Raw genomic sequence first — 144,179 nt, forward strand, 5'->3', positions numbered from 1 at the left:
ACTGTTCTTAATAATTTCACAAACATTACTTTACTTATTATTATTGTTATTATTATTGAGAAGAAGAATTCTGCAAATAGGGAGTAGGCTAATGTTAGTAAATACCACATGAATACTTCAGTGGAGGGGTTTTCTGCAGGAAGTTTTAGCGTTTTGGATTTTTTCGTCTGCTTGTGAATGAATCATGAACTATTAGTTTCCTTGTTCTTTGAAACAGTGTTTAAGCGGACTTAGTCTTGGCAGCAAAAACAGCAAAACCTTGCATGGGCGTCACATTGTGAACAACCAGATAAAAGCAGTTCCAGACTGTTCTGGTCTGCTCCTTTAATACAGATATCGAATGAAGAGTTGAAGTTGAAGCGGTTGAGAATCTCACATTCTGCGACGAAGTATGGAGGGAAATGTGTATTATTCAATCAAACAAAAAAGTAATTTCAATCAAAAAAATTATTCAATCAAAAAAAATTTGTGATCAAAACTTTTAAAAACGCAGTGATTATTTTTTTAATAAAGCAAATTTTGCCTACATAAACGTGACAGAAATCCGTGTTTATGCATCTCAAACTTTTGGTTTTAAAGCTCCCTTGTTTTGGTGTAGCTCTCATTTTTTGGTTGAATTCAACACATTTTGAGCGCGGAAAACATGAACATCCGGGGCGGGACCTAAGGAGAAACGATGTAAGACGTCTCCCTATTGGTTGGTGCTGACATACCAGGAAAGATCAGGGTACAAATAAAGTGAGTGTTAAGTAATCTTTTCAAAGTCACACCATTCAAAAGCTAAAGTGTCTGTCATTTTTTAAAGAAGAATATCATTATACAGTTATTGAGGACTGCTTTAGAAAACAACAAATCCATCAAGCTATGGAAAAGCGACTGCTAATTCATTTTTGTTTTACCCCACGGTCCTGCCGGTTAGCATAGCATGCTGGCTAAAGTTAGCATAAGGTAAAGTACAGAAACTAGACTTGTGTGTAATGTACGTCTGGCTTTATGTTTAATCTATTAATCAGCGCATTTAATCAAGCTGCATTGAGTGTGGCAGAATGCCAAATTTAGCTGGAGGCAACATGTAATAAGTTGATCTGTGATGCATCCATGTCTGCTAATTAGCTAGCAGCGATGCTAAAGCTGAGAAACACTATAATGCTGCGGCACATTTGGCCCTTTTCCACTGGCTCGTTTTAGCTGCCGCGGCTCCGCTCCACCCAGTTTCGCTCGGTACTCAGATCCGTAACTGTTGTGTTTCCACTGACCGTCCAACGGCTGAAGCTATGGTGACCATGAGTGTAGGGCGCTGTGCTGCTATTAACGTTACTGTTACTTTGTCACATTAAAGTAATCTGCGTGAAATTATAAAAATAGAAAATAAAAACATAAATAAACTACATATTAATCACGTTTGTATTAATGTATTTGCAAGAATGTCTTATTTATGTCCACTAGGATAAATATGTGGACCACAGCCCAGTCAGAACTTATAAAATAAGGCTCAGGGGTTCTGATGTGAGGGGGCATGGCAGGTCAAGCAGAGAGGAGAGACGCTGCTGTCTGGATGGTGAAAACATTTTTCATGTTGTTAAAGGACTTAAAAGCTCAAAACCGCAGACTTATGACCTTTGAAGTTAGTTTTAGGTTGAATGTTGCATATTTGTGGTCCGCAGATTCTGTGGGCTCGTCCTCCTGTTTGGTCCGAGGCAGGCAGTCTGAATACAGGGCAGCTGCTCTCTGCCTGCTCCCTCCTCCTGCAGACGCTGGTTCGCTAAAGGTTTGTCAATAAATGAACGAACCAAACATGTTTCGTGGTGGTTTTGTTTTGTGTGTTTTGTGGGAAATGTTTGTGCCTCTGAACAGCTGATTTTATGTGTGATCAGCTGGTTTAGGATGTTATTACATATAGCTCTGTGCCTGCATGTAATTCAGAAACCTAATTTGTCCTTTTTCTTTTCTGTCAGCCTTCAGGCATGTTTTACAATTAGTAAATAATAAAATTATATTTTGGTTAGAGCCGCTCCGGCCACTGTGGTCATTATTATTGTAGTTGCTCTTGAGTTTTATCAACTTTTCCTGCACTGTTTTAACGAAAACCTTCTCATTTCCCCTCCTCCCACGACCAATCAGTGAACAGCAGTCTGTTCGCGTCACATACCTGCTCAGGTTGTACCTGCTCAGGAGCGGGGACCAAAAAAGTAGGTACCGGTATGGAAAAACAGCAATGGAAATGCTCGCAAAGCAAGCCGAGTGGAGTCAAGTAGGGCCAAATCAAACCAGTGGAAAAGGGGCAAGTGCATCATTGGGACCACGTTAATTTACACTTCAGATGTTAATAAATCATTTTTCAACCACATAATCAATGCGGTGAAATACGTCTTAAATATATATATTTTCTTCCCGAAGCAGAATGGAAAACCAAAGTGCCAAATAATGGGCTGAGGTAGGAGTTTGACACAATTTCCTTCATTTTTATCAGTGTTTATACATCAATGAAATAGTCTATCAATGTGTTATATGCTATTTGCTATGTGATTACACATTACAGTACTTTCTGGCATTACTCACCACAACAGTTCCTTAAGCTCCTAGAGAGGGACAGAACTCAAGGATGGAGAAACCTACAAAGCTGAAGTTGGCTTCCAATTTGGGAGTTTTTCTCTACCTTGAACATCTTTAATTTGCTCGAGTTTAAAAACTACAACACTTTGATTCTTGAAACCTGGAACAGATTGTTTTAGACTAATGGCAGAATCGTTTAAACCCTGTCTGAGATTTGTGAAATCTCTATTTGATTTGTGCAAGTTCAATAAATGGTTATTGATGTTAGTGCTTTCTTTGCTTCTGGACCATATTAGAATTGGTCCAGGACTCTGGTCTCCTCACATGGTGGACCTGTTCTACAACTGAGCCACTCTGCTGGTCAATGCTACTGATGATTTCTTCTGTTAATTCAATTAATGACATTTATGTAGATCTGTTTTCCCTAAAACTACACTGACTGTCTGACATTCAATTATTATTTTCCATGAAATGGTCTAATCTTTGAATGGCTTTTATAGTATTTAGGAGAATTGGCAGAGTAATGAGTAAACTACAGATGAAGGTCAGTGGTTTTGTGATAAAATCAACAATAGTCTTAACTAGTGTTATTACATTGGAGTCTACATATGTATTTTCCATACATTTAATATCTTGAATTTTATTAGTATCCACAAATTTCAGATACATTAAGAGAACAAAACAATAAACGGGCAGGCAAGACAGGCATGGCATGATCTGAACAACAAGACATGAGCATGATCTGAAAATGTTTCTGCAATGTGTAACTGAACAGGTGTTTATTTATGGAGCGTGAACTAGGTGGAGCAAGGAGACAGATTAGCTTGGAGCAGGTGAACCGAATAAAATTAATTGAGAGACAGAACAAAATGTGGCTGGAGCAAAACAGAGACTCTTGAATACAAACTAACAGAAACTAGAAAAACATGAAACTAAAGCATGACCAGATCCAAAAACCAAACTTGATAAAACATGAACTAGAAGACAGAAACTAAAGCATGACCAGGAAAATAATAAACAGAAGCATGATTCAAAAACTGTGAGAAACATATAAGAAAAAAGCAGAAACCAAACAACCCCAAATCATAACATGAATATACTGTCTAAGTGGCTGAGTGAGTTATTCTGCTGGGTTTTGTATCTGGATAATGGCTTTAACTATACATCGTAATGAAACCATTTTGTTCTTTTGGATTTAGATATTAAAATCTCCAAATATGACTTGGTGATTTATATTAGGAAATGCTTTATGTCTATGAAGTTAGTCATGTTAGATGCAGTAGTGCTATAGACACAACTGATAATATTCTACTTTTTCATGAAAATTTCTGTCGATATACATTCCATCAGTACAAGCTGTCATGTTTTCCACTATACATTTTAGAGTTTTTTCTATATACAGAACCATACCCCTCGTTTATTCTTCTAGTTTATATAAATTCTAGATACTTTCAACTGCAAAAGGTAAGAACTGGTTATCTAAGACATATGTTGTACACACTACCACACCCTGTTGAAGGTCAACATAAGCTTTTTCCAGCTCTAAAACATTGCAGCTCTTGAGAACAAACAGGACCCATGTTTTTAAATTCAGTTTTGTGTTAAAGACAGAAGCAAGATTACTCTTGACTCTGCAACAGCAGTTACGTCTAACAGACTCATATGGTGGGTAAACATAAAAGGAGACCTCGCAAGGATTTTCACTTCTTAATAGTCCAATCAGATGTTTGGAAGCTTTTAATTCTTGGTTCGGATGAGGTGAACCAGAGAGTGGTCAGAAAGTCCCAAAGCAGCCCTGGTGACAGCAGGATATGCATCAGTGGTCCAGAGTGTTTTTATCCCTGGTGGGACACTTAATGTGCTGTCTGTTTTTGGGAAATTTATTGGAGTGGTTTGCACTGTTAACGTCCCCAAGAACAATGATGAGAGGACCTGGATGCTTTTTCTCCACGTCTGTTATCAGCTCAGCCAGTTGTTTTTCAGCATCTGAAGTGGAGCCTTGAGGTGGTATGTAAGCACCAACCAGTACAAACAAGGACAACTCCCTGGGTGAATAAAATGGTTTACAATTTATGAGAAATGACTCCAGGTCAGGACTACATATCTTCTTCAACACTTTGATATCTCTGCACCAACCTTCATTTATATAAAAACAGATTTCGCCTCCTCGCTTTTTCCCTGATAAATCAGCGTTTGGGTCTACTCTGAACAGTTGATAGCCCGGTATCATAAGTGCACCATAACTTCTAATTATATTTTAGAATTTTTTTGTCAATTTTAGTAACAAGACTAAAAAGCAGCATTGCCCTTATTTACATTTTTATTTTTCAACATAAAGTCAGATTTGGCCAGCACACATCCATATTGTTGTTATATTGATGCACTACATTAATTTAAAGGGGACATATTGTGCAAATCCACTTTAGCCCATTAATACATTTTGTTGTTTACTTGGAATCTGTAGGAGTGCAGAAAAGTTGAACATAGTTTCTCCAGGTGCTGTGTAGATACCTTTATATTCTGTTAGGGTCATATTTTACAATCCGTTAAGTTTTCTCTATTATGGTTTTTGAACTGTTATGTCACAGTATTTGCAGCCGGACAGCTAAACAAGATCATGGACTTCCAGCTTCCAATTTCATGTAGCCGCCCATTTCATTTCTTGCTGCGATTTTGTAGTCCAAGCTCAAGTATGCCAAAGCTCCAAGTGGAGAAGTCTAAATGTTCGGTTGTTGGGTGTGTTAACACACACAATTCATTACACTGTCCCCCAGCATCACAACCTCTTCGAAGTGCCTGGTTAAATTTTATTTTTAATGGAAATGTGCTGACATCAGTGGGGAAATTCCTATTTCTCCCACTTCAAGGAGTGCTTCAGCAACCTCCATTAGTTTCAAGAACAATTTGCCGAAAGATGATTTGCCGAAAGACTTAATCTAATTAAGGGGTCAGTTCCTTTTGTCTATGGAAATGATGGACACAGCAGAGTGCTCAGCTGTAAATAACGGTACCCCTCCCCTCCTTTTCTTCAGACCTGATCCATTCTCAACCGGTGGAGAGCAGAAATCAACTTCAAAGTAATTTCGTTCTTTTCATAGTAAACCGGATAGGTGCATTTAGAGGTCTGGGCAGGATGAGGCAGTTAAGGTGATGTAGGATCACCAGTAGTTAATCTAAGGTATTAACTTGTTGCATTCAAAATAAGACAAAAATGCTCTACAAAATAAAAGCCTTTACATTTTAAAATATAGAAAATTGCAGCATTAGGCTTCAGACCAATGTTGGAGCTCATCCAGTGTAGGAAATAGGACCAGATCAGCCCTTTGAAATAAGGATTACTGAAATTTTCAAAATAAAAGCCTCAATCTTTAATAGTTACTAGTGATTATTAAAGCTGATAATAGCATACATAATAATTTTAGAATAGCAAGCAGGTTCTATGTAACTAATGAAAGTAACCCAGACCTGAAAGGACACCCATGCTGGATTTTCAAAATAAGACAAAACATGCTCTACAAAATAAAAGCCTTTACGTTTTAAACTATATATCATTGCACGACTGGTCATTACACTACTGTTGGAGTTCACCCAGTGTTGGAAATGGGAGTATGCTAGTCCTTTGAAATAAGTCTTACAGAAACTTTCAAAATAAAAGCCTCAGTGTTCCATAGTTTGTATTGATTTTTTAAGCTGATGATAACATACACAACAATTTTAGAATAGCAAGCAGGTTCTTTATATCTAGTGGAAGTACGCCAGACCTAAAAGGACAACTATACTGTACTTTCAAAACAACACCTAGACATACCCTACAAAATAAACGTCTTCATATTTCACACAGCGATAATTGCAGCATTGGTCTTAACACTATTGCTGGGACTCTGTGATGGAAATGAATCTACTTTATCCTTTCAAAATAAACTCACTGATATTTCCAACATAAAAGTCTCAACATTCCTTAGTTGGGGCCTGCCATGGCTATGAAGAGAGAACAGTGAGTGGCCTGACTCCCATGCCATTGCCTGGTGGCACCTATTACTACACATCTCTAAACTGGACTCTTTATTTATAGGTGACTGCCAAAGCAATGCAGTGAATAATTTTAAACGGCAACTTCATAGACTTTTGAATATATGCTGTAGTAAGCATTAGCATTTTAGCTCATTTTAGCTTATACATTGTTTTTTGCATGGTAGGTGGTTTAAATTAATATCAGCCTCCATGCTAGTAATAGCCAATATGCTAATGTTATCATTTTAGTTTCTCTTTCTCCTCTCTTGTCTCTTAGCTGAAGAACACTTGTGTTTTTTAAGCAATTTCTTGTTTGTTTTTGTGTTTCTTCAGAGTATTTGTTGTTAGATCCTTTTTTTTCTGAAATTTCTGCAATTGTTTATGTTTTTTACCACTGACTTCAACTTCTTAGGCTATATTTTTGCTTCAGTCTATGCTTTTTCAGCTCATCTATGGCAGCTCTTTCCAGCTTTTTTAAAGTTTTTGTCAGTTCTTACATTTCAACAACTCTTTCAACAAGTAGTTTTGAGGTAACTTTACATTGTTAAGCTGTTTTATAGCTAATAGTCTTCCTGCTCAAAGAGATCAGATGACAGTTTGTCTTTACTGTTCCTGCTATTTCTACTAATTTATCAGATTTCAGCAGATTTTCTGCAGTCAATTTCAGCTTGTTTCTGCCAGCTTTCAGCTAAACAAATTCAGCTTACAGCATTCACACTGCATTTTCGCAGGAAATGCTAATTTTTCTAGTTATGTATATCTAACACTTTTTTGGCACCTATCTCCTCCTTCATACTTTGTGCTATTTCAGCCATTCAACTTTAAAAATGTTCAGCTCATTTAGGACATTACGGGTATGACTTTTGGTATTAATACTTTTTATACTTTTTAAAATATTCAGCATTTTGTGCAGATTTTTGGCCCATTGAAATGAATGGAAAATCTTACAAATTCCACAAAATTCAGCTAAAACTTTGTGCTATTTAACAGGTTACTACTTCTGCATACTTTCAACTAGAAACACCATTCAACTTTTAAAATGTTCACAAGACATTAAGCTATCTTCAGATTGCTCACACTTGCTCAATTTTCACTCTACTGGCACAAATTAGGTATCAAAATGTAGGATGCTCTTTCGCGATTCAGAAAATGTCACCCTCATTAATGTAGGATTAACGGATTTCACGCAACACGTCCGGGAGCAACGCAAAGTCAACAAACCCTGAATGGAAAACCTATAGGAATTTCAGAAAAAATCAGAACAAAAAATCTTTAAACTCACGTTTTCGAATCGCCGCCTCTCCTAAACCGTTCAAGTTAGAGACATGTGCTTTGCACCAATTAATCTTCAGACCTTGCTGGCACTCACAGTGAAGGAATGTTTTTGATACCTTTTATCGTTTTGTCATAAAAAAGGTTTGTTTAGGAGTACCAAATCTGTCCTTCTCAAAATTGCTTGAAATTAATAAATTTCAAAATTATCCACTTTTCTACACTGTCACATCTCCTACACGGATTTATGTAGACACATGAAAATCTCCAGGATTGTTCACCGATCCCTGCTGATAGCTACGGTTCAAATATTATTTGGATACTTTTTATCGTTTCCTCGTGAAGTAGGTTTGTTTGAAATTGAAAAATTCACCTTCACTCAGGTTAAAAATTGTCAAAATTTTCTGCTTTTTCACAGGGTCACACCTCCCAGCCAGATTTTTGTAGAAAATTGAGAAGCTCCATGATTGTTCACCAGGGCCTGCCGATTAATACAGTGCATGGATCAAATTGATAGCGCTTATAGTTTCTGAGGTATTAGACGTTGTTCGAGAGCATGTTCAGGCATTTTTATGTTTTTCTCCATTTTTGCACCTAGTGTTGTGCCTTTATTATTATATTTTTAACAAAAATGTTTTAATATTCTCGTTCTCTTGTCCGTTCTGACAAAAACGGTCCAAGAATGACGTTGATAGCCCTTACGGTTTCCGAGTTATGGGCAGTAGTTCGGGAGCATGTGCCACCATGTTATAAAGCCAGGCCATGATGAGACACAAAGTGAGGTGCTGCGTGAGTGAGAAACAGCAGCTGTTGGGCGCTAATTAATTACCATAGCAACAGAACACAGCTGCCAGTGAACTTAAGTAACCTCTGAAAGAGACTGGCTCTGAGGCTGAGTTCAGGCCATAAGCTTTTATGAGTGATCACAATAAGTCAGTAATAGCTGACAACCACATTAGATTTACAAAATAAGACCTACACATACTCTACAAAATAAAAGCCTTTTTTTCACACTGAACCATAGTTCCATAGTTACTAATGATTTTTTAAGCTGATAATAGCATAGACAATGATTTTAGAACAACAGAACTAACCCAGACCAGAAAGGACAACCACGCTGGACTTTCAAAATAAGACAAAACATGCTCTACAAAATAATAGCCTTTTCGTTTTAAACTATATATCATTGCAGGACTGGGCATTACACTATTGTTGGAGTTCACACAGTGTTGGAAATGGGACTATGCTAGTCCTTTGAAATAAGGCTTACAGAAACTTTCAAAATAAAAGCCTCAGTGTTCCATAGTTTGTATTGATTTTTTAAGCTGATGATAACATACACAACAATTTTAGAATAGCAAGCAGGTTCTTTATATCTAGTGGAAGTACGCCAGACCTAAAAGGACAACTATACTGTACTTTCAAAACAACACCTAGACATACCCTACAAAATAAACGTCTTCATATTTCACACAGCGATAATTGCAGCATTGGTCTTAACACTATTGCTGGGACTCTGTGATGGAAATGAATCTACTTTATCCTTTCAAAATAAACTCACTGATATTTCCAACATAAAAGTCTCAACATTCCTTAGTTGGGGCCTGCCATGGCTATGAAGAGAGAACAGTGAGTGGCCTGACTCCCATGCCATTGCCTGGTGGCACCTATTACTACACATCTCTAAACTGGACTCTTTATTTATAGGTGACTGCCAAAGCAATGCAGTGAATAATTTTAAACGGCAACTTCATAGACTTTTGAATATATGCTGTAGTAAGCATTAGCATTTTAGCTCATTTTAGCTTATACATTGTTTTTTGCATGGTAGGTGGTTTAAATTAATATCAGCCTCCATGCTAGTAATAGCCAATATGCTAATGTTATCATTTTAGTTTCTCTTTCTCCTCTCTTGTCTCTTAGCTGAAGAACACTTGTGTTTTTTAAGCAATTTCTTGTTTGTTTTTGTGTTTCTTCAGAGTATTTGTTGTTAGATCCTTTTTTTCTGAAATTTCTGCAATTGTTTATGTTTTTTACCACTGACTTCAACTTCTTAGGCTATATTTTTGCTTCAGTCTATGCTTTTTCAGCTCATCTATGGCAGCTCTTTCCAGCTTTTTTAAAGTTTTTGTCAGTTCTTACATTTCAACAACTCTTTCAACAAGTAGTTTTGAGGTAACTTTACATTGTTAAGCTGTTTTATAGCTAATAGTCTTCCTGCTCAAAGAGATCAGATGACAGTTTGTCTTTACTGTTCCTGCTATTTCTACTAATTTATCAGATTTCAGCAGATTTTCTGCAGTCAATTTCAGCTTGTTTCTGCCAGCTTTCAGCTAAACAAATTCAGCTTACAGCATTCACACTGCATTTTCGCAGGAAATGCTAATTTTTCTAGTTATGTATATCTAACACTTTTTTTGGCACCTATCTCCTCCTTCATACTTTGTGCTATTTCAGCCATTCAACTTTAAAAATGTTCAGCTCATTTAGGACATTACGGGTATGACTTTTGGTATTAATACTTTTTATACTTTTTAAAATATTCAGCATTTTGTGCAGATTTTTGGCCCATTGAAATGAATGGAAAATCTTACAAATTCCACAAAATTCAGCTAAAACTTTGTGCTATTTAACAGGTTACTACTTCTGCATACTTTCAACTAGAAACACCATTCAACTTTTAAAATGTTCACAAGACATTAAGCTATCTTCAGATTGCTCACACTTGCTCAATTTTCACTCTACTGGCACAAATTAGGTATCAAAATGTAGGATGCTCTTTCGCGATTCAGAAAATGTCACCCTCATTAATGTAGGATTAACGGATTTCACGCAACACGTCCGGGAGCAACGCAAAGTCAACAAACCCTGAATGGAAAACCTATAGGAATTTCAGAAAAAATCAGAACAAAAAATCTTTAAACTCACGTTTTCGAATCGCCGCCTCTCCTAAACCGTTCAAGTTAGAGACATGTGCTTTGCACCAATTAATCTTCAGACCTTGCTGGCACTCACAGTGAAGGAATGTTTTTGATACCTTTTATCGTTTTGTCATAAAAAAGGTTTGTTTAGGAGTACCAAATCTGTCCTTCTCAAAATTGCTTGAAATTAATAAATTTCAAAATTATCCACTTTTCTACACTGTCACATCTCCTACACGGATTTATGTAGACACATGAAAATCTCCAGGATTGTTCACCGATCCCTGCTGATAGCTACGGTTCAAATATTATTTGGATACTTTTTATCGTTTCCTCGTGAAGTAGGTTTGTTTGAAATTGAAAAATTCACCTTCACTCAGGTTAAAAATTGTCAAAATTTTCTGCTTTTTCACAGGGTCACACCTCCCAGCCAGATTTTTGTAGAAAATTGAGAAGCTCCATGATTGTTCACCAGGGCCTGCCGATTAATACAGTGCATGGATCAAATTGATAGCGCTTATAGTTTCTGAGGTATTAGACGTTGTTCGAGAGCATGTTCAGGCATTTTTATGTTTTTCTCCATTTTTGCACCTAGTGTTGTGCCTTTATTATTATATTTTTAACAAAAATGTTTTAATATTCTCGTTCTCTTGTCCGTTCTGACAAAAACGGTCCAAGAATGACGTTGATAGCCCTTACGGTTTCCGAGTTATGGGCAGTAGTTCGGGAGCATGTGCCACCATGTTATAAAGCCAGGCCATGATGAGACACAAAGTGAGGTGCTGCGTGAGTGAGAAACAGCAGCTGTTGGGCGCTAATTAATTACCATAGCAACAGAACACAGCTGCCAGTGAACTTAAGTAACCTCTGAAAGAGACTGGCTCTGAGGCTGAGTTCAGGCCATAAGCTTTTATGAGTGATCACAATAAGTCAGTAATAGCTGACAACCACATTAGATTTACAAAATAAGACCTACACATACTCTACAAAATAAAAGCCTTTTTTTCACACTGAACCATAGTTCCATAGTTACTAATGATTTTTTAAGCTGATAATAGCATAGACAATGATTTTAGAACAACAGAACTAACCCAGACCAGAAAGGACAACCACGCTGGACTTTCAAAATAAGACAAAACATGCTCTACAAAATAATAGCCTTTTCGTTTTAAACTATATATCATTGCAGGACTGGGCATTACACTATTGTTGGAGTTCACACAGTGTTGGAAATGGGACTATGCTAGTCCTTTGAAATAAGGCTTACAGAAACTTTCAAAATAAAAGCCTCAGTGTTCCATAGTTTGTATTGATTTTTTTTTAAAGCTGATAATAGCATACACAATGATTTTAGAATAGCAAACAGGTTCTTTATATCTAGTGGAAGTACGCCAGACCTGAAAGGACAACCATGCTGGACTTTCAAATCAACACCTAGACATACCCTACAAAATAAACGCCTTCATATTTCACACAGCAATAATTACAGCATTGGTCTTAACACTATTGCTGGGACTCTGTGATGGAAATGGATCTACTTTATCCTTTCAAAATAAACTCACTGATATTTCCAAAATAAAAGTCTCAACATTCCTTAGTTGGGGCCTGCCACAGTAATGAAGGGAGAACAGTGAGTGGCTTGATTCCCATGCCATTGCCTGGTGGCACCTATTACTACTGGACTCTAAACTGGACTCTTTACTTATTGGCGACTGCCAAAGCAATGCAAGGATGCATGATTACTGGTGAAAAAAGAACAGGTCTAGATAGACATCTTAACCTTCTACCCTCAATCATGATGCACACCGTTCTGTTGCTTTGGTTCTGTACCTCAGCCCCACAACATTTGGCTCTGGTCCAAGAAGCATGCGCCAAGAGGCAGGCCCCGTCTAAATTTCTTCAGCAATTTTCTAGTTTATTACTATTATTATTGTGTGAATGCTGAAGAGTGAATAGTTTTAAACGGCAATTTCATAGACTTTTGAATATACGCTGTAGTAAGCATTAGAATTTTAGCTCATTTTAGCTTATATATTGCTTTTTGCATGGTAGATGGGTTAAATTAATATCAGCCTTCATGCTAGTGATAGCCAATATGCTAATGTTATCATTTTAGCTTCTCTTTCTCCTCTCTTCTCTCTTAGCTGGAGAACACTTTTGCATTTTTTTGGCAATTTCTTGTTTGTTTTTGTGTTTCTTCAGCGTATTTGTTATTAGTTAATTTTTTTCTGAAATGTCTGCAATTTTTTGTGTATTTTAGCACTGACTTCAACTTCTTAGGCTATATTTTTGCTTCAGTCTGCTTTTTCAGCTCATCTATGGCAGCTCTTTCCTGCTTTTTTAAAGTTTTTGTCAGTTCTTGCATTTCAACAACTCTTTCAACAAGTAGTTTTGAGGTAACTTTACATTGTTAAGCTGTTTTATAGCTAATAGTCTTCCTGCTCAAACAGATCAGATGACAGTTTTTCTTTGCTGTTTCTGCTATTTCTACTAATTTATCAGATTTCAGCAGATTTTCTGCAGTCAATTTCAGCTTGTTTCTGCCAGCTTTCTGCTAAAAAATTCAGCTTACAGCATTAACACTGCATTTTCGCAGGAAATGCTAATTGTTCTAGCTTTATTTGCTGCGCAAGCACTGCTAAATTGTGCGTGGTTAATGTTTTGTCCGGCTGATCCCAAATCAGCCAGGAGTTAGAAGTTGGACTTTTAAAAGTTTTTCATTCAAGGCAGCTGCGGTCTGGGCCTCACCCGACCACTCTTTGTTCCAGCTTTATTGCTGGAGATTTCCCACTGGGTTCCCGCCCCAGAGTTTTATGACCCTTTGTCAAGATTTGGGGCGATCAGCTGGTAAAATGGTGGAGCCACGCCCCTTTAGCCACCAACATGGTAAAGAAATCCTCCTGTCTTCGCAGCGATCAGCTGGTTGTGGCTAAAGGGGCGTGGCCCCACCATTTTACCAGCTGATTGCTGCGAAGACAGGAGGATTTCTTTCCATTTAACCCAAATTACACATTTTGTCCATAAACTGCTGGTTTGATCTTCATAGACACTAAATGTATATATATTTTTTTATTTTATTATTATTGTTAGGTAGTCATTGTTATTCCCTTTGTGTAGAATAGTGCTTGTTAGTTAGGTGAAGGTTTTTGGACCAGAATAATGGTATATCAGGATTATTTGGGTTCTATAAATCTTCATATATATAATTAAGAGAAGCGTTTGTGTTTATTTCATGCAAGAGTGATTTATCTGTCAAAACAAGGTTGAAGTTCCCCCACCTTCAGTGAAGCGGTTGAATAAACAGTGACAGTTTGTGGTTTTGGTTAATAATTTGTAATTATTAAAGAGCTTTGAGCCCATAATCACAACACCAGAGGATATCTCTGATTTCTATTCGTGATGATTTTTGGTTAAGAAATTAATATTTTTCAAATTATTATTTTAAATTATGATTCTTGATGAATATTAATTAATCAATAATCATAATCCTTACATTCTTTAATTCTGCTTGGTAGTTTAGTTGGATTGTTTTAGCATAGTAAAGAATTTGTTGATTGAAATATGTTTGACTTTGAGTTGACTTATTTTTGTTAATAAATTCTTGTATTTTAAGAAATTGTGTGAATTCATTCCATGTGTGTGCAGAGTTTTGCTGTTCAATAATGCCAGAGCTTGGCTCATCCCTTTCGATTTTGTCCTAATACCACCGCTTTATTGGGCTGGTATTCACAGGACACTTAACAGACCAAAATATTATTTAATAAAATATTAAAGTACTAATATTAAATAATATATTCATAATCATAATCACAAAAGGGGTAAGAGAGGGGCCTGTGGAGGAAGGATTTCAAAGCATATGTCACCTTTAACCTGTTTCATCAGAATCAACTTTAATAGTCAAGTTTGTGAATAGAAACAAGGAATCAATCCATCCATCCATCGCAGGTTGTAGCGTGCAATGTATTTGTTTCACAGCAGAGTGGCTGACTACTCTGGCTGTGCGGTATTCACTGTGTTCAACAGAGACAGCCTGGGGAAAGAAACTGTCTCTGTGACTCCTAGTTTAATAGTGCTCTGCAGCGCCGACTTGAAGATAAAAGTCTAAACAGTTTGTGTCTGGGATGTGAAGATCGACAGAGATGTTAGCTGTCTTTTTCCTGACCGTTGACTTGTACAAGTCCTGGATGGAGGGAAGATCAGCCCTGATGATCTTCTGCAGACCTGATTGTTCATGCAGTTTGGACCTGTCCTGTTTTGTGGATGAGCCAAATCACACAGTGATGGATGAACAGAGGACAGATTAAATGTTGGCAGTGTAGATGATGATCAGCAGCTCCTGAGGAAGGCCACAGCAAGTACTGTCTCTGTTAGGTCTTTTTTTCGAATGGTGTCTATGTGTGAGGACCCCCTCAGGTCCGAGAAATGGGTGGTTCCGGGGAACCAGAAGTGATCCATAGTTGATATTGTAACAGTTTAGGAATCCAAGAACAACAGCAACAACAACAAAAAATCAAGGATATAAATGTAAGCTTGTTTTATTATTTTAATGTTTAGGAGGAAATTACAACTTTCATTTACAGTTTGAATTTGAAACCCAGGTAAACAGGTTTTAAATGGAAAGTTCAGTAGCAAAAAAGTATATATATATAAAAAATAAAAAAGAGTAAAATAGTGTGCAACATAATCAGAATAGAGTTAATGCGGTAATAGAGTTTGTAGAATTTCTGTAAAAAGGTAGGACTAAAGCTTAAAGTGAGAAAAAAACTTTGCAGGTCACATTTCATATGTGTTGACCAGGTTGTTTTGCCTGGATGCAGACAGATACAGAATTATCCAATAAAAGGAACTTTCAAGAAGAGGGAAAGACAGAGGTTAGTGTGCACTTAGTGAGCAGTTATCCTGCAGCCTGTTGCAACAGCATGGTAGCATTTTACACATCAGCCAGCAGTCTCTGGCATTTGGAATCCATATAGATCAAGTTAAAAGTATACATTCCTCATCAGATCACAGAAACAGATATAAGTTGGATCAAGTTAATCAAGCAAAGGAGTAAAATAATAAAATAATATTATGCTGTTGTAGATAATTAAACATACTGTATAGCACTATCTTATGATTGTCTTTTACATGACTGTCTGGAAAAGGTAGCAGCAGTAGGATCTCACAGTTAAAACTCCATCATATTTTATGTAGGTAACAGAACACTATAGTAAAATTATCCCAAGAAGGGAGAAAGTTGAAGTTAGTAATAATAAAACGCTTTAAAGTCAAAGTAAGAAAAAATATATCTGGGTGACATAGACAGCGCACCTGTATGTCACTCAGAGGACAGCATGAGTGGACGTTGTGCAGCAACAAGCCACCACAATCATTTGAGACTGAAGAAATCCATCAGAGAATCAGGCAGTTGGAAGTGAAGGCTTCTGCACTGCTGGGCATAAACATTTTAACCCTATGGAATCACACAGAACACAACATAAGCCAAGTTAGCCATCCTCTTTAAATATCTTCAGAAAGCCAAATAAAACATTTAAATATTGCGATACCATACACACAAGTATTTACTTTCATTTTAGTAAATCAATTTGTAAATCATCCTGACACTTACCCAATGACACACACATCAAGTCATTTATGCAAAGTCCAAGTTACAGGGGCAAGTCCAAGTCAAGTCGTAGTTCTTTGAGGTGCAAGTCCAAATCAAGTTTCATGTCTCTGAGGGGCAACTGCAAGTCAAGTCTCAAGTCTTTTCCCAAGAGTGAAACTCAGGTCTCATCAAATCCATAACATCTAGTGTACCTCAAACACTTCATTGCTGTAGGTTAGGATTCTTGCCAAAACTATTAGTCCTTAGGCCTAAATCACAATGTGAACATTTTCTAATTATCTTTCAATTATTATAGATTTATTAACAGTTATCTTTTAATCGTTCAACATTTAAATCATAACAAAAAGAACAGCTAAATGCTGTCCATACCCTTTAGAAATATAAATAGGCAATTATGCTCAGAGAAAAATACCTAAAAACCGGTTAATATTGTCGCCGTGGTTGTGGCAACTGCATTCGATGCATTGGGGGCCCAGGTGCCTCCAGGGAGGTAACCATCATCAAGTGCTCCCTCCTTCAGCGAGTGCATTCTGCTGGCGGGTGGGATGGTCCTGTGGGGAGGGGTGGCGCGATGTTGACCTGGGTGTCGTATGTGTTCTGGGAGTTAGGATGGGTGTAGGTGTTCAACTTTGGGTGGGGATAGGCATCTTTTGGGTCTGGACGGTTCTGGTTCCGGTTTTCGAACCAAAACAAGGAAGAGTTATCGGAATTCATTGGGGGGTTGGGACTGTTTCATCCTGGGACGGCTCTGGTTAGCGGGCTCATTTAGACCGGGTGGACCCCTCTGCTGTTAGTGGCCGGCTCTCTGGATGGGGAAAGGCATCATTAGGGGCTGGGATTGGAGCGGGGGGTCGAGGGTTGGGCCAGGGTCATTTGGGTTCAGGTAGTGCCGGCACTAGTCAGGACTGCTGCTTGGGCGGTCTGCCTGTCTCCACCCTGGAATGAAGTGGACCACCCCCTGGGTCCTGGGGCTAGATGCCCTTTTGGGGTATCAGTACCTGGACCTGGGAGTATGTGTGGGAAGTGTGAGTGAGTGCACGAGTGTAAAGGTTGGGAGAAGTTTAAAGCAGGCTTAGGCTATAAAAAGATTTCCCAAGCTTTGAACATCTCACAGAGCACTGTTCAATCCATTATCAGAAAAATGGATGGAAAAGAGTATGGAACACCCGTAAACCTACCAAGACAAGGCTGTCCACCTAAACTTACAGGCCCAACAAGGAGAACACTGATCAGAGATGTAGCCAAGAGGCCCATGGTGACTCTGGATGAACTACAGAGATCCACAGCTCAGGTGGGGGAATCTGTCCACAGGACAACTATTAGTCGTGCACAAATATGGTCTTTATGCAAGTGTGGCAAGAAGAAAGCCATTGTTAAAAAAAACATAAACATAAAAAGTCCCATTTGCAGTTTGCTGCGCAGAAGCCATGTTTAGGACACAGCAAACATGTGGAAGAAGGTGCTTTGGTCAGACGAGACCGAAATTGAACTTTTTGGCCAATATGCAAAGTGCTATGTGTGAGAACTAACACTGCACATCACTCTGAACATACTATCCCCACTGTCAAATATGGCGGTGGCAGCATCATGCTCTGGGGCTGCTTCTCTTCAGCAAGGACAGGGAAGGTGGTCAGAGTTGATGGGAAGATGGATGGAGCCAAATACAGGGCAATCTTAGAAGAAAACCTGTTGGTTCACCTTCCAGCAGGACAACGACCCTAATTCAGACTAAAATGGAATGGTTTAAAACAAAACATATTAATGTGTTAGAATGGACCAGTCAAAGTCCTGACTTAAATCCAATCGAGAATCTGTGGCAAGATCTGAAAACTGTTGTTCACAAAAGCTCTCCATCTAATCTGACTGAGCTTGAGCTGTTTTGCAAAGAAGAATGGGCATAAATTTCAGTCACTGGATGTGCAAAACTAGTAGAGACATACCCTAAAAGACTTGCAGTTGTAATTGCAGCAAAAGGTGGTTCCACAAAGTATTGACTCATGGGGCCTGAATACTTTTGCACACCGTACTTTTCAGTTTTCTTTTTGAAAAAATAAAAAAAAAACAAATCATGTATAATTTTTGTTCCACTTCACAATTGTATACCACTGTGTTGGTCTTTCACAAAAAACTCAAATAAAATGTATTTATGTTTGTGGTTGTAATGTGACAATATGTGGAAATGTTCAAGGGGTATAAATATTTTTACAAGCCACTGTACCCAACTCTGAATCTAACCCAAACTCACATCACACCTTAATCCTATACCTAACCCAAAAACAGCATTTTTTCTTATAGAGCTCAGGCTGTGGACCCCGTAAAGAGCAGTAGGTCCTGGTTCTTACAACACAGTATATGTTGGAAACAAATGCTAAAGCACGCATGCGCACACACCTATATTGATTTTATAAAATTATTTTAATTGCCCTTTGTTTTTAGGACATATTTGTTGTCCAGCAAATCTGCACCAAATGCTCAACAGAAATCGTCCCCACAGTGAGCATACTAAATGTAAAGCTTCACTCTTGATATGAAATGTTTAGACCTGTGAAAATACAAGGACCCCACCTTTGCTCTTCATCACCAGACTGCTTTATCCTCTTGGGGGAGCTGCAGACACAATGCTAGTCTGAAGAAAGAGGCAGGATTTGGTCTCAAACTGCAAGGTGGAAACCAATTTCTGACCAAATATACATTTGTACATGGCTGTGCAGTTAAACAAAGAGCACTCAGACATAACTGAGCTGTTCCAGCAGGCTGACAGGAAACAGCCTCAATCTGAACTAGATTGGTGAAAAACATTCATTTAGACAATTTTTATACAACACACAAGACCTATAACAGATTACCAACAGAGGTGTTCTTTTTGTTTATGACTCAGTCATTCATATCTTTACCATTAGAAAAAATAACTGTAATTTTAGTTATAACAATAAAAAACATTTTCTGTATAGAAATGTAAGCCACAAAAGGCCATCACTAATGAAGTAGGCTGTTGACAGTGCGAGGGGAATAATGAAGTATCCAAGCAAATCAATGGAAAGTTAAGTGGAGGACAAAGTGTGGTGGTTTGAAAAAGCTGCAAAAGGGGCCTTGAAAAGATTTTAAAGAGGATGCTTGGGTTTGGGGAAGATTCTAAATCAAGGAAAATCAGCCCCGACCAAGTACGGACTGCATATATTGTACAGTATATGGACATGGTTTTCAGTAGGCCCACACAGTATTAAAAAATAAATGTTATTGGTCTGATGTAATATAGATATTTTCTGAAAAACTGATTTTGGAATTTCATTAGTTATAAGCCAAAACAATCAAAAATAAGATAAATAAATCTTTAAAAATACATACACTCATTTATATATATCAAGCCTTTTCAGAGTAATTAAAACTGCTGCATCACAGAATAACTTGACATCAAAGCCATTTTCACCAGTGAGCAAGTTTGTGACGGTTTTTTAAACTCACCATGTTTGTCTTCCTGACTGGATTGGTGTGGTCCAGAGCAGAGTGGAGAGGTCTGTAACACAGCTCATCTCTCTGAAGAACGACTGGCTGTTTAGACTGGAGCTTTCTGTAAAAACATCATTGTACTGTAAAGTCACATAAATTTGTTCCACTGCCAAATGCCTCTTATTCAAACTTCATATGGATATACAGGGGTTGAAACACCTGTCATTTTAGTGTGGGAGGTTTCAAGGCTAAATTGGACCAGCCTGGTAGCCAGTCTTCATTGATTGAACATTGCACCAGTAAGAGCAGAGTGTGAAGGTTCAATTAGCAGGGTAAGAGCACAGTTTTGCTCAAAATATTGAAATGCACACAACTTTATGGGTGACACACCAGAGTTCAAAAGAGGACAAATTGTTGGTGCACGTCTTGCTGGCGCATCTGTGACCAAGACAGCAAGTCTTTGTGATGTATCAAGAGCCACGGTATCCAGGATAATGTCAGCATACCACCAAGAAGGACGAACCACATCCAACAGGATTAACTGTGGACGCAAGAGTAAGCTGTCTGAAAGGGATGTTCGGGTGCTAACCCGGATTGTATCCAAAAAACATAAACCCACGGCTGCCCAAATCACAGCAGAATTAAATGTGCACCTCAACTCTCCTGTTTCCACCAGAACTGTCTGTCGGGAGCTCCACAGGGTCAATATACACGGCCGGGCTGCTATAGCCAAACCTTTGGTCACTCATGCCAAGGCCAAACGTCGGTTTCAATGGTGCAAGGAGCGCATATCTTTGGCTGTGGACAATGTGAAACATGTATTGTTCTCTGATGAGTCCACCTTTACTGTTTTCCCCACAACCGGGAGAGTTACGGTGTGGAGAAGCCCCAAAGAAGCGTACCACCCAGACTGTTGCATGCCCAGAGTGAAGCATGGGGGTGGATCAGTGATGGTTTGGGCTGCCATATCATGGCATTCCCTTGGCCCAATACTTGTGCTAGATGGGCACGTCACTGCCAAGGACTACCGAACCATTCTTAAGGACCATGTGCATCCAATGGTTCAAACATCGTGTCCTGAAGACGGTGCTGTGTATCAGGATGACAATGCACCAATACACACAGCAAGACTGGTGAACGATTGGTTTGATGAACATGAAAGTGAAGTTGAACATCTCCCATGGCCTGCACAGTCACCAGATCTAAATATTATTGAGCCACTTTGGGGTGTTTTGGTGGAGCGAGTCAGGAAACGTTTTCCTCCACCAGTATCACGTAGTGACCTGGCCACTATCCTGCAAGAAGAATGGCTTAAATCCCTCTGACCACTGTGCAGGACTTGTATATGTCATTCCCAAGACAAATTGACGCTGTATTGGACGCAAAAGGAGGCCCTACACCATACTAATAAATTATTGTGGTCTAAAACCAGGTGTTTCAGTTTCATTGTCCAACCCCTGTAACTTAAATCTAATCTACACATAAGAAGTCTTTTCTTCTAATGGGTCTCTTCCAGCTTATAAAAAAAAGTTGTTAACTGTATCTGAAGAGTTGCCACCACTTCCTGTTAGTGAAACCTTTCAGCAGCAGGGCTTTTTTTCTCTTTATTGTTGACTGATGCTTGTTCCCATTGATCTAATGCCAACCTCGAACAACATTTCTGTAAATAACAGCATGAAAGCTATTAGTAATGACTGAAAAAACTTATTTGTGATAAGAATTTAGTTTATCTGGTGATGCAAACTATGTTAGCTTGTCATGGGTGTATTTGATATTAAACTAGTTTTGATGGTAATTGCTGCTAATAAACTTGGGAATGCACTCAAGCTTTAGGCCATTTCATTGTTTGGCCTAATTTAAAATATACTTATGTCAAAACAACACTGACACACTGAAGTGCTTGATTTCTGTTTCTCTATTTTTATATTACAGTTTCTAAAGCACTAAACATCCTAAACCTTCCTCCTGTTTCCTGCTGTCTTTTGACAGACCTGTTTGCTATCTGCCAAACCATACATCTGTAAGACTTGAGTGAGGGCTAAATACTGTAGAACTCATGAAATTGAATTTGAGAACCCTAAAATGTTTTTTTATTTGTAAAAAGAAAGGATACGTTTTATTGCTTGTAATGTGTCCCAAGTGATCATGTCCATATGCTGTGATACAGTTTTGTTTGTATACACATATAAAAACATGTAATACTTTAAAGATTTCTTCCACCTGAAGACAGGATAGAGTTCCTTGTAAGAACCCTGGCTGTGAAAACACCTAAACATTGGTATAAGTTTAAATTATACTGCAGGTAAACTGTGCAACTAAAAAAAAAAAAAAAAAGAAACTCATTAAACCTGAGCTGTTTTTTTTTTTATGTCTGACTGGCTCGGGTCGGAATTTAGTCCAGCTTAATGCTGTAAATACAAGTCATTGTTTTAGGTTCCAAAAAAGAATTTCACTAGACTCCATGGGGGTAAAGACTACATACTGTAGCAGGCAAAATAAACTATCATCATAGAGTCAGAGCAGAATTTGAACCAAACAGTACATGAATCTTAATAAAATTCTCAGGAATAAAGTGTTTTTTATTAAAATGGCAAACAGAAACTGGTGCATGCTTTTATTTTCAGTAGGTTTGATGATTGTGAACAGCTCTCCCTTAAACAATCAGTAAGGTGAAGCTCATTTAAATCGCTGCTGAAAGAACATTGCATTGGTTGCCTGTTAGTGAAAAGTTGGATTTTAACTTTCAATACTTGTTAGGTTAAAAGGGACTGAATGGTAGTGACGGCTGATGGAGGTTTTGTTCAAGTGTCGTTACTTGAATCAGAAAATGTTTTTCTTTGAATGCAGTTCTGCATGAATTATTTTACAAGTTCATCACAACTCATCTTTCAAGCTCAAATATTTATATAGAACTGGCAAGATCTGCTATGTCATAAAGCCCACGTCTGGGATGACTTTAATGATTCCAGTGTCTCAGCTTCAGTTTCATCTCATTAATTTGAAGTGTTTAATCATGATTCTTTACCGTTAACTCTTGTATGCTATTGAGCCGTACTCTGCACAAAAAAAATGAGGGATGTTCCAAAATGGTCTTTCCAAGGATAATATTATTTATACAGACATCAATTTCGTTAAGACTGAAGATAGAGCAAATATGTGTAAATAGCAGGACAATGGACAACAGAATTCTTCTATAACTTAAGTTTAGTTTTCCACAGGTGTTAATTTTTGTAACACTGACAGACTGTTGCATTTACAAATAGAAGGGACAGAAAGACCAAATGAATGTCAACCATTTGCCTTTATTTTTGCAGTGGTTGTTTAATGTCTTGACATGCACTACTTTGTCAAAGGTATTGGGTCACACCACCGAATCAATGAATTCCAGTGTTGGAATCAATGCCATTGCTGTAGGCGGGCGTATAAATTTTGGTGTAGAGAAACATGACTGACCTGCATAGAGTCCTGACCTTGTGGTTCTCCTCATGTAACTATGTACACAGTCCTAAACCTCATTTACAAATTAGTTAAAGTTGCTATTGGTGGCAACAATGGGTCCATTAACAAATTGGACCTTATAGATTAAGAATAGAATGTTGTCAAAGTTCATGTACATCTAAAAGTAGACAAATACTTTTGGCAATAAAGTGTACTTTAATCAGTACAATAGTTAACTCAGGCAATTTTTCTGGCTGCCATTCCATCAGTCACTAATCTGCATGGCAGGATGCTGTTTGCTGTTAGTAGAACACCAGAAAACCACACATCCCATTTAAAAATATTCTTTTTCAGATCATATTTCTTGCTCTGCAGCTGTTTATGTTTCTGAAAGTGAGTTCTCTTAATTTTGTTATTAGGGTACATTTTACAATTTTTTGTTAATGACAGGCTGTACGAACAAATGCATGCAGTCCGGTGTCACTGTACATCTTATACAGCTGAAACATTGACCAGTTTGTTTTCCTTTGCAGCAGTTTTTCCAGCTCTATGTTCCTTTATAATTCTACCATTTGTGAAGCATTGAAATTGTATTATTTTAAAATTACTGCAAAATACTTTTCTCACAGTTGTCTCTCAAGTTAACTTACTGAAAATTCAGTTCACTTGTTCCACTACATCTAATACTTCAGCTACTGCCCTTGCATATTCATTTGATGTATTTCTTTAGGACATTTTTTGCTAAATGTTTCTTCTTCAAATCTTTCAGCTAATTTCCACACTACAGACAGTGCAGCTACTTTTTCAGATTAGCTGCCAGTTCTTTTTTGAGTTGAAATGAGTGCTTTTGCTTTGCTAAAACTTCTTCAAATGTTCAAGCTTTTAGCAGATTTCTTATTTCCTCAAATTTTAAAGCATGTTTCAGCAGGAGTCAGGGACTTGAAAAAGCTCAACAAGCTGATAAAGAAGGCTGACTCTGTTCTGGGGACTCCTCTGGAACCTCTGGTGATCAATGTGCAAACAAGGATTCTTCATAAAATGAAGAACATTATGGAGAACCCTGAGCATCCTCTTCATGAGACAGTCCTACAACAACAGTGTCTTCAGTCAGAGGCTTCTTAAGATCTGCTGTAAGACAGACCGCTACAGGAGATCCTTCCTGCCCACAGCCATCAGCATCTACAACAACTCTTTGCGAAAACCTGCATAATATGAGCTACAACAACACTTAATTTTCCTTTGGGAAGAAGAAAATGTTTCTGAATTGAATTGAATTCAGTTGTATTGAGCAGAAACATTTCAGCTTATAGTCTTCACACTGCATTTTTGCAGAAAATGCAATTTTTTCGAGTTCTGGTTGTTTCTGTACGTTTTTTGGCCAAGAACTCACCAAGTGTTGAAAATGAGACTACTTTTGACTTATAAAATGAGTCTTGTTAAAACTTTTAACATAGAAACGTTTCCATTGTTACAATCTAATTTTAAAGCTAATAAAATAAAACACCAGGAATTTAGCATAGGAAGAAGGTTCTATAATGGGACAAAGTCAGTCCCGGAATGACAACCGCGCTTGACTTTTCAAAATAACATACTCTGCAAAATAAAAGCCTTTATAATTCACAAAGCAAGTTATTACGGAATTGAATTTGAGAACACTGATAGGAACCCAAACACTGTTGAACGTGGAAAAATGTTGTCCTTTTAAAAATTAAACTTACTAATATTTAAAAAATAAAAGCATCCATTTTTCATAGTTAGTATTTCAATTGAAGCTGATAATAGAATACGTGATGATTTAGGCATATGTTCAATGTTAGTAATTGAATTTAACCAACCCTAAAAGGAGAACTTTGCTGGACTTGTAAAATAAGCCTACATGTGCTCGAAATCAAACAACCAAGATGTGCTTAAACTGCAGACTTTCAGCTTTAATTTGAGGGAATTTAGATCCAAATCAGGGGAATAGTGTAGGAATAACAACTGTTGTGCCTCCCAGTTTTCAAGGGACCAAAAGTAATGGGTCAAAGTAACAATTATAAATCAAAGTTTCCCTTTTCAATACTTTGTTGCAAATCATTTGCAGTCAATCACAGCCTGAAGTCTAGAAGGTACAGACGTCACCACACGCTGAGTTTCCTCCTTTGTGATGCTCTGCCAGGCCCCTAATGCAAATGTCTTCAGTTCCTGCTTGTTCTTGGGCCCTTTTCCCTTCAGTTTTATTTTCAGCAAGTGAAATGCATGCTCAATTTCATCAGGTCAGGTGATTGACTTGGCCAGTGGATAACATTCCACTTCTTTGCCTTTAAAAAGCTCTTTGGTGGCTTTAGCAGTATGCTTCGGGTCGTTGTCTACCTGCACTGTGAAGTGGTATCCAAGGAGTTCGGAGGCATTTGGCTGAATATGAGGAGATATTGCCCGGAACACTTCAGAATTCATCCGGCTGCTTTTGTCAACAGTCATGTCAACAGCTATCAATAAATACAAGGGAACCAGTTCCATTGGCAGCCTTACAAGCCCATGCATTGACGTTACCATGCTTCACTGATGAGGTGGTATGTTTTAGCTCATGAGCAGTTCCTTTCTTTTTCCATACTCTTCTCTTCCCATCACTCTGGTACAAGTTGATCTTTGTCTCATCTGTCTATAGGATGTTGTTCCAGAACTATAAAGTCTTTTTTTTAGATGTTTTTGGAAAACTCTAATCTGGTCTTTCTGTTTTTGTGGCTCATCAGTCGTTTAAATCTTGTGGTGAATACTCAGTATCACAACAAGATACTGAGTGTTTTCTTGATTGTTGACTTTGACACACATACACCTACCACCTGGAGAATGTTCTTGATCTGGCCTATTGTTGCGAAGGGGTTTTTCTTCACCAGGAAAAGAATTCTTCGGTTATCCACCACATGTGTCTTCTGGGTCTCCTGGTGTTGTTGAGCTCACTGGTGTGTTCTTTCTTTTTGATGGTGTTCCAAACTGTTGTTTTGGCCATGCCTAACATTTCTGCTATCGCTCTTGTTGTGGAATTTTCTTATCATAGTGGGTAGACGTTGACTCATAACAAGAGAAAATCCGGACTTTGTCTTTATAAGATTTATTCAAAGACATTCAGCATTTGAAGACCCTGACACTGAGGTTAGTCAGTGAAACAGAGCCCCGATCAACATTTACACACAGTATTTATACCAGAACATGACAGTGTTATCTCAACTTCAAAGAGTCTGTGTTTTATGACCCCAGACCCTTCTCGGGTTCATAGGTGACAAGGTCACCAAGGAACAATCATCTACTCTCCCCGAGGCATCACCGTAACAAATGGCCTTAACCATTAAACTTCTGATAATGGCTTTTACAGCTTTCTCCAATAACACAGATGTTCACAGGAGTGAGGTAAACCAAAGGTCATACACTGTGGAATGCTTACTGAAAGAATTTCCATTACACTCTGATGGGTTTGTTTTGATTTCTCAGCCTAATGATGGCAAAAGGCAAATATCACACTTGAAATGAACTCTGGACGTTTCATCTGCTCTTTATGAGAGAGCACATCTGGCCATGGAACATCTGAGCAGTCAATTGTCCCATTACATTTGGTCCCTTGAAAAGTGAGCGCCACACATTCAAACGGTTGTAATTTCTACACCGTTCACCTGATTTGGATGTAGATACCCTCAAATTAAAGATGAAAGTCTGCAGTTTAAGCACATCTGGTTTCATTCCAAATCTATTGTAGTGGTTTATAGAGCTAAAAAGGTGAGAATTGAGTTGATGTCCCAATATTTATGGAACTGACTGTAATTCTCTCCCTTAGCTGGGTGTGCCAGGTCTGACAAGCATCCTCCCAGAGCTAGCTCACAACCAGGATCGTGGTCAGTGGAAAGCTCCGCTCCCCTCTTCACCCGAATGTCCAAGACATGCGGCCGCAGATCAGATGACACGACAACAAAGTCGATCATCAAACTGTGGCCTAGGGTCTCACCCTTAAGCTTGAACATGGTGTTACTTATGGACAATCCACGACGAGCACAGAAGTCCAATAACAAAACACCACTTGGGTTCAGAATAGGAGGGCCATTCCTCCCAACCAAACCCCTCCACGTCATGAAAAATTATTTCTTAATCAAAAATCCTTGCTTATGATTAGAAATCAGAAGCACTTAATAATTACAATAATTCATTATAATTAATTATTAACCAAAACTACGCTAAATGTTACTGTTTAATCAGCTGCTTCACCAAACGGTGGGGGAAGTTTTACCGTGCTTTGACAGATAAAATCACTCTTGCACGAAATAAACACAAGCGCTTCTCTTTATATATGTGAACATTTATTGAAACCACATAGCCCTGATATAATTACTATTCTGGTTCAAAAATCTTTACCTAACTAACAAGCCCTATTCTACAAAAAGAGTAAATTGATAACCTAACTAATAATAAAACAAAACATTTGTGCATTGAGTGTCTTTGAAGATCAAACCAGGAGTTTTATGGAAAAATAGGCAATTTCGGTTTACTTGGAAATTGAAGCCCTCCCGGTGTGCTGATGTCTCGACTGCGGCTATCAGGTGGTAGACCGGTGGGGCCAGGGGGGGAACCAGAGTGTCACGCGTCCGTGATCAACTCAAAAACGGTAAACGTCTCATCCATCCAAAACGGGTAACTATGAGGGACCGTTGCAGAATCAACAAGGAGGAAAACTCATCTTCTTAGCAATAAACCTCTGTTGGTTTTCACCTGCGTGTCGGCGGGATCTTTGATTGGTTATGTATCTTCTGACCTTCCTTGTATCAGACAGATTTCCAGCTTTCAAGCTCTTCCGGAAATGACCAAGTGGAGGAATTCAACACAAGAGTTCGCCTGCGAACTTTTGTCTCTCCAGATATGCACTTTCGTTGCGTCGCCCCTTGAGACACGCTGGAAATGGCAACGAAAGTCTGGTTTCCACGGGTTTTATAATCCCGGGTGATGTCAGAGCTGTGATGCCTGTTGAGCTGCGCATGTTGAACCGTGCAACCTAGTCGGTCTGTCCGAACAAAATGAAATGGATGACCCCAACACAAATTTCTAATGCAATCTACTGGGGTTCTTACATAGCCAGTTTCTTAAAAATAAGCATTCAATGAATAACTTAAACTGATGATTTTAAGATATGTTACATTGGAATTATTAGTATAATCCTGGTTTACAGCAGCTCTCTCACACAACAATGTGACAATGCCTCTGCTTTTCATTTTAATAATTTGTTTACAGGAGGGCAAGAAAAAATATTTTTAGTGCAGTTCTTATATATTTTTATACCATAGTTAGTAAAAAAGTATAGTAATCCCATGGCGTTATAGTATAGTATAGTCAAAAAATCGAAATCCGCCATAATTGTCATTGACAGGTCAAACTTTACTAAACCTGGACGTTGAAAATTGGCAGGATAATTCTTATCAGTGCGTCTCTGCTAGTAGACTTGGACACCGAGCACATGTAGGATTTGCACAAGGATCTTTTAATTGTTGTGTAAACGTTAACAATTTTATGAACTTAGTGCAGCTATTGGACTCTTTACCATAATAACCCAGTCCAATCTACACTGCAACTTGACCCAGATTATGGGTTCACCTTCCTGTACATATGCAGACAGCCATCAACACTAGGGAATAACACTAGGGAATAACACTTGTGTTCGGACATACAGTACAGACCAAAAGTTTGGACACACCTTCTCATTCAAAGAGTTGTCTTTATTTTCATGACTATGAATATTGTAGCTTCACACTGAAGGCATCAAAACTATGAATTAACACATGTGGAATTATATACTGAACAAAAAAGTGTGAAACAACTGAAAATATGTCTTATATTCTAGGTTCTTCAAAGTAGCCACCTTTTGCTTTGATTACTGCTCCGCAAACTCTTGGCATTTTTTTGATGAGCTTCAAGAGGTAGTCACCTGAAATGGTTTTCCAACAGTCTTGAAGGAGTTCCAAGAGATGATTAGCACTTGTTGACCATTTTGCCTTCACTCTGCGGTCCAGCTCACCCCAAACCATCTCGATTGGGTTCAGGTCCAGTGACTGTGGAGGCCAGGTCATCTGGCACAGCACCCCATCAATCTTCTTCTTGGTCAAATAGCCCTTACACAGCCTGGACGTGTGTTTGGGGTCATTGTCCTGTTGAAAAATAAATGATGGTCCAACTAAATGCAAACTGGATGGAATAGCATGCCGCTGCAAGATGCTGTGGTAGCTATGCTGGTTCAGTATGCCTTCAATTTTGAATATATCCCCAACAGTGTCACCAGCAAAGCACCCCAACATCATCACACCTCCTCCTCCATGCGTCATGGATGGAACCAGGCGTATAGAGTCCATCCGTTCACCTCTTCTGCGCTGCACAAAGACACGGTGGTTGGAACCAAAGATCTCAAACTTGGACTCATCAGACCAAAGCACAGATTTCCACTGGTCTAATGTCCATTCCTTGTGTTCTTTAGCCCAAACAAGTCTCTTCTGCTTGTTGCCTGTCCTCAGCAGTGGTTTCCTAGCAGCTATTTTACCACGAAGGCCTGATTCACACTGTCTTCTCTTAACAGTTGTTCTATAGATGTGTCTTCTGCTAGAACTCTGTGTGGCATTGACCTGTTCTCTAATCTGAGCTGTTGTTAACCTGCGATTTCTGAGGCTGGTGACTCGGATGAACTTATCGTCCGCAGCAGAGGTGACTCTTGGTCTTCCTTTCCTGGAGTGGTCCTCATGTGAGCCAGTTTCTTTGTAGTGCTTGATGGTTTGTGCAACTGCACTTGGGGACACTTTCAAAGTGTTCCCAATTGTTCAGACTGACTGACCTTCATTTCTTATAGTAATGATGGCCACTCGTTTTTCTTTACTTAGATGCTTTTTTCTTGCCATAATACAAATTCTAACAGTCTATTCAGTAGGACTGTCAGCTGTGTACTGTATCCACCTCCTGCACAACACTACTGATGGTCCCAGCCCCATTTATAAGGCTTGAAATCCCACTTATTAAACCTGACAGGGCACATCTGTGAAGTGAAAACCATTTCAGATGACTACCTCTTGAAGCTCATCAACAGAATGCCAAGAGTGTGCGGAGCAGTAATCAAAGCAAAAGGTGGCTACTTTGAAGAACCTAGAATATAAGACATATTTTCAGTTGTTTCACACTTTTTTGTTCAGTATATAATTCCACTTGTGTTAATTCATAGTTTTGAAGCCTTCAGTGTGAAGCTACAATATTCATAGTCATGAAAATAAAGACAATACTTTGAATGAGAAGGTGTGTCCAAACCTTTGGTCTGTACTGTATACTGCACTAGAAAATATAGTCAGATGAGAACTGATGGTTTGTCATGTTCACTGAATGTCTTCGGTTTTGTATAAACATGGACAACGTTTGTGAGCATACGTGGCAGCAAATTAAGGGGATTAACCCTGCAATCTTGTGGAGAGACGCAATGGAATGATTCCCAACATACAGACGTATGGAGTCTGACGTCAGGTTTGCTATGATAGTGAACTGGTAATTCAATGGAATGTCTACCACACTGGATACAAAACTGTGATGGTGTTTAATAAAGAAAATACGGACACAAACACAGAGCTTCTTATGTCCAGCCAAGTCCCTCAACTTTTCCATAACAAAATATAGCTGATGTTTTCAGTTTTAACTGCTACAGTCCACCTTACTGTGATTAACATGTTGTCCGGTTCATTTGAGTCATTCCCATCTAAGGTGAAAGAAAATAAATCTAAAGCTGCAATTTTCTGTACATGGCTGTTTGCCATGAAATACTAAAATTAGTTGATTGCTTTCATCAGTTTACAAGAGAGGAAAGAGGTGTTGGGCCATCTAACAGACAGAAGGACTGATCAAACTACACCTCCCAGCAGGCACTGCAGTTCCGGATTACTGCAGACTTCACAGACGGAGGTTTTGAAAGGGGTTCACACACGCAGCTCGAATGCTCTTTTCCTTTCTTCCACTCGCATCCCACGTGCAGCTGCCCCATTGTCTGGACCACGAGGGAACTAGCTAGCTAACCGAGCAAACACAAGTTATGTGCTACCTAGCTAGCTAAGTTAGCCCAGCTCCCTCTTTTTCATCATTGTGAGTAGCTCTGAGTTAACCTCGTCATTACGTCATTTGCCCATTAATCTCTCATACTGAATGACAATCAATTCATGTTAAAGTGTTAATTCTAATGTTATTTCATCATAGTTCCTCAAATACTGATTTGATCCAAAGCTTTGATTATTCAATTGATGGTCTGATAATACAGTTACACTTCAGTGACTTTGGTTAATAGTTATGAATTATTAACGCCAGTTATTAATTAGAATTATTAAGCGCTAGTAGCCCAACATTCACAACTTCATAGTATGTTTCGAATATTTAAACGTTGTGGATGATTCTGGTTAGTACTTTATTACTGATTAGTTTTAGATTTTATTAGATATTTATAATCAAATAATCATAATTGCGAAAAAAGAGGTCCAACAGTCCCAAAAATGGCAGTCTGAACACTCTGTTAAATCAATAATTCATCTTATAGACTGTCACACAGCCCTCTTTCCTCGCCAGCAGTGGAAGAGCTACTGACCCATGCTACCCTCAGGCTGTTCTTTTCTGAGTCTTCAACAAAGCTAATTACAGTCCCTGCAGTCTGTCTTCCTGGGCATCTATCTGTGGTTCTGGTCCACAGCTCTTTGACTGTCTTCGTTCTGACAGTGATAAATTAATTATCTAAGCCAGGCATTTCAGGGTCAAGGCTCTTAGCACAACTAACATCAGCTCAAGAAGGGATGGAATGTGATTTTACTCTGAGGAACCAGGGCCAGAGAGCAGCTGCTCGGGTCAGGCCTGGAGTACCTCAAATGAAGTGGCCTGCACTTTTTCCAGACTTGAATCCCACAGAAAACCGATGGGATTAGCTAAGTCGAAGTCTAGAGGCTCAAATCTCAATGACCTGAGGGTCGTCCTTCAAGAGGAGTGGGATGCCATGCCTCAGCATACGTCGACTTGTGAACAGCATGAGAAATTGTTGTCAAGCTGTAATTCATGCTCAAGGTCACATGAGACTTTATTGAGACACTGACATTTTTTGCTGTGGTCTACGCATTACTGTTGTTGACTTTGGTTTCAATAAACTCTTTTGAGATGTAAAGAATGCAACTCAGGACTCTCATTCTGGTAGATGATCCACTTTGCCACCCTGAGCTGTAAAGTAAGGAAATGTTGTAAAGACAGAGAAAACACTTGTGTGTGTTTTAGAAGTGTAGAAGGAAGTCATGTGAATTGAAATTGAGTCAGACTCAAGTCTTTTCTGATTTTTCTGAAGTTGAATCTAAATTTATTAACTTTGTGACTTGAGAGTTGACCTGGACTATACCAACAGTGTCCTGTGACTTCACTTAGGCTTAAGGTATCTGACTTAAAATACTTGATGTCTTACACCAAACAGAAAGTGAAGTGTGTTTCAATGGTACAGTGCCTTGTGTGTTGTGAGGAAGGCACAAATTCCAAGAGACGTGCACAAAGTTAAACAGAGATAAGGAAAATAAAACTGCGAAGCATCAAACAACACGTAGGCTACAATGCAGCCTAACTGCACAATAAATTTAAGGCCCTTTCAGCACCATTTTAAATTCAGACAGAAACTTTGGGGTTGGTGTTTGCGAGAATGCAGTTAACAAGGAACGTGGTCTCGTACACCCCAGCTACAACCCGAATTATAAAGCATTTGAGACCTACACATCTGCATTAATCCCAACACTTCACAAGGTCCCCTGGCTCCTGCTGGTTTCAGCATTGGACCTTTATTTTTTAATTTTTCGACTGTAGGCAGACAGGAAAGAGGGACAGAAAGAGGGGGAGGCAAAGGTCCCCGGGTCCGGTACTCGAACCTGGGACGGTTGGATCGAGGACTATAGCCTCTATATAGGGTCTTGCCTAAACCCTACACCACCAGCACCATGCCCCAGAAATTCCTTTTGTAGAGCAAAACTGCCCTGCTACATATAGGTAACTATCTGTTTTATGTGAAAATGTTATGTTAAAAAACATAAAAATGTTTTTAAAAAATAAAAAACAAAAAGAAACTTTTAAAACAAATTTAGAAATCATTTAATATTATTGTGTCTAACTTGCATATTTGGTCCAATGACTTCTTTAAAGAGTACAAATCATGCAAAATCCACTTTTTTAGCCCTTAAATAGATTTTGTTGTATACTTGGAGTCTGTAGGAGAGTCGAAAAGTTAAATTTAATCTCTCCAGGTGCTGCATAGATATCTTTGGAGATACTGACCTGAGGGTCGTCCTTCAAGAGGAGTGGGACCCTCAGGTCATAGATATCAGATACTGTTTGGGTTATATTTTGTAATTAGTTAAGTTTTCTCTATTCTCTGTTAAATTTTTTTAACTGTTATGTCAAAGTATTTGCTGCGGAACAGATAAAGTAGGATATGGACTTCTCTGTTATCAAACTACAAAAATGGCCGAAAAGTGCACCTCTCTTTGACCTGGAGGAGGACGGGGTGTGAAGCGCCTCAATAGCATTTAAAGAGACCACACCAAAACAAGTTGCTCTCAGATGCACCTCTGAACAGGGGTAAAAGAGAGCTACAATAACAAGAATTCAGACCAAAGTTTTGTAGTTCCACTTGATACAGACAACAACTGAATGATTTAAGTGTGAAAAGGACTAATTTAAATGCATGATATGTCCCCTTTAAGAATAATAGTCAAATGTTTAGGACTTGGACTTAAAATTGGACTTGCATGGCTTCATTTTAAACTTGACCCGGGACTTTCATGTCTCTACTTTGTGCTTGACTCGAGATTTGCAAAAACCATGAATTGGTACCACTTCTGGTATGTGAGCGTGTGTGTGTAGCAGTTATATACCTGATAGCTGAGCTCAAGCACTGATACCAGTCATTGAGGTCATCATGGTTGCTGGACATTAGTAGTATTTTCACTTTGGGGAAGGTTAACTGGAAGAAGATGAGACAAAAAAAAAAAAAAAAAAAAAAGAAATTAGTGGCAGCATGATGTTTGATAATGATTGTGAGCACCTGTCTTGCTATGTATAATAGAATGTTTTAATACTAGCAGGTCTAATATGCTGGAGCTGTTGGATGAAGTATTATTCCTAAAGAATTCATCACCACTGTTCCTTGTTTAATGGCTCTCAAAATCCTCTCCACTTGCTCTTGCTTCTTTCTAATCTGACAAGTCCTGGAAGGACTTTGAAGAGTTTTTTAAAGACGAAAATCAGAAAATGAAACAAACAGTATGTGGCTTAATCTCTGATAACCTGGTTATGTCTTCTGGGCTTCCAGAATCATTACAGCATCTAAACAAGTTTTAACATTTGAATTACGACTTGTTGACAGAAACAGTACATAACTAAATTCAGAAGCGCAACCTGCTTCCTTAATATGTTGTCCACATTTTTTTAATGTTTATGACTGTGTTGTCCCTGAAATGTTGTAGATAGTAAATACTTCTGTTCAGGTCATTAACTACAGGCCTTGAAAACTGCAATGATTAAAACTTTTAATGAAAAATTTTTTTAGATACATACAATAACAAATAATTATAGGGCTCTATCCAATTTTACATTTTTGGCAAAGTTATTGAAAACAAATTTACCCCTTTATGATAAAAATAATTTCTTCTGTACTTTCCAGTAAGGCTTTACACCACACCACAGCAAAAAGTCTTTAAAAGTTTCGAATGATATACTGTACATCTTAACAGCGATGAATCTAGAACATCTGCCTTGGTATTGATCTTAATGCAGCGTTTGACACAAAACTGACATTTTGTCCAAAAATGTTTAATGCCTGACATTTTTGTGTATCAGGGATGTTCCTAAAGGAACCCCTAAACAAGAAAATGGAGGTTCATGTAGAGACAGGCAAACTATAGAGTATATAAAAACAACTTAATGGCAGCATTAGAGACAGCAAGGAGGTATATAAAAGGAAGCTGGAGAGCAAGCTCCAGCCAAACAAAAAAAGAGATGTGTGATCAGAAATGTAGTTTATCACAGGCTTCAAGCAGAGGCAGGATACGACGGAAGTTGGGACAGAGCTAGCGAACTAAACACTTTCTTCAATGGGTTCAGTTCAGGAACATGCTCAGCACCTTCCTCCCCTGCCCCAGTGAAACAGAACTCCCATTCTCCTTTGACCACAGCTTTCCTGTCACACCAAACAGGCAGCAAACAGTTAAAAAGGGAGAGAAGATAAATACAGAGAAGAGAAAGAAGGATAAAAAGAATACAAGATACCACCCTAGAAGACTCCTTCTAACCCGCAGAAAGAGAGGAAAAAAAGAAGATACATCTGTGGATCTGTAAACTCCTGAATCCAAACACATGTGAATGTATGTGTGAGTGCGCTTGTGTATATAAGATATCTCCATAAGAATATTCTATAGCGGGCGTGAGGAGCCACAGATCTGCCCCCCAGGACCCGAGGCAGACATAGAGGAGATCGGAACCACAGACATCCAACTACAAAAATATTAGGGACTATACTGGCTGGAGCAGGTCATACAGAAAGCCGTGGTGGTGGTTCAAGTTGGAGGAGATGATGTGTGACAAAGCCAAAGAAGGGACAGAGCAGACTGTACTTCTCGAGGACGTTTTGCCCTTTCAGTGTTCGCCAGAACATGCTGTAGAATTTCTATAAGTCTGTTGTAGAGGGTGCAAGATCTACCAACAGCCATCATCATCTACAACATCTCTTTGAAGTAACTTAGATTATATGAGTTACATAAAATTTCCCTTTTGAATAAATAGTTTTTTTTCCTCGTCAAACTAACAATGCGATGTTTGTCAAGTGTCAGACCTTCATGGTTTACATCAGGCATGGGCACACTGGGGCCAGTGGGCCATATACAGCCCTTTTGGGTTTTTAATCCGGCCCGCCAAACATGCGTTTCTCTACTGTGTTGTGAAAAAAATGCTTTTGGAAAATAATTTGAACAATAAGCCTTGCATATACATGCTTTACTATCAATCTAACGACAACACTTTTTTTATGTTATGGCTTTTACATGTCATTTACATTAGTTTACAAAAATACAACATCCATCCGCTCCTGTTTTAGAACCCGTTGTGGCCCACGAGTCAAAAAGTTTGCCCACCCCTGGTGTACATGTTTCCCAACAGTAAACGCTCACATCTGACTGAGGATAGGGTCCAATATACAAAAAGGTCACAGAGAAAGATGAAGGCATTATAATGAAAGATGAGAAAATTGGTGACTTAGAGCTACTGATATTAACATAGCATTATTTAACAATATTGCATTATTCTAGAATCATGTAGCCCTAGTGTTTAGTTATCAACCAAACTCAATTGTTGTGCTAAATGTACAATACAATTGCTACTCTACTTGAAAATATAAAAAAGAAAAAGGAATACATTTAGGTTTCCTTGTAAAATATATCTAAAACTGTTCTAACTCTTCTTCTTTAATGAAGCAGTAACCCCGGCAGCATATTTACCAAAAGCCCTTAAAACTATGAAATAATGCTTTTTTTTTTTTTTGAACATGGAAACATCTTACTAACACTACTTCAACAATAAATAATTTCATGGAAAACCAGCTGTGTCAAATAAAAATTTGGGACTACTAAACTATAGTAAATAGTTGGAATAAAATAAAGTTTGAATAAAATATGGTTTCACCTCTTTCCATTAAAGGATTGTGACATTGTGATTTATTCTTGAAAAAGTTGATTTCCCCTTTAAAACATTTTTTATCAATCTCTTCCAAACATGTGAAACATGAGAAAAATAACTGCGATAACAAGAGGAATGTGTCTAAAATCATCATTCCAACATCATGGGCAACAGAGTAGAACAGAAAAAAAGTTTATACATTATAGATTTTGTGCTCTATATACCCGTTTCTGTGAGTTTTATGTTTAGTCAGAACATTTTTTTTGTCAAATTAACAGCTTTTGCTTATGTACTTTAGAAGCTTGAAATGTGCTTCAAAGGACAAAGAAAAATGACAATTTGGTTCATATTACAGTTTCTTATTTCAGAGGCATGTTTCACAATGAAAAACCTGCCTGCAGTGATGCCAAAACAGACAGCAGAGGGCAGCCCAAATCAAGCCAAAACTACTTCTGAAAAAAGTCACTGCTGTTTTTACAAGAAATGAACACTATAAAACCTCAAATGGACATTTGCAGCACATAAAATGGTGGTTGGAGAGAAAGTTTAATTGTGCTGTAACTGGGTGATACTTCCAGGAACATTAAACTATTTTCAGTGAGTAAGAGGATAGAAAAAAGTCCTCAGATCTCATCAGTTCTGCTTGGTCTACATAGTGACAACATGTCTTAGTCATATTCATAAAGTCATCTGCGAGGTTGTAACATGCTTTTTTACTTAAGTCTGGACAGACCGGAAAGTTCAAAGGATAATTATATTTCAATACATGTAGAGAGGAGCATTGCCTTTTGCACATTTAAAGAAATTATGGTTTCAAATGTAACATCAACAAAAGTAATGGCTTATTAAAGAGTTCAGTGAGTCAGGATGAGCTAAGTGCGTTATAATATTAGGCACCCACCCCTGCAGAAATAAATTCCAGCTCTACTGGAGCACGGTAATTAGGGATTTGACAGGAAATCTGATCCTCTTAGGTGGAAATTATTTTGTATCATAAGAACAGCAAACCAAAAATCCTGATCGCTGCGCATTATTTAGCCTAATTAGTTCTACATCAAAGTGAATCTGTCAGGGATGTGAGAAAACACTTAAGCAGTGAGGGAATATTAGCAGGAGGAAGAGAAACAGAGAGAGAGCTGGGAAAACAGGGAAGGTCAGAACAGATTGAGGGAAGAAGAAAAAGAAAAACAGGAGAGGGGACAAAAATGAGAGATAGTACTCAAACATGAGTGTCAAAATGGAAGGAGGGGAAAAACCCTAGAAATTTAATAAAAGTACTTCTTTACAAACTTTGCATATAGATTGGAATGGCATTTACAGCTGTCAAATTTAATTTGGCTTTAATTCCTCATGGTCCTGCATGATGAGGACCTTGGAGTGCTGATAGCCCTTTTCCTTGAGCTCAGGTAGGGGCCCAGGATCAATAATGTGTCATTATGAGAAATTATGTGTAAAGCTATTGCGTATGCATGCGGGGCACAGCGGGATAAGAGGCTAATGAAATGCCATTTCTACCATTAGATAAGCTGCAGGGAAATTGCAGAGTGGGCGTGAGGAAGATGCATTTACTGGAAGACTGGAAGAGATGGATCTGCAACCTAATCTGATCGACTAGATGATTCTCCCTCTCCCTCTCTCTCACCCTCTCTCTCACACACACACACACACACACACACGCACACACACACACACACACACACACACACACACACACACACACACAGGGGGGATATTTATTCAATTCCTGGTCACTCATTCTCAGCTTTACTCTACCGCATCCTTGTTTAACACTAATCCTCACAAAAATACGGACATAGAACCTAATCTATCTATTCTTATGGCACAGTCCAATGTGAGGGATTAATATTTTCTCCCATTAGGAAAGCACTGACCCATAATGGAATTAAATATTTGTCTGAAAGTTAGGATAACAACACAGCATTAGCTATATCCCGCTGACAGCTAAACTAAAAACAACACAGATGATGCTGCTCTCCGTTCCTCCACAGCAGATTACAGCTCATAAAAGGCGGAGTTTTAAAAATAAGAAGTTAATAGCAATGTTTCTTCTTGTTTATACAGGTGAGCCCCATTGAGATATGATGACTCATTTTTAGGAGTGATCTGTTTAAACCATTATAAAACATAAAATACAATTTGTTGCACACTAAGATTATTCAGTTATAGAGTAGGGCTGGGTGATAAACCGAAAATGTATTTATTTAAAAAAATTAAAAGAAAAATCGTTTTTGTCGGCTATGCTCAAGTCCTTTTAAGATGCTACGCTGTGTGCACAGTCTGTAGTCATGTGACTCCACCCCATTGAGTCTGCGAAAAGAAGTGAAAGAGACGGTGACGCTGAGAAAATGGAGGAAATTTGAAATATTGAAGCGGCGGTAGAGCTGGTCGAGGGGGCAGCTCAATCTCAAAGAAAGTGGGTTCAGCAAGGACAACATTGAAATAAAGACTGCGGGTAACAAGGTGCGGCTCGGGGAGTGGGGTGGTTGGTGGTGGCGGGTCCGGCTGGTGGTGCTTAGGTTAGTGTTACCGTTCATTTATTGTTATCGAGGTGAACTGCTCAATATATCATGATATTCATTTTAGGCCATATCGCCCAGCCCTATTATAGAACACAATACTCCAAAACAATGTGTTAAGATTTAGAATAGAAGATAAAAAATTTTCATGTACCTTAAGTATAATAAAATATAAAACAATTTTCCCAACAGAACATTTTACAATGTCAAAAACAGGTAAAAATGTTTAAAGATTTTTCTAAATTACTGAACTGACTGTAAATGGTAAGCTGTGATAAGCATGTGAGCATACACAGATATGAAGAAGAAAAGATGGTGACGGTTACCGCAGCTGAAGAATCCATGCATCTGATTAAGAACTACAATATTCAATAGCTGAAGGCCATTAAATGTGATCGTATGAGAGTTCCTACATCTACAATTATTAAAGTATTACTAATTGTAGTTGATTTTAATGAGTGAATATGACTTCTATAGTAAAAGCGCATTAAGTGGATAGTATGACTAGAAAAGAACAAGGTTCAAGTTATCATTTTACTCTATGTGAAGACGAAAGAATTAATGTGTTTTTCCAGCATGAACCCAACCCTATATTTATGTTATGGTTTTTTATTTCTTTATATAATAACAAGTAAACATTCTAGCAAGTGCAATATATATTATAAAAGAATATTAAGTAAATGACAAAGCTGGGGGAAGAACTTAATAGTCTTAAAATAAAGGTATCTTTTTCTTGCATGGAAATTGCAAGAAACAACTGCAAACACATTTAAACAAAGGTGTTGTCTCTGCTCTTTATGTTGTTTTGTCTGAGAAGTGTCTGTCTTCTCAAAACCACAATCGGTCGAGGCAGACAGCCACTCACACTGAATCTGGTTCGGGTTCTGCAGGAGGTTTCTTACCTTTAAAGGGGACTTTTCCTTTCCACTGTCGCTACATACATGCTGGGTATGAGGGATTGCTGCAAAGTCACTGAGACAATGCAAGCAACTGTCTACTGTTGCTACATGCTCATCCAGGAGGAGTAAATGCTGCAAGTCACTGACTCAATGAAATCTGCTGGGTTTCCTTAGATAGAAAACTTTTTAACCAATTTAAATAAACTGAATTTGACTACATTGTTGGATAACTACGATCGATTGGAATGTATGCAGATGAAGTGACCTTTTTTGTAAGATGCCTTGAGACAATGCATGTCTGCGCGATATAAATAAACTGAAATGAAACTGAATAGAATTTCTTGGCAGCACATTTGTTAATGTTTGTTGTTACATTCTGAGCTGTGAAACCTTTTAGAATACTTTAAATAACACAGCTTCTGTGTGCGGTCTTGTTCATTTCCATCACAAAGTAGAACTGCTTGCACAGGCATGTATTATCGGACATTCAGAGCATTCCAGAGGCTTGGCGGCAGAGTTGAGGCATAGTTTTAGGAAGAACCGTGTGGGAGCAACTGAGTCATGCTTTCCCTTAAATGTGCAACTACACTGCAGGTTAACACGCCTTATCTTAATATGTGCAGATTGTATGCATGTCAAAGATGGATGGATTTCAATACAGTTTCAAATAATTTTTTTGGTGCTCCAAGGTCACCAAAGTACCATGTGAAGTCATTACAAATTGTGATGAGTTTATCAGTAAAGTGTGCACTTAGGAACATGACAGGCTTGACTTAGTGTGCCATTACTTGGCAACTGGAAAGTGCCATAAGTTTCCTTGTTGCATCTAACTTTCCCAAGCAGCTTATGAACTCCTTCTGGCATAGAAGTATGAAATTACCTCGCGGGTCAGATTCAATTATATCTGGCCTGTAAAGCCTAGAGCTTAATACGCCTGGCTGAAATGATTTACACTGATATTAACCCTTCACAATTCGAGAAAGAAGATCCCCTGCCACACCCAAGAAAAATTGCCAAGCATCTTTTAATTTGTATACAATGTACTTGCATAGATTACATCAATATAATATATTTTCACCTTCCTAAAATAGTCATTGTTTGTCAAAAATAATGAAGCTATTTCCATAATCTAGGGCTCATCCCTATTGGTAAGTGATAAGGATTAACACAATATAGGCTAGGCATTAATTTTGCATAGATATTTAGTATTTTAATTCTGATTTTCAGTCAGCATTTTTGTCCACAAAGTAGCTACAGTCATGAAGCTAGCATTTAGCAAATAGTGGAAGAGCACCAGAACTTGTGGCTGTAACAAGTATTCGTTTTTTTTGTCAACTCTTTTCTTTCTTTTTAAAGATTACTTCGTCTGTTTTTCTTTTAATTTTCCACATTATATGATCTAATTGAGAAAGATATGTAGCTTAATAAAAGGACCATAAGAAATGGCTATGTCAACACTCATCTGTTTTTATTACCTTTTTGGGTTAAATTGTTAATAAATATTATATACACTACTGTGCAAAAGTTTTAGGCAGGTGTGAAATATGCTGTAAATGAAGAGTGCTTCCAAAAATGGAAGTGTTAATCATTTATTTTCATCAATCAACAAAATGCAGTGAATGAACAAAAGAGAAATATAAATCAAATCAATATTTGGTGTGACCACCCTTTGCCTTCAAAAGAGCATCAATTCTTCTAGGTACACTTGCACGCAGGTTTTGAAGGAACTCGGCTGGTAGGTTGTTCCAGACATCGTGGAGAACTAACCACAGATCTTCTGTGGATGGAGGCTTTCTCACATCCTTCATGTAATCCCAGACACACTCCATGATGTTGAGATCAGGGCTCTGTGGGGACCTTACCATCACTTCCAGTAAGTCTTGTTCTTCTTTACGCTGAAGATAGCTCATATTAACTTTGGCTGTATGTTTGGGTTCGCTCACTTAGCATTTTGTACTCATACTCGTCTTCCGCTTTATCCGGGACCGGGTCGCGGGGGCAGCAGACTCAGCAGAGACGCCCAGACGTCCCTCTCCCCAGACACCTCTTCCAGCTCCTCCGGGGGGAGCCCAAGGCGTTCCCAGGACAGCCGAGAGACATAGTCCCTCCAGCGTGTCCTGGGCCGTCCCCTGGGCCTCCTCCCGGTGGGACGTGCCTGGAACACCTCCCGAGGAAGGCGTCCAGGAGGCATCCGGTATAGATGCCCGAGCCACCTCAACTGGCTCCTCTCGATGTGGAGAAGCAGTGGCTCTACTCCGAACCCCTCCCGGATGGCCGAGCTCCTCACCCTATCTCTAAGGGAGTGCCCGGCCACCCTACGGAGGACGCTCATTTCAGCCGCTTGTATCCGTGATCTCGTTCTTTCGGTCATGACCCAAAGTTCATGGCCATAGGTGAGGGTAGGAACGTAGACCGACCAGTAAATTGAGAGCTTTGCTTTTCGGCTCAGCTCTCTCTTCACCACAACGGACCGGCACAGTGCCCCCATTACTGTGGCGGCCGAACCGATCCGTCTGTCGATCTCCCGCTCCATTCTTCCCAAACTCGTGAACAAGACCCCGAGATACTTAAACTCCTCCACTTGAGGCAGAAACTCCCCTCCAACCTGAAGAGAACAAGCCACCCTTTTCCGGTCGAGAACCATGGCCTCAGACTTGGAGGAGCTGATCTTCATCCCAGCCGCGAACCAAACTCCTGTTCCGCTTGTACAGAGACCCGATGGCCCCTAGTAAAGAGCCCCCGATTCCATACTCCTGGATGCCCTGTGGGGGACAGGGCATCACGAGGGACACAGTCGAATGCTTTCTCCAGGTCCACAAAACACATGTGGACCGGTTGGGCAAACTCCCATGAACCCTCGAGTACCCTGTAGAGGGTATAGAGCTGGTCCAGTGTTCCACGGCCGGGACGAAAACCACACTGCTCCTCCTGAAGCCGGGGTTCGACTATCGGCCGGAGTCTCCTCTCCAATACCCTGGCGTAGGCCTTACCAGGGAGGCTGAGGAGTGTGATCCCCCTGTAGTTGGAACACACCCTACGGTCACCCTTCTTATGAAGGGGGACCACCACCCCAGTCTGCCAATCCAAAGGCACTGTCCCCGTCCGCCACGCAATATTGAAGAGGCGTGTCAACCATGACAGCCCCACAACATCCAAAGACTTGAGGTACTCAGGGCGGATCTCATCCAACCCCGAAGCCTTGCCACCGCGGAGCTTTTTAACCACCTCGGTGACTTCAGCCTGGGTGATGAAAGAGTCCAACCCCGAGTCCCCAGCCTCTGTTTCCACCAGGGAATGCGTGATGGCAGGATTGACGAGATCCTTGAAGTACTCCTTCCACCGGCCGATAATGTCCCCAGTCGAGGTCAGCAGCTCCCCACCCCCACTGTAAACAGTGTTGGCGAAGCACTGCTTCCCCCTCCTGAGGCGCCGGACGGTTTGCCAGAATCGCTTCGGGGCCAACCGGTAGTCCTTCTCCATGGCCTCACCGAACTCCTCCCAGGTCCGAGTTTTTGCCTCTGCCACCGCCCGGACCGCGGCACGCTTGGCCCCACGGTACCCGTCAGCCGCCTCAGGAGTCCCACAAGCCAACCACAGCCGATAGGACTCCTTCTTCAGCTTGACAGCGTCCCTTACTCCCGGTGTCCACCACCGGGTTCGGGGATTGCCGCCGCGACAGGCACCACAGACCTTACGGCTGCAGCTATGGGCAGCAGCATCGACAATAGATGTGGAGAACATGGTCCATTTGGACTCTATGTCTCCAACATCCCTCGGAATCTGGTCAAAGCTCTCCCGGAGGTGAGAGTTGAATACAATGTACATTTTAGCATTTTGTAATTTAATAAAAATAAACAATCATCATTGAAATGTCTGAAAGCGTTCTTTGTTTACAGTATTTTTTCACACCTGCCTAAAACGTTTGGACAGTACTGTATATTTTGTGGAGTTTTTTGTGTTTCTTCAAAAACTTGAAAAAATGACATAGGCCATTATTTTAGGAAGGTGACGACATACAAAGCTCTATAATAAGCAAATAGCTTTTTAATTGATCTTTAACTTAATTAATTATCTTTTTATTCCTTCGTGTTTCTCCACTGAGAGGAAATGCTAAATAGTTAAAATGTGTGAGGTATCATGAAAAGGCAGCCTGGCTCTCAATGCAGGACCCATCTCCACTGTCTTGTTTCAGTGTGAATGGATTTCTCACCACAGTTGAAATAAACAGTGAACCATTACTCATTAGCCATTATTGGAGACAGCTTTGTTATTTCAGCTGGTAAGTTTTTGTTTAACCTGTTGTGATCTTCGCCAGGACATTCCATAGAACAGGAAAAACAGCACCAGGTCATCTGTATGCTGTGCTGTACTTTCAAATTATGTAAACATTTCTCCTGGCTTATTTTGTATAACAAACCTGTGCATAAAAATGAAATGCAACCCTGTATTGCCACACCTTTGTTTTAATATCAAGCTGTCAAAGCAAATGTTTTTCAAATATGGAGTAAACCATAACCCGTTTTTTTCCTCAGAACACACAAGAGTTATTTTCAAGGTCAAGGTAATAGGAAACCACTGATCCCAAAAAAGGTAAAAATTGTTTGCCTTTTGCTTTGCTTTGACATGTGCAAGACCATGTTTCATGGATTGGATGTACAATGATTTACAGTTACCTTTTCTATAAAAATCAAGCTATTTTGTTTGTGTAATTAAAATATGACATTCTTATTGTGTTGTTGAACAGGTAAGAAAATAATAAAAATCATAAAATTCTCTCCATTTTACAAAAGTTTATAAGCCTTGAACACTCACACTGAGCAGGCCTCCATGGCCCATGGTGTGGCCAAACACCTTTTCAACAGCAGCGTCTTGCAGTGGATAGGCATGCTGTCCTACAAACTTCTCACCATTGGAGAGAGACAGTGGACTACAGCATTTCGCCTGCAGCAGCAAGTCAGAGAACAGGAAGAACATCTTTGGCTTCGCCTCAGAGCCCTTTGGAGGAACGATCTTCAGCCAACCCTCACGGATAAACCATCTTCCTGTGAAAGGGACATTTTTGGTAGCAAATATGTTAATTGCTTTCATGGGTTATTTGGAAATCTAAAAAGGAGACTGAAGGTTGAAAGTTTGTCAGCTTAAATTGTACTCTGAACTTGGTTATGGGTGACTGCATATGGTAGCAGAAGTGGTAGTTTATTTAGTCTCCCTTTACATATAGCTGTGTCTCTTTGGGAAAAAAGTGTCTTAACCGGTACGAAAAACAAACTAAGTCTGGCTGCTCCACACAGCTTTGTGATAAGATTTGAGTTTTGTATGGTTAAAGCACTACATAACAAATAAAAGTTCAATAAAGTTAAACTGAATACATTTGAGATCTTTTAAAGTGCTCTTTAACAGTGTTTTTAACAGCACCAACATATGGTTCTTTTTTATATAAATTATACACATAGTCTGCTACAGCTATCTTCTTATTTTCTCAGTAAATAAAGCTTGCTCAAAGCTTTGCAACAGACTGCAAAATGTAATATCTTTCAAGCCAGATGACAGCAGAATGATCAGTTTAATACATACAAATAAAAAGAGCTTTTATCGTCTGCGACAGTTTGCCACTACACAGGAAAACATCAACAAATACCTACTACATGGTTTCTCCTTAGCTGCAAAATACAAAGCATAATTTTCTGCTAATTAAAGATGGGCAATCATAATTTATCATTATCAAAGAGAAAATAATTATAAGAACTGTGGTTTATTGTGGTAACAATTAAAGATTGTTGCAAACTTCAAAAGCTGACAGTATGGTTGGGATTATTACCTTTGCAATTTGAACTGTTTTTCCAACTTAATACCATCAACAAATACCACAAAATATTGTGATACAGTTTTAGGTCCATTTTGGGCATCCCTAACCCTAATATTGGGCTGAAATACTGTCCATTTGATTTTAAGAGACAAAAATATATACTTTTTTAGTTACTATTACAAACGCCTTCAGCTTCATTTGAGTAGTTGCAATTTTATGTTTTAATCCTTACAAGAAATAAATCTAGATGTTTGGATTAAACATTAAAAAAGAAATAGTAGTAAGTATGACAGACTTTGTTGGAGATGCAGTAGAGTAGCAGCAGTAGTAGAGGTGTGGCCACTGAGCAGCACCAGCATATTTTCTACCCATTTTGGTGCCCTAGGCGAGATTACAGTTTAGCATGTGGCAGAATTATTTGTATGTAAAGTAGTAAATAATGGAAATTAATACAACAAAAACTAAGCAGATATTTACATTCTTCAGAGGCACACTTATACAGGCCACATAAATGAAAGATTTTGACTGTTTGGGTGTCAAGAGGATGCAAACTTTAAATAAATATCGGCCTGAAATGGAGTAAAACAATGTTTAAGAGATTTTTAACAATATCTTTTTTATTTTTTTAACTTTGTATGGTCTCTCTTAGCCTATTCATGGACCAATCTAGACAACCAATCAGCTACTAAACTCATTAGGCTATTAAAATATCAGTCCACAGCTGTTTCTGGCAGAAAACATGGTGAAACAGATCTGTCAGAAGGTACAATTCATAAGCTACATTCAGAAGCTACATTCAAACTTCAGCTTGTAACAACAACAGAATCCACCTGCTAACATTATTTAGCTCAACTGTAACTTAACGAACATCTTAGAAAGCTTAGAAATCACTCTCGGAGACTCTGCAAATTCATTTAAACACAAACTAACAGCAGTGCAGGGCGAGATTGTTGTTTATATTTTCTGAATTATAAATGGGCATGGGTCAGTGTTGCATATTGGTGCAATTATTTATGCAATTATTTCTTTCTGACTAATAGTTGTTTTTTTAATTGTCGATGCAGTGCCCACTCCTGCGGTTAATATCCTAGGCAACTGCCTACGTGGCCTATGCCAAGAGGAAAGCTTATTTTTGAATTTTGATTGGCAGGAATAGGATGACAGCTAATAAGCAGGGAACTGACATTTGAAAAGATAAAATGGAAATGTATCCTGGGTCCAGAGTGCTTTTTGTCTATCTAACAGCCTGTGATTGTAGTTAGCCTGATAGACTGCAGCTCTGCCTTTGGGCTCATAAAGGACATTTTCGGCAGCAGACAAGTCCACTGAGACTAAGTGGTAGGACCAAGACTGGGTCACATTCCTTTAAAGGAAATGTGCTTCAAAAAGAAAGAGACATACTGTGACTTTTCATGTGTTTCATTGGCAAAATGTCTGTGATTGTTAGAAAAAAAAATGAAATAAACACTTTTTAAAATCTAATTAGCTTGTTTGAGATAAATACACTGAAGCAAGTACCCATCAAAAAAGCATTCAAAAGACTTTTATTACTTCAAATTTGGAAGACTGGATACACTAAGATTATTATGTGTTTCAACAATCTGGGAAAACACAAATGATTATGCTGTGAGCTTTTGCGCTTCTGATGGGTTAATACTCAACATTTGAGTTAAATGGAGTGAGCGTGAACACACTGCTTCCATGTGTGACAATACAAGAACATCACAAAAATCTGCCAAGGTATCAGCAAGAGAATATTTAACTTCCACACTTTTGGTTCATCCTTAGGTACAATTTCCAGCTGACATCTAGTTCAGGAAGGAGACAGGTTTTGTCCCAGAGATGTAAGAGATTTTGTGTAAAATGTTTGAATCAATAAAGCAAATCAAAACGGTGGCTGAAACTGGTAAGAGAGTGTTCTCCACAGTAACAATGCTGTAAATTTCTCTGGGAAAAAAGAGCCACATTTTTAGATGCATTGGAAAATAAAACTGATTAATTTATTTGGCCACAATATCCATCAAAAAATTTTCTTTAAAGAAAAAGGTGGAAACTTGTAAGTGTAAGAACACCATTCTCACTCTGAGGTGCGAGTGCGAGGATGAAAGCATCATGTTGTGTGGATATTTTGCTGAAGGAGGGATTTGTGACCTTCACAAAAAGCATCGTGTGAAAACAATTAAAGGAACACCTGATGATATCAGCCAGTCTGTAGTGTAAGATAGTGAGAGATAAGGTTTAGGCCCCTTTTCAGGGTAAGTAAATATCTGATTTACTCTGCATTATTTGCTGTTATTTCGGCTTTTAACTTTATGTTCTCTCTCTTTTCTCTTCCTAGAAGCTACACCTGGCCTGACTCTTTGTCTACCTGTGACACCTTCCTGGAGGGGGGCATTGTCCAAGCTTCTGCTGGCAACAACTTAATGCTCACCTTCTACCAATGATACACTTGGCCCTGTCTTTCAGTGTTTAACCTTGTGTCTCTCCTAGACATAGCTACTGACTGAGCTTTTACGGTGACTAACTATGTGCTCTCTTTCAGACTCTAACCTTGAAAACTGGCTCAGAGTAGATCTGTTCTTCCTTCCTAGATGAAACGACTAAAGGAGCTAACTCCATTAACATTTACCTTTCCTTCCCATAGAAAGTACTCCTGGATCAGTGCTTCTGTGTTCTTGTTAAGTCTCTGCTCTGTTCTCTCAAACCCCCAGTCGGTCGTGGCAGATGGCCGCTCACACTGAGCCTGGTTCTGCTGGAGGTTTCTTCCTGTTAAAAGATAGTTTTTCCTCTCCGCTGTCGCTACATGCATGCTCAGTATGAGGGATTGCTGCAAAGTCAATGCCAGTGACTGTCCACTGTCTCTACATGCTCATTCAGGAGGAGTGAATGCTACAAGTCTCTGACTCGATGCAATCTGCTGAGTTTCCTTAGATAGAAAAACTTTTTATCCAATTTGAATAAATAACTGAATCTGACTGCACTGTTCGATGGTTAGGATTACCGTAAATTCGGGATTATAAGCCGCTACTTTTTTCAAACACTTTGAACACTGCGGCCTATACAACGGTGCGGCTACTGCATGTTTTTTGTCATGCCCAATCAAATTGATGAGTAGTTCAAAGAGGTCCAATGAACTTGTGTGATAAATCAAGAGCACTTTCACAATTCAATTACCAGTATTGTAAATTAGACATTTATATTCACATTCATCAACATGGAAAATCCCCAACGGGTTTCGAAAGGCTGGACTGCTGCGTGATTAAGGGGACCGGGTGCGCTCAAGTGAGAGCGTCAACGAAGAGGCTGAAGTGAGTGACGAGATCCTGAGGCTGTTCAATTCGGACAATGAAGAACAGGACTTTGATGGTTACAGTGCACAGGAAGAAGATGAAGAAAGCAATCAATGACTTTTGACCTGGTAGGCTGCAGTGTACAGGTCCTTCTCAAAATATTAGCATATTGTGATAAAGTTAATTATTTTCCATAATGTCATGATGAAAATTAAACATTCATATATTTTAGATTCATTGCACACTAACTGAAATATTTCAGGTCTTTTATTGTCTTAATACAGATGATTTTGACATACAGCTCATGAAAACCCAAAATTCCTATCTCACAAAATTAGCATATCATTAAAAGGGTCTCTAAACAAGCTATGAACCTAATCATCTGAATCAACGAGTTAACTCTAAACACCTGCAAAAGATTCCTGAGGCCTTTAAAACTCCCAGCCTGGTTCATCACTCAAAACCCCAATCATGGGTAAGACTGCCGACCTGACTGCTGTCCAGAAGGCCACTATTGACACCCTCAAGCAAGAGGGTAAAACACAGAAAGAAATTTCTGAACGAATAGGCTGTTCCTAGAGTGCTGTATCAAGGCACCTCAGTGGGAAGTCTGTGGGAAGGAAAAAGTGTGGCAGAAAACGCTGCACAACGAGAAGAGGTGACCGGACCCTGAGGAAGATTGTGGAGAAGGGCCGATTCCAGACCTTGGGGGACCTGCGGAAGCAGTGGACTGAGTCTGGAGTAGAAACATCCAGAACCACCGTGCACAGGCGTGTGCAGGAAATGGGCTACAGGTGCCGCATTTCCCAGGTCATGCCACTTTTGAACCAGAAACAGCGGCAGAAGCGCCTGACCTGGGCTACAGAGAAGCAGCACTGGACTGTTGCTCAGTGGTCCAAAGTACTTTTTTCGGATGAAAGCAAATTCTGCATGTCATTCGGAAATCAAGGTGCCAGAGTCTGGAGGAAGACTGGGGAGAAGGAAATGCCAAAATGCCAGAAGTCCAGTGTCAAGTACCCACAGTCAGTGATGGTCTGGGGTGCCGTGTCAGCTGCTGGTGTTGGTCCACTGTGTTTTATCAAGGGCAGGGTCAATGCAGCTAGCTATCAGGAGATTTTGGAGCACTTCATGCTTCCATCTGCTGAAAAGCTTTATGGAGATGAAGATTTCATTTTTCAGCACGACCTGGCACCTGCTCACAGTGCCAAAACCACTGGTAAATGGTTTACTGACCATGGTATCACTGTGCTCAATTGGCCTGCCAACTCTCCTGACCTGAACCCCATAGAGAATCTGTGGGATATTGTGAAGAGAACGTTGAGAGACGCAAGACCCAACACTCTGGATGAGCTAAAGGGCGCTATCGAAGCATCCTGGGCCTCCATAAGACCTCAGCAGTGCCACAGGCTGATTGCCTCCATGCCACGCCGCATTGAAGCAGTCATTTCTGCAAAAGGATTCCCGACCAAGTATTGAGTGCATAACTGTACATGATTATTTGAAGGTTGACGTTTTTTGTATTAAAAACACTTTTCTTTTATTGGTCAGATGAAATATGCTAATTTTGTGAGATAGGAATTTTGGGTTTTCATGAGCTGTATGGCAAAATCATCCGTATTAAGACAATAAAAGACCTGAAATACTTCACTTAGTGTGCAATGAATCTAAAATATATGAATGTTAAATTTTCATCATGACATTATGGAAAATAATTAACTTTATCACAATATGCTAATATTTTGAGAAGGACCTGTATATCAGTTCGGAAATATTGGAATGTTGTTTGTGCACTGTTCAGTAAAAAACCATTAGCAACAAAATTTGTGTGTTACTGATAACATACGTATATTTAAAAGTAGCCGTGTTAGCCACTGTTAGAAAAAAAGCATTTGCAATATGCATTTGTTTATATTACCATACGGATTAAGTTAAAAGTTTAAAATTCCTCACGTGTAATATCTTTCTGTGTAAATCATATTACAACTTGGGACACCCGCGGCTTAACATCCGGTGCGGCCTGTACAAGAACAACATTGGTTTTCTTTCTAAAATTAGAGCATGCGGCTTTTAATCAGGTGCACTCTGTAGTCTGGAATTTACGGTAATTGGAATATATGTACCTGACTTGAAATCTGTATGATTCGATTGAATTGACTTAGCCTATTTTAAAGTTACCCACCTTTCATACAATGCAACAGGAAACAACACTGTCAATTATTTTTACCTCTGCCCTCCTCCCTCCCTGTTGGATGGAGTAAGGGGGAGTCAGGTTTAGCCAAAACCGGCTCAGTTATGGTTGAGGTGCAAACACACCCTCCATTTCTGCTACCTGTGTGACCCCTTCTCTTTTCCAATGGTTATAATCAGTCTGACAGAGAGAGGTACCCCCAATCCTTGTGATTGTTAGTATAACAATGGCCTCCATTGGGCTCCTCATGGACAAACTTTATCAGTTTATTATTTTACTTAGTATCCCTTCACATAGCCCATTCTAAAATGGCCAAACTCTAATGCTCAGTAGTTTAATTTAACCTCCCCAACAACCCTATACCATTCCAAACCCTTTGTGAAGTGCCTTGAGACAAAATGTGTTGTCAATTGACTATATAAATAAAACTGAATTGAATCTGATCAACTACATGACACATTTAGTTGCAAATCCAACGAATATTCTAGTACTTGTAATGAAGCTGCTGCTATATGACAGTCACATGGTACACTGAAAATATTTAACATTTATTAAAACAGAGCACAGTGCTTAAGTACAGTTTTAAAAAACTTACAGAAATTACAGAAATATCACAACCCTTTCATGGCGTGACATGCTGATTTGGATCAAAACCATCGTCAGTTATCAGAGTTCGCTGCTACAACTACAATCTAAAACTCTACCATGCAACTTTAGAAAAAGCGGCCGAGTCCAAATTGGGATTAATTTAAATATGACTGCGTTTAGATAAAACCAAGTGTCTTGTAGTGTAGGGTGACCAGACGTCCCCGATTTAGACGACCTGTCCCCGGAAATGTCCCCAATTTTAGCGTTTCGTGAATGAGAAATGTTGTGTGTAGACTTACTAAGGTGGCCGGGGGTAGAAAGTGCGAGTGAGTATGTTGCGCGCAACAACTGCTGTTATGGTAGCTGGTCGCGCTGCTGTTAATGTTACAGACAGAGTAGAAGAAGAAGAGCTGAGTGCGCCGCCTTGGACCAGGCTGATCCTGGCCGTGATGAAGGTTTGTTTCATGGTAGGAAAATTTACTACTGTTGTCAACATTCAGAATAATTGTAAAATAAACCCAAATGGCTTGGATGTGTTTTGTTTTACAAAAGGTGAGGACACAAATGCAAATAAACGAAGTTTTTATAAATGAACAGAACACCATATAGGAAGACCAGAGCACAACTCCCTGATTTGCGAAATTGGAGCTACAGTGTCAACAAGGATTCATCCAAAGTAAGATGTTTTAGAATTGATTGGTGACTTTTAGTTTATATTTCCTAAGTTGGTTATTAGTTGTTCTGCTAATTTATTATAGTGATTTGTGAACTCAGGCTGAGGGGTGTTTTCCACTCAGTTTGGACACATGAAAGTTACTGAAAGGAGTCAGTAACAGGGAGAGTGAATGAGGCAAGAACTGCATGAACTGAGAATGAGGAGGAGAGAATCACCTGGTTAAATGTGCATTTCTTCTGTTGTATGAGCCTGTAGCTCCAAGTAAAAATTGTTGTTTTTATCTTTTTGCTAAATATGGCGATTTTGGTATTTCATCAGGTGAGGAAAATAGTTAAATAATAAAAGAAAAGTTAATATTTAAAGAATTATCCTAGTTTCCTAGCATCTAAAAATATCCAACAACTAAAGGGTATCTGAAAATAAATTCCTATTTTATTTGTTAAATTGTAATTTTTCAGTATGTTATACGCTCTAATGTTTTTGGAGAGCAATGTGCTTATATTATGTCTCTTTTAGAATAGTGAACATCTGATAGAAATAGAGAGAGGAGGAAAATAGAAAGACTGATAGAAAGAAAAGTAAAGCTAAGAGCAGGGAAAGAGCAGATGAGTGTTAGAAAAAGGAGAGTAAAGAAGACAGACATTACTACAGCTATTTATTTGTTTTATTACTCTTAGGAAATGCTAACAACAATGTGAATAGACTTCCCTGCTATTACACTTGATTTTTATATTTTAATTATGGATAAAAATTTAAACTAGGTGAAACTATATCTGTACCAATGTTTTCATTATATCTTGATAACATTTATTTCTTTTAATCTCTGAGCTGGAAATATCCCCGGAATTGATTTCAGAAAGAAGACTAAAACTATAACTAAAACTAATAAAAACTAAACTGAAACTAAGCATTTTCAAAAAATTAAAAACTAAACTAAACTAGCAAACAAATGCTAAAAACTAATTAAAACTAAAATAGAATTGAAAATGTGAAGTCAAAACTACATAAAAATAAAAACTAATGAAAATTGAAAGACTATTAAAACCTTGGTCCATAGTTTCCAAACACTTATTGAGTGTTGTTAAAAAAGAAAGGTGATGAATCACAGTGGTAAACATGCCTTTGTCCCAGCTTTTTGAAACATGTTACAAAGTTTAAATTCAAAATGAATGAATATTTGCTATAAAACAGTTTATCAGTTTGAACATTAAATATTGTCTTTGTAGTGTGTTCAATTGTATTTAGGTTGAACAGGATTAGCAAATCATTGTAGTCTGTTTTTATTTATGTTATTATTATATTTATGTATTACACAACGTTCCAACTTCATTGGAATTGGGGTGTAAGAAACAAGTCACGTGCATTGTTCTTCCAAACAAACTGCCTTCTAATCTTAAAGGTTCTGGTGTGTGGATGTTATGCTCTCTGATCTTTGTGTCTTTCCATAGATTTTCAATTGTATGCAACTCAGGTAACTGACCGGGCCATTCTGCAAAGTTGTAGTTTCTATCTCTGAAACCAATTAAGAGTTCCCTTGGCTGTGATTGGGGCTGTTGTCTTGCTCTGAAATCTACACTTGTTTAATTTTCAAATTCTTATCAAGAATATCCCTTTACTTTACTCAATTTATCCTTCTTTCATTACAGGTCCTTCTCAAAATATTAGCATATTGTGATAAAGTTCATTATTTTCCATGTCATGATGAAAATTTAACATTCATATATTTTAGATTCATTGCACACTAACTGAAATATTTCAGGTCTTTTATTGTCTTAATACGGATGATTTTGGCATACAGCTCATGAAAACCCAAAATTCCTATCTCACAAAATTAGCATATCATTAAAAGGGTCTCTAAATGAGCTATGAACCTAATCATCTGAATCAACGAGTTAACTCTAAACACCTGCAAAAGATTCCTGAGGCCTTTAAAACTCCCAGCCTGGTTCATCACTCAAAACCCCAATCATGGGTAAGACTGCCGACCTGACTGTTGTCCAGAAGGCCACTATTGACACCCTCAAGCAATAGGGTAAGACACAGAAAGAAATTTCTGAACGAATAGGCTGTTCCCAGAGTGCTGTATCAAGGCACCTCAGTGGGAAGTCTGTGGGAAGGAAAAAGTGTGGCAGAAAACGCTGCACAACGAGAAGAGGTGACCGGACCCTGAGGAAGATTGTGGAGAAGGGCCAATTCCAGACCTTGGGGGACCTGCGGAAGCAGTGGACTGAGTCTGGAGTAGAAACATCCAGAACCACCGTGCACAGGCGTGTGCAGGAAATGGGCTACAGGTGCCGCATTCCCCAGGTCAAGCCACTTTTGAACCAGAAACAGCGGCAGAAGCGCCTGACCTGGGCTACAGAGAAGCAGCACTGGACTGTTGCTCAGTGGTCCAAAGTACTTTTTTCGGATGAAAGCAAATTCTGCATGTCATTCGGAAATCAAGAGGTGCCAGAGTCTGGAGGAAGACTGGGGAGAAGGAAATGCCAAAATGCCAGAAGTCCAGTGTCAAGTACCCACAGTCAGTGATGGTCTGGGGTGCCGTGTCAGCTGCTGGTGTTGGTCAACTGTGTTTTATCAAGGGCAGGGTCAATGCAGCTAGCTATCAGGAGATTTTGGAGCACTTCATGCTTCCATCTGCTGAAAAGCTTTATGGAGATGAAGATTTCATTGTTCAGCACAACCTGGCACCTGCTCACAGTGCCAAAACCACTGGTAAATGGTTTACTGACCATGGTATCACTGTGCTCAATTGGCCTGCCAACTCTCCTGACCTGAACCCCATAGAGAATCTGTGGGATATTGTGAAGAGAACGTTGAGAGACTCAAGACCCAACACTCTGGATGAGCTAAAGGCCGCTATCGAAGCATCCTGGGCCTCCATAAGACCTCAGCAGTGCCACAGGCTGATTGCCTCCATGCCACGCTGCATTGAAGCAGTCATTTCTGCAAAAGGATTCCCGACCAAGTATTGAGTGCATAACTGTACATGATTATTTGAAGGTTGACGTTTTTTGTATTAAAAACACTTTTCTTTTATTGGTCGGATGAAATATGCTAATTTTGTGAGATAGGAATTTTGGGTTTTCATGAGCTGTATGCCAAAATCATCCGTATTAAGACAATAAAGTACCTGAAATATTTCAGTTAATGTGCAATGAATCTAAAATATATGAATATTAAATTTTCATCATTACATTACAGAAAATAATGAACTTTATCACAATATGCTAATTTTTTGAGAAGGACCTGTATATGAATTCTGTCAGTACCATAAGCTCACACAATAGTGTTGTCACCTGTAAACCTCATTCTTGGTATGGTAGTTTAGGGTGTTGTGCAGAACCATTCTCTCTCACAACACGCTATGTGCAATGACATCCAAGGACTTTAGCAGTGGCTTCAAGACAGCAACCATCTTTCTGTCGATTAATTCTAGGTCAATTATTCTGTTTTTCCTCAGACAAAATACACATTTTGCTGATATTTTTTAACAAATAAAATAATTTGTTTTTTTTCCATATTAGACAAAGACATATGAACATTTCCTTTGAAATAACTGAATATTTAATGAAGCGTCCCATTTTATTCACATGGATGTATGAATAGTATGGTCTTCACAAAGTTGTAAAATTATTTAACTCTAACATCAAGTGAACAAAAATACAACGCAGATTTAGGAATTTCCTTTTTTTTTAATCCAACAAAGATGAGATTGAAATGTTACGCAGAAAATGAAGAACCTACCAAACCCAAGATATATACAAAGTACACAAAATTCTAGAATTAACGGGGTGTATTTTCTTGCTACTTATACTGTATGTATACTGTAGTAAACTATGTTTATGTCTACGCTTATTAAATAAATTATAATATCTGGTTATATTTTATGAAATATTGCTTTTGCAACCGTTTCATGAAATATTATGATACAACTTTGAGACCATACCACACAAAAATCTGTTAATGACCCACAGCAGTTGTTTCATATTTATGCCTCAGAACACGAGTAACCTTTCTTACAATTAGCTGCTTCCAGGCAGCTTGTAGTGATTTGACATTGGGTTTAATGTATGAACACTTGAGTATGAGCACATCATGGATATTTATGAATTACTGAGTTTATTTATTGGGTTTCAGATACAACTAATAATTTCTGTTGTACAATTTAAAGTTAAGAGGATTTTAGACTTAAAATTCAAAATACTTGAGCAATCAGAAATGATTAAAGCTTTGAAAACTACAATCTCAGAACCTTTTTTAAAAACCACGTAACACCTTAGGACCTTAAATAAAAACATGAAAGTGATTGCATTTAAAGGAGAAAGGTTTGGCAGGTGTAAGGAAAAACAAAATAACAAAGCCAAATTAATTATTAAATAGAAAATTTGGGACATCTTATTTTTACACTGAAGTTACAAATATTGTCCTCTTATGAAAGCACACTGTGTGCTCTATCTGTGTGAGTGATTTAGGCTTTGAGTCCCACAATTGCCCCTCTCCTGCTCTCCAGAGCTACTTAATATGTTGGAGGGGCTATGATGCTTCTGATCTGTAATAGACACTGCTTTCCTTTTTCCTACATTAAAGGTGGTGATGGTGAGGAGGAAGGAGAGTGGGTCAGCATGAGGTTGCTGTCTGGGGAAGAGCTACTGCATCTCTGAAGTCTGCCTGGTGGGACTGGAGCTTTATTCAATAAAAGGGAGCCTGTGCACTTTAAGGGCTTGAGAACTTGGATGAGAGGAATCTTTTAAAACTTTGCATTTAACATTGGCATTAGGGACATGAGCTGCTATTTATCGTTCATCCTCAGCCTCCATGAGCAGATTTCAAACAAGCTTGCTTATCCATAACAACAAAAACACACTCAACATGGGACACATGCATTTACTCGTATCACCCCCCCAGCCAAACACACACACACACACACACACACACACACACACACACACACACACACTTGGTTTGCTATATGTAGTGAGGACCATGTGTTGACTCCCATTGATTTTCAGTCATTTTCAATCCTTTCTATGCCCTAACCCTGACAATAACCCTAGACCTAACCATTACCAGTGCATGCCTAATCTTAACCTAAAGTCAACTCACACCTTAGTCCTAAACCTAACTGTTAGCAAAATAGGTCATGAGAACCAGCAAAATGTCCTCACTTTGGTACAAACGTTCCTCAATTTGATGGTGAAATCAGGAAAGTGGTTCTCAATGTGATGCCAAGACAGGAACACACACACACACACACACACACAATAAAAGACATATTCTGGCTTTCTTTTTATCTTCTGGTCTGCAAGATGAAGCTGGACTCTAATTGGTCCTATGGGAGATTGGCAGGACGAGCAGCGCTACAATGAGGCCAGATTCTCCTGAGACAAACAAAAGGAAGGGGAGTGGCAGGAAGAAAAGAGCCACCATTCCACAAAGCACTGGATGAACCACAACTCCAGAGAAGAAATAAATTAAAAAGGCAGAAAGCAGGTAAAAGGGAAAGGGACATTCACTAATTAAAAGACTTTCATACATTGTTTCTGCTGAAAGTACATTTCAGTGATTATAGCTGTACACGCAAGTGTTGTGACAAAATGCAGGACGAGAAAAGCAAACATAGTTCAATAGTTATGCTGTGTATGTAATATTAATTGCATAAATAATATTCTTTACAGCTTTTTTTTCTTTACAATGGTGTTCAGTCCAGTAGCTGTAAATAAACAAAATAAAAATAATATAAAATTTATATGCATAAAATCGAGAAATACTACAAGGAGGACAAAAAAAAAACATTCTACACTTGACTTTGAATTTATAAAGTGAAAATGTTCAAAGCAATTCATCGACTTAGGAGGAGAAAGTCATCTTGGAGGCCTAGCAAACCAAGACTCTACAGAGAGATTTAAAAGTTCTTTATTATGAGCTCAGTCTGCACAAATAGGCATTACTGAAGTGATCAAAGACAGCTTGTGACAAAAGAAAACAATAAAAACACTACACTTTTGGCAGTATTCAGATAGACCTTCTAATTTCAGCTGTTGCTCTGACCAGCATAGTGTCACCAGAATAGCAAGGATTACCTTTTTGTCCTTTAATGATTTTGCAACCTATAATCTTTTTCTATAGTCTTTTTCTGTTGCTATTGGAGAAATTGCCTCTTCCTCACTAAGTGGCCTTTCAGCCCTTGTCGTACACAGGACTTATTTCACTTTTGATAAGTAAACTCTTAACAGCTTTAGCCTGCATTTTCACAAGGTCTTTTGCTTTTATTCTGGAGCTGATTTACACATCTCACACCAAAAAACATATTAAGCTCTGGGACACCGAACCTGTCTTATTCCTAAACGTTATAATAGCTGGATACTCACATGCTGTTTCTAATCTGGTATAATTGTTTGAACAGATGAATGTGGCACCTTCTGGCACCTGCAAATTGTAACTAAGGATGAACTAGAATTTTGGAGGTCCAAAATTTTTATATCTTTGTTGATTTGTTGTGATTTTAGACATGATATCAGGCAAGTGTGTGTTTGAGGTGTTCCCTTAAAATACATCCTTGTTGTGTCTGAGCAACAGATACAGAGAGAGGTACAGAGGAGACGGTGGAAAGTCATGAAAAAGATGAAAGGAATATGTCATTACAGGATCTAACCTGGAGCCAACACCCGTGTCTTTCGCCCTTTCAGCAGTTTTTGCACTCTACAAAGCTGCAGTTGGTTTTCATGGCGCTGAGCATTGTCGTGGATACGCTGGGAGACGTCACACATGGCAGCTACAGCCCCTAAGGTAATCAAACAAAGACACACACAACGATTTATATTAGGACATTCTCAAAATTGAGTTCTTCTGAATCAAAATGAATAACAATCTAAACATACTGTGAGCAAATATACATTTCTCTGCCAAATGAAAAAGCAAACATTCAAGAAAAACTTATTATAGTAAAAATTAATTTAACTTAGCTAACAAAGTTAATTTGAATATTCCCAAGGCATGTTAGGCACTAAAGGGGTCCAGGTAAAAATCCTCTAGCAAATTAGTAAAGTGACTGTTATAAAAGAAAGATGAATGCATTTTAGGTTATTGTCTTTTTCTGTTTGTGATTATTACCTTTAAAGATAAGTCTGCAGCCACCATAGCTATGGTGGCTTTGTGTAAAAGGAATATGCTGATACGCGTATCATAGTTTAAGTTAAAAATTAGTGTTGCATGATGATAGAGAATCATACAATGGGAATATTATTGCTGAACACTGTTATCACTATTACTAATTGTTAAAATACTTCAATATTTCACCTCAGTGGGGTGGGGTAATATGGAGCTGCAAAGTGTAAATTCTTGACACTTGAAGTAGAATACCCAAGAAATGGTTAGACTGAGTATTTCAGAAACTGCTGATCTACTGGGATTTCCATGCACAACCATCACCAGAGTTCACAGATCATGATCCGAGAAAGAGCAAATACCCAGTTTGCAGCAGTTGTATCTTCAAAAATGTCTTGCTGATGTCAGAGCAGAATGTGGGATTGGTTCAAAATAATAGAATGGCGACAGTAACTGAAATGACCACTCAACTGTTTCTCCTATCTGCTAATATATTAGCTACTACCTAACAGTATATTAGCTCCCCCTCCAAAAAAAGCAATCGCCCTGCCATCACTAGGCATGGTTTTGACACCGTTCTCAGAGTACAGCGCACTTTTTAAAAGTTAGAGATTCAAAGCCACAAATATTTTCCTTTAAACTGTTCATATAGTTCAAAGTTGCATTAATAACAAGCCAGAAAAGGTTCTGGAATGTGCAGAATATCCTGCAAATGCATGGAGGTTAGTCGAAAGGTGCACAGCTAAGGCAGGCCGTTTTAACATCTAATAGCCACGTGTTTACACAAAACATTCATAAATCAACTCCATTTGGTAAAAAAAAAAAAAAAAAACTAATATTTAGATATTTTGAACATCATTATTTCCAGGACAAATCAGGGATTTGAAATACCTCTAACTAATTTCTTACTACCACAATTGTATTTCTAGATATTTTCTATTTAATTTCTACTCACCATAATGAAATTGTTGGTATAAATTAAAATTTTAGATGGTTAAAATATTTTTTGAAAGCTTTAACTTTGACTTCTTAAGGTGCTCATTCCATATTTTGCTTTAGTCTTCCACCACTGCAAACAAAAAAGCACAAGCTGTTTTATTAACAGTAAGTTTAAATGTATGTCACCATTTCAATTCAATTCAAAAATACTTTATTAATCCCAAAGGGAAATTAAATGAGGATTATGTCATATTTAAAATTTTCTGTAATCTTTTCTAAATATTTGTTGCTGAAAAATTTATTTGTATGAAATTAGGCGGCTGATTTCCATCTGTATCAGTGCATAAAAATAAACATTCAAAATCAATATAATGCTAAATAAATGTCCTAGACAGCATTTTTCTACTTTAGTATAGAATAATAGAATATATATATATATTCTATTATATCATGAATATCATGAGTATATATATCTATCATGAATATATATAGCATAATATTCATGAACAATATGATTATATTATATATTATTATATTATATCCACCTTGAAACGACACCTTAACATGGTGGAGGGGTTTGATTGCTCGAATGATCCTAGAGGCTATGTTGTCTGGGGCTTAAATGCCCCTGGTAGGGTCTCCCATGGCAAACAGGCTCTAGGTGACGGGTCAGACAAAGAGCGGTTCAAGAACCCCTCATGATGACTACGAAATCGAGGCATGTGACGTGGCCAGGTACGGCGGAGCCGGGGTCCCACCCTGGAGCCAGGCCTGGGGTCAGGACTCGTTGGAGAGCATCTGGCGGCTGGGTTGCTCCTCGCAGGACCCGGCCGGGCCAAGCCCGAACGAGAGACGCGAGACCATCCCCCAGTGGGCCCACCACCTGCAGTGGAGGGACCGGTGCAAAGAGGATTGGGCAGAGGACGAAGGTGGAGACCTCGGCGGCCCGATCCCCGGATGCTTAGGCTGGCTCTAGAGACGTGGAATGTCACCTCGCTGGGGGGGAAGGAGCCTGAGCTTGTACAGGAGGTCGAGAGATATCGACTACAAATAGTTGGGCTCGCCACCACATACAGTGTGGGTTCTGGAACCCATCTCCTCGAGAGGGGCTGGACTCTCTTCTACTCTGGAGTGGCCCACGGGGAGAAGCGGCAGCCGGTGGTGTGTTTGCTTGTCGCCCCCCAGCTCAGCCGTCTAGTGTTGGGGTTTACCCCAGTGGATGAGAGGGTCGCATCCCTGCGCCTTCGGGTTGGGGAGAGGTCTCTGACTATCATTTCAGCCTACAGGCCGAGTGGTAGTGCGGAGTACCCGACCTTCTTGGCGTCCCTGTCGGGGTTGCTGGATAGTGCCCCTCCCGGGGACTCCATTATTCTGCTGGGGGACTTCAACGCCCACATGGGAAACGACAGTGAAACCTGGAGAGGCGTGATCGGGAGGAATGGGCTTCCCGATCTGAATCCGAGCGGTGTTTTGTTATTGGACTTCTGTGCTAGTCACGGATTGTCCATAATGAACAAACATAAGGGTGTCCATCAGCGCACTTGGCATCAGGACACCCTAGGCAGGAGGTCGATGATCGACTTTGTTGTTGTATCATCAGACTTTCGGCCGCATGTTTTGTACACTCAGGTGAGGAGAGGGGCTGAGCTGTCCACTGATCACCACCTGGTGGTAAGTTGGATCCGCAGGCGGAGGAGAAAGCCGGACAGACTTGGCCGGCCCGAAGCATAGTGAGGGTCTGCTGGGAACGTCTGACGGACCCCTTGGCCAGGGATGTATTCAACTCTCACCTCCGGGAGAGCTTTGACCAGATTCCGAGGAATGTTGGAGACATAGAGTCCGAGTGGACCATGTTCTCCGCATCTATTGTCGATGCTGCCGCCCATAGCTGCGGCCGTAAGGACTGCGGTGCCTGTCGCGGCGGCAATCCCCAAACCCGGTGGTGGACACCGGCAGTAAGGGACGGTGTCAAGCTGAAGAAGGAGTCCTATCGGCTGTGGTTGGCTTGTGGGACTCCTGAGGTGGCTGACGGGTACCGTGGGGCCAAGCGTGCCGCGGCCCGAGCGGTGGCAAAAACTCGGACCTGGGTCCTCTCCTTTGGTGAGGCCATGGAGAAGGACTACCGGTTGGCCCCGAAGCGATTCTGGCAAACCGTCCGGCGCCTCAGGAGGGGGAAGCAGTGCTTCGCCAACACTGTTTATAGTGGGGGTGGGGAGCTGCTGACCTCGACTGGGGACATTATCGGCCGGTGGAAGGAGTACTTCGAGGATCTCCTCAATCCTGCCATCATGCATTCCCTGGTGGAAACAGAGGCTGGGGACTCGGGGTTGGACTCTTTCATCAACCAGGCTGAAGTCACCGAGATGGTTAAAAAGCTCCACGGTGGCAGGGCTTCGGGGTTGGATGAGATCCGCCCTGAGTACCTTAAGTCTTTGGATGTTGTGGGGTTGTCATGGTTGACACGCCTCTTCAACATTGCATGGCGGACGGGGACAGTGCCTCTGGATTGGCAGACTGGGGTGGTGATCCCCCTACATAAGAAGGGTGACCGGAGGGTGTGTTCCAACTACAGGGGGATCACACTCCTCAGCCTCCTTGGTAAGGCCTACGCCAGGGTATTGGAGAGGAGAGTCCGGCCGATAGTCGAACCCTGGCTTCAGGAGGAGCAGTGTGGATTTCGTCCCGGCCGTGGAACACTGGACCAGCTCTATACCCTCTACAGGGTAATCGAGGGTTCATGGGAGTTTGCCCAACCGGTCCACATGTGTTTTGTGGACCTGGAGAAAGCATTTGACTGTGTCCCTCGTGATGCCCTGTGCGGGGTGCTCCAGGAGTTTGGAATCGGGGGCCCTTTACTAGGGGCCATCCGGTCTCTGTACAAGCGGAACAGGAGTTTAGTTCGCATTACCGGCACTAAGTCGGACTTGTTCCCGGTGCATGTTGGACTCCGGCAGGGCTGTCCTTTTTCACCGGTCCTGTTCATAACTTTTATGGACAGGACTTCTAGACACAGCCAAGGGCCGGATGGGTCTGGTTTGGGTACCAGAGGATTTCGTCTCTTCTTTTTGCAGATGACGTGGTCCTGCTGGCCCCCTCTAGCCAAGACCTACAGCACGCACTGGGGCGTTTCGCAGTCGAGTGTGAAGCGGCAGGGATGAAAATCAGCTCCGAGGCCATGGTTCTCGACCGGAAAAGGGTGGCTTGTCCTCTTCAGGTTGGAGGGGAGTTCCTGCCTCAAGTGGAGGAGTTTAAGTATCTCGGGGTCTTGTTCACGAATGAGGGAATAATGGAGATCGGTGCGGCTGCCACAGTAATGGGGGCGCAGTGCCGGTCCGTTGTGGTGAAGAGAGAGCTGAGCCGAAAAGCGAAGCTCTCGATTTACCGGTCGGTCTACATTCCTACCCTCAGCTATGGCCATGAACTTTGGGTCATGACCGAAAGAACGAGATCCCGGATACAAGCGGCTGCAATGAGCTTCCTCCGTAGGGTCGCCGGGCGCTCCCTTAGAGATAGGGTGAGGAGCTCGGCCATCCGGGAGGGGCTCGGAGTAGAGCCGCTGCTCCTCCACATTGAGAGGAGCCAGTTGAGGTGGCTCGGGTATCTATACCGGATGCCGTCTGGACACCTTCCTCGGGAGGTGTTCCTGGCACGTCCCACCGGGTGGGGATGGCCCAGGACACGCTGGAGGGACTATGTCTCTCAGCTGGCCTGGGAACGTCTTGGGCTCCCCCCGGAGGAGCTGGAGGAGGTGTCTGGGGAGAGGGATGTCTGGGCGTCTCTGCTGAGTCTGCTGCCCCCGCGACCTGGTCCCGGATGAAGCGGAAGACGACGAGTACGAGTTTTTTTTTTTTTCAGTTTTGAGCTTATTTCACACTGCCATTGAGCACAAAAAAGAAGGTGAAACATCTAATTGGTTGTGTGATATTGGTAAACTAGATCCTACCAGACATTCTTCAGTTTAAACGTGCATACAATCTTTGATGCTACCTTGCACATACAAAACAAAAAGATTTTTTCTTAGTTTATATATATATATTTTTTTGGTTTCTGGCTGCATTTTATTTGAACAAACCAGCTAACAATGTGTTTAACAAGTGCTATTCAAAGCCATTCCGCAAGGCCCAGTATCCTGCATGTTTTATTTCTTTCCCTGGTTCCATACACCTAAATCAAATGGTGGTTCATTAGCAGGCTTCTGCAGAACTTTATGACATGCTGAGGAGGTGGTTGGACCATATGACAACACCTGCACAGCGAGACATTGCACCACCAGTTGCAGTAACAGTGGTCAATACTCAAATGTATCTTTTTTATACCAATTTGCCATTAAAAGTAGTTTCAAGATGTTTTTAGAAAGTACATCTCAAATCCTCATCTGAGCAGTCAGTTAATCAAGAATGAGGCTACTTAGAAATGTTCCTTTGAAGTTTTTGGAGCACTGGTGCTCTGCTTATAGGCTGGTGGGGCTGCTAAGATAAGCTAACTGGCAGCTGGGGATTTCCTCACTAACCGTTGCCTGATCTCGGCCCTGAACTCCGGGATTTCCTGCTATCTGTTACCTACTTTTAGGAGCTGAAAGTGAATACAAAGCATGTAGTAGGTATGTGATGAATAAGTGCAAGTACCAGGACATAAAATGTAATATTGTTTGCCAGAAATCTTTGACATTTTAAGTTAATGCAGGAATTATTTATAAACTGTTTCTCCACAATTTTGTAGTGTTTTTTTTTATTCCTACAGAAAAAAACATTACATTGATCAAACAGAGCACTTTTGATTCTCCTTGTACACAAAAATGCACATTTCCCTAAGATTGTTGTGTCTAAATTTAACTTGAAAAACTATGAAAAATAAGTCTTTATTATTTTTTAATTTTATGCAGACGGTTCTGCAGGAGTAGAGACAACAATTCCCGTTCTGAATGCAGTTTCCCAAAAGCTTTGTGATCCTTTTGTCCTGCCATCGTCTACTCCACTGTGTCCTACTAAATATTTGCTTATGATTAGACACTCAAGGTATCAATTCTCTATACTTCTGAACTGATTATTTAATTAAATTGAAAAATCCTTTATTAATCCCAAAGGGAAATCAAATGTTGTAGCTCATATACAGGTTTCTTCAAAGAGCTGTTGTAGGTGCTGATGGCTGTGGGCAAGAATCATCTCCTGTAGAGGTCTGTCTTACAGCAAATCTGAAGAAGCCCCTGACTGAAGACTGTATATATTATAAGACTGTCGTTGTACAACAGTCTTATAAAACGGATGCACAGGATTCTCCATATCCTTCTTTGCACAATGATCTCCAGAGGTTCCAGATTAGTCCCCAGAACAGAGCCAGCCTTCCTTTTTAGCTTGTTGAGCTTTTTTAAGTACCTGGCTCTGATGCTGCTACTTCAGCAGATGATGGTAAATGGCCTGCACTTATATAGTGCTTAATCAAGACCCCAAAACGTTTTACACTACAATCACAGATGATGGCAGAACAGATAACTCTGGTTTTTCATTCTAAAAAAATCAAATTTTTCCTAAAACAGATTTTTGATTGTGCTGTAGATATGTGACATAAGTTTGCCTGACGAAAAAAGACGTGTTAATCAGCGTTTAGTAGTTATTGTAAATGAGTCATGCAGTTGTAAAGCAACAACTCTGGCCAGAAGCACGTTGGTAAAAAATTTTATGTAACATAATGATATAAACATTTCCTGCTTATGGATCCAGTGCAACTTAAGGACTAATGGAAGGGATTAATCATCTGTATAACTCTAAAGCTGTTAATCATCTACTATCATTTATCAGTTGAAACAAAAAACTAATTTATTAGCTAAGAATCTTTTAAAAGGAGTAAAAGTAATGCCATCTTCTGGACTGAAGGTGCAGTGCAGTTTTCTACGCAACATCCCTATACGTCATTAGGCTGATTTAAATAAATGGGCTGTGGCCTTTCTGAGCAATGGAAAAAGAACGTAGAGAATTCTATAGGATTCCTTTTACACGGGAAAAACAATCCTGGAGCTTTCAGTGGAAAAGGGGCGATGGCAATCCTGTGGCATTTTACACTCAAAAAATTTACAGTTAAGTTCAAACAACACCTGGTTGGTCAGTTACTGATGTCTGAGCCAGAGCAGCTTTTGGAAGACTCGATTATTTAGCATTTTCCAGCAGTGTTTGCTGGTAAAAGTGTATTAAAAATTGTTCAAAACCTTTCCTAAAGCTTTAATCAAATTATTCTTGAGCAAATGGTTATGCAACTAATTGAAACAGCAGAATTTTACATGGGCCCCTCCTCTCCCTTAAGTCATGACACCAAATGACCACAGGGCACACACCAGTTTTTGTTTTTTAACTTAGTTATTTTGCCTTTATTTCATTTTAACTGAGCCCTAAAAACAGTAACATGTGCTAGGTTTCAGTTTGTTTCTTTTGTATATGCTAATAAAATAGAAGATTGGACCTGCACACTTTTAAAGACAACATTCATTTAGATAGGGGCAAAACATTATAAACAAGTCATTGTGAAGACAACAGCCAGCTGAAGAAGCAAACATTGATAAATCATGAACAACAATCAAGCCCTCTAGACTCTGGATCTTCTCTAAAAATATACTGTTTCTCTTAAAAATAATATTACACCTACATAAAACATAAATGAATTGAAAGCGGTATAATTCTTAGTTTTTAGCAATACTTCTTACATTGTGTTTTTTTGGCAGGCTTCATAAGATCACAAACTAAGTCACACTGATTTCATCAATCTCCTGTCGAGAACTCTACTGAGTGATGAAAATGAAAATATACAAAGAGTACTGATTAGGTGTGACGGTCTGCTGAACAGTGTGTTTAGAACCACCAAACCATGGTCTTTTTAATTAAAGGGATGCAGGTCTCCACCATAGGGATCCTTGTGTCCCATAATGCAATAGCTGCTTTCAAGTTTCAAGTTTCTGGTGTCTGTCTATGGTATGTGCAAACAAAGCTAACCCAGAAAAGCATAGGGTATTTACAAATAATAAACTTTTCTTCAAAGTGTTTACAACATCAAACTATTCCCAGGTGAGTAGTTGTGGAACACCATAGTTACTAGACTGATGACATTTTGGATAGTAGTAATGGCACAAGCTCTTGAACAATATAGGTCAGAGGTCGCTTTGTCATCCACTCGTACTCGTCGTCTTCCGCTTATCCGGGACCGGGTCGCGGGGGCCAGCTTTGTCATCCATTACACACAAATTCAGTCCAATATTTGTTTTCAAAGCTGAGTAAAATTAACCTCTGGAATTTGGGTTTACAGAACTTCCAAAAAAGATGCAGGTTTTGCTGTAAGGGCAAACAATCTCTTCCATCATTTATAATGTTGGACAAGTTGGATGAACTCCAAACCCCAACAAGGATCCAGCCTGAGTTTTAGCAATACAGTATTGTGTGTGTCACTGACACATGGCTGCAGTACCATATTCAGCATATCTGTGCCAGGCTTTCTTATCATATATACAGACAGAGATTAAAAGAAAAGCAGCAAAAGCAAAGGAGATGGATTAACAGTGCTTGTCAGCAGCAGATGGTGTAATACAGGAAATGTTACTGTGAAATTACGTCTCTGCCGTCCGGATACTGAACTGTTATCAGTAAGTTTTCCTCAATATTATTTACCTAGAGAGTTCACCAGTGTTATTTTTTCGACCATCTGCCGTTGCAGACACTGCATGTGATGTCATCAGCCCAGTTGTTGCTAAACTACAGACAAAACACCAGGTGATTTTAATCAAGCCCTACTCTATGCTAAAGAGAAAACAAAAACAAAATGTTGGATTTGTTCTATGAAAGCAAGACCTTGTCTAGAGAAATCAGACCAGAATCTTGTTTTTCTCTGCTTGGAATATAATCCACTTGTTCAGAGGCAACCTGTAATGAAAATAACTGTTAGAAGATGGTCACAGGAAGTTAAAGAAGCCCTACAGGGTTGTTTTGAGGCTGCCGACTGGGATGCACTGTGCCAGCCATGTGGAGGGGTCAACAATGCCATGACTGAGAGTGTGACCAACTATATGAACCTCATCCCCACCAAAACAGAGAGCATTCAGGGAGGGAGACAGAGAATAATTAGCATCCTTCTCTCCTGCCTCTAGCCAAAAACCCACAGGTTTCCTGTCACACCTCAAACATTTTATCTTACACCTCAGCCAGTTCCTACATCTTTTTCTTCAAACAAATCAGAAGATACTGGTGGGCCCTTTGTCTCCTCCTTCCACTTGTGTGTTTCTAGAAGTCAGGTGAAGAGGCAGCTGGAGAGACTGAACCAGAATAAAGCTGCAGGTCTAGATGGTGTCAGCTCCAGAGTCCTAGAGGCCTGTACAGAGCAGCGCTGTGGGATTTTGCAGCATGTCTCTGACCTTAGCCTGACTTAGGAGAACGTTCCAGTGTTGTGAAAGACCTCCTGCCTTTCCATAGAAAACTCACCCATCAGATATCTCAGATCATGAAGTTCCTAGAGACTCCTTTTGGCCCACCTATGTAAGCAAGCAAGCAACTTGCTTACTGCCGTGGAGTTGGAGATGTCCTATCAGGATAATGTTCTATGATTTCTCTACTGCATTTAACACAATTCAACCGGATTTGCTTTGTCAGAAACTCCAGAAGACTCAGGAGAAGGCCTCAACAATCACTTGAATCAAAGACGACCTGACAAACGGACTATAGTTTGTGAGACTGAAGGATTTTGTGTCTAACCAGGTAGTCAGCAGCACAGGAGCACCACAGGGGACTGTACTCTCACCATTCCTTTTCACTCTGTATACCTCAGACTTCCAGTACAAGACAGACTTTTGTCATCTACAGAAATACTTAGATGACTCTGCAGTTGTAGGGTGAAACTGAGATGGACAAGAACCTTAGCGCAGAAGGCTGCTGGACCACGTTGCCCCATGGTGTGAAAACAATCACTTTATTTTGAATGTAAATAGAACAAATGAGATGATTGCAGATTTCAGGAGAAACAGGAATAAGTAAAACACAATTTCCATCATGGGAGAAGAAGTGGAGGTGGTGGAGGAGTATTAATACCTCAGTGTTTATTTGGACAACAGAATGGACTAGAGATTCAACAGCGATGCCATCTAAAAGAAGGGACAGAGCAGACTGTACTTCTTGGGGAAGCTTAGGTCCTTCTGTGTTTGCAACAAGATGCTCCATATTTTCCTATAGGACTGTGGTGGAGAATGCAATCCCCTTTGCCATAATCTTTTGGGGTAGCAGCATCTGAGCCAGGGAATAAAAAAAACTCAACAAGCTGATATATAATGTATATAATGTTGGTTCTGTTCTGGGGAATCCTCTAGAACCCCTGAAGATGACTGAAGATGATTGTGCAAAAAATGTTTCTTCATAAAATGAAGAACTAACAACCCTGAGCATTCTTTAAAACACACTATCATACAACAACAAAGTGTCTTCAGTCAGAAGCTTCTTCGGATCCGCTGTAAGATCCTTCCCGCCCACAGTCATCAGCATCTAAAACAACTCTTTGAGGAAACAAATGATCAGCCCAAAATCTTTGCTTGTGTCCTCGGGAAAGCAGCAACAGCCATGATACCACTATAAATAATTTCTGACAAGAAAATAAGACAAAAGAAATCAAATGGAAGCACAACAGAAACTGAAAGTTTTAAATGTAATTTCTGCCACATCCAAAGAAGGCATGTTCAATGAAATAATACAACTAAAATGTGAACTTAACAGAACAATGGTATAACACCACAATTGCAGATTCAAATGTCATGCTTGAAGAACTTCAATAGCCCATTTTCTACTGACAGCCCCAGGATTTAAAGCCCCAGGATTTGTTTTACCCGGGTCATAGGAATTCCATGGAATTGTGTACGTTCATTTTCCATTGCCACGGACCATTTTTTTTTAAATCAGCCTAATGATGTATAGAGAAGTTGTGAAAAAAAACCGCTCCACACCTTTATTTCAGTAGATGGCTTTACTCCGTTAAGACTCCTAGCTAATAAATACTTTTTTGTTTCAACTGATAATGGATGATGAGCAGCTTTAGAGTTACACAGCTGATTAATTCATTCCATTATTCCTTCAATTGCACTGGACCTATGAGCAGGAAAAGTTTAAATCATTATTTTACATTGAACTTTTTACCAACCTGCATCTGACCAGAGTTGTTGCTTTACAACTGCATGATTTATTTACAACTGCATGATTTATTTACAATAACTACACTGACATGTTTTTCTTTTATTGTCAACTCATATCAGATAACTACAGAACGTGCATTTAGTAAAAAGTTTATTTTTTTATTTAAAAAAAACTGATAATCAGTCCAGAAGTACAGGAAATTAATACCATGACTGTCTAATCATTAGCCGATATTTATATAAAGTAGAAGAAGCGTAGACAATAGAGCAGACGATGGCAGGACATGAAGAGGATCAGAGTTTCTGAGTATCTTCATTCAAACCTGGAACTGTGGTCTCTCCTCTTGCTGACCTGCCTGCATAAAGCTATGAAAAATTTTAAATGTTAGATAAATCGGTATAAGAGATAAATTAATTTAGAAGTTCACACTCCACTAAGGTAGGCTTACATTAAAAGACAGTATTAGAAAAATGTGTATTTTATGTACATCAAAAATTTTAAGTGCTCTGATCAACAGCACAAAACAATTGTCTTACAGAACTGTAGCGAAATAGTTAATAATTAATGCCAACAATAACCTCAAATGTCACAAATTTCCAGCGAAACATTTTCTGGTACTTGCGGTAATTCACCACATACATACTAAACGCTCTATTTTCATTTTCAGCTGCCACAAACAATTAACAGGTAACTGCACAGATGAAGTTTTGAGGTCTACTTTCTCTCTTAAAAACAAAACTACTTTTTCTTGCAAATTAATGGTCTAAAAAGGATTCAACTGAATACTAACCTTCGTCATTACTGAAGCAGCTGGTGCCAAGCCTTGCTCCTCAAAACACTGCCCCTTCAGCAAGTCCTAGGGAAAGCTGAAAAGTCCATCTGCAGAGTAGGACCATTTACTCATGAAAGTAAAGCCCCAGGAAAGTGAAATTACCAGGGTAAATTTGTATCAAAACGCAACCTGGGGCTTTGTACAAGCAATGGAAAAGTAATAAAAATCTAGCAAACGTCTTGCAAATAAATTGAAAAAGAATAAAGAAAATATAACAATTTCAATAGTCACTGACAGCAGCAGTAAAAAAATAAAAGACTGTTACCTCAGTTCTGGCTCTAAAATCCTATCAAGTGTTCTAGGTTTCTACAAACATTTTCAACTTGGTACAGTTCATGTGCTACAGTCCTGTGATTTTCTGCTTTTAGCTTAATCCAATCTTGCAATATTTATCAGTAATTTCTTGTTTTAATAATTGCCTTTACAATACATCCAGATTGACAATAGAAAAATGTGCTATTCATACTCTACAAGGCTTACTTCTGAATTCTAGAATTGCGCCGCTCAAGGTGGCAGCAGGTTGGAGTAGCTCTGTTACTTTTGATTCTGATTTATTCTTTTTTGGGAACTATTCCTCTTGTGGTGGATACAGTTGATTTTTTTTGTATGGCTGTCCACTTCAGTGTCGGATGCTGTGCAGCTTGGAGGATTTTTCTTAATACTTTCTATTTTTGGACATTTGTTATGATGCATTGCCATGGCAACGGGGTTGTTTCTTACAACCGGGAGCAGCTGATTAATATCTCAAAAGCTCAAATAATACTTCAATTACAACCCCAAATCCCTGATGAGTTGAAAAGGAGACGCCGTGGATGCAGAGCAGGAGCTAAGAGAAGAGAGAGAAGGAGGAAGTACAAACCATCTCTTCCGTCGATTTTGATGGGCAATGTGAGATTGTTGGGAAACACGTTGGATGAACTCCAAGCCCTACAAAGGACCCAGTCAGAGTAGCGGGCATGCAGTATCATGTGTTTTACTGAGACATGGCTGCAGGATCATATCCCCGAATCCAGCGTCTCTCTGCCAGGCTTTTTAACCATACGAGCAGACAGAGATTTAAAGAGGAGCGGCAAATGTAAAGGAGGTGGACTGGCAGTACTTGTGAACAACAGATGGTGTAATCCAGGACATGTTACTGTGAAGTGTCATCTCTGCAGTCCAGCTATTGAACTGTTGGCAGTAAGTTTTAGTCCACATTATTTACCCAGAGAGTTCACCAGTGTTATTTTGGTAACAGTTTACGTTCCACCTTCCGCTGTTGCTGACACTGCATGTAATGCCATCAGCTCAGTTGTTGCTAAGCTACAGACACAAAACCCCAATGCTTTTGTGACAATTTCTGTTGATTTTAACCATGCTTTACTCTCTGCTACACTTCCAACGTTTCAACAATTTGTCAGCTGCTCTACCAGAGAAAACAAAACATTGGATTTGTTTTATGCAAATGTCAAGGACTCATACATCTCTACAGCACAACCTCCTCTAGGCAAATCAGATCACAATCTTGTTTTTCTCTGCTCGAAATATAAGCCCCTTGTTCAGAGACAACCTGTAATAAAGAGGACTGTGAGAAAATGGTCACAGGATGCTGAAGAAGCTCTGCAAGGTTGCTTTGAGGCTACAGACTGGGACGCACTGTGCCAGCCACATGGAGAGGACATCAATGCCATGACTGAGTGTGTAACCGACTATATAAACCTCTGTGTGGATAACATCATCCCCACCAGAACCGTGAGATGCTTCCCCAATAACAAACCTTGGATCACCAGTGACCTGAAGGACCTGCTTAACAAGAAAAAAAGAGCCTTCAGAGAGGGAGACAGAGAATTATTGAGGATTATACAGAAGCAACTTAAAGTCAAGATAAGAGACAGCAAGGAGGTGTACAAGAAGAAGCTGGAGAGCAAGCTCCAGCAAAACAATATCAGAGATGTGTGGACAGGGATGAAGAAGATCACAGGCTTCAAGCAGAAAGAAGATCAGATCGATGGAGGTCTGGACAGAGCCAATGAACTGAACACATTCTTCAATAGGTTCAGTTCAGAAACCAGCTTCGCATCCTCCTCTCCTGCTCACAGCCAAACAGACATTCCATCTTCCTTTGACCCACAGGACCCACAGCTGTCCAGTAACACCTCACATTTTTTATCTTCCACCTCAGCCCTAGACCCTTCTGCTTCTACATATGATGCTTCCTTTGCTTCCCCCTTCCACCTGTGTGTCTCAAGAAGTCAGGTGAGGAGACAACTGGATAGACTGAATAGGAATAAGGCTGCAGGTCCAGATCATGTCAGCCCTAGAGTCCTGAAGGTCTGTGCAGAGCAGCTCTGTGGGATTCTGCAGCACCTCTTCAACCTTAGCCTGGCCCAGAAGAAGGTTCCGGTGTTGTGGAAGACCTCCTGTCTTGTTCCGGTACCAAAGAAAACTCACCCATCAGTCCTCAATGACTATAGACCTGTTGCCCTGACATCTCACATCATGAAGGTCCTAGAGAGACTCCTGTTGGCCCACCTGAGTAAGCAAACAATAAACTATCAGGACCCCCTTCAGTTTGCTTATCGCTGTGGAGTTGGAGTTGAAGATGCCATCATACACCTGCTTCAACAAACCCACTGTCATCTGGACAAAGCCAGCCGCACTGTGAGGATCATGTTCTTTGATTTCTCCAGTGCATTTAATACAATCCAACCTGATTTGCTTTGTCAGAAACTCCAGAAGACTCAGGTGGAGGCCTCAACAATCTCCTGGATCAAAGACTACCTGACAAACAGACCACAGTTTGTGAGACTGAAGGGTTGTGAGTCTAACCAGGTAGTCAGCAGCACAGGAGCACCACAGGGGACTGTACTCTCACCATTCCTTTTCACTGTGTACACCTGTTAGATAAATGTACATACATTACTCAGTTTTCATTCTACATTACTTATTTACTATCTAGATGTGCTGTTTATATTACTGATTGAGAATGGTTGTTATCTCCTTATATGCATAGAGGAATATGATGTTGCAACATGAGCACAGGATGTGAGAACAGTCTGTTTTCACATAAAGATAAACTCCCTCAGCAGTTGAAATCTCATGTAACTAGGGCGTTCCTTTTCTAATAAAAGCATGAAGAGCGGAGACTGTCTTCAGAGTGTGTTTGGAGGATTGTAACTGAGACAGTCTCCGGGACACTCTCCTTGCAAGTTAAAACAAACTAACTTCTCTGTGTCTTTCTTTGTGCAGATGTTGTAATGAGTGTTGGGGTTTAAACCTAACAACACCTCAGACTTCCAGTACAAGACAGACTCCTGTCATCTGCAGAAATACTCGGATGATTCTGCAGTCGTGGGGTGGATCAGAGATGGACAAGAAGATGAGTACAGGAAGGTGGTGGACTGCTTTGTGGCATGGTGTGGAAACAATCATCTCATTTTGAACGTGACTAAAACAAAGGAGATGATTTTAGATTTTAAGAGAAACAGGAATAAGTCAAAAACTATTTCTATCATGGGAGAAGAAGTGGAGGTGGTGGAGGACTATAAAGTACCTCGGTGTTCACCTGGACAACAGACTAGGGTGGAGATGCAACTGTGAAGCCATCTACAAGAAGGGACAGAGCAGACTGTACTTCTTGAGGAAGCTTAGGTCCTTTGGTGTTTGCAGCAAGATGCTGCATATCTTCTATAAGTCTGTTGTGGAAAGTGTGATCTCTTCTTCCATCATCTGCTGGGGAAGCAGCATCAGAGCCAGGGACTTAAAAAAACTCAACAAGCTGATAAAAAAGGCTGGCTCTGTTCTGGGGACTCCACTGGAACCTCTGGAGATCATTGTGGAAAGAAGGATTCTTCATAAAATGAAGAACATTATGGAGAACCCTGAGCATCCTCTTCATGAGACTGTCCTACAACAACAGAGTGTCTTCAGTCAGAGGATTCTTCAGATCTGCTGTAAGACGGAGCGCTACAGGAGATCCTTCCTGCCCACAGCCATCAGCATCTACAACGGCTCTTTGAGGAAACCTTCATAATATGAGCTATAACAACATTTAATTTTCCTTTGGGATGAATAAAATGTGTCTGAATTGAATTGAATTACTGACAAAAAGAGCCCTATGATGGACTGGCAACCTGTCCAGGGTGTACCCCGCCTCTCGCCCATAGACTGCTGGAGATAGGCACCAGCTTCCCCGTGACCCACTATGGAATAAGCGGTAGAAAATGACTGACTGACTGACTGACTGACAAAAAGCGCTACTAATGTACTTTCATTTTAGAGTCAGAGGAGGTTGTATTTTTTATACACATGCAGCACACCAGCAACAAGCAGGCTTTTTATTGATACAGAAATTGATACAAAAAGTCAGATTTTCTGTTTATTTGACAAATGGAATTACTCATTACAGTTAATGTTGACGATTTTATTTATTAAGACAACCCCTTCTTAATATGCCCTTACCCACTCTCAATTAATGATGTCAAACTGGAGCGTACATGCACATGGAGCTTTCTCTTGCTTTCTTTTCCTCAGCAGTCAAGTGGTGCTTTGACAATTATAAGTGAATAATAACAAAAGAACATTTTTATTTGTCCTTTAAATAAATATTACATGGCACGGTGTCATGAAAGTCTTACCTGAGTGTTGGAGGACAAGCCTTAAAGTTAATAACTGTGCAGCTTGCTTAATAGCTTTTTGCTCAAAAGTGTTTGAAGTCCATTGAGTGGGACACAAAAATTATTTTTGTTTAGCGATGCAAACTACATTAAAGCTGCTGCATTTTCTTTTAATGAGAAACTTGTTTGCAAAGACATAATGAAAAGAGGAAATGCAAATACAGATGGCACATATTGTACTTGAACTAGAACAAAAACAGGAACTAATTTGACTAAAGAAATACTTACTTGAAAACTGTTCAAACTCTGGGTTGTCTGGACTTGTGTTGGCAGCCAGGTCTTGTAGGAAATACTTATACCTAAGTAAAGCACAAACAAAACCAGTTCAACATTTGCTTAACTACTTAAAGAAATAGAAAAGTGAATGTTGGAGCATGAGTAAACTGCATCAGCTGTTGCAAAGAAAAAATAAATTAGAATAACAAACACTATTAATCTATATTTAACTGTAGACCTGTAAAGGTCTGCTTTGCTTTTTGCATTAAGTAAAATGTGAAATAACTATACATTTTTATGTTAAAAGAACTGTGATATTTATTAGGGATGAACCAATATAAAAATTCAGGCCCATATCAATATTGCCCTCATGGCTGATAATCGACATTCACTTATATTATATATCATATATAACTCAATGCCCTTTCAACACTGAAAAAACGACCACACCGCTGACCCTGCTTCTCTGCTTCAGTTGATCTCACTACAGTCCTGCACTGCATCACTATAACTGTGACAAGCCCAAACAAATACCACATGGCCAACCCCCACACCTCCCCCTCCAGAAACACATAGACAAACAGCAACAAGATGGTAATAAATATTGGTTATTAATATTGGCCCAGTTTTACTTATTGGACCGATACCGATGTTAAAAACTACTACCATCTGCCGATAACAATGTCAATGCCGATATCTAGTGCATTCTTAATATACTAATGAAAATTTGTATATTAAAAAATGTGTAAAACAGTATGAGGTCAAGTTCCATTGCTAATATATTCCACATATTATGCATTGATTAATGTGTAATAATTAAAATGGCAATATTGTGACATAAATTTCCTTAGCAACCATTGTCCATCTGTATATAATTCACTGGAAGCTCAGTTTCTTTTTGTCCTGCTGAACCCAAAAGTCCCTTTCCTCACCCACCCCTGCAGACTAAATCACTGAAGGTGAGAGAGCATGGTGACACTGTTGGAAATGTACAGACCAAAAAATTTAAAGAAACCAACAAGTTATAGAGTTTTCATTTTCAGATTTTGTATAAATAGATGGACAACTTGTTAGTATAGGAAAACAGCTCTGGATCAAGGAGCGGTGAAAAAAGAGAGATGTTAAACAAACTGAAATTGTTGCGCAGAGATTTCAGCAGGTCACCATCAAAATTGCTCTGGTTTTTTGAAAATTACAGTTTGACTGATAATCTGGCAGAAGTTCACATCACATCATCAGGGATGTGTTCTTCCCTCACTTCTATTCTCCCTCTACACAAAAAACTGCATCTCAGCGGGGAAACTCCTGAAGTTTGACACCGCTGTCTTTGGTCTGATCCAGGACAGTGATGAGTCTGCATACAGACAGGAGGTGGATTTTCTAGTGCACTTGTGTGGTCAGAACCATCTTGAACTTAATCCACCCAAGATTGTGGAGATGACGTTCAGAGAACCTCAATCCCACCCCCACACACACCCCTCGCCATTCTCAACAACACCGTGCCGTGGACCACTTCCGGTTCCTAGGAACCACCATTTCTCGAAACCCAAGATGGCCATCACAAATAGACAATGTTTTGGAAGAAGGCCCAGCAGAGAACTCAACTCAAGAAGTACAACCATCCACAGGAGCTGCTGGTCATTTTCTACACTGCAATAATTCAATCTTTCCTGTCTTCGTCCATTTTAGGGTAAATGGACTGAACTTATATAGCGCTTTTCCAGTCATACAGACCGCTCAAAGCGCTTTACACTAGAGCCACATTCACCCAATCGCACTCACTAACGCTCACACATTCATACACCGATACGCAGATTGGTAGGCAACTTGAGGTTAAGTGCCTTGCCCAGGGGCACATCAACATATGGCAGGAGGAAGCTGAAATCGAACCCACAACCTTCTGATTGCAAGACAACTACTCTTCCTACTGAGCCACAGTCGCCTCTACTGAGCCACAGTCGCCTCAGTGTGGTTTGGCTCATCCACAAAACAGGATAGGTCCAGATTGCAGAGAGAATCATTTAGGTTGACTGACAGAGTTCGTGAACAACACCATGCGTACGTGGACTGATCTCACATAATCTTCTCTTGTGTATATATGTACATTTGAAAGATATTTTTTATTTCCATTTATACTGACAAACAAAAATAATCTTCAGTGAGGAAGGGTGTGTCGGAGTCAAATTCCTTGTTTGTGGGCACAATCTTGGCAATAAAGCGTTTATCATGGATGGTTATGTTTGGTACTGAAATTACTTTACTGGACCCAGTTACATTGGCTTGAACTACGCGTCATTTCATTTTAAGTGGATATGTTTCATTTTCCGATGACATGTTTACTTATTCTGTAGAATTTCCCAAGATGACTTATGTGAACAGGCCCTACATACAGAACAAAAAGCACAAACCACAAAATAGAAGAGCTTAAAACCATATGTGTTAACTGCAATAATATGTATACAGTGTGTATGAGCTGCAGATTTAAATGTGTTGTTTCGGTGAAATGGGTGGGCATGATCGTTGTCACATAGAAAGTCCATTCTGGGTTTTTCGGGATGCCACTTGGAGACCTTTTTTATGTATGAAACATGATCTGTACTTACTGTTAATGTAGGCCAGAGTTGTAAAAGTATATTCACAAACGTATGCAGGGCCAAACTGCACTAGTAAATCCATCCATTTAAAACCAATCAACCAAATCAGTTTATAAGTTCAACTTTCAACTTCCCGTTCCCTTGTTTTTTTTGTGTCTTCTTTCTTCTCAAACTCCCAGTCAATCGTGGCAGATGGACACTGGATGTTCTAGTGGAGGTTTCTTCCTTTTAAACTGGAAGATTTCTTTTCCACTGTCGCTACACGCAACGAAAGCGACTGTCCACTGTCATCACATACTCGTCCAGGATCCAACTGGACTTCTTCTCTTTTTTCTTGAAGACGTTTCGACGGTCATCGTTAAGGCTTCTTCAGTTCTAAACATAAGTCACTGGCCTTATTTTCTTTTTAGCCTAATCTTTGGGTCATTGATGCCTGTGGATCCAAACATGTCCCTAATGATGTCATGTGACTTGTTTTGATCACAATTGCTTAAAAAAAAAAAAAATCACCAAGGGAGATGAGTCAGGGCTGCAAAGTAGGTGTTGGATAAAATCTAATGTCACATCCTCTGTTCAGTGTTGTTTTATATGTTTAAGATAGATGGCTTCTTTCACTTCTCTCTCAAACAACCTGTCTTCCAAATTGTGCACATTGCTGTCTTCAAACGAGTGTTTTTGTCTTTGTCCTTGAGATGTTAATGAACTGCGAATTCTTAACCTGATCTGAGCTTTCTCTTCTGTGTTGGACAATCCGTTTTTGCAGCTGCTGTTTCATATCTTTGATGTAGAGGTCTGAACATTCCTCACTGCACCAGACTGCAAATACCAAACCGCTGAGCCTGTTTTGGGGTATTTTATGTTTTGAAGGGACCAGTCTCTTATCTGAGAGTTTTGTTAGATTTAAAACAGACCTGAATATTATGGCTGGAAAATATCCTTCTTAGTTTCTCGGATCCTCCAGCTACAAATGACAATTTTTTCTTCAATGGAACTTAACATAGACTCAGTTAGGGTTTTTTCAGGTGCACAGGATTCTCAATGTGTTTGTGTTCCTTGTCCTTTGCTTTCGTCCTTGGGGGGACCTGTCTGGCTCGATGCTTCAGAGTTCTGATTGCTTGTTTACTTGTACTATGCCAATTTGAATGTAACTGCATCTGGATTTGTATCTTTGGCTGAACCATAGGATGAAAGCATAGCCACAACATTCTGATTTTCTACTAAGTAAAGGTGGATATTGCTATTCACTCATTCAGTCGTCTAACAAAATCTATTTCAGTTCAAGTCGGATAAATCAAATATTGCTATTTCATAGTAATGCAATTAATCGAGATTGGATAATTACTAAGCCTTTAATAAATTATTTTATTATTTTAATGAACAGCACTTTGATCAGCTATTTGTTGTTTTTAAATGTGCTAAATATATAGATTGGATTTTATCATGTCCCACCATTAAAAGTAACATGAAATAATCCCATTTTCATACTTGTAATTCAGTTCAATATAATTCTTGCCCAAGAATAAGTATCAACCCTTTTAATTATATGGTTATGTATTTTGTATGTATCAAGGTTATTTGAAATGTACTTAATTCTTTCGAAACCTATTGATTTTGGCTTACTCTTTTTATAATAAATAATAAAGCAAACAAGCACACCAGGTGCCATAGCAGCAACTGACACAGTTTCCCTAAAATAACTTAGGAGCCAATAGGAAAAATGAGTCTCGAGTTCAGCTGTAACATTCGGGGTCAGAATTTGGCCTAAAAATGCCTTGTATCAAGTGTTCAGGCTCCTGGTGGTGTTTCTTGGAAATGATATTGTACTCCGACAGCTTCCACAGTCACCAAATTACAATATAACAGAGCACATTTTTAATGTGGTGGTATGTAAAATTTAAATAATAGATCTGCAGTCAACAATGCTGCAGCAACTGTGTGATGCTATCATGTCAACATGGACCAAAAACTGAGGAAGGCCTCCTATGCTTTTTGAATTTGTCACAAAGAATTAAAGCAGTTCTTAAAGCTGGACACTTTTGCACAAATGTCTTACCTTTCAGCTTTACTTCACAACTTTGAATGAACAAATGCTTACCGTTATTGGCTTGAAGTACAATTGTTGCAAAATCAGCCTCATCTTCTTTTTTTATTTCCCATCTGTTAAGCATCAGCACCACTCAAACATCTAAGGTTTTTTCCATTTTTTCAACAGACAATAACCTACCTGACTCTGAGGAAACATTTGCTAAACATTGAATAGCTAACCAAATACAACTTTTCACTAACATTTATCCAACATAATGAGAAACAAACGAACCAGCATTTTAATTTAAACAGATGGGGGAAATCTTACTGATTAATTCGCTGAACTGGAAGTTGGAGTAGATCCTCTAGCTTTTGGTTGTGGAACTGTGGTCGGGCTTCTTGTAGTTTCTTAAAACGTCTGAAGGCCTTGTTTTTCTTCAGCTGGATCTGAGAAAACATCATATAAAGTTATGTCAATCTCTGAGTGATATACAGCACAATGCAAATATGTTGTTTCATTTTATTTCTGATCATTTCATCAAGTTCTGGGGCATTTGTACTGAAAGATTTCTCAAGCTCTTGGTTGCTTTTTTCCATTTTACTGCAGGCCTTTTCCAATGGCGTTTGTAGTGGGTTGACTTTTTTGGTTGAACTGGTGAACACTGATCACTAATACATAAAGATAAAACTTTGGGTCAGTTGGGTGGCATGATTTTTGTACATGGACAAAATAACACCATAAATAATGATCAAACGTTTACATTAAACTGTATTGAATCAAAAACTGCTGTTGAATCGCATTTCAAGTCTGCTTACTAAATTTAAAGTAGTTAAAAAATAATATACTAACTTTGTATGACCCACATGTTTGCATTTGTGACTTAAACAGCATTCTCTACCCATATCACTCATGGGCAGGGTTGCTTCAATAAAAATGATCTTGCCAAAAATCAATTCTCAATGATCCCAAATAAACCGTCATTTGACTGGTTTAGATCTCTGGACTCCTCCATCACAAAATTTATTTGGAAAGATAAACCCCTGCGTATTAGCTTAAAAACGCTACAAAACACCAAAGATAAAGGAGAACTAGATCTGCCTGACTTTCATCATTGCTTCTTAGCCAACAGGCTACAAGACAACTCAAAATGGTTTAAACACAGACCTCTAGATGAACCCTGGCTAGACGTAGAACAGACATTATGCAATAATATTAAGATTTCGGATCTACCATTTATTAGCTCAAATATACACGACATGTGTGCTTTAAAAGCCTCAATATCAGCACCTCTCTGACAGCATAGTGGGAATATCTAAAAATGACAGGGTCTTCACTAATCCCATGAAGATGTACACCCATCTGGAACAACCCTGACATCCAACAAAAAAATAATATGATAAACTTTCCAGATTGGAGGAGTAAAGGAATTGAATACCTGAAACATATATTTGAAGGAATTCAGTTCATCTCATTTAACAGGTTAATTATATAATATGGGATGGACAAGAATACATTTACGAAAATCAACAAAGTAAATCTATAATAAAAAACAAATTTTGGCCTTAAAAACGTTGGGTTACAAATGCCATCAAGTGTTCTAGAGTTCCTAAAACTCAAACCCCCCAAATTAATGTCAAAGATACACAGGACACTGTCTAATATAAATAAATAAATTTCCCTTCCTATTACGAAATGGAAGGTGGACTTATCAGTTACATTTGACCAAACATTTTGGTCTCGGATATGTTCCAGAACTTTTAAAATGACTAGTAACACCAGTTTACAATTAATACAATATGAAATCCTTCATAGATACTATACAGGTCAACGGATGTTCAGTATGGGTTTTGCACCGTCTAATACTTGCTTACACTGCACAGGCAATATACCTGACAATTACATCCACGCACTATGGTTATGTACACCTGTTCAGAGGTTCTGGTGCCTGAAATGTGAAGACTTATCAAAGTGTCTGAGATGTAATATTTCACCTTTCCCCTCAGTTTGCTTGTTGGGCAACTTAGATGATGTCACCATAGATAGAAATTCAGTTCATATGGTTTTCACTGCATTATGTATTGCTAAGAAAACTATCCTCATGAATTGAAAAAACTAAAACCTTATTAATATTAACTAGTACAGAAACCTTCTGTTGGATTATATAAGTCTTGAGACAGCCTCTGCCTCCACATCAGATCAATCTCTCTGGGCTCCTTAAATGGGCTCCATCACTTAGTGGGGGTGGGGCACCTTTTCAGTGCGTGCTGTGGCCTCTGTGCCGCCCTTCTGCTTGCTGGGCTGGCGTCTTTCCCTTGGGCATGGTGGTGGGCAGGGTGGCCTCAGTTCATTTGTCTGTTGGGCGTGCATGTGCCTATGCTGGCCTGAACCTTGCATTTGAGTGGGCCTGCCATTTTGGGTTGGGTGTTTCTTGTTGGCGGCCTTGGTGTTGGTGTGGGATGTGTTTTGTGACCCCGCTTGCCTGGTTGTGGCCAGTTATCGGGGACTGGGTGCTCTGTCGGCTCTGCCCCGTGGGTTTGGGGATGGTTGGGCATGTTGGTCATGTGCCCTCCTTTGTGTGGTGTATTCTGGTTGTGCTGGGCCGGCTGGTCTGCTCTTTTCTCTGTAGTGGGGCCACACTCTTGGTCGTTGCTGTGCATGCTTCCAGCTGGCTCCTTTTTGTTGGGGGTTGGTGGCTCCTTTGGGAGGGGGACTGGGTGTCGGGGCTGGGGATCAGGGCATTTTGCCCCCCAGTCCTTCCTTCACCATCCCCAGACACCTCCCTCCGCCCGCTCCATCACACTACCACTCAATGTAGGGCCTTGGGGTGCAGGTGCGTCATTTGAGTGCCGCAAGGGTTTTCCATCTCTGCGGTCCCATGGCAGCCTGTGCCCCAATTTTATTGTACAACTTAGACACTCATTTACAACATTTTCATGGCGTTCACATGTAGGGCCTTGCATGTGAGTGCGGTCAATGGCACCAAGAGGGAGGGTAGTTTATTACCCTAACCACTGGTGCCTGCGCTCACCTCTAAGAGTTAAGTTGCATGAAGACATTGAGGGTTCTGGGGGGGGGGGTGGCAGACCCCTCCAATTTTTCTTTTTAAATGCACACTACAACAACACGCATCAACACCACGTTTGAGCGGGCGGAAGTAGCGTTTTGAATCAAAAATTATTTGTAAACTGGAGAACAGAGAAGGACAAAAGTTCAGCCATCCCGAGTATGTCGTCATGCACAGATTTGAACCATATTTTTGGAAGAGAATAGACCATATAACTTATGTTTATACATTTCTTCCCTATAGAAGTAATCATTGATTTTGCACTTTTACTTTTGAGAACACAGAAACCTTTCAAGGTGATTGAAAATAGTGTAAGAAATCAGTCAGGAAGGGCAAAATGATGTGGTCAGACTCAGCAAACACAGATTGCAATTTATTCACCCACTATATACATATTTGTGGACTTCATGGGAAAAACAAATCTTTACAGTGGGGAGAACAAGTATTTGATACACTGTCGATTCTGAAGGTTTTCCCACTTGCAAAGCATGTAAAAGTCTTTATTTTTATCATAGGTACTCTTCAACTGTGAGTGGTGGAATCTAAAACAAAAATCCACAAAATCACATTGTGTGATTTTTAAGTAATTAATTTGCATTTTTTTGCATGACATACGTATTTGATACATCAGAAAAAGAAAACTTATTGCTTGGTACAGAAACCTTTGTTTGGAATTACATATATCAGACGTTTTCCTGTCGCTCCAGATCCTTCGGGTGTCAGGGCTGGCTACATGGTTTGCCGATTTTGCAGGTGTTCCCACTTGCAGTGTATCAAATACTCGTTCTCCCCATTGTAGATGAAAGATAGTTTTGAATGAGACAGCTACCTCTGTCTCAGTCGTTGTGTCCTTGGGCAAGACACTTCACCCCCCTTGCCCTGCTGATGGTGGTCAGAGGGCTCGGTGGCGCCAATTGTATGGCAGACTCACCTCTGTCAGTCTGTCCCAGGGCAGCTGTGGCTACAATGTAGCTCACCACTGTCAATATGTGAATACGTGTATGAATAGGTGGATGACTGATTATAGTGTAAAGCTCTTTGGGGTCCTCATTTGATAAAATGTCATACAAGTACAGGTAATTTACAATTCATAGAAAGGAAAATAATTTGGTATTTATCATAAATACAAATCTGTAAATTAATAAGTTAGGCTTTCATTTGTCCATGTGAGTGCATAAACTCAAGGAGAGACTTGGTGGTGCTAGGGAGAGTTTTTCCACTTGCCACCTTGGTGCTTGCAGAAACCAGTCTTAATTCACCCTACAAATGTTTTGACGAATGAGTCATATAGAAACTGAGAAAGAACTCAAAAGGTTAGCAAAACAATTTACCAAACTGCTTCACATGAAAACATTTTCTGTAACACAGGTTTACTATATACTCTGCTGTTGTGCCAGCAATATCGTTAAAACCAAAACAAAATAAAGCTGTGCTAGTTTCAGGTGACTCATAATTAAAACATTTTAGTAGATTTTTTTACTAAATAATTAAGTGTTAGAACAACATCCTAAGTCTGACCTACAACTCCTTTAGGGACGCTGTCAAGAAAAGTAGAATCCTGAACTGTTTTAGTGACGAGTCACAATAAAAAAACTAATGATGGAATACTGATGAGAAGTACAGGTCCTTCTCAAAATATTAGCATATTGTGATAAAGTTCATTATTTTCCATAATGTCATGATGAAAATTTAACATTCATATATTTTAGATTCATTGCACAATAACTGAAATATTTCAGGTCTTTTATTGTCTTAATACGGATGATTGTGGCATACAGCTCATGAAAACCCAAAATTCCTATCTCACAAAATTAGCATATTTCATCCGACCAATAAAAGAAAAGTGTTTTTAATACAAAAAACATCAACCTTCAAATAATCATGTACAGTTATGCACTCAATACTTGGTCGGGAATCCTTTTGCAGAAATGACTGCTTCAATGCGGCGTGGCATGGAGGCAATCAGCCTGTGGCACTGCTGAGGTCTTATGGAGGCCCAGGATGCTTCGATAGCGGCCTTTAGTTCATCCAGAGTGTTGGGTCTTGAGTCTCTCAACGTTCTCTTCACAATATCCCACAGATTCTCTATGGGGTTCAGGTCAGGAGAGTTGGCAGGCCAATTGAGCACAGTGATACCATGGTCAGTAAACCATTTACCAGTGGTTTTGGCACTGTGAGCAGGTGCCAGGTCGTGCTGAAAAATGAAATCTTCATCTCCATAAAGCTTTTCAGCAGATGGAAGCATGAAGTGCTCCAAAATCTCCTGATAGCTAGCTGCATTGACCCTGCCCTTGATAAAACACAGTGGACCAACACCAGCAGCTGACACGGCACCCCAGACCATCACTGACTGTGGGTACTTGACACTGGACTTCTGGCATTTTGGCATTTCCTTCTCCCCAGTCTTCCTCCAGACTCTGGCACCTTGATTTCCGAATAACATGCAGAATTTGCTTTCATCCAAAAAAAGTACTTTGGACCACTGAGCAACAGTCCAGTGCTGCTTCTCTGTAGCCCAGGTCAGGCGCCTCTCTGCCGCTGTTTCTGGTTCAAAAGTGGCTTGACCTGGGGAATGCGACACCTGTAGTCCATTTCCTGCACACACCTGTGCACGGTGGCTCTGGATGTTTCTACTCCAGACTCAGTCCACTGCTTCCGCAGGTCCCCCAAGGTCTGGAATCGGCCCTTCTCCACAATCTTCCTCAGGGTCCGGTCACCACTTCTTGTTGTGCAGCGTTTCCTGCCACACTTTTTCCTTCCCACAGACTTCCCACTGAGGTGCCTTGATACAGCACTCTGGGAACAGCCTATTCGTTCAGAAATTTCTTTCTGTGTCTTACCCTCTTGCTTGAGGGTGTCAATAGTGGCCTTCTGGACAGCAGTCAGGTCGGCAGTCTTACCCATGATTGGGGTTTTGAGTGATGAACCAGGCTGGGAGTTTTAAAGGCCTCAGGAATCTTTTGCAGGTGTTTAGAGTTAACTCGTTGATTCAGATGATTAGGTTCATAGCTCGTTTAGAGACCCTTTTAATGATATGCTAATTTTGTGAGATAGGAATTTTGGGTTTTCATGAGCTGTATGCCAAAATCATCCGTATTAAGACAATAAAAGACCTGAAATATTTCAGTTAGTGTGCAATGAATCTAAAATATATGAATGTTAAATTTTCATCATGACATTATGGAAAATAATGAACTTTATCACAATATGCTAATATTTTGAGAAGGACCTGTAATATGTTATTTTAGAGCCACCCTAAGCAACTGAGGTTTCAAGAGCAAATAGCACTGATTTTATTAACTTTAATGTATTATTGGATTGTGAGTATGTGCAATGGACTAAACTCAACTGAACTCGATCGGTGTCGTGGACAAAACTATCTCAACTGAGACAACCCTAAAGCAAAAAAACAAGATTTTTGCACCAGTGAAATGATTCATAAATAACCAGTAGCCAGGCACATTGCAGTAGATAAATAGTCCATGTATGCATACTCCACTAGTTTTTAGATCTGGTAAAACTGGTGAAACTAGTACTTAGTGGGAGCTTATAACAAGAGCATTTTACCAAATTTTGGGGCATTTATTTGCACTAAAGGTGATTCGCTTTTGTACTGTAACCCTAAACAAAAACACAATTGTGTGTTTACTCAAATGATTGGAACAGGGTAAAATATTGTAATGGATATGTGTAAATGCAGTGTCTCTACCCCAAGGACTTTGTTAGCATTGTAGATATTGTCCACATAGGTGTTGTAGTGGTGCAAATGTGAGCAGAACTGTTCCAGGCCTTTCCCAATGTAACCATTCTGCAAATGGACCAGCAATGATCTGCAAAAAGGGAACAAAACAATATAATGCTGTAATTTAAAACATTCAAGCAAATTTATTTGGCTTTTGATAACTACCATAAAGCTGTTGCTTCGGATATTCTGAACATCATGAGTCATAGCTCTCTGCATTAATTTTCTTGTTAATTAGTTGTTTTTTTGCATTTTTAACCAAAGGTTTTGTTGCATCTACTTGCTCTGATTTTCATAGGAAACCTTTAATCCTCATGTCTACAACAGCTTCCAGTCTGAGCAGTTAATGTTCTGAAATGAACTCGCTCTGGTGGTGGAACAGTTAGAATGTTTCAGGTAGTTGAGTATTTAAATCCCTATCAAAATTCATTGAAAATGAAGTTAAAGCACAACATTGTCTTAGAATGGTAAACGCAACAACACATCTTCATCAGCTTTTTCTGCACTGGCAAACATGGTTACTAAAAGGTGAAGAGGTAAAGCTTAGTTCAGAGACCTGCTTTTCTCCCAATTGGTAGTTTAGCAGGCAGGGTTCAGTGGGGAGATCTTAAGCCTCCCTCTTTCGGTGACGCATTTACTGGGACCTAGACAACAAGTCTACCTTCAGGGAACCTAGACCACTTTGTAGAGGAAACACGTCTGGTGAACCGATGAATAAAACAACTGTTTTGAGGAGATGGGAACATAGTAGCTCAGCCTGTCAGGCACTTTTTCTAACATAGACTCAGAGGCAGAGGGTTTTGAAATTGTGAAGGAGCTCATTATCTTAACTTAGAAGACATACTACGCACACCTCCCGCAATGATGTTACTAGAGACTTCTGACTGCGTGTTACGTTCAAACATCCCAAGAGGAACATTTTGCCACCGAAGTTGATTTGAATAGATTTTAATGAAGATGCATGTTTAGGTAGACTCTGTACATAATCAGGAAATGCAGAATTGCTTGGATGTTCTAACAAGGACAAGGGCTGTTTTTCTGTTTGGTTCTTAATCTCTCAGCCATTATGATAAATAATAAATTAAGGATTACATTCTTTACACATTTTGCACTGGAATTAAATTGTCTGGCCATCAGGAAAAGGATGGATATACGTCAGCACTTTGCGTGTTACACCTAGTTATCACTACACATCTCTCTCACTTTAGATTTTCCATTTTTGTTTTATCTTTGCCTAATAAATAAAGATTTTGTGGCATCAGAGTTTTTGTACATTTTGTATGCTTTTCTATCCAGACATTTGTAAACATTTGTAAACTAATGATAGCAAAAACTTAGAAATATGTGCATATCTGCGTTTCCCATGTAAGTCGGGGGAATAAGCGTTGATCAAATGTATCTTTTGAGGCTTTTTATGCCAAAATATAAAATAAGTTTTATGTAACAATCCAGTTCAAATGCATGTTAAATAAAGTTGCTTTGATGCTCTTTATTTGCAAGATCAGTATAGATTTTTTGAACAGCAGCACAAAGGCAACTGCCATAAAAGTTATTTTATATACAGCTAGATTTGATGCAGATGAACAAGGAATCAAAAGTGGATATTCTCCATTATTACAACTTTAATTGGGTATACAGTTAATCACAAAATAATTTTTTACCCCTGGAAGATTTAGGTTTAAAGTAATCTTTCATTACCAACATGTTTCTTCTGACATCAGGGGAACATCAACCATGTTGTTTCTGAGGCAAAACCATAAAATTGTAAAGGAAATGTAGAATATAGTCCAATGGTCATGGTCTGGAATATCTGTTCACAAGTTCCAGAAGTAGGTGACTCCATGTAACACAGATTTAAAGCAGTTCTAAGAAACAGTTCAAATACAAGTAAACATTTTTTCAGTCATTCGCAGGAAAACTAAATCATGTTTCAGTTATACAGGAAATGTTAGACTTGGAAGACTAAAGTGCAGAGACGGCTAGTTTTTAAACAGCCTAATATACAGGTCCTTCTCAAAATATTAGCATATTGTGATAAAGTTCATTATTTTCCATAATGTCATGATGAAAATTTAACATTCATATATTTTAGATTCATGGCACACTAACTGAAATATTTCAGGTCTTTTATTGTCTTAATAGGGATGATTTTGGCATACAGCTCATGAAAACCCAAAATTCCTATCTCACAAAATTAGCATATCATTAAAAGGGTCTCTAAACGAGCTATGAACCTAATCATCTGAATCAACGAGTTAACTCTAAACACCTGCAAAAGATTCCTGAGGCCTTTAAAACTCCCAGCCTGGTTCATCACTCAAAACCCGAATCATGGGTAAGACTGCCGACCTGACTGCAGTCCAGAAGGCCACTATTGACATCCTCAAGCAAGAGGGTAAGACACAGAAAGAAATTTCTGAACGAATAGGCTGTTCCCAGAGTGCTGTATCAAGGCACCTCAGTGGAAAGTCAGTGGGAATGAAAAAGTGTATCAGAAAACACTGCACAACGAGAAGAGGTGACCGGACCCTGAGGAAGATTGTGGAGAAGGGCCGATTCCAGACCTTGGGGGACCTGCGGAAGCAGTGGACTGAGTCTGGAGTAGAAACATCCAGAGCCACCGTGCACAGGCGTGTGCAGGAAATGGGCTACAGGTGCCGCATTCCCCATGTCAAGCCACTTTTGAACCAGAAACAGCGGCAGAAGCGCCTGACCTGGGCTACAGAGAAGCAGCACTGGACTGTTGCTCAGTGGTCCAAAGTACTTTTTTCGGATGAAAGCAAATTCTGCATGTCATTCGGAAATCAAGGTGCCAGAGTATGGAGGAAGACTGGGGAGAAGGAAATGCCAAAATGCCAGAAGTCCAGTGTCAAGTACCCACAGTCAGTGATGGTCTGGGGTGCCATGTCAGCTGCTGGTGTTGGTCCACTGTGTTTTATCAAGGGCAGGGTCAATGCAGCTAGCTATCAGGAGATTTTGGAGCACTTCATGCTTCCATCTGCTGAAAAGCTTTATGGAGATGAAGATTTCATTTTTCAGCACGACCTGGCACCTGCTCACAGTGCCAAAACCACTGGGAAATGGTTTACTGACCATGGTATCACTGTGCTCAATTGGCCTGCCAACTCTCCTGACCTGAACCCCATAGAGAATCTGTGGGATATTGTGAAGAGAACGTTGAGAGACTCAAGACCCAACACTCTGGATGAGCTAAAGGCCGCTATTGAAGCATCCTGGGCCTCCATAAGACCTCAGCAGTGCCACAGGCTGATTGCCTCCATGCCACGCCGCATTGAAGCAGTCATTTCTGCAAAAGGATTCCCGACCAAGTATTGAGTGCATAACTGTACATGATTATTTGAAGGTTGATGTTTTTTGTATTAAAAATACTTTTATTTTATTGGTCGGATGAAATATGCTAATTTTGTGAGATAGGAATTTTGGGTTTTCATGAGCTGTATGCCAAAATCATCCGTATTAAGACAATAAAAGTCCTGAAATATTTCAGTTAGTGTGCAATGAATCTAAAATATATGAATGTTAAATTTTCATCATGACATTATGGAAAATAATGAACTTTATCACAATATGCTAATATTTTGAGAAGGACCTGTATATTTTTCTTCACTTCCTGCAGAGTGATAAGTTTGACCCTTGTATTTATTTCAAGTAGAATGTTGAATGTTCTCAGTGAACTTGTCCATCTAGAAATAAATGCTATTGTAAGGATTTTGAACTACTCAAAACAATATTTAATTATTTTACACACAACTATGGATACTGTGTAAACACAAGCTAGCATATAAGGAAGAAATATAATTTTTGTAAAATGGTCAGCTTTTCTAATTACATCCAGAACATTCAGAAATATTAAACTTGGTTGAAATATGAACAGACATTCAGTTTCCAGATGAAGCTATTGAGTATGGTTTAATGCACGTAATCCACTGAAACGCATTAGCTGCAGACTGAAGCATTTCACAACATGTAACTCTAAGCCATTATGACTTAAACATCATACAGTGTAATCTTTAATGTTTTCATGTGTGAAACATGGTAAAGTCATCCAAATATCTATTTTGAAAGTTAGTTATCGCTAATATCTATAACTTTGGTCATTATTAAACAGGTTTATACAACATATCAGGATAGAGCAAAGTCGTTTATCAATCAAAGAGTGGTTTTAAACCCTTCTAGCAGTAAGGCACTGTCTCTCCTAAGACCACTTTCTAAAAGATATAATGCAACTATGTTTGAACCACTGGTTTAGTAATGGGAACATAATGAAGATGTATGGGAACTGTAGAACCATTCATCCATTCATCAGAGTATGTAATTTATAATTCAGTCTTAATCTAACTGCAAATTCCTTATCATCCAAGGCATCTAAACAACAAATTCCACAGCTTGCCTTGACATAAAGTGCAATTGTGAATAGAAATTGCTTTTCCCTTTGGGCTATACTCACTTGTTGCCAGTGGTTTAGATATAAATGGCTGTGAGTTATGTTAAGGAGACAGCAAATTTACACTGTTATACATGCTGTTCACTGACTACTGTACATTGTATTAAAGTGCCATACCTTCAGTCTTGTCACATAAAACAAAATTGAGGAATATTTGCAAAAATGTGAGGGGTGTACTCAATTTTATGAGATACTATATACAGTATACATATACTAGTATACATACACTAATAGTCAAAAGTTTGGACACACCATCTCATTTAATGGTTTGTCGTTATTGTTATTACTAACTGAGAACTCTTTAAAAGCCATTGCAGGTGAATCTCAACCAGAGAATGCTAAGATTGCGCAAAGCGTTCATCTAAGCAAATGGGGGGCTATTTTTGAGAATCTAAAATATTTTTAAAAACAATACTCACCAAATGTATGGGATATTAGATTTCTGGGTGAAATTTATAGTAAATTAAAAAAGGTCACATCAAGAAAGTAGGGCATTTAAGTAGAAGCCTGTAACGGTGATTTCCTCATCTCAACCAATTTATTGTTTAATATATATCTATATCTATCAATCCATCTATCTATATACATACAAGGAGAGGGGGGGAGCAGCATGTAATCCATTTATTTTAAATGTAAACAGACGTGACTCATTCTGCTAACAGCTGAGTTGGATGTGACTCAGATCAAACCTCAATCACTGTCTAAACCCCTGCTGCTCAAACAGCAGAAGTGTGGCAGCTCTTCAGCCCTAAGGCACTGCTGCTAAGATTTCCAAGGATGGCACATTGTTTTGATTAGGTCCACATATTTACCAGTTTAAATCAGAATTATTAGGAAATAAAAGATTTGTATTAATTTTAACCATAGACTTCTCATAATCATATAGGACACAATCAGGGTCAGTGAGGCTGTTTGATCCCCAATTTGAAAAAAACATACCCCTGTCTGTAACTTAAGACACATATTTAGACTTCTTACCACCTAAACATCAACATGTGTTTACATTCAGAGTTGTGGTGACTTTAAATTTTCTCTGCCCTGATCATTAAAAAAAACAGATCAGAACATGTCACAGTGACAGATATTGTGCATTATTTACTATTCCCTGGATAAATCATACCAGACATTTTGTAGGTATCCAACGAGAGTGAATGTCCAAAGACGGCAACACAATATTGATGACTCATGTACCACAACAAGATTAGAACTTCAATTTCATGAAATAAGGCTTTTTCTGCACCATAGTTTTTACACAAGAGACAATCTACTAACCCTCATCGATTTACAAAGTCATGTGCCATGATTTTCAGTAATCAGTTCCTTCAAATACTCAGATAATACTTACTGATTCATTGAAAGGATGGATTTAATGGAACTGAAGATTCCTTCTCTAATTTCCTCCTTTAAGGTTCCTTTGGCTTTCAAGATTTCCACAAAGACCTACGAACAACAACAGTGCAAATGAGGAAAAGGTTAAGGGTTAAAATTCTGTCGGTCTGTTACAATACAAGATGAATTGAAATCTTATTTACAATGGGTTAAATGATCTAAACCCACAGAGCAAATTATTCAGCATTATCTGAAAGCATTAACAAAATGAAATATTCATAAGCCAGAGGTATGTATTTTATCATACCGTAGCTCACACAAAGGCATACAGTTCTGGCAAAACACCAATAAAGCAAAAACTGTTCTGGTCTCGATCTATTTAAGCTGAAAATGGGATGAGGAAACTGAATGTGTGTTGGGCCTAAAATTACTCCTAATCATCACAACAGGAGTAATAGGGTGGAAGCTGCTTGGACTGAAATCCTGAGGTAGTATGTAAGCACATTCACCCTGGCTAGGCCCTTTTAGTAATCATTTCATTTTCAGTATAAACCAAATTAAAACCCTAACATGCTATTTGTTTTTTCTGATAAGGACAGGACAAAAGAAAAAAAAGTTATGGTACAGCAAAACAACAGTGAAATGTCCATTTTGATATGTATGAAATGAAAAATAGAAACTAAAAAAATAAATTATAAATAAATAAACCCTGTTAAAGTCAAGTTGTGGCCAAATGTTTCCACATTGATACAAAGTCTCAACTCTGTATAAACGCTGCAGCTTTACAGGTCCTTCTCAAAATATTAGCATATTGTGATAAAGTTCATTATTTTCCATAATGTCGTGATGAAAATTTAACATTCATATATTTTAGATTCATTGCACACTAACTGAAATATTTCAGGTCTTTTATTGTCTTAATACAGATGATTTTGGCATACAGCTCATGAAAACCCAAAATTCCTATCACACAAAATTAGCATATCATTAAAAGGGTCTCTTAACGAGCAATGAACCTAATCATCTGAATCAACGAGTTAACTCTAAACACCTGCAAAAGATTCCTGGGGCCTTTAAAACTCCCAGCCTGGTTCATCCCTCAAAACCCCAATCATGGGTAAGACTGCCGACCTGACTGCTGTCCAGAAGGTCACTATTGACACCCTCAAGCAAGAGGGTAAGACACAGAAAGACATTTCTGAACGAATAGGCTGTTCCCAGAGTGCTGTATCAAGGCACCTCAGTGGGAAGTCTGTGGGAAGGAAAAAGTGTGGCAGAAATCGCTGCACAACGAGAAGAGGTGACCGGACCCTGAGGAAGATTGTGGAGAAGGGCCAATTCCAGACCTTGGGGGACCTGCGGAAGCAGTGGACTGAGTCTGGAGTAGAAACATCCAGAGCCACCGTGCACAGGCGTGTGCAGGAAATGGGCTACATTCCCCAGGTCAAGCCACTTTTTAACCAGAAACAGCGGCAGAAGCGCCTGACCAGGGCTACTAAGAAGCAGCACTGGACTGTTGCTCAGTGGTCCAAAGTACTTTTTTTGGATGAAAGCAAATTCTGCATGTCATTCGGAAATCAAGGTGCCAGAGTCTGGAGGAAAACTGGGGAGAAGGAAATGCCAAAATGCCAGAAGTCCAGTGTCAAGTACCCAAAGTCAGTGATGGTCTGGGGTGCCGTGTCAGCTGCTGGTGTTGGTCCACTGTGTTTTATCAAGGGCAGGGTCAATGCAGCTAGCTATCAGGAGATTTTGGAGCACGTCATGCTTCCATCTGCTGAAAAGCATTATGGAGATGAAGATTTCATTTTTCAGCACGACCTGGCACCTGCTCACAGTGCCAAAACCACTGGTAAATGGTTTACTGACCATGGTATCACTGTGCTCAATTGGCCTGCCAACTCTCCTGACCTGAACCCCATAGAGAATCTGTGGGATATTGTGATGAGAACGTTGAGAGACTCAAGACCCAACACTCTGGATGAGCTAAAGGCCGCTATTGAAGCATCCTGAGCCTCCATAAGACCTCAGCAGTGCCACAGGCTGATTGCCTCCATGCCACGCCGCATTGAAGCAGTCATTTCTGCTAAAGGATTCCTGACCAAGTATTGAGTGCATAACTGTACATGATTATTTGAAGGTTGACGTTTTTTGTATTAAAAACACTTTTCTTTTATTGGTCGGATGAAATATGCTAATTTTGTGAGATAGGAATTTTGGGTTTTCATGAGCTGTATGCCACAATCATCCGTATTAAGACAATAAAAGACCTGAAATATTTCAGTTAGTGTGCAATGAATCTAAAATATATGAATGTTAAATTTTCATCACGACATTATGGAAAATAATGAACTTTATCACAATATGCTAATATTTTGAGAAGGACCTGTAGTTTCTTTGCTGGTAATAATTTTGGAATTATTTGCAGAGTGATCAGATCCATATTAGTTCATTGTGAAGAGTTTTTGTAGCCTAACGCTTTACTTTACAGCAATTACAGGTTTATTTTCGCCCTGGCATGAAAAGCTGGAGAAGCTGTAGAACAGTTCAACAGAAATCAGTCCATCAATCTAATTAGGAGACTGTGGTTCTTAAAATGATCATCTTTTGTTAGCAATCATACATCCAACAAAAAGCATGCAGTCATGTTCAAAGTCAAGAAGGCTTTAAGAAAGGCCAGCACAATGCTATGAAATCATGAGATGATGTTATTGGTAAATACTTTGTAAATGATATTTGCAATAAATCCACATTTTCCTCACTTCTGCCTTTCTCATACATATGTCCAACACTCTGTGTAACCTTTAGCCTTTAGCATCTTGGGCACTTTGATCTATGTCAGGTCTAAGGGTCTACTGCAGTAAGATTCCATAAAAAAGACTGAATCTCTTATCAGGATGCAAAATTTGTAACATTTGGAATATCTAGTCATATTCAGTAAATTAGAATATCTGTTCCAAGGAGGCTTGTTTGTCAGATTAAAAGAACCTGAAGTACCTAAAGCAGGTATTAAACATACTAGAAACATCATTTATTGTCCCACAGCGGGGAAAATCTAGCATACAAGCAAAAAGGAAATACACAAAGGTAAAAAAAAATTAAAAATAAGAATAGACTTTACAATAAGGGAAATGTACAGTGTAAGTAAAATATACTGTATAAAATAGCATACTCAGATTAAAACAAATGTGGAACTGAATAAAGTGATATGAAAAATGTAAAACATTTACATGTATATTTGAGCATAAAAAACAGACTATTTACCACAGAGGTAAATACTGTGCAAATAACAGCAGGGATGTAAACATCTATTGTAGGGCTGCAACTAACAATTATTTTGCTAATCAATTAATCTGTCAACTATTTTTCCGATTGATCAAATAATAATTGGATAGCCAAAGGTGCTTAATAGGAGATTTTTTAACAGGATGACAGGATTTCTGCTTTTTGGAGTTGGTGGTTACCTGGCTTATCGAGTGATTCGCAAAACGTGGGCGGCTGTTCAAAGTGTTCCAAAGCTGCCTGCGACGTTAGATGGAGTCTGTAGAGCGATCAACACTCAGACTGAAATGTTAAGAGAGCAGAATCGCAAGCTGAACACGATTCTTGAACAAAATCGCAGCCTGGCAGCGGTTGGACTCAGAGGTTAAATAATATAATCTTGGAGAAGTTGTATGCTCCAGATCTGCGGAAAATACCAGAGATTTGGCTATTTGGATTCGCAATTGAGACATACCAGTAAAACTCTAAGGTGGTTGGAAATTCACAACTGCCTGAACCACAACATTTATTGTTTTTCTAAATCTGGCGCCCCAATGTGGCCTTGGCAACTTCTGCTAACTGGCTATCGACAAAATATCTCCTGGATGTTATATAAACACGACGCTCTTCCGCAGCACTCCCCTACCAGCTGTGTGCTGATAGGACTATGCGGCCGATTGATAAAACCTCCACCTGTCTTCTCAAGGACAATGGCGCTTCTATCAGTGTTGTCTAATTCTTGCAAACACACTCAGACTTATATATATTCACACCCTCAAGATTCCACCGTACCCTTGCTGAATCTTTACTTATGTGTGTGTTGCTTACCCCTGCTGAGGTTTTTTGAACTATTTCAGACTCTATTTTGCTAAGAATAGAGTCTGAAATATGATTTTTTTCCTCCTATCTTAGTTTACCTAAAAGTGTGACTTCATTACTTTTGATAAATTTTCTGATTTCTTAGAAGGATTACCAGCAAAAGCCAAATATTAGTATTATTGAAAATTTTACTACAGCTATTTTTACATCAATGACCAGATATTTTAGATTTCCTAGAAGGATTCATAGATTCTTAGATTTCTTAGAAGGATTGTATTACAACAATTTCATACCAGTGAAAGCCAAACATTATTAGTATTTAAAAAGTTTGGACCTACCAGTGACCCAGCTTCTCTACTTACGATTTCATGAGTGCCCATGACTGTTACTATTTGAATGATGGGACCACAGCTGCCTCATACCAGCGACCTCAAGGATTAATATTATCATTTTTCTTCTAGCACAGGATGAATTCCTTACCACAGAGGACTTAATGAGCTAATTACCTCTATTAGAAAAATTGGATTAGAACCAGCTCTTACCAGTAAACTCCCAAATATTATTAATGTCATTTGATTTGTTTTTCTGTGTTTGATTTTCTGTTTCATTGGAATGTTTTTCCTTGTGTACAGCACTTGTTGCTGAAAACCACTATATAAATAAACTTGACTTGATTGTTTCAGCCCTGATCTATTGATGTGATAAAGTCCCAGTCAACAGATGCTGGGAGGAAGGATCTGTGATAATGCTCCTTTGTGCACCTAGAGTGTAGCAGTCTGTCACTCCAGTTCTCCAACAGCTTCATACATGGGATGGGAGACATTGTCCAACAGTGATGTTATTTTATCCAGAGTCCTTCTGTCTCCACCTTGGTATACCCTGATACCAGTAAACGGCACATATGTTTAAAAACAAAGCCATTATCATTCCTTCAAATGCCTATTCCTATCACTGGACTTTTAACAAGAAAACCTGGAAGTTACAAGTTACAAGTTTCACACAACCAATGTAAGAACTAAAGTGGGCAAGAAAGCCTTAAGCTTAAACACCAAATTTATGGAATAAATTACAAAATGAACTGCAGCTTCAGATCATGTTACTTTGAATCAGTTTAAAGCTAGAGTAAAACCCAACCCTCATCTGTGTGTAAGTGTTTTTAATGTAAACATGTATTAATGCTGTTAATGTTTTGTTGGTAATTGCAAATGTTTTATGTTGCTTCCCTTATTAGCCAAGTCTCCCTTATAACATAGTTGTTGATCTCAGTGGGACTAAGCTGGTTAAATGGAGGTTAGAAATAAATAAGGCTGCCCATGGTTGCGGAGAGCCAGCTCAACATTAGCTGCAGGGGGGTCTGAGTACATGTGAACCTAGACAGACTTCAAGAATGTGATGCATTTATTAATAACCTTTAAAATTTCTCAAATGTTTTGTAATCCTTCAGCATACAATAGCAGCGAATGGAAAAAAAAGAAGAAAATTTGAAAATATAAGAGCCACAAAATGTGCTTGTGTTATTGACTAAACCTATGGCCATTACTAAATTTCAAATTCACACTGTGTAGATAAAAACAGGCCCACTCAATGTTGACACAACAACTCAAACATTATTGAGAGAAATGAAAACATACTGTGGTCACAAGTTCCAACTGTTGGCAGTAGTGTTGCTCTGTCTGCACCAACTCTTTGGCTACTCGACTGCATTTTCTCTCCCAGCAGTCCCTCTGCTCCTGGATACTGTTGCACCCAGGGAAATTGGGAGGATGAGGAGAGAAACTCATGGTCATGTGATAAGGAGGAGACTGTAGGTAGAAATAAACCAGCAGACCAGGTCAGAATAACACATTGCAGTCCCATTCAAAAAAGTACATTATCTGTTAGAGTAATTATTGACTTGGGAATTCTTAAGATTGTACTTTTCTTTTTAACCAATGTGTCCAAATAACCAACAGTGTCAATGACATAATATTACATGAGATCACTAAAAAATTATTTTTTAACACAAAGATGTTCTACACAATCATGGGGAAGACTGCTCATCTGAGTTGTCTCCAAATAGGTTAAGTAACAAAGGGTCAAAGTGAATAACAAAGCCAGCTGTTTACAGAGTGATGGATCCAACATGTTAATATATTAGTGGAAATTTCAAAGGAAGGAAAAAGTACAATAGGAAATGGTGCACAAGCAACAGGGATAACTGCAGCCTTATGACGGTTGTGAAGGAAAGCTCATTCAAGAGTTCGATGGAGATCCACAACTTCAAAAGCCACCAGAGATAAATTCAGGACATGGGCTGCAGCTATCCCATTCTCCATGTTAAGCCACTCCTAAACAAGAGACTTCATCAGAATGGTAAAAGGACTGAACTTATATAGCACTTTTCCACCCATACTGACCACTCAAAGTGCTTTACACTAGAGCCAGATTCACCCAGTTACACTCACAGACGCGTGCACTTTTGTACGCCGATATATAGATCAGTAGACAACTTGAAGTTCAATTCAATTCAATTCAAAGATATTTTATTGATCCCCAAGGGAAAATTTGAAGTTAAGTGCCTTGCTCAGGGGGACATCGACATGTAACAGGAAGAAACTGGAATCGAACCCACAGCTTTTGGTTTGCAAGACAACTACTCTTCCCACTCAACCACAGTAGCCTCAGAAGCATGGCACGTGGGCCGAAGACAAAAGGGACTGGACTGTTCTCAACGGTCCGCTTTTCAAATGAAAGACAATGTAGTATTTTATTTGGAAATCAAGGTCTCAGAGCCTGGAGGAAAAGTTGAGAGGCACAGAATCCCAGCTGCTTGAGATTTCCTCAGTCGGGGATGATTTGGGGTGCCATGCCATCTGCTGCTGTTGGTCCATTGGGTTTTCTAAAATCCACAGTCAACCAAGCCATCTACCAGGACATTTCAGAGGACTGCATGCTTCCTTTTGCTGACAGGCTTTATGGAGATGCTGTTTTTATTTTCCATCAGTCTTTGGCAAATGGTCTAAGGTACCAACACCTGCTTTAAACTCCATGGTAACACCAGCAAACTGACCTGACCTAAGCTCCACAGAGAATCTATGGGGCCGTTGTCAAAAGAAGGACGAGAGACACCAGAACCAACAATCCAAAGCCACTTGGATTTCCTGAACATCTCCACCATGCCATGCTGCACTGATGCAGTAAGTCATGCACAAGGAGACCTAACCCAGTACTAAATGCAGATACTGTACAGTACATGGACATACTTTTTAGTGCTCCACATATCTATATTAATAATATACTTTAGTGGTCTGATGTAATGTTCTGAGAAACTGATTTTTAATTTTTTTTCAAATCAACTGTAAAACACAATCATCAAAATTAATTTATAATATTTTTTGTGTAATGAACATATATAGTTAAGTCTAAAATTAATCATTCACCAGCCAGATTTAATTTTTTTTGATCAACCAAATGTGACAGGCATGTCTTAAAAAAGGTAAAAACTATGTAATAGGAGTATTATTTTGTTAAGCTGTTTTTGTTTCCATTTTATTTTTAAATGGAATGTAAAAAAAATGTATATCCTTCTATATAATCAATAGAAAACTCTTAATTGTGAAGCAATCAAACCCTTCTAATAATTGCTAAACAGCTTTTTTTATGTTTCCTCTGGTATTTTGATTATTTATCTTTGGTTATGAGCTCTAAGTCTTTGAGGTTGGAAGGCCTCCTTAACATCACTCTAATCTTTAGGTCCATCTACAGATTTTCTGTCAGATTCAATCCAGGACTCTGGGTAGGCTGTTCCAAAACATGAATATTGTTTACAGCCAGAAAAAAAGATGGCAGAAAAACATATTACTTTAATTCAATTCAATTCAATTCAAAAATACTTTATTAATCCCAAAGGGAAATTAAATGTTGTTATAGTTTATATTCTGACGGTTTCCTCAAAGAGCCATTGTAGATGCTGATGGCTGTGGGCAGGAAGGATCTCCTGTAGCGCTCCGTCTTACAGCAGATCTGAAGAAGCCTCTGACTGAAGACACTCTGTTGTTGTAGGACAGTCTCATGAAGAGGATGCTCAGGGTTCTCCATAATGTTCTTCATTTTATGAAGAATCCTTCTTTCCACAATGATCTCCAGAGGTTCCAGAGGAGTCCCCAGAACAGAGCCAGCCTTTTTTATCAGCTTGTTGAGTTTTTTTAAGTCCCTGGCTCTGATGCTGCTTCCCCAGCAGATGATGGTAGAAGAGATCACACTTTCCACAACAGACTTATAGAAGATATGCAGCATCTTGCTGCAAACACAGTGGCATCTCCACTCTAGTCTGTTGTCCAGATGAACACCAAGGTATTTATACTCCTCCACTACCTCCACTTCTTCTCCCATGATAGAAATAGTTTTTGACTTATTCCTGTTTCTCTTAAAATCTAAAATCATCTCCTTTGTTTTAGTCACGTTCAAAATGAGATGATTGTTTCCACGCCATGCCACAAAGCGGTCCACCACCTTCCTGTACTCAGCTTCTTGTCCATCTCTGATCCACCCCACGACTGCAGAATCATCCGAGTATTTCTGCAGATGACAAGAGTCTGTCTTGTACTGGAAGTCTGAGGTGTACAGAGTGAACAAGAATGGTGAGAGTACAGTACCCTGTGGTGCTCCTGTGCTGCTGACTACCTGGTTAGACTCACAACCCTTCAGTCTCACAAACTGTGGTCTGTTTGTCAAGTAGTCTTTGATCCAGGAGATTGTTGAGGCCTCCACCTGAGTCTTCTGGAGTTTCTGACAAAGCAAATCAGGTTGGATTGTATTAAATGCACTGGAGAAATCAAAGAACATGATCCTCACAGTGCTGCTGGCTTTGTCCAGATGACAGTGGGTTTGTTGAAGCAGGTGTATGATGGCATCTTCAACTCAAACTCCACAGCGATAAGCAAACTGAAGGGGGTCCTGATGGTTTACTGTTTGCTTACTCAGGTGGGCCAACAGGAGTCTCTCTAGGACCTTCATGATGTGAGATGTCAGGGCAACAGGTCTATAGTCATTGAGGACTGATGGGTGAGCTTTCTTTGGTACCGGAACAAGACAGGAGGTCTTCAATTTTCTTTCTGCTCTCGTTGGAGGAGGACGCTTTTTCTCTGTCTCCCACCCCCTCCCATATCTGCCCTGCTTCAGCTCTGTGTCTTGTCTTTGGAGCCTCTTTTTGCATATCTTCCAAATTCTTAGTTATGGATTTGTTCAGCTGGTCTCTCAATGCAATTGATCAAATTTTCTCGAGGAGAAGACAGGGTGAAGGAGAGCCCAACTTGTCCGGACTGGACGTTTTTCTCCGGATACACAATGGACTCCTGGCAGAAGTGGAGGATTGTGTGTCTGTCGATAATGTCAGTCGAGGATGTGGAAGATGTGTATATAATTGGATGTTTGATATCAGGATTTCTGCTTTTTGGGGTCAGCGGTTACCTGGCATATCGAGAAATTCGGAGAGTGTCAGCAGCTGTTCTGGCTATTGTAAGGCTGCCTGGCATGTGTGATGGGATCTTCAGAGCGATCAGCACTCAGACTGAGATGTTACGTGAGCTGAATCGCAGACTGGATGTGATCCTTACACAGGATCGCAGGCAGGTTGCGGTTCCTGGACTCAGGGGTGAAATGGGATAAATCTTGGAGAAAGTTGTTCGCTCGGATCTGGCGGAAAGGACCAGGAATTTGGCTGTTTGGATTCCTTTGAGAAGCACCAGCAAGACTCTCAAGGCTGACGGAAAATTAAGAGTCAGCCTAACCCAAATAATTATTGTTTTTCTGAATCTGGCTCCCCTGCACGGCCTTGATGGCTGGCTATCTTCAACCTCTCCTGGAAGTTATGTAAACATGACGCTCTGCTCCCTCCCTTCCCTGAGGACACCTGTGGACCTGCTCAGAACTTTGTGGCCCGTTGATGAACATTCCAACGAACCATCAAGGACAATGGCCTCTGTGACAGTGCTTCATGGACTTACTTGCACACAATCACTTGCACACACACACATGCTCAAGATAAACATATGCACCCCCTCACACCACCTTCACCGTTCCCGGCATGATGTTGTTTTGTCAACTTGTTGCTTCGTTGTGCTGAGGTTTTTTGCAATCTCAAACTGTATCCTGCTAAGTATAAAGTGTGAAATATGGTTTTTTTTTCCTCTACTTACCTAATGTGGCCTCTTTTCTCATCTAGCAAGGGCAGCGCCTGTGAGTGGGCAGCAAAGCCTCGGTGACCCGTCCCCCCTTGTCTTGTGTCATGATGTATGTTTGGATGGGTTGTACTGGAATTCTAATTTCCCCTCGGGGATCAATAAAGTATCTTTGAATTGAATTGAATTCCACAACACCGGAACCTTCTTCTGGGCCAGGCTAAGGTTGAAGAGGTGCTGCAGAATCCCACAGAGTTGCTCTGCACAGACCGTCAGGACTCTAGGGCTGACATGATCTGGACCTTCAGCCTTATTCCGATTCAGTCTCTCCAGTTGTCTCTTCACCTGACTTCTTGAGACACACAGGTGGAAGGGGGAAGCAAAGGAAGCATCAGCATCTTCTGATATGGTTGAAGGCAAACATGTAGAAGCAGAAGGGTCTAGGGCTGAGGTGGAAGATACAAAATGTGAGGTGTTACTGGACAGCTGTGGGTCCTGTGGGTCAAAGGAAGATGGAATGTCTGTTTGGCTGTGAGCAGGAGAGGAGGATGCGAAGCTTGTTTCTGAACTGAACCTATTGAAGAATGTGTTCAGTTCATTGGCTCTGTCCAGACCTCCATCAGTCTGATCTTCTTTCTGCTTGAAACCTGTGATCTTCATCCCTGTCCACACATCTCTGATATTGTTTTGCTGGAGCTTGCTCTCCAGCTTCTTCTTGTACACCTCCTTGCTGTCTCTTATCTTGACTTTAAGTTGCTTCTGTATAATCCTCAATAATTCTCTGTCTCCCTCTCTGAAGGCTCTTTTTTTCTTGTTAAGCAGGTCCTTCAGGTCACTGGTGATCCAAGGTTTGTTATTGGGGAAGCATCTCACGGTTCTGGTGGGGATGATGTTATCCACACAGAAGTTTACACGCTCAGTCATGACATTGATGTCCTCTCCATGTGGCTGGCACAGTGCGTCCCAGTCTGTAGCCTCAAAGCATCCTTGCAGGACTTCTTCAGCTTCCTGTGACCATTTTCTCACAGTCCTCTTTATTACAGGTTGTCTCTGAACAAGGGGCTTATTTTTCCGAGCAGAGAAAAACAAGATTGTGATCTGATTTGCCTAGAGAAGGTCGTGCTGTAGAGATGTATGAGTCCTTTACATTTGCATAAAACAAATCCAATGTTTTGTTTTCTCTGGTAGAGCAGCTGATAAATTTAAACCTAAATATAACGGATGTGAATAGTTTTTCATGTAACTGTATAATATTAAAGTTTCATTTTTTATTTACTGAATCACTAAAATAAATTAACCAGTAAAAACACTCAATACTGACAATCATCACATGTTATAGGCTAGATAATACAACAACTAAATATCAGAATAAGTTTATAAGGAGCTCTTAGCATTCTGAGTCATTGCCATGCTATGGTAGCTCTAGGGCTGGGCGATATGGCTTAAAAATAAAATCTCCGATTTTTTTATACCAAATCCGATTAATCGATTTAGTTTCCTCTTTCATTTCATGAAAACAAATTTGAGAAATTATTTTCAACTTGCTTTTATTTCAATCATCCACCTGGAAGTTGACCCGACTTCAAATCTCAACTAAAAACAAGCTGTTAAACGTGTTTGTAGAACAAGATGCAGGCCATTCACCAAGATGGAAGGCCCTGCCATCGTTAACCCTGACAATACAACAAAAAATGCCTGTGATATTACACATTAGCTAGTTTCTCAGTTTTGAGTATACATCTCAAAACAAGCCTAACTTCACTTGTTTAACTTCAACAACTAGCTTAAAAAATAAAACAATATAAAAAATGCCTTGTCTTAGGGTAAAAAACGTTTCCCCTTTAGAATATTTTGACAGTATATTTTCTTAAACAGAAAGTCAACACTGTATGCCATTATCAAAACATCTTCCCTTTTTGGGACTAATACAGTGCAAAATAAAATTGCATTAGATTTCACAAACGTTTTAAGAAAATATAGCTTATGTATACAAAACAGTCAGTCAGTCAGTCATTTTCTACCGCTTATTCCATAGTGGGTCACGGGGGAGCTGGTGCCTATCTCCAGCAGTCTATGGGCAGGAGGCCCATAGACTGCTGGAGATAGGCACCAGCTTATGTATACAAAACAGTATTTCAATAAATCCCTGATACAATCATGGAAAAGATTACATCATCCTTGATTTCTTTTTCTAAATGTATATTACTTGAAGAAAACAATGAACAAGAAATCAAGGGTTATGTAATATTTTTTTTCTATGACTGTATGTAAACAAAATGAAAGAGTTACTTTTCAAACATATATTCATTGCATAGTCAGCAAAATCAATATGACATACTTGCTGTCTTTTGAGTTTTTTCTACAAATTTTTGGCAAGAAAAACAAGCCTGTCTACTGCATCTGGCTTCAGGCATGCCCTGTAGCATGTAACAATGCCCCCTCCCACACTAAAAACCCTCTCTGATGGGGCACTAGTAGCAGGGACAGAAAGATATTTCTTGGCCAGTTTCCTGAGTCTTGGAAAGTTTGGTTCGTGGCGCTTCCACCACTGAAGTGGATCGGTGTCTGGGTTGACCTCCGAGGTCAACAGGTAGGTTGCCAGCTCAGTTTCTATTTTCACAGTCTCTGATTCATGGGGACATGGCACTGTCACATTTTTTTTGAAGAAGGCACCTAAAGTCATTTTCTTATTGGGCGGAGCCTGTTCTTTGCACATATGCACAGCTGCACCAATTAGCTGGTGTGATGCACTTGTTTCAGCAGGCAGAGACATCAGTTCAGTGACTGCCCTTTTTTTGATGTGTTCCACCCTGCCTGGGTCAATGTAGGTTGTCCGGAACCTGGGATCCATTAGTGAGGCCATGTCTAAGAGTTCATCTTGCACATTGTTGCTATATTTATCATTAAGGTACTGCTGTATGTTTTTTTTTATTGTTTTAGTGAGCTCAGTGTCTTCCTCCGCTGGCTGTAGGAGACTGGTTTTAAACAAATGGAGAACCGGTTTAATGTAGGAAACACTGACATATGCCTCACCAGACAGGGCATCAGTAAAGTCTTGGAGGGGTCGAACAGCCTTATTTACAGATTCCAAAACATCAATGTCTTGCCAAGTGGGCACAAGATGCCGGCTTTTCTTGTCTGAACCCAAGACACGAACTATCGCTTTCTCCTGTTCCAGAAATCTCTGTATCATTTTTTGACGCGAACCCCATCTAGTTGGGGACTCTGTTATTAGTTGATGCAGGGGTAGACCAAGCTCAGCCTGTACTTCACTCAGTTCTCTTCGTTTTTTCCAACTGTAAGAAAAGGCAGCAGTAGCCTTTTTACAAACCCCTATGGCACGTTCAATCCGTGGGTCCTTCACATCATTCTCTGTATAATAATGAAAACACAAATGCATCAGGTTTACTGTTATAATAAGCTACAATTAACTTACTGGTCAATTTTGACTTTTTTCTCTGATATTATTTTACAGATGTAGGGACACAGACACACACATACTCACATGGTACATGTACATACGTATATACATACATTTTGTATAAATATGTATTATTTGATGAAAATACATGAATTGCTTATGTATTAAGTGTACTGTGTATTTTCTGTGGGAAAATGGCCATGAATGCATGTCAAATGACAAAAAAAGACGCTATGTATGACATGTATATAAAATACAAAATAAGATTTACTAAATATATATAGATTCGATTCTTACGTATGGCATTATGTAGTTTATGTCCAAAGCACTGGAGGTTTGGCCACCCGATGTCTTTCAGAGCTTTAATAATGTTGGTGCCGCTGTCTGTTGTCATACAGATGAGTCGGTCTTCTGAAAGGTTCCAGGAGTTCAGAGCGTCTTTTAACCCCTCGGCAATGACCTGACTTTTGTGATCATCGGGAAAGTAAGCTGTTTGTAGGCAGACACTTCATAGAGCCCAGTCATCGTCGACAAAATGCACAGTCAAACTCATATATGGCTCCATTGTCCGACTGGCCCACAAGTCTGTTGTGGCAGAGAAAAAACTTATAGCCGCCAGCTCTGTTGCAATCCTTTCACGTGTGCAGTTGTACAGGTGGGGCAAGGCAACTTCAGCAAAATATTTCCGGCTGGGTAGTACATACCTTGCGTCTAAAGTTTTCAGCAGGTGAATGAAGCCAGACTTTTCCACTGTATAAATAGGCACAGTATCTTTGGCAATAAACAACGCGACAGCATCCGTGATCGCTTTCCATCGGGCCCCAGTCTTTTCGTAGGGAACACTGTATGAAAATGATTCCCCTAAGGTGGGTTGTCTCTTGGCAGGGATTTCTGGTCTGTTGCTGTCCTGAGCTTTTCGTAGAGAGCAGCATTTCTCCCACTCCACTGAGTGCTTCTGTTTCAAGTGTTGAAATAAATTCGTAGTGCTTCCACCTTTAGTAGCAACAGGCTTTAAACAGATTTTACAACGTGCTGTGTGTTGCTCCAAGTCCGTGGTCGCGAAACCGAACCAGTTCCATATAATTGATGAAGTCGTGCCTTTTTTGGGAACAAGGTCTTCCTTGCTAGATGCCATTTTCGGTGTTTCTGTGAGAGACAGGTCTACTGACGTCACTCAGCTACAGAGGCCCGAGGAGTTCACTGGCGCGACAGAAAAAAATTCAGATTTCCCTAAAATTAAATCTTCATTAATTGCAAATTCGAATTAATCGATAAAATCGATTTATCGCCCAGCCCTAGGTAGCTCGTACTTGTATTAGTCGTACTTGTCATCTTCCGCTTATCTGAGACCGGGTTGCGAGGGCAGCAGTCTAAGCAGAGATGCCCAGACTTCCCTCTCCCCAGACACCTCCTCCAGGAGGAGCCCGAGGCGTTTCCAGGCCAGCCGAGAGACATAGTCCCTGCAGCCGTCCCCTGGGCCTCCTCGCAGTGGGATGTGTTATTGTATTTGTTTACTGTGCAAGGCCCATTTTTCCAACATATGCTGCATTGTAAGGCCCCACCACTCCTTTTAGGGGCCCAAGGCCTGGTCCCATAAGAAAAGGTGCTGATTTTGGGTTAGGATGAGTTTAGGACTATGGTGTGAAATTAGTTTAGGTTAGGTTGAGGGTTAGGTCATACAAATGAATGAAAAACGAATGCAAGTTAATGCAAAGTTCCTGTAAAGACAGAAAGACATAATATATATATATATGTGTGTGTGTATGTGTGTGTGTGTGTGTGTGTGCATGTGTGAAACACACTGTGCTCTGTAGAAACTATTTGAAGCTGAAAGGAGTAATTTAAGCATGGACCATTTATTTATATGTTTTACACAACGTCTCTGTTTTATAGGTGTTGTTAAAAAATTCATTGACTTAGTGTTGGCCAACACACACTGCACCAAAAACCAAACAGGGAATTCTTAGCAGGTAAAATAAATTTTTTTTTTCATTTAGCACATTACAGAGTTCTTCATTAAACCTTTCACATAACATAACAGCATGACCATAATGACATGTAATCTCTCTTCTGTTCCTTCTGATATTAGACTGGTAAGTGTAGAAAATACCACTGATCTTTCAAATGTATGATATTGTGTTTTTTTTCTTTCTTTATATTCCATCGTGTTGTTTCTATATGTTAAAAGGTGTTACTATAAGTTTCAATTGTTTCAATGATGGAATAAACCTACCCAGAATATTATGCTTTGTCTGTTTTGTTCATTCCTCTCAGTGCAATAGATGGGGGTTAGTCTGGGTCTGACTTACCCGAAGAGGAATAGATTTTTTTAATTAACCAAATCGGTTTTTGAGTTCCCAGTTATATTTTCAGTATACCAAAAATCTACTGATACCATGGTAAATTAGCCCGGGCAAGGTCTAGATCAAAACTCATTTTCGGGATTTAACTATGATGTAAGGTGGCATGATATCATGAAAATATGTCACTGAGATGTTATTGCTGAATATTGCAATGTGATACTAATTAATTCTAACCCAATTTTTTACTCTTTTCTTTTGTTTCCTTTTATGTCCTTACTGCTTTTTATGAGCTTTAGCATTGTAGTCATTCAAAATATACACTGCTCAAAAAAATAAAGGGAACACTTAAACAACACAATATAACTTTAAGTAAATCAATCTTCTGTGAAATCAAACTGTCCTAGGAAGCAACATTGACAATCAATTTCACATGCTGTTGTCCAAATGGAATAGACAACAGGGGGAAATCTTTGGTGATTAGCAAGACACACTCAATAAAGGAGTGGTTCTGCAGGTGGGACCACAGACCACTTCTCAGTACCTATGCTTTCTGGCTGATGTTTTGGTCACTTTTGAATGTTGGTGGTGCTTTCACACTCGTGGTAGCATGAGACGGACTCTACAACCCACACAAGTGGCTCAGGTAGTGCAGCACATCCAGGATGGCACATCAATGCGAGCTGTGGCAAGAAGGTTTGCTGTGTCTGTCAGCATAGTGTCCAGAGCCTGGAAGCTCTACCAGGAGACAGGCCAGTACACCAGGAGATGTGGAGGAGGCCGTAGGAGGGCAACAACCCAGCAGCAGGACCGCTACCTCCGCTTTTGTGCAAGGAGGAACAGGAGGAGCACTGCCAGAGCCCTGCAAAATGACCTTCAGCAGGTCACAAATGTGCATGTGTCTGCACAAACAGTTAGAAACCGACTCCATGATGGTATGAGGGCCAAATGTCCACAAATGGGTGTTTTGCTCACAGCCCAACACCGTGCAGGACGCTTGGCATTTGCCATAAAACCAGGATTGGCAAATTCGCCACTGGTGCCCTGTGCTCTTCACAGAAGAAAGCAGGTTCACACTGAGCACATGTGACAGACGTGACAGAGTCTGGAGACACCGTGGAGAGAGATCTGCTGCCTGCAACATCCTTCAGCATGACCGGTTTGGCAGTGGGTCAGTAATGGTGTGGGGTGGCATTTCTTTGGAGGGCTGCACGGCCCCCCACGTGCTCGCCAGAGGTAACCTGACTGCCATTAGGTACCGAGATGAGATCCTCAGACCTCTTGTGAGACCATATGCTGGTGCGGTTGGCCCTGGGTTCCTCCTAATGCAGGACGATGCTAGACCTCATGTGGCTGGAGTGTGTCAGCAGTTCCTGCAAGATGAAGACATTGAAGCTATGGACTGGCCCGCCCGTTCCCCAGACCTGAATCCGATTGAACACATCTGAGACATCATGTCTCGCTCCATCCTCCAACGTCACGTTGCACCACAGACTGTCCAGGAGTTGGTGGATGCTTTAGTCCAGGTCTGGGAGGAGATCCCTCAGGAGACCATCCGTCTCATCAGGAGCATGCCCAGGCGTTGTAGGAAGGTCATACAGGCACTTGGAGGCCACACACAATACTGAGCCTCGTTTTGACTTGTTGTAAGGACATTACATCAAAGTTGGATCAGCCTGTAGTGTGTTTTTCCACTTTAATTTTGTGTGTGACTCCAAATCCAGGCCTCCATTGGTTTATAAATTTAATTTCCATTGATGATTTTTGTGTGATTTTGTTGTCAGCACATTCAACTTTGTACAAAACAAAGTATTCAATGAGAATATTTCATTCATTCAGATCTAGGATGTGTTATTTGAGTGTTCCCTTTATTTTTTTGAGCAGTGTACATAAACTGTGGGCATCAAAGGCAGTGAATGTTCATCAAACACACCATGTATACTACTGCCATGTAGTATATAGACACCCTTCAATCAAACACATTTTACAGGTTATGAAGGAATAAAAACAGGTGGCAACAGACATTTTGAATCAGCCATTTAAAATAGAGTGACCACTTGGTGTTACTGCTAGTAGAGATGATCAAAACAGGAAAACAAATGTGCTGGGTCAAAAAAGCATGATAAATATCCAATTATCAGAAGCTCAATGTGGTGTTTCCAAATTAGAAAACTGACTCTACACCTGGAGGAATTTTTGTTTAATATCATGACAGAGTCAAATTGGAAAAGAACTAATACATTTAGTTGCCTTAAGCTTTTCTAAACTAATATATGACAAAAACACTTTTTGACCAACAGGCTATAGCTTTTATTTTCAGATTTTGAATTAACAGTGGACAACTTGTTTGTATAGAAAAACAGCTCTGGATCAAGGAACGGTGATTAAAAAGAGAACTTGTTGTGCAAAGTCATCCTGGACCAGAGATTTCAGCAGGTCACCATCAAAACTGTTCAGGTTTTTTGAAAGTTTCTGTTTGACTGATAATCTGACAGAAGTTCACATCACATTTTCAGGAATGTGTTCTCTCCCCACTCCTCTTCTCCCTCTACACAAAAAACATCTACTACTGAAGTTTGCAGATGACACTGCTGCCTTTGGTCTGATCCAGGACAGTGATGAGTCTGCATATAGACAGGAGGTGGGTTTTCTGGTACACTGGTGTGGTCAGAACCACCTTAAACTTAACCCACTCAAGACTGTGGAGATGATGGTGGACTTTTGGACAACACCACCCCACACACACCCCTCACCATTCTCAATAACATTGTGCTGTGGACATCTTCCGGTTCCTAGGAACCACCATTTCTCGACACCATGAGAAGGTCTTCATGTGCAGGCCACGTAAATGGCCTGAACTTGCTTCCAAAGACCCTAAAGTGCTTTACGCTACAATAATTAATTCCCCCATTCATACACACCCTGACAGTGGTGAGCTACATTGTAGCCACAACTGCCCTGGGACAGACTGACATAAGTGAGGCTGCCATAAAATCGGCACCACCATCAGCAGGCAAGGAGGGTGAAGTGTCTTGCCCAAGGACACAACGACTGAGACAACGGGAGCTCACACACTTAACAACAAACGCCAGAATCAAAGCCTCACTAAGAACCAGGGATTCAGCCAAACTAAGCAGGATGATGTGCCCTGTTTCCAAACTGTATTGCACTGTAACAATAAATAAAATACTCCTAAACTTTTAGAAAAATAAGCAACAGATAGGAGGGATCTTTCCGTGGAGGGCTCTGAAAAGACTGAAAGGGCGACATGCAGAAACTTTCCAAATTGCTTCAACAAAATACTGTGACTTGTGACCGTAACGCTGACTGAAAACCACAACGACACTGCCGTAGTAACAAAGTGAAAACTTTGACCATGACTTGTCTTTAGACAAGAATTGGGCTTACCTTCAGCTTCCCGTCGTTTAGTGAACCGCCTTTGTTTTAAGTTCTTCTTCTGGTGTTTATTGACGAACAGCAAAAAAAACTAAAGGTGTGCATTACCGCCACCAACTGGTACACAATGTGGCTCATCACAGATTAATATCTAGATTGTACGTCTACATGTACAGTATTATCAACGCTTTTTAATCATGTAATAATTTGTATATGTTTGCTCCTATTCTAAATGTTTCTTTAATTCTTTCAAATTCTCTCTTCACCGATGTTTTTTCTTGCTCATATGTCTGACATACCAAGATGCTTCATCCTTCCCACACATTTTTTTGTATTATGCTTTGCTAATTTAAAAGTGTATAATTAAGTCCCAAAAATCTTTGTCTTCTTATTATTCTTTCCTACTCATTCTTCCAGTTCTTATTTCTTCTACTGACTCATTATTGATCCAATTAAACAATGTTTTTTTTCTTTCCCCATCTCACCTTTTTTGCCATTCTTTCTTCTGTTTTGTTTGATGATACTCCTTATGTCTGATTTACTTGTATTTACTATAAAATTAATATGATTTTGAGTTGCCTTCTTCGCTATTCTATCTGCCATCTCTGCCTTTCTATTCTAGTATGTGCTGGTATAGTTAAAAATGCTCAATGAACTCAATAGTACAGAACTTAAATATAAGCAAATGATAATTTTAATGGTTTTATGACCTCCACCCACTGTACTGCTAAGGTCTAGAAAGAAGGCTGCCCACCAGGGAATTGCTAAGCCTCCGTACCTATGGTGTTTGCATGTGTGTCCTGTTCACACCCTCACCAATACAGCGCCAACTGAGTCCAAGGACCCACAGAGATCCCCAAAGATGCCATGGAGAGTCCCAACAGGAGGGGGCAATCTGAGAGAACCTGAGAAAACCCCACGCCCAGCTAACACAGCAGGCCCCAAGTTTTCTTCTTTTTATTCTGTTGGTTTTTCTTACAAGCGGACACTGTCTCCAAAAAAAAAAGTCTGCTAACTTTTTTTTTTATTACTATATTTAAACTATTTTTATTCTTCCAGTCCTTAAGTATCTTATTTTTTTACAATGCTTAGAACTGCAAGAATGGTGTGGCATCTGTTTATTTCCGTATATACTTTTGTGATGTCACCAAGAAGGCAAAGTAAGGAGCAGACTGGGATTCTGTACTCAAGGCATGTTGATAGGTCTCCACATAATCCCAATTAAATACTGTTGTACCTTACATTATACAAGTTTCCTCAAAGAGTAGTTATAGATGATGATAGCTGTGGGCAGAAAGGATCTATTGTAAAATTAGTCAGTATTATAGCAGATCTGAGGAAGCTTATGACTAAAACAACACTCATTAAGAATTCCACTTCATCTTTCTGATCTCCAGAGCTTTCAGAGCAGTCCTCAGAAGAAAGCGTTCCTTCTTTAGCAGCTTATTGAGGTTTTTAAAGTCAGAGAATACGCTCTCCAAAGCAGACTTATAGAACATATACATCATCTTGTATCTCACCACCTCAGCTGTGGCTGAGGTGGTAAGAGTTTCTCCTATAACCGATGGGTTGCAGGTACGAACCCCTGCTGTGTTTGTCTCAGTCATTTTGTCCTTGGGCAAGACACTTCACCCAACTTGCCTGCTGATGGTGGTCAGAGGGCTCAGTGGTGCATGTGTATGTCAGCCTCACTTCTGTCAGTGTTCCCCAGGGCAGCTGTGGCTCTACATTGTAGCTCACTACTGTGAAGGTGTGAATTGTAGTGTAAGGGTCTCTGGGTTGATAAAGCGCTATACAAGTTCAGGCCATTTACCATCTTACTGAAAGACTGATGGATGCTCTCTTTAGAAGTACAGTCTGCTCTATCCCTTCTTGTAGACAGCTTCACTGTTACATCTCCAGTCTAGTCTAGACTAACCATCATTGCTCTCAACAGATTTAAGAAGTGTTCCCACCTCTGCTGTTATGTAAAAATGTTTTTCATTTCTTGTGGTTTGTTGTTGTTTTCATGCACAAACATACATGCACATTTCCCCCAATTTTTTAAATCATCCTACTCAGTTGCACATTTCTTTTAACCTTTAATCACATTTCATTTAATCTTATTAATCTGAATATTTTTAATAACTGTACAGTATTTTTATGTTGTAAATTATCCCTTACTGCAGTCTGCTATTTTTTGTATTTATATTTTATATAAATACAAAACAAACTGAGTTTATTGTTTTTTATGATAAATATTTTTTGTATTTATAACTTTGTGTATTTCAGCATACTGTTTGCCTTTCACTTTGCTGCTAGTACAAGTGGATTTCCCCACTGTGGGACAATAAAGGATATTTCTATTTTATTTCTTTTGTATAACATCTAGTCTGCTGTCGAGGTGAACACTGACCTATTTATACTCCCCAACCCCCTCCACTTCTTTATTTTATTCTCCTGAAATCTACAATTATCCCCTTTGTTCTCTTCGTTTATTAACATTCAACATAAGAGGATTGTTTTGACACAAATCCGTCCACGAGCTCTTTGTACTTAGCTTCTTGTCCATCTCTGATGCATCTGATGACTGGCAAGTCATTAAGTATTTCTGCAGATGACAGGACTTTATCTTGTACTTGAGGTCTGAGGTGTGCAGAATGAAAGGAGTGGTGAGAGTACAGTCCCCTGTAGTGCTCCTTGCTTCTGACTACCTGGTTAGACACATGACCCCTCAGTCTCAAAAACTGGTTCGTTTTTTTAGATAGTTATGAATCCATGGAAATGTTGAGGCTTCCACCTGTGTCACCTGGAATATCTGACATAATAAATCAGCCTGACTTGTATTGAATTCACTAGAGAAATCAAAGAACATATTCCACTTAGTGCTGTCTGCTCTCTCTAGGTAACAGTGGATTTGTTGAAGCAGGTGTATGAAAGGGTCTTCAACTCCAACTCCACTGTGATAAGCAAACTGCAACAGGTCCTGATATGTTCCTGTTTGCTTACTCAAATGGGCCAACATGCATCTCTCCAGGTTCATCACGGAACCAATGCCATCTGGACCTGCAGCCAGTTTAGTCTTGCCAGCTCCCTCTTCAACTCTTTAACCCTCTTCTGAGATTTCTAAAGACAGACAGCTGGCAGAGGGAGGCAAAGGGACCACCAGCATCTCCTGATTTGGTTGAAGACAAAGATGTAGAATCAGAAGCGTCTATGGCGGAGGTGGAAGACAAAACATTTGAGGGGTGATGGAAAAACTGTGGACCAAGGGAGAGTGGGAGGTCTGTAAAGGTGGGGACAAAAAAGGAAGATGCAGTGCTTATTTTCTGAATTGAACCTGTGGAAGAATATTTTAAATTAATTTGCTTTGTCCAGACTTCATTCCATCTGAGATTCTGTTTGTTTGAAGACTGTGATCTTATTCTGCCCTGAAAATAAATCTTTTACATCCCTACAGGTGTCAAGAATGTGAAGGTTGGAGCTGAACCAAAACGCACACAGGGACTCATGAGCTGCATGGTGTCATTTCTTCTTATTTTATTCATTTGTACAACCCTTTAAAACAGTGGACTAGGCAACCAAAGTGCTTTACACTACATACATGAAAGTAAAAACATATCACAAAAAGAAAAAAACAGTTTTTCACATAAAGTTGAAAGATTTAGTAATAATAAAAACAAAGAGGAAGGGAAGGGAAGGGAAGACATGAAAGGTGGTAGGTGAAAGTAATCAGGAGGGAATGAGTAGGAGCTAAAACCAATGAAGGGCGAGAGAGCTGAGAGAGGAGAGAGAATGAACATAGGAGCTGAACAGGAACAATAGAAAGAATCAAAGAATCAAATCAAAGAATCAAATCAAAGAATCAAAGAGAAATCTAAATGTGCAAGAATGATCAAGGAAATAACTAAACAAAGGAAGAAATACCGAATTATAGAATTTAAACTATAAGAAAATAAAACAAAGTAGCTAAAACTCAAACACCTAACAAAGGCAAATCATGACACCCCCAGGGCTAGCGTAAGTAGCCTCGGAAGGAGGGCAAGAAAAAACCCAAAAAACATACTTCAGGCAGGCGACCGGGAGGTAGTCCCTAGGAGGCACAGAGTTCAGACAGGAAAGTTGGACTGAAATCTTAACTAACAGTGTTTAGATAGCACAGTCAAAGGCCACTAAAAACAAATAAGATTTTAATCTTGATTCAAAGCCACTTGGGATTTCAGTGCTTTTATAGTTTTCTGGGGGTTTATTCCAGATTAGTGGAGCATAAGAACTAGACGCTGCTTCTCCATGCTTGGTTCTGATTCTGGGTATGCTGAGTAGGGCTGAGTCAGAAGACCTGAGAGGTCTGGGTGGTTGATACACTGACTGAAGTCTGTAATATATTTTGGTGAAAAAACATTATTATTTCAGTTTAGTTTTCAATCAGATGATGAAAAGTGTGGCACATCCAAGCATTGATTTCTTCTAAGCATTTACCCATCGCTTGAATAGGTTCATAGTCACCTGGTGACATCGTTACGTATAGCTGTGTGTCGTCTGCATAGTTATGATAACTTACGTTGTTGTTTATTAAAATCTGAGTTAGGGGGAGCATGTAGATACTGAATAGGAGGGGCCCTAAGATGGACCCTTGGGGAACGCCACATGTGATTTTTGTGGTCTCTGAAGTAAAGTTACTTATTGACACAAAAAAGTACCTGTTCTTCAAGTAGGATTTAAACCAATTGAGTGCTGTACCAGAAAGACTGAAACCAGTTTTCCGGCCGCTCTAATAAAATGGAGTGATCAACAGTGTCAAATGCTGCACTAAGGTCCAATAATACCAGCACTGTGGTTCTTCCACACTCTGCATTTATACGGATGTCATTGAACACCTTAACAAGAGCAGTCTCTGTACTGTGGTGAGCATAGAAGCCTGACTGGAAGACATCGAAGCGATTGGTCATTGTTAGGAAGTTGTTTAACTGCTGAAACGCAGCCTTTTTCAATAACCTTACTGATGAATGGGAGGTTTGAGATATGCCTGTAGTTCTGCAGTAGCGGCTTGTTCAAATTGCTCTTTTTCAATAGTGGTTTGATAATTGCTGTTTTTAGGGCCTTACAAAAGGGATGTATTTATTATTTGAGTTAAATCAGAAATGATGGCAGGCAAAGCTTTCTTAAGGAAAGCTCTGGGTAAAACACCGAGACAGCAGGAAGAAGAGCTTAGTTGCTGTAAGATTTCTTCTAAGTTTTTGTAGTTTATTTGGTGAAATTGGGAAATTTTGTCAAAATCACTTCTAGTTGGAGAAAACTTTGGTACTGGAGTTGATATGGATGTGTTGGCTGCTCCTTTGATGCAAATTCATTGCAGGCCCTGGTAGAGTGGAGTTCAGATGCTACAGTTACAGGAGGGTTTGTTAACCTGTCAACCGTGGCAAATAATGCACGAGCATTGTTAAAGTTTTTGCTGATGATCTCAGAAAAGAATGATTCCCTTGCATTTTTCAGTTGTAAGTTATATCTGTGGAGTCTCTTTTTATAGATGTTATATTGAACCTGGAGTCCAGTCCTTCGCCATCTGCGTTCAGCTTTTCGACACACTTTTTTCACTTCTGACTGGTGGAGCACTTCTCCACGGAGACATTTTCTTCCCAGAAACAACTTTCACTTTAATTGGAGCAATTGAATCAATGGTGTCCAAGATTTTAGAATGAAAGTTGTCTACCAGCTCATCTACAGTGTTACAGTGTCAGATCCACCGTGGCTGTGTGCAGTTTATGTGTGTGTGCTGTGTTTTTTCTCTCTGCTCAGAGTGTGACTGGCAGGTGCTGCCGCACAGGTATTCCTCATCTGAATGTAATCAGCTGGGCTTTATATAGGAGGCGTCAGCTTGTTGTCTCAACCAGTGTGGTAAACTGACCGTGATCTGCAGCTCTGCAGTTCTCCTGAAACCTTTCTGATCGCCTTGTTTTTCCCTGCCTTGCAGATCTGATTCTGTGGAGACAATTTAGGGTTCCTGAGTTCCCATTTCTTTGTGTCATGCTTGGACAAGCATCTGAACCCAAGCCCCGTTGATCCAGCCGTGAGTCTCCATTCCAACCTCCAGCCCAACTGCTCAAGAGCCTCCTCATGGAAACACCTGACTCTCGGTCACCTGCCTCTCCACCCTCCAACACCGCCTAACCAAACATAGCGGAGCTACCCAAGAAACACACAGCGGGAACTAAAGAATCTCACCACTCTGTTCCTCACTCTGCCAACCTCAGCCACAGTGGAAAATACCTTTTCTCCCCCAACAAGTCTCCAGCCTCGTCATCCGTAAATTAGCTGGAAGCTGCATAGAGAGAGTAGAAGAAGCCACTCTCTGCTGACGATAAATGGAGGGCATTGAAGGAACAGTGGAAGGTGCCAGAAATTCTGGACTTGAGAAAGTGAAGGAGGCCAGGAGCAGGTTCTGTGGCTCTCAGGGGACATGTAGCAGGATGGACAATCTGTAGATGACACTGGGGAAGTGAAGATGGCAGGGGTATTGGAAGCATCGGCTGGACCCTCCGCAACTGAAATGGAATCCTTGTGACAGTGACATCTTCTATAACAAGAGGAAGAAAAAGCAGCAGGCCAGTAGAAAATGTTGGCCTGATCCTGCAGGACGGGGGACGAGATGACCTTTGGAGGCCGGAGAGGAAGCAATGGCCTGACATTCGGATGCTGGAACGGAGGAGGGGAAGGTGGTTGTCAGAACTTGAGGTGGCGTGAAGCAGTGGAAGCGTCGGCCACACCCGCCGAAGAAGGAGATGAGGTGTCTTTACCCAGTGCTTGGAGATGGGGTGCACCTGACTGGTGCACCAGCACATGGCAAGACACCAATCGATCTCCCGAAGAGTGGAGTGAGGCGAGATTGCTGTGGCATGGAACCCTGCTGCCCCAGGCGGAGAAAGTGTGTGACGTCAAGCACAGGCTGTTGACAAATGGTGGGAGGGTCATGCCGGCATCTTTGGCTCCAGGCTGAAGGCTTGTGTCGAGGAGGCAGAGAAGAAACTGGGCCATACCCTGGTGATGCGAGAACCAGCTTGGAACCCCTAAATGTCCGCTCTCTTTCTTCCTGCAGCAGTGGAGAACGCAGGATTTCAATTTCTTCTCCATATGAATTCCTTGCCTACTCCAGCTGCTGCTGGGTCTTAGAGTGACTGTCCACTTGGTTCATATGTGGTTTCTTCTGGCAAGAATGTGGAGGTTAGAGCTAGACCAAATCGCAGACAGGAACTCGGGAGTCACATGCTGAGTTGAAAGATTTAGCAAAACAACAGAGGCAATGGAGCAACAGGAGAAACCAGAAAACAGCAATGACAACCAACAGCTTAAATACTGGGACAGTGTGAAGAGAGGGAATGACGATCAAGTGAGAATAATCAGAAGAGTAACAGCTGAAACCAATGAAGGGGGGGAAAGATTTTAGGCAGGAGAGAGAAGGAACATGGAAGCTGAATGAAAACACTGGAAAGAATCAAACTGAAAAATCTAAAAGTAGAAGAATGATCTACAAGGTAATTACACAAAGGAATAAATACAAAATGGCAACACTAAGAGAATATGAACTAAAAGTAAGTAAAAAAAAACAGACAACAAAGAAACTAAAACTCAAACACATAACACAGGGGAATCATAACATCTGGAGCTTGTTCTCCAGCTTCCTTCTGTATACCTCCTTGGTGTCTAATCTTGACTTTAGCAGTTCCTTCAGGTCACTGGTGATCCAGGGGTTCTTGCTGGGGAAGAATCTCAATGGTCTGATGGGGTTAGTGTTGTCCACACTGAACGTTTTGTAGTCGGTCACAGTCTCAGTCATGGCATTGATGTCCTCTCTCTATGTAGATGGCTCTGTGCATACGAGTCTGTAGTAGGGAACTTGACATTGGCACAATTACATTGGGGTGTCATATTTGTAGATTAGCAACAACTGAGCTGATAATTCCACAGGCAGTGTTGGCAACAACTGCGGTGGATGGTGCAATATAAATGGTTGCCAAAATAACCCTGGTGTCTCTCGGTAAATAATATGGACGAAAACCTACTGCTAATAACTCAATATCCAGGGCACAAAAGCGAATATTCAAAATAGGATGTCCTGGACTACACCGTCTGTTGTTGACAAGCATTGCTAAGCCACCTACCTCCTCAGATTTTGCTACCTCTCCTAAGTCCGCTCGTATGGTCAGAAACTAGCAGAGAGGCATAGGAGTCAGGCATGCGATCCTACAGCCATTTCTTAGTGAAACACAACACTGCATTTTGTGGTAGTCCGTCTGGGTCCTTGTTGGGGTTTGAAGTTCATCCGATTTGTTTGCTAATGAACTTACACTGAGCATTATGATGGAGATTGTTTGAACTTCCTTCTTCTCTCATCTTCACTCCTGCTCTGCATCCACAATGCCTTCTTTTCAACTCGTTAGAGGTTGTAGTTAAGGTATTATATAAGTGTGGCAACACAAGTGCTTTGCCCCTTAAGGTCACTGTTTCCGATAGGGTCAGGGTAGCCCGAGAATAAAGTTATCAACAACTCCACCTTGGGAATTTCACTCAAGGAAATGAACAACAGCACCAATAAGGCGCACAGGTCTGTTCTACTCAGAGACAGCAAGAAACGTAGTTCCGCAGATCAAGAATATGTATTATTCTAAAGTTCCTTTAAGAAACATGTTTGACTTAATAACTGCCATCCTATAGGAAAAAAAAAGTATTAAGAGTGTTCAGAACTGAGGCTTGCCGGCAAAGACGATGGTCAATCCACTGGAGACTGTCAGGATGTGAGATTTTGGACTTTGTTTGTGGTTTGGTGTCTTTGTTTTACTAGATGCTCTTGTTTGAAGTTTTGTATTCTTGTTCATCACTTTGTGTTCTGACAATTCTGGTTTCCTTTTGCCTCCCTGTCTGTTCTCCTCTCATCATTAGTGTTCCTCTTTTAGTTGTTAATTACTCAGTTTCTGTTCCCTTTACATTCATTGTCCCTCTTAGCTCTGTTTCTTCTGTTTATCTTTATTCTCCAATTCCTCCTTTAACAGGTTAGCTTTAGTTACTGTTTACTTTTATTCTAGTCATCTTTTCTCCTGTTCTGCTTGGTTCTGTGTTTCTCCTTATTGGTTAATCTGTTTCACCTGCTCCCTCTGCCTCCCAGCCTCCTTGTGTCACCTGTTCCCTGTTCCTCTGATTACCTGCCCTATTGTTTCTTGTCCACCTTTGTCTGTATTTAAGTTTGCCTTCATCCTTTGTTCCACGCGGTGTCGTTATGTCTTTTCAATGTCCTCATGAGATGTCTTTTGGATTTTGTCCTTGAACTGGATAATCTTGTCACCCTGCACCTCGCCTGCATGTAAGTGGACTTGCATTAAATTAAAGGAGTTTTCGACCACCTCTCTGCTTTTCTCCGTGCTTGTCTGCCTTTTGGTCCACCACAAAAATAGAACTATGACAGAGACAGGTTAAAAAAAGTTTTTAAATGAAACTCATTGGATCACTCCAGTCACTTGTGAACATGCGCTCAATTGTGAAGGGAACCCAGCACCAACCACACACACAGTGTGCAGGAACCGTCATCCAGAAGACCCTCCACCACCTTCAGCTCTCAGCCTGAACACAAAGGGGAACATCAGCAGGGTTACAAACAGAGAAAAAAAAAGAACAAAAAAACTTACCCAAATAAATAATTACCCAAAGGAAAGAACAAGACTTTTTCAGAAAAATCTTGCCCAATTACTCCACTTCACACACACGCATTAAAATTAAGACCTCAATCAAGGGAGTCAAGCAGGGTTGCTGTGGGACAAAAAATGGGCCAAAACAAAAATTGAAAGAAATGACAAACAAGGTATTAGAAACAAACCAGGATAGAAACAAAGTCAGAGCAAAATCAAAACAACATAAAAGCAAAGCAACAGCATCGTCACTATCAAAAAAGTAACAAAGCGCGTTAATAAAACGGCAACTTAGATTTAAAGCAAAATGCTAAAACAGTCAACCAGAGCGGCCACAGCATAAAATAGTCCCAACCCCAGGGTGTACCCTGGGGTTGGGACTATAGCCCATAGACAACTGTTGTCTATGGGACTATAGCCCATAGACAACTGGAGATAGGCACCAGCTTCGCCGTGACCCACTATGGAATAAGCGGTAGAAAATGACTGACTGACTAACTGACTTTGCATACACTCAGTTTATGTAAGTGATAAACAAGAATAAAAAATACTTTTTCGCAAAGAAGCTCCGTCTTGTGGTATTGCGACATGACGCTGCTTTACGTTATGTGACTCACACGCCGGTTTGCGACATGCTTTACGTTATTTAACTCATGAGTGCTGAAAGATGGAGACGCCAGAGGCTGAAGTTTCATACCCGGGGTTGCAACAAACAGACAGCTACACAGGCAGCCCAAGAAGAAGCTCTTTTACCAAAAAGAGGGGGTACGTCTGTGATTTGGATACATTTTGGGTTCAAGAAGTCTGACACGGAACAGAACACTCTCATTTGGAAAGTATGCTACAAGACTGCTCCCTCACCTGATGCCAACACAACAAACCTCTTCTATCACCTAAAGAAGAACCATGAAAAAGAATACATGAGAATCCAAAAACTGCGAGGTAAAGCAAATTGTGAAACAGCCAGGGTAAGATGCGAAAAGAAAAACTATGGCCAGTCGAAGATAACGCGACATAAACAAATCACAGCTGCCACCTCGCATTACATATGTAAAAGCATGACCCCCGTGTATGCAGTTGAGAAGGACAGCTTCTGAGACCTTGTCAAAATCTTTGTCCTGAGGTACGTTATGCCCACATGCAAGCACTTCAGTCAATTCGAGTTGCCTACCTTATATGATGCATGCCAGGCCAAAGTAGAAAAGGAGGTTCACGGTGTGGTGCATTATGCCTTGACAACTGACCTGTGGACAGGCAGAGTGATCCAGCCCTCCATGAGCGTAACCATCCATTTCATCAGTGAAGACTGGACCCTCTGCGCTCGCTGTTTACAGACTGCCTACTTTCCAGATGACCCCACTGGAGCCCTGTTAAGACAAGTTACGTTACTTGTGCAATAATTTGTATAATTTCTGCTATTGCTACGTATTTTTTCTCTTTATAATTACTTTACTAACATATATATATATATATCTGTGAAGGGCTAATATGCTACAATGCTTTGGTCACCGTCTACAGCTAGCTATTGGTAAGTATAAACCAATCTTAAAATGGCCTAGTGTAATATTGCAATGAGAATATTATGCTAACAACAACAAAAATAAATTGTAATTTATTTGGTTATCCTGTGTTATGTATGATCAGCCTACATACAAGACATTATCACTGAAAAAGTTATACTCTCCTTTCATTTTATAACTACCTGTTATGACAAAGACTAAATACTTGCAGCCTTCAGATCTAGTTGTATCATCACAAATTTAATTATAAAGTTAATCCATGAATTGTTTAGGATATACATGATAAAATTTTAATTGCTATCAAAACATGTGATTACATCACATACTTTTTCATTTTGTAATTCATCTAAACAGTGAACGCTCTGAAAGCTCTCACACCAGCATCTACAAAGCAGGCTGTGGAACGTGCAGTTGGAGTCTGTAAAAGGGTGGTGAGTGCCTTCTGCAACTCATGGAAGAGAAAACGTGACTTGGCCACGGCTCAAGCAGTGCAGGGCTTGCCTCCCCATAAGCTCATCACTGAAACCCCCACAAGGTGGGGTTCACAGCAGCAGATGATTGAGAAGTTCCAGGAGCATGAGAAAGCTCTGTCGCAGGTCCTCCTTGCAGACAAGAAGGTGAGACATGGTCACTGGAAAATTACACACTGATTATTTTCATTGTGGCTTCTGATTATGTTTGCAGCCCTAGATTTACCTTCTAATGAAAGTAACCTATTTCCTTTGCTATTTGACTTACGCAAGAAATCTTGTGCCACCTGGCAAGACATAGTTGTGCTAGAGTCCACAAACAAGGCACTGGGTCCACTGTTCAAGTTTATTGATGCTCTGTCGGGGGAGAAGTACGTCACTGTATCTTTTCTGAAACTGTGGAAGCTGAAAGCTTTGTTTGTAAGATTAAAAGCGTTATTATTGTATTCAAGATGAATTCTGTAAAGAATTGTTCTGGTAATAAGGGAAGGGTCACTCTGAGTAGGATGCAAACCGTCTGGAAACAGATTACATTAGGGAGAAGTTCTTGGCGTGAGAAGTGACTGATAGGCTTGTTATTGCAGTTCAGCCAGGAATCTCATGACTCCAGCCAGGTCACTTTGACATTAAAGTTCAGCGGTCCAGATAAATTATGAGAATGTTATTGTAAACTATCACGTAGGCAAATCTGATCTTTTCCAGATGCTTGACTGAAGTTGTATTCCTGGAACTGCAACCGAGAATCAATGTTGTGGATGCCAAAAGGTTTACGTTAATAAGTACGATGATTTCAATTGGTCAAGAGGACCCCAATACACACCAATGTTGAGTATTTGTATAAAAAACGCCCAGCATGGATTGAAAGCAGGGGAACTTCTGGAATTTTTGATGAAGATGTTGTGTGCGTTGTAAGAAATAAAAGTTCCCCCCGCGAAGGCTGGGAAGAGAGATTTCCCTGAGTTTTGTGTTAATTGTTTTAGCTCAGTAATTAGACCGCCCATCTTCCACAAAACCAGTACTGCACCTCTTAAACAACGAAATCTTCAGCCAGAAGGATGGAGACACAGAGCTCACAAAAGCAACCAAAGAGGGTATTCTCAAGTACCTCAATGAAAAGTATGATGACCATACCACCAACAACCTTCTAGACATGGCGACATTTGTTGACCCACGGTTTAAGACAGCCTACATGAATGAAGAAAGGGTGGAGTTCATAAAGATGAAAGCTGCAGCAGAGCTGGTGGACATGGTGGCGCCCACACCAGAAACTGCAGAAACAGCAGCCGCCTCCATTTCAACACCAGCTGCTGAAGATGATCCTTGTCCAACAAAGAAAACAAAGAAGAGTTTGGGTTGCTACTCCAAAAAGGCGCTAGCAGCAGGCCAAGACACCATCCACTCTCAGCCAAACAGAGAATCCACTGAACTGGAGCTGTCCATGTATCTTCAGGCACCTGGGCCTGACTTGGAGAGCGACCCTTTGGAATGGTGGAAGCAGCATGAGTTGAACTTCCCATTGGTGGCTAGGTTCGGCAAGACGTACTTGTGCATTCCCGGTACTAGTTCTTCATCTGAACGGGCCTTCAGTGCGAGTGGGAACATCGTCACATGTAAGAGGTCATGTCTTAAGCCAAATACAGTTGACCAACTTGTCTTTCTTGCACTCAACCGATAAATTTGACAGAAACAATATTTCTACTTCTACAAAGTAGCCTTTTATGTTTGCACTTTTTTGATGGTTGATAGAGTTATGTTGAACCCTGATATTAGGCCTGAGCAGGAAAACTGCAAGGGCCTATTCTAAACTGCAAGGGCCTATTGTAATCGCTAGAATTCTTATTCTTTCTTTCTTAGTCTTTTTTCCAGGGACTTTTGGCGGGTCAATATGGGGACTTTGCCATACCCCAAAAGTCACCATATTTTACCCAAAATTGTCCCCCGCGTGAAATTTTCGTTCTTTAATGTCATCATCAGTGGGTGTGGCCAAACCATTTAGTCACGCCCCCAAACGGGAGATAGGCCGAACCGTAAGTCGTGGAGATCTGAAATTTGGCACACTGCTAGAGCTCCTCAAACCAAGAAAAAAAGTCTCTTGGGGGTATGCCTTAAAACGCACAGGAAGGCCATTTTGGGTCAAAGGCCGATTTTTGGCCGTTTTTCACTTTTACTCACCTCAAACTTTAACGAACTCCTCCTAGGGATTTTGAGCTATCGGCTTCATATTTGGCCAATATGCAGATAAGGCATGGGGGATTAAAAGTTATCAAAATCGTGAGGGTTTGCCCATGTTTAGGGGGCGTGGCCGGGACACGAATTTGGTGTTTGCGCCCAAAGTGAAAAAATGCAATAACTTTCCCCAAAAAATGCTAAACCACACCAAAGTTGCCACGATGAGGACCTTCGGGTTCCCGACGATCCTATGGGGTCATATGCTGACATCAACAAAGCCACGCCCACTCAGAACAGGAAGTCACTTTTTTCACTTGGAAAGGTGCCTCTCTGACCCTCTTGACCCAATCAACTTGAAAGTGTGTCAGAAGACAGATAACTAGTGGCTCTAACTTCATTTGAGGCACAGTGACTTTTCATAAAAGGGCGTGGCCTTGGCGGAGCAGCAAAGTCAGAGGTCACGCCATGGCCACATGTTTGGCTCTAATTTCCAAATCGATCATCTGATCTGCACCAAATTCAATGTGATTGATCCTTGTCCAGTCCCCAACAGAGATCTGATGACATATTCGGTGGGCGTGGCCTAATCCGTCCACAGCGCCCCCTAGAAAATAAAAACAAATCAGCCTCAAGCGGTGCTTTTACCCAGGAATCTGAAATTCACTACACATATGTATCTTCTTAGGACCTACAAAAAAGTCTCTTGGAGCATTGGTCCAAACCCCACAGGAAGTCGTCCATTTTTGATTGAAGTTACCATTTTTACCCTGTTTTGGGCCTTTCTAGCCCGCATATTTGAGCGAACTCCTCCTACAGCTTTTTACTTAGAGACGTGAAAATCACTCACTTTACTGTTCTGGCATTGGGGATCAAAAGTTATCAAAAGTTTTTTGATACATCAAAGCGTCTGGGCATGGCCACGCCTCAAAATATGACTTTTCGCCATAAAACACTAAATTGACTTTGCTCTTACAAGGAAAGTCACAGACACATAAAACCTCCTGGGATTGATCTGCCTCTAGGCCTGAATAATATTCACAGGTCAGATGCTGACATCATTGAAGCCCCGCCCCCTCACAACAGGAAGTGTCACGTTTTCCTTTAGAGAATTAATTTTTGATGTTCTTCACCTAATCAATTTGAAAATGTCCAAAGTAACAGATAACATGATGGTCTTAGACAGTCACCGGTACTTACTGCTTTAGCTGGAGGGTATGACTATGATGGCGTGGCGATTTTTGATGTCACGCGATGGCCATACGTTTGGCTCTAATTTCAACATAGATCATCTGATCTGCACCAAATTCAATGTGATTGATCCTTGTCCAGTCCCCAACAGAGATCTGATGACATATTCGGTGGGTGTGGCCTAATTCGTACACAGCGCCCCCTAGAAAATTAGAAAAAAATCAGCCCCAAGCCATGCTTTCACCCAGGAATCTGAAATTTGGTACACATATGTATCTTCTCAAGACCTACAAAAAAGTCTCTTGCAGCATTGTTCCAAACCCAACAGAAAGTCGGCCATTGTTGATTGAAGTTGCCATTTTGACCCTGTTTTGGCCGTTTCTAACCCGCATATCTGAGCAAACTCCTCCTACAGCTTTTGACTTAGACACTTGAAAATCACTCAGTATACTCTTAAGGGATTGGGGAGCCAAAGTTATCAAAATCTTTTTGATACATGAAAGCGTGTGGGCGTGGCCACGCTTCAAAATACGACTTCTCGCCATAAAAGACTAAATTGACATAGCTCCTACAAGGAAAGTCACAGACACATGAAACCTTCTGGGATTGATCTGCCTCTAGGCCTGAACAATATTCACTGGTCACATGCTGACATCATCGAAGCCCCGCCCCCTGAGAACAGGAAGTGTACCGTTTTCCTTTACAGAAAACATTTTTTATGTTCTTCACTTCATCAATTTCAAAATATCCCAACTAACAGATAACATGATGGACTTAGACAGTCGCCAGTAATGACCTCTTTAGCTGGAGGGTGTGGAAAGGATGCTGTGGCGAATTCTGATGTCACGCCACGGCCATACGTTTGCCTCTAAATTACACAAGGATGGTCCGATTCACTCCAAAATAAGCATGGTTGATCTTTGTCAGCCCCTAAAAAGCTCTATTGGATTACGTTGACAATTGAATCAATAGCACCCCCTAGGAAACTTCAAGGGCTATATCTCCTTGATACATCATCGGATCCACTTCAAATGTACTATACATGATCATGACTTAATGATGGACATGTTGACACAGTCAATTGATGATGTCGTTTTAGCCCCGCCCACAAACAAACAAGCAACTGCAGTGTCCTTCTGGAAGGTCCGATTTACTCCAAATTTTGAATGCTTTTTGCCAGAACGAAACTGCATGACCGAAGATCATAGGACGTGTTGCTCACAGTGCCACCTACTGGCGACGTGTTGAAGTCAAGCGGTGTCATCGTGTGTGGCGTGTAGGAGGCGATGCCAGGCTCCCAGGGTCGCTGCACAGGCCGAGTTGCGCTGAGGTGCGAGGGCCTTCAACGCTGCGTGCAGCTTTAATTATTATTGATCCTTTATATTGCAAGCATAGTTTGCAAAATTTGCACTACAAGGTTACAGATTTCAGAAACGTAACAAAATAATTTTTTTATTTTTTTATGACTAGTTCTGTGCAAAAATATATGCTTTTCTGCTCAGAAACTTCAAATGTTAGTGCACTTTAAAAACTTTAAAAATTTGAGTTTATTTCGATAATTCAATTCAATTCAAAAAATACCTGTATGATTTTGAAAAACAATGTGAAGGCTACTGCAGCTCTACCACTGCCTCATCTGTTGTCATTTGATACACATATTGCTGCTCTAAAATGTATTTTTCTCATTTGTGGCAGTTCAGTTAAAAGTCACTTTAAAATAAAGAAAGAGGGAAAGACGCCAGCCCAGCAAGCAAAAGGGCGGCACAGAAAGGCACCAGCATGCACAGCAAAGAGGCTGCACTCCCCCCTGAGATACAGAACCACCAACATCCATGCCAGGCAAGCAAAAACGACAAAGCCAAGCCAAACTGCAGTTCCCCCCAAGCCAACACCACAGCAACACTAAACATCCATCCACAAGGAACCACCCAGCAGACAAGCAAACCCCACCTCAGCATGAGGCCAAGAAGGCTGATGCAACCACCGAGCCCTACCCTGCAGCACCCACACACGGAGCCAGAGCCACCACACAGAGGTCCACCTCCCCAACACCACAACATGCTGTTACCAGGGCTGCTCTGGGACTTTTGGACCATTGTCTTATCCACCTCATCCCAGCCTACAGACAGAAACTAAGAGCTTCCAAACCCGTGGTTCGCACTGCTAAAAAGTGGACTAAGGAATCAAAGCAGATGCTACAGGCCTGCTTGGAATGCACAGACTGGACTGTTTTTGAAACCTCAGCCACTGACTTAAACGAACTAACTGATGTGGTGACATCATACATCAGCTTCTTTGAGGACATGTGTGTGCAGACCAAGACCTTCTGCACTTTTGGGAACAACAAGCCATGGTTTACTCCACATCTCAGGAACCTGCGCAGGGACAAGGAAGAAGCTCACAGCAGTGGAGATTGGGCGCGGTACAGGCAGGCCAGGAACAAACTAACAAAGGAGATCAAAGCAGCCAAGAGAAACTACAGTGAGAAGCTGAAAAACAACCTTTCTACTGGTGACACTTCGGCTGTATGGACTGGTCTGAGAAACCTGACTGCTTACAGGAGCCCCCCTACCCTTCCTGAACAGAGTCCTCACCTGGCTAACCGTCTGAATGGCTTCTACTGCAGACATGACAAGAAGCCATTCACACCTCAAACCATCTCCTCCACATCCCATTCAGGAACAAATTTGACCCGTAAAGCAACCAACCCCCTACCTTCAGATCCTCTGCCTGCACTAAAGATCTCTGAGGAAGATGTATATAGGCTCTTTCAGCGCATGAAAACAAAGAAAGCTGGAGGACCTGATAACGTCTCCCCATCATGCCTGAAAGCCTGTGCAAATCCGATCTGATCTTCACAAGGATCTTCAACAAATCACTGGAGAAATGTGAGGTCCCCTCCTGCCTCAAACGATCCACAAACTGAACCCACTCTAGACTGTGGAAATGGTGGTGGACTTTCGGAGAACACCACCCCCATACACCCCCTCACCATCCTCAACAACACTGTATCGGCCGTGGACCACTTCAGGTTCTTAGGAACCACCATCTCTGAGGACCTGAGATGGTCTTCACACATAGACACTGTTCGAAAGAAGGCCCAGCAGAGACTGTACTTTCTGAGGCAACTCAAGAAGTTCAACCTTCCACAGGAGCTGCTGGTCATCTTCTACGCTGCCATCATTCAGTCTGTCTTGTCTTCATCCATCTGTGTGGTTTGGCTCATCCACAAAACAGGACAGGTGCAGACTGCAACAAATAATCAGGACTGCAGAGAGAATAATCAGGGCTGACCTTCCCTCCATCCAGGACTTATACAGGTCTAGGGTCAGGAAAAGAGCTGCTAAAATCTCTGCAGACCCCACACACCCTGCACATAAACTGTTCAGAGCTTTACCTTCAGGCCGCCGCTACAGAGCACTGTTCACTAAAACCAGCCGCCACAGAGACAGTTTCGTCCCCCAGGCTGTTTCTCTGATGAACATTCAATAAAGTACAAAACAACAGCATACAGATGTTGCAAATGCACCTTTTTATTATATATGTGTATATTGTACATTGTAAATTTGTATATTCTGTAATGCAAAAACAGAACAAAAGAGCAAAGTGTACCGGAGTCAAATTCCTTGTTTGTATGTACGAACTTGGCAATAAAGCTGATTCTGATTCTGATGAAGGTTGTTTATTTGTAATGTTTAAAGTAACAGACACGTATGTAAAAGAATGCACCACTAACATGAGGCAACAAACCAAACAGCCTCCAGCTCAAAAGAAAAGAACCCTAAATAAAACACTCAAAGTTTTCTTGGTGAGTAGGCAATCAGCAAACATGGAACCAAAACAGTCAAAACACACTCAAAGGAGATCAAACCCTAGGTTTGATACCTATTTAACAAGTTTTCTTAATAACAAGCCAGCCAGCTCTAACCAAGTCGCCAGGGAAAACAGACGGGCTAAACAGTAACCAATATCTTACCCAGAACCACCAAATACCACCACTAGCAAAGTTTCACAAGCACATGAAGCGAGCTGCTCAGGTTATATCACAGCCGCCTTTTGTGACAGGTGTAGAGAGTTTATATAGACTGGACTCCGTGATGATTGATGGCACATTTGCGGAAGCAGGAAATAGCCAGTCCACAGGAAATCCCGGTGATGTCCAGCAGGAGGAATACTGAGCGTCCAGGAAGATCCGCATCCACCAGCAACCAGCGAAGAAGAACACAAAAGGGGGAATCCCACCGGGAGGGAGTCCCGCGCAGCCAAGCCGACAGAATAGAAGGAACAGGGTTTCCTCCTCTTCAGCGGGCACATCAGCAGCCTGTACACAAGATTATAAAAACAAAACACACCTACGACCACTGGTCGTAACAGAGGAGCCACAGACCCGCACCCTGGACCCGGGACAGACACGGAGGAGATCCAAGCCACAGACATCTACAGGCCCCCCAGAGCACAGGAACCCCAGGAAAACCACCGCTGGGACTACCGTAATCCCCCCCGAGAGGAGCAGGGGAGAATCCCCTGCTCCTCCCTGGGGGGCAGGGGAGAATCCCAGGGGAACCACCCAACAGCCACAGTGCAGAATCCTCAGTGAGCTGCAGCGACGAGCCCACAGGCCCCGCCGGCAGCCGTCTACGCCCGAGCAGATCCATCCATGGACCCCAAGACCCCAGGACATATCACTCCCCAAGCAGATGCCCGACCGAGCCCAGGGGTCCAGGCCCCAGCAAGCAGCCACCAGGAGTGAGCCAGCACACAACAAAGCACCCTCATACGTAAACATAAAAACACTCACACCCACGCACCCAACGTAAAGACAAACAACAATGGACATCATACACTCACTCACACTCCCAATACATACTCTATACTCCCAGGTCCAGGTGCAGATACCCCATAGGGACAACCAGCCCCCGGCCCCAGGAGGTGGTCCCCTTCCCTCCGGGGGTGGAGACAGGCAGACTGCCCCAGCACCTAAACCTGGTCTGGGTTAGCTCGTGCTCGTGCCTGAACCTGAGCGACCCCACCCCAACCCCAGTCCCCAACCAACCTCATCCTTATCCGGGGATAGGGCCATGTTCAAAAGAGGCGCCTACATGGTCCAAACAAGCCCGCCAACCAGAGCCGCCACATAATAAAATAGTCCCAACCCCCAATGAGTTCCGATTCCAACCCCATTAGCCCGCCACCCCCAATGAACCCGACATGAATCTCTCCACTGACCACTGACTAACCATGACCCATCTTCAATGCCCTGAGGGAAGGAGGTTGTTCTCCCAATACATTGCCCCATCCATCCTCCCCTCAATACGGTGCAGTCGTCTTGTCCCCTTTGCAGAAAAGCATTCCTCCTTTGGATCATCCAGATGGTCATTGGAAAACTTCAGATGGGCCTGGACATGTGCTGGCTTGAGCAGGGGGTCCTTGCGTGCACTGCAGAATCTTAATCCATGACATTGTAGTGTGTTACTAATGGTCTCCTTTATAACTGGGCTCCTAGCTCTCTTCAAGCCATTGACTAGGTCCTGCCGTGTAGTTCTGGGCTGATCTCTCACCTTCCTCATGATCATTGATGCCCCACAAGGTGAGATTTTGCATACAGCCCCAGACAAAGGGGATCGGCAGTCATGTTGAACTAATTCCATTTTCTTATAATAGCGCTAACAGTTGTTGCCTTCTTACCAAGATGGTTAGCTATCTTCCTGTTGCCCATCCCAGGCCATTGTGGACAGGTTGGAGTTTGTTTGATTAAGTGCATGGACAGGTGTCTTTTATACAGATAATGAGTTCAAACAGGTGCAGTTAATATAGAAAATGAGTGGAGAACAGGAGGGCTTTTTAAAGAAGAACTAACAGGCCTGTGAGAGCCAGGTTTCTTACTGGTTGTTAGGTGATTTATCAAATATTTATGTCATGCAATAAAATGCAAATTACTCGTACTCGTACTCGTACTCATACTTGTTATCTTCTGCTTCATCCTCGACCGGGTTGTGGGAGCAGCAGACTCAGAAGACACACACCCTCTCCCTAGACACCTCCTCCAGCTCCTCCGGGTGGAGCTCAAGCTGTTCCCAGGCCAGCCGAGAGACATAGTCCCTCCAGCGTGTCCTGGGCTGTCCCCTGGGCCTCTTCCCGGTGGGACGTGCCTGGAACACCACCCGAGGAAGGCGTCCAGGAGGCATCCGGTATAGATACCTGAGCCACCTCAACTGGCTCCTTTTGATGTGGAGGAGCAGCGGCTCTACTCCAAGCCTCTCCCAAATGGCCGAGTTACTTCCCTATCTCTAAGTGAGGGCCCGGCCACCCTACGGAGGAAGCTCATTTCAGCTGCTTTTATCCGGGATCTCGTTCTTTTGGTCATGACCCAAAGTTCATGGCCATAGGGGAGGGTAGGAATGTAGACCGACCGGTAAATCGAGAGCTTTGCTTTTCGGCTCAGCTCACTCTTTACCACAACGGAGCGGCACAGCGCCCCTATTACTTCGGCAGCTGCACCAATCTGTCTGTCGAGCTCCTGCTCCATTCTCCCCTCACTCGTGAACAAGACCCCAAGATACTTTAACTCCTCCAATTGAGGCAGGAACTCCCCTCCAACCTGAAGAGGACAAGCCACCTTTTTCCAGTCGAGAACCATGGCCTTGAATTTGGAGGAGATGATCTCCAACCCTGCTGCTTTACCCTCAGCTGCTGTTGGTCTTGTTGGTCTTGTCTAGAGGGGGGCAGCAAGACCACATCATTTGCAAAAGAAGAGACAAAATCCACTGGTCCCCAAACCAGACCCCATCTGGCCCCCTCTGCCTAGAAATTCTGTCCATAAAAGTTATGAACAGAACTGGTGACAGAGGGCAGCCCTGCAGGAGTCCAACATGCACTGGGAACAGTTCCGACTTAGTGCCAGCAATGCAAACCAAACTCCTGCTCCACTTGTACAGAGACTGGATAGCCTCCAATATAGGGCCCCTGACTCCGTACTCCTGGAGCACCCCCCACAAGGGACACAGTCGAATGCCTTCTCTAGGTCCACAAAACACTTGGGAAACGGTTGGGTAAACTCCCATGAACCCTTGAGTACCCTGCAGAGGGTGTAGAGGTGGTCCAGTGTTCCATGGCCTGTACGAAAATCATACAGATCCTTCTGAAGCCAAGGTTCGACCATTGGCCGGACTCTCTTCTCCAATACCCAGGCGTGTGATCCCCCTATAGTTGGAACACACCCTCTGGTCACCCTTCTTATAAAGGGGGACCACCACCTCTGTCTGCCAGTCCAGAGGAACTGTCCCCGACCACCATGCAATGTTGATGAAACGTGTCAATCATGACAGCCCCACAACATCCAGAGACTTGAGGTACTCAGGCTGGATCTCATCCACCCCTGAAGCCCTGCCACCATGGAGCTTTTTAACCACCTTGGTGACTTCAGCCTAGGTGATGAAAGAGTCCAACCCCAAGTCCCCAGCCTCTACTTCCACTAGGGAATGCATGATGGCAGGATTGAGGAAATCCTTGAAGTACTCCTTCCACCTGCCCGATAATGTCCCCAGTCGAGGTTAGCAACTCCCCACCCCCACTGTAAACAGTGTTGGCGAAGCACTGCTTCCCCCTTCTGAGGCGCCGGACGGTTTGCCACAATTGCCTCGAGTTCAACCGGTAGTCCTTCTTCATGGCCTCATCGAAATCTTCCCAGTTCTTGCCTCTGCCACAGCCCAGGCCGTGGCACACTTGGCCTCACGGTACCCATCAGCTGCCTCAGGAGTCCCACAAGCCAACTAGCAGCCGATAGGACTCCGTCTTTAGCATGACAGCATCCCTTACTGCCGGTGTCCACAACTGGGTTTCGGGATTGCTGCCACAACAGGCACCGCACACCTGACGGCAACAGCTTACAGGCAGCAGCATCAACAATGGATGCAGAGAACATGCTCCAACCTCCCCGGAATCTGGTCAAAGCTCTCCCGGAGCTGGGAGTTGAATACATCCCTGGTCGAGTGCTCCGCGAGATGTTCCCAGCAGACCCTCACTATATGCTTGGGCCTGCCAAGTCCTTCTGGCTTTTTCCTCCTCCAGTGATCCAACTCATCACCAGGTGGTGATCAGTGGACAGCTCAGCCCCTCTCTTCACTCGAGTGTCCAAAATATGCCGCAGAAGGTCTGAAGACATGACAGCAAAGTCAATCATCAATCTCCTGCCTAGGGTGTCCTGGTGCTAAGTGCACTGATGAACACCCTTATGCTTGAACATGGTATTCATTATGGACAATCCATGACTAGCACAGAAGTCCAATAACGAAACACTGCTCGGATTCAGATCAGGGAGGCCATCCCTTGTGATCACACCTCTCCAGGTGTAACTGTGGTTTCCCACATGGATGTTGAAGTCCCCCAGCAGAATAAAGGAGTCCCCGGGAGGGGCACTATGCAGCACCCCCAACAGGAACACCAAGAAGGCCGGGTACTCTGCACTACTGCTTGGGCCAGTAGGCCGAGAAGACAGTCAGAGACCTGTCCCCAACCCAAAGGCACAGGGATGCGACCCTCTCAACCACTGAGGTAAACCCCAACATGAAACGGTTGAGCTGGGGGGCAACAAGCAAACCCACCCCAGCTCGCCGCTTCTCCCCGCAGGCCACTCCAGAGTAGAAGAGAGTCCAGCCCCTCTAGAGGAAATGGGTTCCAGAGCCCACACTATGCGTGGAGGTGAGCCCGACTATTTCTAATGCAAGTTGATTACTTAAAAATCTCTCACAGTAAAGAGTACCTATGATAAAAATTAAAGACTTCTACATGTCTTGCAAGTGGGATAACCTGCAAAATTCGCAGTGTATCAAATACTTGTTTTCCCCACTATACAAGCTGAATATTTATGTGAAGCTAATAATTTTGATTACTAAGGAAGCTCCACTGGATTAAATTATTTTAATTAATTATTGTTTTATTAAGTGTACCAACTGTACTAAAAAGAAACGTAGGATTTTTCTTATTCTCTTCTATTAATGATGAGAAATAAGCTGTTCTAGCTTGGCGAGGTGTCTTTTTATGCAACTATTTGTCCAGATTAAGTAGGAGTCCTCTAGATGAGTAGAGCACCGTTTTCTCTCCAATTTTTTAACATTGTGCTTTAAACTATGACACTCTGAATAAAACCTGGTAGCCAGCCTCCTATAAATAATTACCTTATTTTTCAAGGAGGCCACATCCTCTAATGCACCATGCAATGGGGAACTGACACGATAACAAGAGATTTGTGAAAGGGAAGAAACAAAATTACTGCCCACTGTGTTTTTCTGATAATGAGGAAATTAAAAATGGACCAGATTCTTAAAAGGTTGTTACATCATTGCCTCATAATGATCTACTATAATTAAATTTGTGTAGGAGGGTTAGGAGGGAAAGGTGTGGAGTACTCAGTTAAATTAAACTCCAGAGAATGAAGACAAATGTGGGTAGGTTTGCTAGTGTTCTGAGCAAAGCCAATTAAGTCTAACATTTAGGCTATATTAAAGGCTATATTTAGGCTATCACTTTCAGTGCAAGCATGAATGTTTAAATCCCCCACTATAATGTTATATTAAGAGTGAAGGCGTATACAATACCCTCCAGAACTGGAGGGGACATGTCGGGAACCTTGTCTGGAGATCGACCAGAAAACTAGAACCAATGAAGGAGCTCCGAAGGCTGGGACCTACTGAGGAGCTCCGAAGGCTGAAACCCACAGAGCAGCTCTGGAAAATGGTGGCAGGACTGCTGGAACCCTCTATGGACTTCTGGAGAACAGCATGGAAGCATAGAGATTTCTCGACAGAGGTCTGTAGAGCAGATTGGAGAACACTTGACAGCTGTGGAGAGCGGCATAAGAGCTTGGAGAACCCTCAACGGAGCTCTGGAGATGGAGGCAGGTCCCCCTGGAAACCCTCTTTGGAGAACACGGGAACAGGCACACTAGGTGAGTCCATCTGGAATACCTCATTGAAGAAATTGGAAACTGGAACAAGAGATAGTTCATTCTCAAGCCTCTCGGAGAACTAGGGCACAGGAACATGAGACAGTTCGTCCTTGGATCTCTCAGAGAACTCGAACACAGGAACACAAGACATCTTGTCCTCAAACCCCTCTGAGAACTTAGGCAGGAGAAACGTGAGACAGCTTGTCCTCAATTCGGACAATTCAGGAGCAGGAGGCGGGTCATCTTCTGACCTCTTAGAACCGGAAAAGGAACATGGAGCATGAAAGAAATCAAAAACAACTAAAGAGGAGGTGCAGATGACAACATTGGAGAAGATGATGGAACCAGAAGTGTATATGATGATGATGAAGATGACGGAGTCGTGGGTGTATATGGGTACAATGATGATGATTATAACAGAACAGGATATGAGGATGGTAGGGCTGGTGATGATTGAGCCAGAGATAAAGATAAAGGAGATGATCATGATGCTGTGGCTATGTGCAATGGACTGCTTGGTCAGGATGAAAGAACAGCAGCAGGCACAGGAGGCAGCGGTGAGCAGACCCTTTGGCTCTGAGGTGGCATGGACCAGGCTCTGAGTGTCTGCTGCGGAATACTAGATGGCACTGCAGAGGTTGCAGGTGATACTTGGGAAAGAGAGAGGAGTGGAGGCACCTACTGGAGCCTCTAGGACAGGAGGAGGCAGTAGTGGTCGATGCCAGGACAGGTGGTGGTAGAGGCGGTTGATGGGGTAGCTGGATGGAAGCGACTCTTGGAAAATCTCCACACATTTCTCTATAGTGCCTCGATGCTTCCTCAAACAACTCAAAGCCAAGAGGGGTGAAGGAGAGGAATCACTTTCCAAAGCTGAAGAAAACAGAATGCTGCTGCCAGATCCCAGGGTCTGTATGGCTGGGCCACCATGGCACAATAAAACATGACAATGTTCAGACGTTTGTCATTTTCAAAATGTTTTGCGGCACTAGTGGACTTTATTTTAGTTATTTTTTCAAAGGTAGGCAGACAGGAAGTGGGGTGGAGAAAGGGGGAAGAGATGCAGCACAGGTCTCCGGGGTTCAGACTCAAACCTGGGACAGCTGCTACAAGGACTGAAGCCTTGTATATGGGTCTACTGCTGGTATATGGGTATACCGCTATACCAAAAGCCGCACCCAGCTTGTCATGTTCTTCCCTTGAAATAAGCCCAGCTGGGTCCTGATGGCTGTATTCTCCTGTCATGTTTTTTTTTTTTTTTTGCTGTAGGACCCAAGTGCAGGTAAACACGGAGTCAGAGGGGTTAGCAAAACAATATTTAATAAATAACAAAAGACTTACAACTTGGAATGAAGAGCACAAATGGAGAGCTGGGCAAGATGACAGACCTATGGCTGAGCAACAGAACCTAGGGACAGGAGCAGTGTAACCAAAGAATCCAGCAATGAGTTAAGACAACCAGCCAGCTTAAATAGGAAGGAAAGAAGAGAAGGCATGGCAAGCAGGTGAGAACAATAAGGTGGAAATTAGGAGACCAATGAAGGCAGAGGAGGTGAGGGGGAGAAGAGTAGAATCTGACCAGAATCTGAGCAGAGAGAAAACAGAGGAATAACATAAATATCTAAATGTAACAAAACATAAAAATAAACTAAGAAATAATGCAATGAACTAAAATGGCAACACTAAGAGAATACAAACAGGGAAAAACAAAAACATGAAAGAAACTTAAAACACCTAAAACACCTAACACCAGAGGATTCTGAAACTCATACCCCTTTTACAAACAAAGCAGTTTGGAGCCTGTTCTGCTTCCCAAACGGGATTTCGAACCAGTGACGCATGTTTCCACCTACAAAAAGATGTTCCTGGGTGCGAACTGTGATTCAACTCGAGCACCACAGGATACGTTTTTCTGTATGAACCACAATGTCACCTGTGGGCGAGTGGAAGCTGCAGACAATAAAAGCAATAAGTACAGCGGCGAAGACGAAGAATGTACCTTATAAACATTATTTATGTTTGCAAAAACACACCAAACATGCGAGGGTTCTCAAAACACTATCACCGTGGTTCTCTGGATTCCAAAGCCTTATACTAGATGGCTTTCTGGCCCTTTTCAGGCTGATAGATGGCAATAACTTGTCATTCAGACTGGTGCATGATGTGCTGCGTTTTGTGATCTTTTAGCCCACCTCATAACAGAAAGGTTCTATTTCAGTGATCTCTTGATTGCACTTGTCTGGCAGTAATCAGGTGTGTGAGTGGCTTGTAAAATTTATGATTTCGGAGTTGTATTTTCACACAGGGCCAAGTTTCTTTGGATACTTTTTTTTATTTAATGAATGGAGTCTTCATTTGAATACTACCTTTTGTATTTACTCACATTATCTTTGTCTGATACTAAATGTGATGTTTATCCGAAAACATTTAAGTCAAGACAAAAAGCAAAAACAAGAGCAATTTGCATAGGGCAGCAAATGCTTTTCCACAGCACTGCATCTCTTCCTCCGGAGCCAGAGCTACTTTGTGATTCAGTAAAAACCACTATTTCTTTCAACTGTTGCCTATACACACCGCCAATAATAAGAAGTTTTGGTTAAAATGTACACCTTAAGAAATTGCTGAACATGTGAAATTAAATTTTAATGACAAGTTTATTAAAATGCATGATGGTGGCATCTCTTTTTTGTTTTCAATTTGATTGTTTTTCCAATACACTAATAATTGGACCCAAAAGACACTGGTGCAAATTATGCCTCCTTTGCCTCAAGCAATGAAAGCATGAGCCATACAGGAAGCAATAGACAAAGGGTGTACTTTGTACCAAAGGAAGGGTAGAAAAAGTGGAGGCATCAACAATCTACACAAGTCAAGCAAGTCTCTCAAGGTTTTGGAGCCCTTCAGTATTTTATTCATACCAGCTATTGTCAGTGGAGTCATAATTGACCTTTCACATTGGTGAAAAAAACAAAACCCTAGATGAAAGAATCAGATTCTTTTAAAATCAACTCTTGAGTCCCTCTATTCCCATTCCACTGGTATTGGATTGCAAATCATGAATTATTCAAGACATAAGAAATGAAGCAGTCTTAGTTTGAAGATGTTTTATGAATCAGGGTTGCGAAACTAAATAGTATCGCATGGGTTGGTCAAAAAGGAAAAACAATCGACAAATCAAGTCACCTCAAAATACGAGAGGGTTCCTTTTGGACAGAAATTTGTTCATTAAGATTTTGTCATTGATCTAAATACATTCTTTAAAGTGTGAAATTTTGAATGGAACTCCTTAATCTCAGTATGCAAAAGTGGGCGAAGGCATCATTTATATTTCAGTTCATAGTCACTTGGTTACTTAGTAGTAATTAACAATGTTTTGTAAACTTTTAATCATTGTATCAGATGTTGCTGCTGGAATGCCTATAGCCCATTTGTCCCTCGTCAGTTTTACATTTCTGATCCAGGCAACTCTTATCTTCCATGCTGCAGGAACGTAGTGCAAAATAACATCTGCTACTGCAGTATTGCTGCAACCACCAGCAAGGCACTGTTTCACCATATTAACAGTGTTTTTACAATGTTTTAGTGTTGTCAGTGTATTAAAATTGAGGTGTGGGATGGGGCAGAACATGCCTGCAGGGTACATCATCCCACACATCAAGACCCTACTAATATGTGGTTTTGCATTTGTTAGGGCAGAGGGGATGGGCACCAGGGCACCATCACAAATCTCCCTGGGGGTCAGCTCCCCAACTGGCTCCCTCTCGCCTCACACCAATACAGTGCTGACCGAGGCCACGGACCAACCAGAGATTTGAGTTGAGTGTGTTCTGGGAGAACCCGAGCCAGCCAATCGAAGCAGTCCAGGACCCAGAGACCTGCCGGACCAGCCAGGACCTCAGGCACCATGCAGGCCCTGGCAGCCAAACCTTGCCTCCAAACCCTCAAGGTCCACTCAGGTATAACCCAAATCCCTTAACCATCATCCCAGACCCTATTCTGCCCCACCCTTGTCCCCACATCCCCAGCCAACCGAGCCCCGCCCACCCACTTAGCCAGGGCACCCACCACCCGGCACAGACGGCACAGAGGAAGCCACCCCACTGGGAGCCAGAGCAGAGCCCAAGCCACCCAGGGACCTAGCCCTGAACCTGTCCACACTAGTTAATGTCAGACAAGAGGGCAGATTGGTTCATGCCCCAACTCCACCTGCTAGCAGCCGCAGCACCCACACCCCACCAACGACACCTCCATGCCAGACCCGACGCCTGTCATATTGGCTTCAACCAGGGAACTCTAGTGCAGCACAAAGCACGGAGGCGAGATAAGATTTAACAAGTTTATTATGAAACAGGTTTGGTTCCAGGATCTGACAGGAGTCTGGTCTTGACTGGCGGCAGTCTGAGGATTGAAACAATGGTGAATAACAAAGCAGAGTAAATGTGAATGTGCGAAAGAAACAGAATCTCTTACTTGGAGGAGATGGTGTTTAGTCCAGGTTGTAGAGAGCAAGCCATGGATTCTGAGGTTCACAGGTTGAGTGCTGTTGTGCAGGACCTTTCAGAAGATGAGTGTTGTCGGAGGGTGGACAGGCAGAGCGTGGATTGCGAGCAGAGGTTCTCTGGATCTGGGCAATGTCCTTCTGCTGGCAGGTGCAGGGAAACAGTAAGAGTCATTCAACTGAGATACAAAACACTTAAGTGTCAACCGACCTGATTGAAGGCGGACCGAAGACTGAAAAACCAGGGCTGGGTTTCTCAGAGAAGAATGAAGCAAGGCCAGGGTAAGAGTCAGAATGACACTGAACACAGGTCTACTCTGAGCTGGACTATTGGTCTGTTTACCACACTGTAAGAGCAAACAATCTGATGCCTTCTTCAAGGACGCATCATCTTATGAAGTCTTCCCTGATTGCTCCTAATCATCTGCAGCTGTGTTGCACAACCTGCCTGTCACACCCCTGTGCAGAAATGAGGAACAACACTCCACACAAAACACAACCAACCTGTGTTCAGATCCGTCTGTAGTCTGCCATCACTAAGTGATGTATTTAATTGTTGGAGATCAAACAAACACATGTTTAACCATTTATCTCTCCTAGACATAGCTACTGGCTGCTTTCCGTAACAGCTTGGAGGGAAAGCTTCTGCTCGGACTGCTTGTTTCAGGCATTGGGACAATTCACTTTGTCAAGATTCTTGGGGAATCTTTGGCTCAGATTATTTTCTGCAGAAGCTCAGGGAGAAAGTTTAAGATGGTTAGTGTTATTTTTGGCAGAGGTGCAGTCATCAGATACATACAGCAGGCCATACTTTACTGGATCTTTTACTTACTTTACTCAGGATCATACACACTCACAAGTGTGTCCACCCAACATAATGTGATTTTTGTTTGTTTTCAACTAATTTAGTTGTACGGCTCTTTGGTCCTGTGTGCTGTTTGCCTAAAGTGCTTTATAAATAAAGATGGATTGAACTGGACTGCAAGGCTGGATCAAAAGTTAAGTGAGAGGTGTAATAAACCAAGAGGAAGAAATTAAAAACACAGAATACAGCTTGATTTAATGATTAATATCAGACTGACAGGTGAAGAAAAATGACTTGTGATTTGACAGGAATACATTTATTGTAGGAAGGAAAATATTTTACTAGAGATTAGAGTTGGTCCATGCCAGAATTATTGTTTCTATAAATTAAACATTAAGGGACAAAATGATACTATGACTTAATGGAAAAACAAAACAAATAAGGAGCAGTTAAAAAGGAATATGAATAGCAAGTTACTGGTTTATGATATGTGCTACATCACCTTAAAATTCAAAATTACAATGGT

At 40.7% G+C, this 144,179-nt stretch overlaps 1 protein-coding gene across 2 annotated transcripts; it reads right to left on the minus strand.

Annotated features, from left to right (window-relative positions):
* Nucleotides 1-15,276: 15,276 nt before the first annotated feature.
* Nucleotides 15,277-113,507, minus strand: arhgef39 (Rho guanine nucleotide exchange factor (GEF) 39). 2 transcript variants are annotated; one of them, XM_047389334.1, is made up of 12 exons: nucleotides 113,423-113,507; nucleotides 99,767-99,937; nucleotides 94,075-94,169; nucleotides 88,232-88,352; nucleotides 81,786-81,904; nucleotides 76,851-76,921; nucleotides 59,600-59,728; nucleotides 45,209-45,438; nucleotides 34,167-34,255; nucleotides 19,828-19,933; nucleotides 18,931-18,991; nucleotides 15,277-16,209 (listed from the first exon to the last, which is right to left on the minus strand). In XM_047389334.1, exons 2-11 carry the CDS (start codon nucleotides 99,920-99,922, stop codon nucleotides 18,956-18,958), a joined length of 1,152 nt encoding a protein of 383 aa, XP_047245290.1. In that variant the 5' UTR covers nucleotides 99,923-99,937; nucleotides 113,423-113,507; the 3' UTR covers nucleotides 15,277-16,209; nucleotides 18,931-18,955. The 2 variants fall into 2 exon arrangements, with proteins under 2 accessions (XP_047245290.1, XP_047245291.1); XM_047389335.1 differs by lacking the exon at nucleotides 18,931-18,991.
* Nucleotides 113,508-144,179: the final 30,672 nt, after the last annotated feature.

This window comes from Girardinichthys multiradiatus, chromosome 17, assembly GCF_021462225.1.
Source record: "Girardinichthys multiradiatus isolate DD_20200921_A chromosome 17, DD_fGirMul_XY1, whole genome shotgun sequence".
NCBI lineage: Eukaryota > Metazoa > Chordata > Actinopteri > Cyprinodontiformes > Goodeidae > Girardinichthys > Girardinichthys multiradiatus.

Excerpts from the sequence above, each read along its gene's own strand:
- arhgef39 (XM_047389334.1), bottom strand. The coding sequence starts at position 99,922 with ATGACCATGAGTTTCTCTCCTCATCCTCCCAATTTCCCTGGGTGCAAC. Across the intron at positions 94,170-99,766 it reads AGTTGGAACTTGTGACCACA|GTCTTTGTGGAAATCTTGAA; the intron begins GTATGTTTTCAT and ends TGTTGTTCGTAG. Across the intron at positions 19,934-34,166 it reads TGCTTGAGCTCAGCTATCAG|AAAGCTCCAGTCTAAACAGC; the intron begins GTATATAACTGC and ends ATGTTTTTACAG.